Source organism: Pomacea canaliculata, linkage group LG4 (genome assembly GCF_003073045.1).
Source record: "Pomacea canaliculata isolate SZHN2017 linkage group LG4, ASM307304v1, whole genome shotgun sequence".
Taxonomy (NCBI): domain Eukaryota; kingdom Metazoa; phylum Mollusca; class Gastropoda; order Architaenioglossa; family Ampullariidae; genus Pomacea; species Pomacea canaliculata.
The window spans coordinates 22,966,432-23,088,327 of record NC_037593.1 but is presented as its reverse complement, the minus strand read 5'-3'; the positions used below and the strand labels follow the sequence as shown (position 1 = coordinate 23,088,327).

The 121,896-nt window shown below is 41.5% G+C and overlaps 7 protein-coding genes and 1 long non-coding RNA gene across 11 annotated transcripts in view; 4 read left to right on the top strand and 4 right to left on the bottom strand.

The window, feature by feature from the left end:
- The first annotated feature begins 355 nt into the window (after nucleotides 1-355).
- On the top strand, nucleotides 356-6,047 carry LOC112563024 (ras-related protein RABD2a-like). Of its 2 annotated transcripts, none has more exons than XM_025236711.1 (2): nucleotides 356-501; nucleotides 4,355-6,047. In XM_025236711.1, the coding sequence occupies exon 2, from the start codon at nucleotides 4,366-4,368 to the stop codon at nucleotides 4,987-4,989; it is 624 nt and encodes a 207-aa protein (XP_025092496.1). In that variant the 5' UTR covers nucleotides 356-501; nucleotides 4,355-4,365; the 3' UTR covers nucleotides 4,990-6,047. The 2 variants fall into 2 exon arrangements, with proteins under 2 accessions (XP_025092496.1, XP_025092495.1); XM_025236710.1 differs by lacking the exon at nucleotides 356-501 and adding an exon at nucleotides 1,554-2,509.
- A 1,545-nt stretch (nucleotides 6,048-7,592) lies between these two features.
- Nucleotides 7,593-18,432, bottom strand: LOC112562211. Its single transcript, XR_003098810.1, has 3 exons — nucleotides 18,195-18,432; nucleotides 12,520-12,656; nucleotides 7,593-12,337 (listed from the first exon to the last, which is right to left on the bottom strand). It is a non-coding gene; the product is annotated as an uncharacterized LOC112562211 (long non-coding RNA).
- A 6,140-nt stretch (nucleotides 18,433-24,572) lies between these two features.
- Nucleotides 24,573-32,371, bottom strand: LOC112563099 (tRNA (guanine(10)-N2)-methyltransferase homolog). 2 transcript variants are annotated; one of them, XM_025236834.1, is made up of 13 exons: nucleotides 32,245-32,370; nucleotides 31,678-31,746; nucleotides 31,343-31,416; nucleotides 30,169-30,250; nucleotides 29,547-29,633; nucleotides 28,910-29,050; nucleotides 28,370-28,430; nucleotides 27,726-27,902; nucleotides 27,275-27,442; nucleotides 26,909-26,981; nucleotides 26,040-26,171; nucleotides 25,313-25,433; nucleotides 24,573-24,948 (listed from the first exon to the last, which is right to left on the bottom strand). In XM_025236834.1, the coding sequence occupies exons 1-13, from the start codon at nucleotides 32,332-32,334 to the stop codon at nucleotides 24,823-24,825; spliced, it is 1,401 nt and encodes a 466-aa protein (XP_025092619.1). In that variant the 5' UTR covers nucleotides 32,335-32,370; the 3' UTR covers nucleotides 24,573-24,822. The 2 variants fall into 2 exon arrangements, with proteins under 2 accessions (XP_025092619.1, XP_025092620.1); XM_025236835.1 differs by lacking the exon at nucleotides 24,573-24,948 and having other exon boundaries at nucleotides 25,415-25,540; nucleotides 32,245-32,371.
- A 1,721-nt stretch (nucleotides 32,372-34,092) lies between these two features.
- Nucleotides 34,093-46,753, bottom strand: LOC112561328 (methenyltetrahydrofolate synthase domain-containing protein-like). Its single transcript, XM_025233741.1, is given in 11 exon segments — nucleotides 34,093-37,382; nucleotides 37,385-37,877; nucleotides 38,120-38,205; nucleotides 38,208-38,303; nucleotides 38,451-38,541; nucleotides 38,765-38,878; nucleotides 41,334-41,447; nucleotides 41,743-41,846; nucleotides 42,175-42,362; nucleotides 44,910-45,002; nucleotides 46,727-46,753. Coding segments are annotated over 9 exon segments (1,719 nt in total). The 5' UTR covers nucleotides 42,287-42,362; nucleotides 44,910-45,002; nucleotides 46,727-46,753; the 3' UTR covers nucleotides 34,093-36,873.
- A 3,271-nt stretch (nucleotides 46,754-50,024) lies between these two features.
- On the top strand, nucleotides 50,025-54,396 carry LOC112561329. Its single transcript, XM_025233742.1, has 4 exons — nucleotides 50,025-50,763; nucleotides 50,940-51,084; nucleotides 51,676-51,845; nucleotides 52,788-54,396. The coding sequence occupies exons 2-4, from the start codon at nucleotides 51,054-51,056 to the stop codon at nucleotides 53,124-53,126; spliced, it is 540 nt and encodes a 179-aa protein (XP_025089527.1). The 5' UTR covers nucleotides 50,025-50,763; nucleotides 50,940-51,053; the 3' UTR covers nucleotides 53,127-54,396.
- Nucleotides 54,397-55,408: 1,012 nt separating this feature from the next.
- LOC112562112 lies at nucleotides 55,409-61,767 on the top strand. The gene is given in 4 exon segments (XM_025235127.1): nucleotides 55,409-55,894; nucleotides 57,287-57,427; nucleotides 58,306-58,527; nucleotides 58,530-61,767. Coding segments are annotated over 4 exon segments (609 nt in total). The 5' UTR covers nucleotides 55,409-55,680; the 3' UTR covers nucleotides 58,562-61,767.
- Nucleotides 61,768-84,871: 23,104 nt separating this feature from the next.
- Nucleotides 84,872-108,476, top strand: LOC112562653. The gene is given in 11 exon segments (XM_025236033.1): nucleotides 84,872-85,759; nucleotides 90,975-93,341; nucleotides 93,343-96,013; nucleotides 96,016-98,318; nucleotides 98,321-98,461; nucleotides 98,725-98,906; nucleotides 99,161-99,281; nucleotides 99,668-99,856; nucleotides 100,242-100,444; nucleotides 100,979-101,079; nucleotides 106,055-108,476. Coding segments are annotated over 10 exon segments (9,216 nt in total). The 5' UTR covers nucleotides 84,872-85,759; nucleotides 90,975-91,031; the 3' UTR covers nucleotides 107,050-108,476.
- LOC112562652 (diacylglycerol kinase theta-like) overlaps nucleotides 108,342-121,896 on the bottom strand; it is a 58,747-nt gene continuing 45,192 nt past the window's right edge. For both annotated transcript variants that reach the window (XM_025236031.1, XM_025236032.1), the window contains exon 24: nucleotides 108,342-121,896. This exon is cut by the window's right edge and continues 1,131 nt beyond it. The gene's annotated coding sequence lies outside the window, so the exon portion shown is untranslated.

Sequence of the window (121,896 nt, the reverse complement as noted above, 5' to 3'; positions counted from 1 at the left end):
TATACTCAGAGACGCCAGTGAATTGTCTCAAGTATTTCTCATTATTTCAATTATGTTGAATTACTTTCAGACTAACTTCACCCGATCAAACAGAAATCACTAACAGTTGTTTAAGGCAGTCCGATCACCGAAGGCAGTGACCTACCTCCGATCACCTAAACTCAAACAATTTGTCTCGGTGAGTGGTGCGATGGGAAACCGCGAACGCAGACTGTGTGGATTAGCGACAACTCAGCTTTGTTTTCATCGTTGTTTTTTGTTTTTTCTCGAGGCATGAGGCACGAGTGAGTGAGTACAGGTGCGACAAAAGCATTTACTTGTGACTCTGACTGTTCACCTGTCGTTAAAGTCGCGGTCACGTGGGTGTGGGTCCTGCCTTCAGTGTTTGATGGTCGCTATTTGAATTAACTCTCGCTCCAGGTGAGCCTGCTGTCGGATTCCGACCACACCTCGAACTTCACTAAACTTCACTGAATTTACATCCTCTCGAAACACCCACAGGTATGTGTACAGGTACACGGCTTGTCATCTGTGTGTGTGTGTCAGTGTGTGTGTCTGTGCATGTGCGTGCTTTCACGTGCTGGACGAATGGCCGGCCAGACCTCAAAACCTCTGACATAAAGATATGACTTCAGGCAAACTATAGCTCGCTTTTATTGCAAACTATATCATTGATACAGATAAACACATCTTGTTTCAAGTCAGTGTACGCATCGCAAATTTTCCCTCCAGGCAAGACAGCAGGGAGTGTTCACACTAAACCTCATCACACCCGGTTGATTGCTATTTGTGAAGTTCACAACGTGAAATCACTTCTTTAACTGTCACCATGGTCCTTCTGTCTACAATCTCACCTGCTAAATAACCTGCTCAACAGGTGTGCCAAGATCGAGGATTGAATGACTTTTTATTTCCCTTTCTTGGCAGTGATTTCCTTGACAGAAGCTTTTCATACCTTTATTGCTCCTGTCTCCATGAGTTAGTCTACATTCCAGTATGACACGACATTCCAAAAGTTAGTGTGCAGAAAATGTTCAGCAGGTAGGAACACATTTGTTCTTTATGTGAGTGATGCTTTTGGTCTGGTTCTGTCTTCAATTTGGTTCAACGAAGACAGTGAGTCAGCAACATTGTTTGCTGCTCTCTTTCTACACAGGATGTGGACATGAAAGCAAATCCTTATCATTGAATCCTTTTTTAACAGGATACAACTCAGCCCACCCTTCCCTTATCTAAATTTCTTTACAAGAATCAACTTCAGCCCATGACATATTACTATCTGTGGCCGTTGTTGTTAACCACGAGCTCTGAATAGGTGAGAGCATAGCGGACAGAGCAAGGGTTTTTTTCTGATTTTTTAAAAAGTATAAATAAAAGAATACATCCATGTTTAAAAAAAAACAACACGCACATTGTTTGCTGATATATTTTATCTAAGCTCTGTGTCACTCTGTGTGTGTGTGTGAGAGAGAGAAAGAGGTATATTGTGTATGCCCTGAGATAAGAACCAATTTCTTTATGATAACGATAAGGCCTTCAGAGCAGTGTTTTATTTGCGTGTCTAGTCATCTGGCTCAAGTCTTAATCAAGCCACAGGTGAGTCGCCAAACGGCGCCGTTGTTCACAACAGGTTTTATTAACCCCTGGTCCGCGGTATGAAGTGACGTCAGAGCGGCAGAGGGGGGTCGCACAGGTATTCGCTTGGGGCGCAGGTGACTCCAGTGAAAATGACACGTGGCCAGATGCCCCCCCCCCCCACACCTCAACAGGTGGAAGATTTAAAAAAAAAAGATGGGGGCTACACACCAGCGACACAGCCGTGGGATGCGGGTAAAGGTCAGGTATGCCTCGTCGTCTGCTGTGGCCTGCTTCACCCTCCCGTGCACCGCGTCTCCCCGTGTGACATCGTCGTGTGTGTGACACATCGCCCGTAGCTGCACATCTTGCTAAAGTACACATCCTTGTGTGTACAGGACACCTGAGCAGTTCTGTCTTAGACAAACACTGTGGTGTCAGGTCAACAATTCTCAGACCAAAGCTGTTGAGAGCCGAGGCAGAGTCGACCTCCCCCATCCCAACAACTGCGACTGGTGTGTTTCACTTCTGTCATCAGCTTGCACTGTTCACATGCCTGCTCTCGTTCACATCCTCCACCCTGTCACCACGTCTACCAGATGTTCATCTTGTGACGTCTGTACGGTCAGTGTGTCAGGGAGGAGACAGCGGGTCACGTAGCAGATACCTGTGCCGTAGTTGGTCACGTAGCAGATACCTGTGCCGTAGTTGGTCACGTAGCAGATACCTGTGCCGTAGTTGGTCACGTACCAGATACCTGTGCTGTTCACTGGTTCACTGGATGTTACCTGCGGTACCCCAGCTGCCCACACCACGGCTTCGCTATCTGTTGCTGTACTGAGGGCCAGGTACACCAGCGTCACCATCAACCCGCCGGCGCCGCGCTGCTGGTGTCATCGCTAGTCTTCCCCCCGCTGTCCACACCTCGCGCAAGGTGAGCCCTCGTTACAATTAGCAGACGACATTCCAGATGTAAGATTGTTGATTAATTACACTACGTTAACGAATTTAAATTTACAATGTAGACATTTCTTCTGCAGTCAAGTCCAAAGCGGGTAAAAATGTTAAAATGCAGGAACATGAATTATTTCATTCATGTTGTGGTGATCCAGGCTGTGTAGCGACTCTTACTCTTGTACATCAAAGAGCAGCGCGCTCAAAATGAAGGAAAACTCGCGGCAGTTTATACCTCCATTAAAACCTAAAAGTGTGCATGATGAGAACACGAACACCGCTGCTCCCGTCTCAAGTGATTTATGAGTTCAATTATACTTCTGCTTATTGTTGCACACACTCTCTCTATCTCACACACACGCATTCTCTCCTACACACTCTCTCTCACACACACACACACTCTCTCTATCTCTCACACACATTCTCTCTCTCACACACACACTCGCTTGAAATAATCCCTGAGGTTGTGTGTGCAGAACAAGGCTGAGTGTCATCGTGACATGAAGATCAAGCCTGTTGCTTGTTATGTAAATGTCAGTATGACACACGTCGGCTAGTATCCTACCTACTATTACCTTGTATCCTCCATCTCATGACTGAAAATATCGAAGTCTGATGCTTTTATGTAAAGTTTTAGCTGACGGTAACCAAGCAAACGTGCAGGTGAGCGAGTTTGCAGGTAGTCACACCCGACACGACACAGTTTAGGAATGGAGGATGGGGACATAAAATGTGTGCAGTAATTCTCATCATACCGGAACTGTCCCTCCCTCCCAACGGTGACAAAGTTACTTATCCTTTCACCCGTTGGCAGTCACTGGTGTATTCTGCACGTGAGATACAAATCGTGAAGTCAGCAAGACATGTGACAGTTCCTCTCAGCCTCAATTTTAAAATTTTTTGTCAAAATCTCTCACGTGTAACATGGAGTAGTTCACTGCCATTACATCTGTTAATGGTAGTAGTCATCTCAGTCTCTGCCTCTTGTCTCCTGTTCTACATGCATGTCTAGTTTTAGCCTGAAATGGAAACACCGGTGACCTGCCTCACGGCACGCGCCTGCACGCACTTGGTGCACAAAGCCTCTAATATGGCGACCGCTTTGCTTGCTGCCTGCAGATTCTGTGACCCCACAGCCACGTCAAGCAAACAGTTACAGCCAAGTGTCAGCCTCCGAGGCTAAGCCCACAGCCCTCAGGGGTTCAGACAAACTGAAACCTTGGCGGCAGGTGAGGCTGGCTTGACATGCTCAGTGGTCAGTGTCCCTCCGCCATTTTACTTTCTTCTCACCGGGCGGCTAGTCGATGGATTTCTCTAGGTGTGCTTTGAAGTAGTGGTTGCCCTGACATGTGCACTTGTCGACAAACTTGCACAACGACCCCCGACCCCTGTTCTTTTCTAAAACCACGAGTGATGGCGGCGTGCTAATGGCTTCACGTCTACCTGTTGTCCTCCACATCTGACCAGTGCACACACTCCCCTCCCCTCCTACTTCTTCTTGTTATTATTATGCTTGACACATAACTCTGGGGATAGCACACACTTCCCTCCCCTCATACTTGTTGTTGTTGTTGTTGTTGTTGTTGTTGCTGCTGCTGCTGCTGCTGCTGCTGCTGCTGCTGCTGCTGCTGCTGTTGTTCTAACACGTAACTCTGGAGCAAACACCTACGTCAGCATGTAAGCCCTCGCGCTTTGCGTCATGTTTATATTTTGACGTACACGTCACGTGATCTGAATTGTCGGCGGTGTGTCATGGCGGATGCGTCAGGCAATGTTTGAGTGAAATACTGCAGTCAAAACGATACAAACGGCTTCGATGTTGCAGATCGCTCGTTGATGGCGGAATATCCCAAAGTTCCGCAGTACGATGCTATCTACAAGGTGACGGTCATCGGCGACTCGCAGGTGGGCAAGACGACCATCATCCGCAAGTTCGTGGACCAAGGAGCCCCGGATCACTACCCGCCCACCATCGGCGTGGACTTCGGCTTGAAGGACATCGTGGTGGAGAACGAACGATGCCGCGTGCAGATCTGGGACACCGCCGGTCAGGAGCGGTTTCGGGCGGTCACCAGCTGCTACTTCCGGGGTGCCCACGGCGTGGTGCTGGTGTATGACGTCACGCAAGTCAAGACGTTTGACAACATCCAGTTCCACCTGGCGCAGGCGCAGCAGTTCACGGCGGACAACCAGCCCATGATCATGGTCGGCAACAAGAGCGACCTGGGCGAGCAGCGCGCCGTGCCCTACTCGCTGGCGGCCAGCTACGCCCACGACATGGGCATGCCACTCATCGAGACCAGCGCCAAGACACTCAACAACGTCGACGACGTCTTCTACCACCTCATCAACGAGATTCGCAAGCGGCACAAGGAAGACAGGTCAGGCGAGCCGCGTGGGGACCGGAAGTCCAGCATCTTCGCGCGCTCCGGAAGCAGGCGTGGCTGGTGCTGCTCCTGACCCGCCGTCTGCCTGTCGCCTTGGCAACCATAGTAAGATGCACATGGCACGCTTCCGAGTGTGAAAAAAAGGCTTTTCGACCTTTCTTGCTCCCCATTTTTATTTTCGAACACGAGCGTGACCGAAAGGTGACGAACTGCAAGAGATTGGATTTCTGGTGCGTGCCTGTTCATTAACAGCTCGTGCAAAGGTCAATCGCTGTGTTAATTAATGTCAGCCGGAATGAGAAGACGGCGAACGCTCGAAACCCTCAACTGACATTTTATAATTTATGAAGTCCAATAAGGGGAAAGTGCAGGCTTTTAGCGAGGGTGTGGTTACAAGCCACAGGTTACGGTTTGTCTCTTAACAGGCCGAGTAGCATATTGTTTGTGTACAGAAGACTTTTGATCTCACTTTCCTGTCACGCTGATGAGATAAAGGAGAGGATGTACCTGTGTGTGCTTATTACCTGGTGGACTGAGAGGATCAGAGTAGGTATTCCCGCTGCCTGTTACTAATCTTTGCCAGAAACGGGCCATATGTAACTTGTATCAAGAAAGGTTCGTGCCAACCAGTTGAATAGCAATTTTCTAGAATGTTTCAGAGTTTTGATGCAGAAACAAGCACAAACCCTTTTTACTGCATTCATTGCTGATGGAAAGACCATATTGCTAACAGCTTATGCATAATTAAATAACATTTGCATTGCACAGTTAGTGACTGGGTGCAGGTCGGTGAGTGGAGAAACTCTGGTGACTATCAGTCATGTTCATGAGAGACACGCCTACAAACCACCAAGAACAGAAAGAGTTCAATAACATAGACAGTAGGATGTCCAAGATATACATCCAATGGCACAGCTGTGATCGAACATTAACTTGTTGTCTGTGGACAAACGTGACATGAGTGTAACTGCTTTCTACTCCTGGTGATGTTTGTAGGTGTGCATCTCGAGGGGCGGGGTCGTTAGCCCAGATTGTGGGAGATAGTCTATCTCACTGAGCTTTATGTTGTCAGTTGAAATACAGATGCACTAAGTTAGACACTTGGCAATGAAAAATCCAACTGAAACTTTATTCACATTTTATTTTTTTGTATGATCTGACCTACAGGTTTTAAGAAGAGTCTTAACAGGCGACATCTACTGGTTATATTAAACTAAACACGTGACCGAGCCTAGCACACGAAGGCAGAATGAACTGGGCATAGCCACGCCTTACCTGCCAGCTAGGACAAATACTTTTTAGTTATCAAATACTTGGATGAACACGTGAGATCCCCGCCCCCAACCTCTTTCCTTACCCGCTTACAGCTCATACTGTACAGTCGCATAGACGCTTAGTAACGACAACTCTGTTACCTAACATAGGTTCCTGTGTGTTGCTTGTCTCCCTTAGATAAAAAAAAAAAACTTTGTCCCCTCTACTACTAACATCTCCAGTCCACTTAGTTTCATTGGGAGCACTCTTGGCATAGAATATATCAGCGACTTCTTTTTTTTTAACTGGTATAAAACATGTCAGTAAGAGTACTCAGGTATGCAATGTATTAGTGAGAGTTCTCTGGTATAAAACATTTCAGTGCCTTCACTATAATCTCCAGCTCAGAAGACACTGGCATGCGACAGACAGCTGCGGTCGCTGTTTCGTGAGACTGATGGGCGGAAACAAGGATGCGCGTGCACACAGACACGTGCTGAGTGACAGCCACATGTCATCATGTCAGTGCCACATCATGCAGGACGTAGGTTGTCAGCTCGTTCCATCAGTAATGTGTCATTACGCGGCGCCATCATGTGTCATCACGCAAGAGCACGAGCCTTTCCGGTCTCCTGCTTGACCTTCGGGCGGACATATGACCCGTGACGCGTGGTGTTGTCACGTGTCCCACAAACATCTTGTCTACAAACCACAAGGCAGTTTTAGTAAGCTATATCCCCATCTACATGGGTCGCAACTATAGGGGACAATGCTCTTGCCGTGCAATACTCATCTTGCAGCTGGTTATATTGGTCGTTTACTGTTCATCTGGGCATGTCCGTTAGGTGCAAAGCGTTCACAGCTGCGGATGTGTGTGGCCACTTGCTGTGTCGCTGGCCCGTTGTGAAAAGTGCATTAATAAGCTGGCTGAATAGATTTCTCATGGATTTCTAGAGGAAAGCCCACATCTCAATACGCTCTTTATTACCAGCACCATGTTAGACAGACTGAACCACTTACATTCACTGTTCTTACAGCCAGTACTCTGCATTCTGCCAAAATCTCATCTTTCCATTTCTGTATCAGAATGCATTTCTTGTTACATGAGAATTCTCTCGTGAGTTTCCTTTGTAAGGAGAAACTCTGGCGGTGTTGTGCCATTTGTATTTGTAAGAAACGCATGAAGAGCGCCACGTGAGACTGGTCGATGTTCTCCCACATCGGAATCACGCTCACTCTGATATGCTGCCTCTCCTTCCCCATCCTCTCACTCACTCACTCACTGCTCCAGGTTCACGAACCATCGACCATCGACTGGCAGGAAGCAGTCAAAGCGACAACACTTGTCACAGTCAGCGTAGGGTATCGTCCAGGTACATACACAGGACACTTTCTCAACAGGTGTAAAAAACAGGCTTCAAAGACTAATGGAATGTGACAATCAGATTTCAAACCAAAACAAAAACATACATGTAACAATGTAACACATGTAGTAAGTTTAAAACAAAAATAAAAAAAAGATTCGTTACAAATGACTGGGAAACTTTTCTGCTAAAAGCTGAATTGTGCAAGTATGAAATCATGACTCGATTAGTAAGGTCACTTCGGTAAATTGTGTTCATATGTATAAAAAAAAAAAACTAGAAAGCTAAACTTAAGACAGCAAGAGATACCATGTTGTGTCATTCAGTAATCATATTTTCCAACGGTACCCGCTGCAACAAAGAAAAGATTTGACTTTCATTGCACAGTAATTTGTAATATCGCTACGCAAACATATAATTTGTACATCTTGAACACGTGACCAATAGGTCTGAGACAGTAAACGATGCAGTATATACCGAAAAGGAATTATAAAAATAAAATACATATCTTTATAGAAAACGAGTGAGAAAAAAAACGTAAAAAAAAGAAAGGTGCGAATATCGCTAAACGTATCCCCAATCGGGATTTTCGGATTCCAGAAAACAATTTTAAAAATGAATTAAACAAGTCGACTTTTGTGGGTCTGTTGTCTTGGAGAAACTCCTACTACTACGTTGTTGTTGCTCCACTACAGTTCCTTCGTTTTGTTTTGTTTTTATGTTTGTTTGTTTGTTTGGGTTTTTTTTTGGTTTGTTTGTTTGTTTGTTTTTGTTGCTGTTGTTTTTTTTTTCAATTCGAGGTTCTTCAGAAAAGGATTAGATTCAAAGGGAGAAAACTAAGTATTTCATAAGCGGAAGTGAACTTAGCTCTGACATGCGCTCAGCGTTGGCCGCACGCGATTGGTTGAAAGGCCGGCGCTGTGCTGGTACGTACAGCAGTCATGTCATGGCGAGCTGATGGCATGCCATGCAGGCAATCATACAAGTGATGTGCGGCAGGATGGAAGCAGGCATGACAGGCGATAATACGATAATATGATAATACGATAATACTGCCTTGTGTGCACAACACGACCCAACGCTCTAACAACAGGGTGGGCCGGGAAGGGGGAGGTGGAGTCCTTACCCCCATGCCCTCAAACAAGAACTGGGAGGGCAGCCATGTCACATTACTGAATACTGGGGGGGAAGTGGGGCTGTTGTTGTTTTTTTTTCAACAATGAAAGCGGACCATGTAATCCAAGGAAGTTCGTGGATTAGAAGCGTTGTACATTGGAGGAAAGCCCATAAACAAAAGCCACTTTTACCGCGCATGCGCAGCTACCAAGGTCACAGCCTGGTGCATGCCAGTCACGATCTGCCACCACGCATCGACAATTACCGTTAAGTGCCCTCGTTCTGGTGCCTCCCCCCTAAACACCCCGCCCCTTGCTGCCTGCCAATAGTTCTGGCATCATGTGGGTCAGCTGATGCATGGCATGACACCTTCAGCTGACATGCGCGCTGTCATTTCCTGGGCGAAAATACACGTGTACTCTAGAACCGCGGCTCGTCAGGAAACCACTGTTCCTCCTCCTCCTCCCAGTTCATCGTGAAATGTAAGGGGGTGTGTTAGATCATTATTTTTCTATCTGACCCTCTTACTCCATAAGTTTATTCAACAGTATAACAACAATGGAAGTCCAGACTAGCGCGGTGCAGGAGACGCCATCATGCTCCATGCTGACTAGTCCTGGCACAGGTTGAGCCTCACGAGGGCTTTGATCGGTGTTATTTATTTTAGCGATGACTGGAGACATGTACGCCTGGCGCTATTTCTGGAATGGCAGGTTCATTGATATTCACTACAGACTACAGAAATGCATGGCATGATCAAAATGCCACTTTGAGAATGTCACAGCAGAACTGCGCATGCCTGAGAATAATATGGTGCAAAATCTGCAACTGAATAATAATAATACTGTTAGAGTGAAAAGCAAAAACAAAACAAAGGATTAAACGGCAAAAATGCAACAGTGGCATGACTGGACAGATGAAATGTATTATTGCAAAATAAGCCACTCTCAGCATTCCACAGAAGAAAATTTTAAATTCGCTGTTTAAAACTGGGGTCAGGGGGACTAGGACCCCAGTCTTGGACTTATGCGCTCCACTCTGGAGGCCGGTGGTTCGAGTTTTGGTGATTGTCAAATCGCCTCTCTCTACCCAACAGTGAGGGCACGTGATTTATCAGGAAGGTACAAGATAGTTCGATTTTACCTTTCACAGACCATTCTCTCTCTCACACACACATACACACACCGAGTCGCAAGGGAAGGGTTTGACTGGCGCTAGATGTGTAACCATGGCAACAAGAAAACAACTGCATTGGTCGGTTGAAGAATAATGTCATCAAAATACCCCCCGTAGTAAAGCTGTTAAAACAGTTGAGTCGACCTGAGTGGAAAAAAAAAACAATCATTGTAAATAAAAAAAATCTAGAGGCGCGTGCAGCGATTGCTGACAAAATGTCATGTCAACACAAGGGGAGCAACAAAATATTATTTTACATGGGAGGTGACAACAAAATTATTGCTTTTAACCAAATGAACCGGGCGGAAACTGATAACAAATGAGAATGATAAAGCGACGACTGGCAACAACGCGTTGCAAAGGTGGAGAGATGGGGTGGAAGAATACCCTGAACACATGACGGGATAACTCCTACAGCGCAGTCAGTGTTTTTACATTGTTGTTGGGAAGTCATGGACTAAACTACCCCGACATTCAACTCTTTAAATTGGACATAATCTTCCCCAAGTCCGGATGCCTAATCAAGGGGTAGACATAAGACCGGCTACCCAGGTCCACTCCGAAGACTACCTGCCTTCGTATGTGCCTACAAGGCCGACCACTCCTCTTTCGAAAGTTGGCCGGGTGCAAGACGCGTAGGTAAGCGCTAACTCCATGGCTTTACAGGAATACTTGGGTACACTGCTGACAGGTGGATTCGCATTAGTCGCTTCACACAGTTCCAGCACGAATCTTCTTTCCTAGCATTTTCTACACCGTGCTAAAAAAAAAACTGGCTTTGAGACCTGTACGCTCGAGCAGTGACGAGCAAAGCCCCCAAAGTCAGGGAGTAACATGAAGCCCTCGAAAAGGGCAAGAAGTCAATAAGAGAAAGTGACTGACATAGATAAGCAAAGGTGAAGAATAAGTTCATGCTGATGTCAGTGGTGTGCGCCCTTCGCAGATATGACGGCGATGTCAGATGAGACACATACGTAGATGTGTGATTAAAGACCTGAGTCGACCAAAAACAAAACAATCACTCAAATAAACCGTCTTAAAGAACTGACGTGGATGGGACTCGCGGTCTGCCCCCTACCGGTGGCAAGATGAAGGTGAAGATCGAAAGCTAAAAGTGAAGAGTACTGATTTCAGCGATTGACCTGAAGATATGTCAGCTGCTGGGGAAGGGGGCAGAAAAAACATTTAAAGGGATACCATATACAGTTTCCCCCTCCCCCGAAAGCTTTGTGCTACGCCGATGACTTTTGTGGTGTCCTGGTTACTTTTGTGCGATTCTGGAATGATCCATGCAAAGAGGGCCAATTCTCTCAAGCTGACCCTCTTTGGTGCGGATAAACATGGCGTCGTGGCGGGGCTGTAAGATAGGTTGGGGGAGGGGTTCTTCCGAGGAAACATTACTTGAGCGACATCAAATGTCTGACTAGAAAAACTGAACAAAGCAGTAAACATTGTACATTGTAGCGGGGTTGGGGTGGGGGAAGCTGGTCATCTCTTTATCAGATGTTCTCAGCCCTCACCGCTATGTCCTGGCAAACTGTCCAAAAAATCCTGACAACCAGTGGCTGTATGAACTGGTGTAGGACAACACAAAACATCAGCATCCAAGTTCGGTGAAAATGTTCGTAAAAACTGGAAAGTCGCTCAACAAAACATATCTAAACCAATAACTGCAAAATTTGACTAATCATAAAAATTTGGCAAGTATTTTTTTTCCGTTTCCCACACGACAAATGTGGAATAAACCCTGGCGGACTACTTGACTAGAAGGTCAAGGACAATGTCAAGGTGGCTGGATGGGCACGCGTGTGGATGCACGTGTAATGTTTATTTTTGTGGTGGCGCCATGCTGAAGGAGCTCGGGTGGGTCAGGGTACACAACAAGTCGTCATTTCACAGGTGTCCGCGCCATCAGCTGCTGGAGTCTGTGGGAGGGAATATGCCTCGTCCTGAGAATCAAGGTGGACACACGTGCAGCGAAGGTGGCCACAGTCCTGCTCCGCTCCCTCCGACCACCACCACCACTCTTCACACACAACCTGTCTGGTCGACGTTCTGGTGACCCCTGTGAGTCACCTCCGGGTCAGGGTGAGTCAGCGCGCCACCGGTCAACTCAAAATGTTTTGCAGTCAAAAGAGTTCCCAGCACCAAGCTGTCCTGTCTCCGCAGACGATGCACTCCAGTCTCTGATGATATATTCTTTTAGCATGCACGCACATGACTCACTAACGTCGCATTCTCAAGCACGTGTAGGAAAGAGTCAGGCATCAAACACGTGCACAGCCGACATCCGGGTACCCTTGGGCTGCAGGCCGCTCCTCGTCAAAGCGATGGCGGCAATGACAAAGTAGAGAGCGGGGGACATAGACGGGCGGTGGGACGAGCTCGACCCTGTCTGGAAAGCAGGCTCCAGTCGGCAGATTGCGGAGTCCTTGCAGGAAATCTCGCTGAGGTCTCCTCTCTCGCACAGAACATGGTAGCCATTCGGGTAGGCACGGCAAAGGTCGTGAACTGTACGACAAACATCAGCATAGGTATGTAAGAACAAGCGTTTGTAAGCTCACGAGCACACTCACAATTTGATGAGTACATTAATACGAACATGTAAGAGTAGTAATGTGCTAAAATTCTATGAAGTTTTTTTGGGGGGTGGGGGAGCTGCTTGCTTTCACATACATAAAAACTGAACTTACTTATGTAGGTGACATTCTCAGTTTCTTGCAGAAGTCGTTGTCAGTGGCGACGTCAGGGATATAACGGACTCCTGAAGGTTCCCGACAACTGGTGACATTGTAGTCACATGACCAGCACTTCGTCCCTACACCTTGTCCTGCACACCAGCAAGTCACGTGTGTAGTGCATAGTCTGTGTACACGTCACACGTAGTCATAGTATCAATATAACGTGTAAACGTCGCTTAGATACAATATATATAACTTGGGAAAAGGTCGCATACATTTACAGTATATATAACCTGTGTGAAAGTCGCATGTAGTTACAGTGTGTGTGTTGCGGAAAACGCGCAAGTAATCACAGTATATCTATACAGCCTGTATCGAAGTAGCATATACTTACAGTATATACATATCCTGTGTAAAAGTTGCATGTAGTAACAATAATAAATACAAAATTTGTAAAGCGCATGCTCACACTCCTAAGGAGCAAGCTCTTAGCGCTTCAGAACAAGAACGAAACATGGACAGCATACGAGGGACAAGAAAACAAACAAACAACATGAACTATAAAAGAATAAACAGCACTAACGAAGAATGAAATCAAATACAGAAAGTGCAAAGAGGAACCAAATAACAAGAACAAGAGCTGAGAGTAACATGATATTGCAAAAGGAAGGGTGTGACAAAGGACTATAGCATTATGGGAAAGGCTGTTAGGAGTGATGTTTATGGTAAAAGGTGCGTTTTCAGTACACGTTAAAGGATTCAATAGTGGGTAGGTGAGGGAGAGAGTTCCATTGTTTCGCTGCACAATAACTAAAAATCCTGTGACCACATGTTGTTTTGGTGACAGTAAGAGTAAGGAGACGATCATCAGACGAGGAGCGGAGTTGTCAGGCTGGGATGTAAGGGAAAAGCAGTGGGCGCAGCCTTTATCATGGTGCAGAGATGTCCAAATGCCAGGTGGGGGAAGGGGTAGACGGTTTGGCGTCGAGGTCTAAAGACGTAAAATGGCTTGAAATCACAGGTCACACCCAGGTAAAATGTTGAATACCACCCCAAGTATGTGAAAGCTAGCTAATTATTTACTCATTATTAAATGTCAGCGACGCATAGTCTTACATACAAACGTGACACTCCTAATAAAACCTCTGACAGAATGTATGTAGTCAGCAGACGACTGCGTGGCGTCACGTGATGTACAGTTGTACAACACCTCGTTGCCTTGCAGACGTTGGCGGAGGGCGCTGTTCAGCAGCCTGTTGCCCTAAAGACCTCGGTGACCTACATCCCCAAGCCACAACACCCTCTCCCCCGGAACAGCAACAGTCTTGGCACTTGAGCTTCCGTACAGGTTCCAGTGAAACAACAACAAAGACTGGGTGGACATCCTGTCTACAAGTGAGCTCACAAACAAAAGAGAATGGCGACACTGGCCATCGTTAAAACATCTGTCCATCTACAAGACTGCATGAGAGATGGCATATATACACAGCAAGGACATGTCGCTGTGTCATTCTGTTGTCACTCTGTGTGTCTGTGTGTGAGAGAGAGAGACTACAAGAAGCGAGGAATTGGGTGGAGGTTAGGGTTAGAGTTTAGAGTAGTATAGTGGTGGGGATAGGGGCTGGAATGGGAGCAGGAGTATTAATCTTACCAACTAGAGAACTACACGTATTTTGGCTAGAAGGATGTTTTATGAGTCAGCTGGATAATTAATGTATTTAAGAAACAGCTATTTGGGGAACACAAGACTTAATTAAAGGGTTGCTGGGTGACCTCTCCTCGGCTGTGATATACATGCACACGTGTATAACTCACTGTGACAAAACTTGCTCACTGACACGTACACACACTCTCTTTCTCGCTTTTTCCAAGCATTCTGCAGAGCTATAAATAGTTTATTTTGTCCCTGTGTCAGCAGGCAGCTCACGCACTTGATGACGAAGTGCATGAATTACCCAATGGCCGGTGCGCGACATGCATGCTGGGATTTTCTGTTATTCAGCCTCCGCACGCAAGTCATACTACTAATGTCCGGCTATGCCTACCATCTATGGTTATGAAGGGAGAGTCAGTCGTTTCCCCAGGACAGGATGAGAAACTCAGTGACAAGCTTCTTGTGTCCGGTTATAAAGCGATGTCCACACCCCGCGGTCACTTCTTCATGTTTCTTAACATCTTTGTCCCCGCTTTATAACTACAATTCCTGTCCCAAAACATCATCAGGGGAATCTACACACTGATGTGTGACTCCAGAAACAAACCGTTTCAGTTCCCCATGATTCCCCAGAACAGACTTAACCTCGCTTCATGACTATGGCTCCAGAGATAAAGCAGGTTAACATGGGAGGACAACCCCGCCGCTCCAAATGTTGTTTCATGGTGAGGCGGAAGTGAAACAATGAAAACTTTTAGCCTAATGACCTCGTGAGCAGTATTTCCGTGACATAACCAGTAGTTTCTCAGTGAAAGTGATGATGAAAGTGTTGGTGTGGGGGAAGAGGAAGGTGGCAGCCCTGGTTTTTGTCCATATTAGTTCATTCCTCAAACGGGGAAGCCAATCTTCTTGTGTGTCAGAAACGAAAAAGAATAATTTTCTCTTGCGATGTGTAATGCTTGTCCGACTGCAGTACATCTGTCCCTTACATACCAGGCAGGAAGTTCACAACTTGTCAGCAGGTTGGCTGCGTGTTCTCAAGAAATGCGGAGAAGGGTGGAGGAGGGCTGGGAGATGGGGTGAGGGGCTGCTTGACCCCCTGGCAGCAGCAGTGAGCGGCTGATCCTTTAACACCACTTATCGGCTTCACCTTCACCTGCCCGTTGCTTCCAAGTCCCATCCTGTGGAATGGCGAAATCCATAAAGCATTTCTAGTCTAAAGGGAAAATCAATTTTTAAGGGAAAATCAAACCGTAGGCATTACAACTAATGCGCGGGGCTTGACAGCCACTAGAGGGTGGTCGGGGCTATGACCGTGGCCCGCCAACAGGTCATTGCAAAGCTTTTACGGGTACGTGTGTCACAGCCCAGGTAGCTCCCCTACCTCTGGGATGGGTAGGTGTTTAACGACGGGTATGTGTGTACCCGTCTAAAAAGTGTCGCGGGGAGTGGTGGGTAGGGTTGGCAAACTGAGGGTGTTTCAGACGGTGCTTTGTTGGAATGATAAAGAAACATCAGCTGATGACATTTGCAGTCTTAAAAAGGTATCTTTTCTGTTGGACCTGTTGGCGTAGGGAATATATCCAGATTAATCTCTAAATCGAACTCGCAGCTTAATTCCTCCTTTTTCTTTTTTCATTTCAACCGGGGTTTTTTTTTTTTTTTTTTTTTTCTCGACCTGAGAAAAATCTACTCGGCTTCTAAGATAACAAAGCAGTTGGGTTCAATCACATGACAGCTGTGCCAACAGCCACATACGCTGAGCATTATAAGATGTCGATATCCCCAACATCCCACTCGCCCCCAGAGCTCTTCCACGCCTGGTGATTGTCTTCAATCTTTCTGAGGCAACGGACATTGCTTGGGTTGAACGATTTCAATTTCTTTAACCGAGTTAACTACATATTTCTTCGTCGCTACGCATTTCTCCGCATTTTTTTAAAAAAAATTGTGTATGGTACTACAGCGGATGGGAAAGGAGATGTTTGCTCTTGTGATCTACCGCTAAGAGCAATTCAAACAATACACATCGATTGCGGCAATCACTTGAGCGACAACAGGACCGGCAAGAAACATGCTCTCCGCACACACGGAAAGGTCGCAGGCCCATTGCCGTCACAGATCCTCTGCAACTCAGACATGCGCACTCATCAACTGTCTCTGTCTCTCTCGTGAGGCATCAGGTGAGGTCTCAAGGCTCTTGCTTCTCCTGGGATGTGGCATTTGTCCACAGGGCTGGTCCTATTCCTCGCCTCCATTCAGCCCCGTTCACCCACCCCCAGCCCCTCTAGATTGAACTATTTTCTAACCACAATAAAGCAAGCAGTGTTAATGAGGCCGCACGTCTGGGCGGTCATCTTGTGACATATTGTCACTGCATATCGGTCAGGTTTATCGTTTATGCCGAACGGTGACAAGACCACCAGCAGCAACAACACTAAGAACATCTGTAACAAAATCCCCTTGTTGTGTTCCCCTTGTTGTGTTGAGGATAGTATAGGAACAGTTCACAAAATTCCCTGTTTGAAGCCTCTTGTACAGTTACAAATCATGTGACCTGTTACAATTTTTTTTTTTTTTTTTTGTCCATCGGGGCTATTTGTAAACCTGTGACAGGTCATGTTAGTCTTAAGGTCTTAACCGGACAAATATGGACCAACGCAAACACTGAACAGGAGGTTTTTAATTTTAAAGAACTTTGCCAAACTTGGTCAGATGTTGGTCCATGATTAGTCATAAGTACTTGTGGAAAAAGTAGGTATACGGTACTAATCGGGCCATGAATATTATTTACCTATGTTTGTCTACCCTCTATATTACAGAAACGAAAAGATGAAAAAGACCTTTCGATTCGTTTGATGAAATGTTAAAATTAGCATGTACACACGTGTGTGCACACACACACACACAGACACACAGGTAAGTTTCACCGTTCTTTCCTGCATGGGTGCACACGAGGGTAAGCACTGAGGATCGATCAGTGCCGAGCTTTAAGAGTCGGGTGAACACTTTTCTCTTTTAACACAACCATCGATAATTACATAAGCATGCGACATGCCGGAGGGAAATGCCAGCACCTGTTATTCACGTGCACCACCCACAGCCTACACTGCGCTGCCACTGCTGTAATTTGTCTCTGCTTACCGCGGGGCCTGCTGGAACCGGATGTGACGTCACTACCTGCCATGCACCAGTAATCTGCTGTGATGCAAAGCGCAACCAGCCAACATTAATCGACCTCAGCTCCTATTGTAGTCTGTCTTAATGCCCACATTTTCTCGGAGAAAGAAAACTTTGTTAATCTCTCCCTCTCGTTCTCTCTCATACACCGCCGCAGTGTTTTTTTTAAAAGTTCTTTACTGGTTCAAAGGGTCACGGTGTGCACGTGGGCTGCGCCCTTCGATGTGGCAACATGGAGAGTGAGATGCAGTATAATGAGAGTGGAGAATGGAGGGCGGTGGGGGCGGTCGGAGGGAGGGGATAGCAGATGGTCGGTGCCTTGTGCAGAGGAGTGACAGGGGGAGGCAGATGGCATGTAAGACGAGCCAGTCAAGCGCTACGCAGCACGCGGAGGAGGGGCGAAGGGAGGAGAGCAGATGCTGCGACAAGAGAAAGAACCTCGCTGGAGGAGAAACTTCGCTCGTACCCACATTGTTTACAAAGGATGTAAACGCGTTGAGATAAAGGACGGGAACAGAAAATTATATACTCCCTCGCTTTCTCTCTTTCTCTCTCACACACTTTGACACATAAACACAAATTCTTACATGTTTAGAGATACCTATGCATATACACTGAGATACATATACATTGTGTACATATTCTTCACATCACGGAAAAAGAAATCGCGACAAAAAAACAAGAACTGGAAAACTACACATGCCACAAATAATTCTCGATAAATATGTATTTGTTGTTCGGGCCGAAATAAACATGATTCAAAAGTGCGTTCGTGCTAGAGGGAGAGAAAGACAAGGAGGATGTATAGCATTATTCTACCAGCATGTACACACAACACGTGCTCCCAACTTACCAGCACAACACACGACGTGAACGACCACGACAGCGAGACACCACCACCATCGAGAGGTCTTCATCTCCGCCGTCAGCAGCTCTACCCGTCGTGTCCTCCACATTAGTCCCCAAAGTTGCTGAGAAGAACCAAGACAAAGACTCGGAGCACGCGCCCCGCACAAAGTTTCGCAAAGACCGCGCACAGCCTGGGGACCGTTGGCCTCGCGCGCTGGGGCTGCTTCCGGCACGCGCACTGTCAACACACTGCCAGCCGCTACACGCCCCGCGACACGTACTTGTGGACTAACAAAGTGAATGGGAGCGACAGGAAGGAACATAACCAACGGGATTTTGACTAAATTATGAATCAGCTCACTGTTAAAGACATTTGACGAACGTTTTTCAACGAAACGAATTTTGTAGGAAATATCTATTTTTAACTTGACAACAAACTAAAATGTCGCGTGATGTCTGAATAACAATGGACAGTAAAACTGAAGTGCAAGTCTGTCATTTCTGTGACATAAAAAGTATCTGGAATGCAAATATTCATCTCAATAGTTCATTACATTTTTTTTCTCACTCATTCTAACGGCGAGAGTTCAGAAAATGGCGAAAAAAAACGCTCAGAGCCATGTGACGTCCGGCTCACGTGATACGCAAATGAAATCATAACCCTTCTGCTGGACAATCAACTTTCATGTCTTATGTTGTCGGTGTTTCGAGCTGAAGTTCTGATCGGTTTGCTTTAATAATCAAAGTGAATCTTGTCCTAATTTCACCAATAAAAGTGCACTTAGTCCGTACTGACCCTTGTCCACATGGAGGATAGAGAGGACAGTAACTGTAATTAAGTCAAAGTGTCGGCGACATAACGGACGTTCGCTAACGACGATATGTAAGCTTAATTACATACACACTTCTCGCTTGACACCTGCATTGACTCTAGTCCTTAAAAAAATAGTCATTGGTTTTTATTAAAATGTTGACTGAGGTCGTATCTATAAAGTTTCATATTGCTGTGACCATCTAAACTCAAGTTTACAACATTACTTGGTCTCACTTTATAAAGAGAGAGAAATATAACACTGCAGTAATGACTAAAAGTAATAACGGGTAATAAAATTAAAACTTACAATCTTTATATTATTTTTAAAACTCTTTTTTGGTAATTATTCTCCTGATATGCAGTAAAACTTTATCAGTGTGTGTGTGATGTGTGTATCTGCGTATTCTGAAATATTTATAATGATGAAATGATCGAGCTATTTACATCTGCATGATATAATATTTTGTGCCCTGTTAATTGAGAACACTTATGTTTGCAGATTTTATGGAATGGAACAATAATTTTCAGTAGATGCATCGTTTTGTTAGGCTTCGCATAAAATGGAAATTTTTTTTTTAAGATGGCATTCCTGGTTCTATAGCTTTCAGAGCATTCACATGTCCTCCTTGAAGCTATTCTACGAGTATGGGGTACTCATGTCCATTAAAGATAATATCAAATGAAATTTGGGTGATTTTCTTTTATTTGTGAAACGGTGATTAATAACATACTGTCGAATTCAATCCATTGTAAATTCAGCAGAGTGACTGTACAGAAAAGTACAGATTCAAAGGTTCAGGATACGGGCCGCACTTGTAGTATGAACTATTGCCACTGCAACATTTGCTGTTTGCAGGTAAAAGATAACACCAGCAAAACGCACAACGGAAATCTTTTCAAAATATTTTATTTTATTTTATATTTTATTTATATGGCATGTGACAGCGCTGAAAGAATATTACGCAGAGTAGAATTAAACGAAGTGAGAGTGAGTGATTTCTGTGAATTCGATTTCCCCTTTAAACTGCATTTTTACGACAAACATTTTATTCTGTTATTCTTCATCAGAGAGGAAAGCTTTCACGTGTTCTCTTGTCTAACAGCTTGACTTGATGCAAGGGCACTTGATTAGGGAGAAAAAGGTTCCCTCCCCATCCTCCCCATGGGGGCCTGATGTATGAGGGAATTACGTTTTCAGGCGCCGGACAAAGGTCCGTCCTCCCAGCGGCGTGGAAACCGGGGTGGTTGGGGGGACAAGGGGCAGCCTTTCAAAAAAAGAAAATGAGGAAGCAAGAATGTGAATATTGTTCACTGTCGCCATGGAGCTTGCTTACCCCCCAGATCCCCCAAAAGAAGAGCCACTGCCTCCTCCTTCCTCGGAAGGGTGGGCGATGGTAGTGGGTGGAAGGCGTGGTCCTCATGCGTTTGTCATTAAAACAATGAAGATTCCGATTTGCTGGGTCAGATCCTGCCTCCAGCACACGAAATTTCTTCCGGATGAAGTATCTGTTTTCACTTAAATTGCTAGCCCCATCATATCCTTAGATACTGACATCAACATAAACAACGGATGAATCGTCTACCTTGCCGCCTGCCGCCCATGGGCAAGTCAAATATTCACAAATATTAAATTGTTATCATTACATCTTTACAAATAAAACTAATACTATTTACATCTTTGGTCCAACATAACAGCAGATGTAACATTCGGAGATGTGGTGCACAGACATGCTAGAAGGGTGCTATCAGCCGGGAATGGTATAACATCAGATGTAACCCCCGGCCCCCAGGGGCCGACATAATGCCAGATGCAGTCCCTGGGGGACATGGATGCAGGGACCAAGTACTCTGTATACGTGCAGATCGCTTCAACCCATTAGTCACCCCACACCTCGAATCCTGTCACACGTCCCTAATCACCCCACACCTCGAATCCTGTCACACGTCCTAATCACCCACACCTCGAATCCTGTCACACCCTGCTTCGCAGGTTTACCCAGGCAAGTCAAATATGCCAAATCTGCTCATATACAAACGTGTCAAGTGGGTCACAGTTCTAGTAGAGGTAGGTCGAAAATTCACGAGTTAACCGCCCTCGAGCCTCGTTTTAAGTCTGTCAGAACTGACCCGTGCGCATGCCATGTGTGACGTTTGCACCGCTGCAACGACTACCTCTGAGCCTCCTGTCTCGTGTCCACACGTGCATCTCCAGGCGCGTGTGAAGAACCAGCATCTTCTTGTACCATTTACACACATCCTTGATTTGCTCGTATGATATACTCAGATAGCAGTGATACATCACGGCGATCGATGAGCTCCTCGATCCAAGGATTCTGTTCGACGATGAGGTCCAGTATTTTTCTTCTGCCGCCCTCTAAGCTCTGACATCCTAGTCTGTAAAATATGATGCAAACCGATAGGATCAAGGGTAGATAATTAGGAGTACTCGGCTTCTCTTCTTGCCTTCCAAATCCCTTTCACGGGTAGTCTCAGTTACAATAATTTAACCTACAAACTTTTATTTTTTGTCCCAGAGCCCATGGTCTCATTGCTGGATCATCCTCGGAACACGTAGTCCTCCTGCATGGCATCCCAACAGAAGACACACCTCACCCTACCCCAGGGTGGCCACCTGCACACAGTGTAGCTGAGTTTGATGAGCTATAAAACATGGAGAGGTAGTTAGACACGTGCATGCGTGTTCTCCCGTGTTTGAGGCCGTGCTAGTGCTGCACCCCCAGTCCCACACTAGTAGTAAGGATGATCAAGAAGCTTGTCGGTTTTGTTTGTTTGTTGTTTGTTTTTGTTTTGGTTTTTTTCATGGGCAACAATAGAGAGAAGCGGATGTACTACGTGGTCAGTCGTGCCCACCTACCACTCCCTTACTTTAGTCATTTCACTTTCTTCTGGCTTTTTATCCCGGGTGGAAATACTTCAAGCAATAGGGTGGGAGAAGATAGTTCACAACAACATCCTCATTTGAGCGATGAAGGATGTGAGGTCTGAATAAGGTCGGGTGCAGGCGCGGACCAGAAGAACATTTTTCGTCTACGTATGGTGTCATTGTGAGCACAACAAAAATCTGGCCCTGTGAATAGGATTCTGAGAAACAAAACCCAGAGCATTTTTCTTCCAACCAGTCTAATCCAAGAAGCATACCAGAAGCTCTGGCTAACAGAAACCAGCTTCAACACTAAACTCAGAACATTAAACTCTTGGAGGCTGTCCACGATTTACAGCAAACGAAGGTTTTTTGGAGGCCATTGGACTGACAATGTGTCGATCACTAAGACTGCAGCTGATCCGTGATATCGCCGACTACTTTCTTTCTCTTCTTTATTCTTCTCCTTTGTACCATTCTGCTTCCTTTCTTATCTAACATCGCTGATTGTTTCCAAACTGCAGCCATTAAGTGTCCTCTTCATTCAAGAGAACACTGGTTGATTGATCAGCCATCAGCTCCTCCGCCGCTGCTCATCCGAACTCCCTCCGCACGCGACGAGTACTTTCAAGAAACTTTAATTAATCTTAGTTTTTCATTCACTTCCTCCACCTCCAAACCTTTCATTTTCTCCCAGTTTTCGAGCCTCCTGTGGCTTTCAGAAAAGCTGTGACCCGGGTTTTACTGACCGGCAGAGCGGGAGCCCCGAGTGCGGCCGGCGCAGAAGAAGGAAGATGTAACAACTCAAGATCACACACAGCTCTCCTGCCGTCGAGTTTATGAAAACAGCGAGTTCAATAACGATTGAACGATCTCGTATCTGAAGAACTGCAGGCTATAACCTTCTAATGCTTCGTATCCGAAAGGTGACGAATGCACTTAGCCTGGGAGCTGATCGATGTCGAACTCCGAGAACCCCAACAACAATAATAGTTGTGGACGTGTTAATGACAGGGCGGAGCGATCCTCTTTCTCTCGTCGGAGCTCAGCGCAGTCTTCCGTCCTTTATTTTCGGTGTGGATGGTGGTGGTCGGGGGAAAGAGAGTCATTTATCTCCTCATTCACCGCTCATTCAGTTTGACTATGTAACTAATACTTTTATCATAACTGTAGGCTGTTGACGAAGTTGTTCAGGCGATATTCCATTGTATAAAGCGTTGAAAGCATTTTATGTTCCTCCCAAAGGATGAGATCCAAGAAGCTTAAAGTAAATTTTTAACTAAAGGACGGAGTAAGCATAAGCTTAGTCCTCGGCAAACCAGTTTATCTGGAGGAGGACGCCGTGCACCTCGGGTAGATGATGTGCAGACGGCACGCAAGCCTGACATAAAGCAGCTCACAAGAGACAGCTCATCTTCCGTCACCACTTACCCAGCCTCCTGGGAGGAAGTCTGTGACAACCCTGAACACCGTCCATACCTAGACTGATCAGCTGTTGTCTTGGCAACACATTTGTTGTTTCTCGACTTATCTGCCCGTGGAGCCGGTATCACGGCGCTAAGCCTGCCTCAAGTCTTGAGTCACGTGACAGGAGGGGCCACACAGCGGCCTTGCACGTGAGGTCCCTGTGGGGGCTTCTTGCGTTGGCCAGGTCTCCACTAAATGAGTGACATGTTTCGAATATAATACTTGTATCCGCTGCGAACGGCACAATTGAATGCGCTAAATTTAGCCTGATGGCCACGACACAAAATGGATGCTTCATGCGAGCAGCACAGTCAATGCGAAAGTATTGTTCTCAAGAATATCGAACATCGAGAATATAAACTTTGACGGAAAAATCGATTCCCTGCATGAGAGCCTGGACCAAGTAAATTGTCTGTTTATAAAAAATGCAGCCGCGCAGTGCCTGGAGGGGCACATCTGTGAGGGGAGAGATTTTTATCGGAGATAAAAAAAAAACCCACATCCTATAAAACGTTTTGTTTGCGAAAATTCTGAGGATCGATGCGATGGTTCAAATTGCTCTTCCTTGCTGCATTCGCTTTAACAATGATTATTGCTCTGATGTGCACAAAGGCGGCACGCGCATATTGCCGCACGCGTCTTGTTTTCTGGGTGATAACTCCTGGGGAACGGAAGAACGGTACATCAAGGCTACTCGACATGCAAATCGCATTTTGAATTCGGTTGCTGGCATGCATATTGTAGAGGAGATGCGTTTAGTCGCAACCTAAGTAAGGTTGCTAATGGCAACACGATCGTCGCCGTTTACTCACCACCGCTGTGCTCGTCGTTATTTTGCTCAGTCGATAATCACTGTCCTGTTGCTACGGAGATTCCATCGCTGTCGGTATTCGATCAGCTTTGAGATTTTTGTTGTCTTGATGGTTGCTGCTCAGATGTCACAGTTCACTTGTTCTCGGCTCTGCTTGCTTTGGGGTACCCGCTTCGTGAATGTGAGCGCAGTTTGGGGTGTTTGTGTGTCGCGAGTGTAAATACAGGGTGGATTGGGGTGCAGTGGCTCGCCAGTCTAACACATTGTCACCGGGTACAAGACTGAGCTTGCCGCTGGGTGGAAGTTTCCAGTAGTTGAAAGAAGACTTTTGAAAGATGACTGGTCCTTCCTGCCTTTACCAATTTTCACCACGAATGCAGTCAAACATGCAGACAACTACACAAGCAAACAATTGTAAATGCATTACTTTATTTGGAAGGCATCTTTTAAATACACTTTTGGTTTTTGTTGCTTTTTTCTTAAAGGTACCAGGTCGAATGGCCACACACTCATGCATTTTCCTTCTCTCACACAAACACATACACTTCCTCTCATGCACACACTTCACACACGTTATTTCACACATACACACTCACTCATATACTCGCACAGCTCTCTCACACACATACACTCTCTAATCCCTCTCACATTCTCTCCAATCATGAATGCTGTAAAGTTTGTTGTTCCTTCAGTATTGTTCTGTTTGGTCGAAAGTAGCGCTGGCGGAATGACATATCTTCATAATGATCGACATCCACTGTGGCGGCAGACTGTGCCAAATGTTCCTGCAGACATCAAGACTTCTTCAAGTGACTAGCATGAGAACTCACCCAATGTAAGAGAAAACTTGGCTACTCCTTGGGTAAAGCTACACAAAACTATTTACTATCTGATGTAAAATCGTATGAAAGCATCATGTTGTCAAAGTTACTGATACACAGACATACATTCTCACTTAAGACTTTAAATCTTAAAAATAATGTAACAAGTGCTTCTACTTCTGCATGCAAATAATATACATGTAATATGCTGTTGTAGATCTGGTTAAAACTGCAGAAAGGTTCACTTTTTCAGTGAAAAGTATTTTATGTAGGTGAAATGCCTGATCAAGATGAGACGACGTGCATGAGACAATGTGGCATGCAGTACCTCACACTCCATGATTTTCTCCATAGTTATGAGTCGTCGTGAGATAGTCGTATTGAGAGGCTGTTCACAGTTGGCAATTATCTTCAGACAGGGATGCTGTGGAATGTTGCCATCTAAGTACCTTTGCCAATAAAAATCAGCAGGCATGCGCATGTCACATCAAGATATCAGCAAGGACATATTTTCATGCACACCTCTCTCCCTCACTCCATGTCTCTAGCTCCCTCACTGAACAGAAAGAGTCCACAGAATCATTTGCTCATTTAGTTTCTGACATGCCATAAATCTGCACAAACCTCCTAATCAGAGTAAGCTAAACACTATGTTTACAAACAGAATTAAATACAATATTCAGAAGTTACTGGGTAGATGGCTGTGGTGCAGTCATGAAATCTATCTTTGCACAAACACTCACATAAACCCGTCTAACACACAAATGTTCACATAAATCTAACATTAAACAATTGCTTGCATAAACCTGTCAAATATACAAATGCTCACATATGCCTTTCACAGTGGCCCTAGTACGAACTGAGAAGTTTAACCTCTACAGATTAACCCTGATTTTCCTACCAGTTTTTTTTTAACATGTTTTGACTAAATACTTTTCTGTTACAATGAAACTCAGACTGACAAGAATACTTGGTATTGTATTGACAAAAACATGAGAAAGTATCAACAAGAACACAGTAAATAAATGTGGACACCATGTTTATTGTTTACTTACTCTGGTCTGAAGACTGGAAGCCAGTACACCAATCGACCATTGAGCCTCAAATAGCGGGCAGCAAAGTCCAGCAAATCTCTGAAGATGTCAGATAAATGGTAGCGAATTCTCTGTGGATGATGGTTTTTCAGGCTGCAGGAAAGATATCTAACAATATAATTTTATCACATAAGGCCTACAGAAAAATGTTCATTTAACACTGCAGAATTTATTGTTCATCACCATACTGTTACTATTCGATCTTACACGTGGATTTTAAGGTTCTAGAATTTACATCACTGTTCATCATTATGTTATTATTCCCTCTAAAAATCCAAGAAGGCAAACAGCAGGAGAAAAATTATAAGGAAATAATCTTATTTGTGGAAGCCCAGAAATAACAGTAATAAATGCTTATTTATAGAGCCCCTTACCCTACCAACAAGGATGGGCTCAAGGTGCTTACATGTATGAAGTTACACTTGTACACATTTATCAGCAGGCACCAAATGTGTCTTACAAATTCATTCTCATTCAAATCAAAACTATTCACTCAGTCTCTCTCATACACACACAAGGTGAAGGAAACTAAGACCGAGAGAAAACCACCAATGGTCAGTCCTGTAAACAGGTGTCCCATTAATGGTAATTCATTTGACCCTGACATCAATAAAATTTTGCAATTACTCAATGACAAGAAGAAAAGAAAGAAAAAGTCAACCTTTCATTCACATCTAGCAAATTTTTAAAAATTGTACTACTTCTTTTGCTTTAAACAACCATTTTGTATCAGTTGCATTGGTGTTTTTAACAGCTGCAGCAGGGAGTATAAGAAAAATCACATGCAGTGCCAGAAAACAAAAATGCTAAAAAGTAAAAGTATTTCTTACCAACTCTCAGGAATTGCAGCAGGAGGCTGTTCTGAACCAATCTTTCTTGTCTGTTCACGAATTCCATATGGAGCTGTAGAAGTCAAACAAATGCTTCACACTTTGGATAGTGAACCATTATGTAAAAGCAAAATATTGTTACATTTCAGATCTTTTCTATGTATATAAATGTGCACCTACACCTAATCCTGCGTTTATCCATTAATCAAGCACCAGTGTATCCAGCAGTTCTGTTCTTCTCTTTCAGATTTCTGTAATATACATATCTACATTTTCTGCTAAGAAAAGTCCCACATTCAGTGCACATTTTTTAATCTATCCAAACATTAAGCTCATTAAGAAAAGCAATCAAGACATCAGTCTCACGATCTGTGATAATGGCATCAAACAGTGGCTGTTGTCTCCAAATTTCTGGCCGAGATGCATCAGCAACCAGGACATCGAGATACTGGGACTCAAGCCCATACTGTCGCAGGTTTGCTTGAACACTTTCACTTTTCTGCCGCTGTGTCTGATTATGACGACTAGGACGAGCTGCAAGTTGGACAGAATAAGCCAAGGTCTGGTCAAAATGCCAGAAAAATGTCCACTCCAACTACATAAATCTTTTAATAACATATCTATTTTGACTATGTAATTCCTTCTTGCATTTTAACAATACTTTGACCAACTGTAATGTTATTCTAATAAAAACAGCGAATAACAAAAAAATCCTTCAAAAAATTTTACTGTGTTTAGATGATTGCAAAGTGCAAGAGAGGCAATCTGTGTCCTGTGTCAAAATGACAATATGGAGTACAAAGCTCATCCTCCCAACCTTTTGCATGAAGTAGCAGGTAATCAATCTCTGTACCCATGACATAGGCCCCATAGTGGGCGCAGGCTACCAAAAGACTCCCAGTGCCCACAAATGGGTCAAGGACAAGATCATTCTTTCTCACACAACCCATGTTGGCCATGATAAGCGACAGCTCGGCATCCATGCTAGTGTTGCCTGCAAAGTTCAGTACAGTTTATAGGCGGGGGTCTCAAAAGCTCAAGCAAAAGTATCACATAAAACATAACTATATTTTCTAAAAACTATGGCTAACAAATACCCTCACAAAATAATTGACAATCACAAAGTTATTGAAAATTATCTTGGTCATCTGTCTAGAACTTATGACACAAGACAAATTATCTTTTATATCCTGGGTTATCCAAGTTATTTGGGAGATTAGCAGTCAATATTCTTACATGCATTGTATGGTAAAGCCCTTTCACAGAAAACAGTATGAAATGCATCGAAAAAAAATATATTTAACATATTTAACAAAATGAATTTACAAGGCAGTCTACTATTACACTGTTGAATGTGCTATGTACAAGAACATCCCAAAATAGTGACACAAGTGACACTTGTAGATAATTGCTTTAAACACTTTAAACATGAAGAAACAATGTGTTACATCATCAACTTACCAATAAAATGTCGATTTTGTAAATGATATTGTCTTATTCTCTCTCTCTGTCCATTTGCAACCTGCAGCCATTTAAAGATGTTGAAAATACTTTTGTTTACTAGACTTATGCCAAGACAAGCTCTATCACCATTGTAAAGTCACAAGTAGTATCAAATCTGTTAGTGAAGTTCTAAAACATTTCCTGTCAGAGCCAGGCATCGAGAGAAAGGGGCAGTCATAAATAGTTAACCTATACTTTATCTAAATGACTAATGACAAGTGTCCATGGGACACAGTCTGCCTAGGAATTTGATGTAGCAGGATAAGTATTTTACAATCCTTTCCATTACTAGAACAGTTTAGGTATGTCTGGGGATTCTTCATATCGGCTGACTTCCTAGTGTTGGCAGTCTTTCAGATCTTAAAATCAACTGTAACTATGGAAGCATTTATATGCTTTTGTGTTTGACAGTCCTCAATGATTGCTAAACTTGCAAAGTTTGAAATACAAAATATTCAAAACTGTGTTTGAATTAAACAATCACAAAGAATGACTTACCCACCGCCCAAAGTACAGAAAGAGGGGCTGCTCTGGTGGTGGTGTCCCCTCATGTCCATAGTACTCCAATAAATGAAAACTATGATCTGGCTTCTTCAGATCAACTTGGCCATTGAACTTCAAACAGGTTCCAAGCAATCTCTGATTTAAAAAAAAAAAAAAGTTGCAAAATAAATTCTAGACAAATCTAATGCTGGCAAGAGTCCGAGGTGTCCCAATAAAGTTTCATCAAGATTTTTATCCTGCTGAATGGGTATCAAGGGTATATAAAAAGAGTAAGCCATTTTTCTTTTCACCTATAAATAGGGCCTATAAATAGGACAAAAGGCAGGTATGCAGAGAAAAAAAAAAGCATCAGCTAAGTGAAGAAATATGTAACAGTCTCGGGCAGAGCACAGGTTATAAAGAATTATACTACTGGTCATGCTCTCAATACTAAGGTATGTATCCTACCGTCCAACCTTGCTGAGTTGAAGAAAACTCAAAGTACTGACTAATGTGTGAAGCTGGTGGAACTAGAGAATCAAGACAGAAGATACTCAACATAGCTTTATTAATTCTTCATGCTTGAAAATTCCAGCATCATCTGCCTGCAAACATCTCATATTTATTGATGCCATATCTGCTGATATCATACCTCAATTTTCTCGACCTTTGTTGACTGGGGAAGTTTTTTGTTAAACCCATCAACCTGCAGTCTGAAGGAAGCACTAGCAGGCAAGCTCTGCAAAATTACAAAAACAAAAACAAACTGAAATAAACTATTGTTTTGGGGAAGCGGTACTGCAAAATAAGTCAGCAATATAAGCATTACTAATGCCACCATAATGCATCCTTAACAGGCAAGTAAGCCACAAGAAAAAAATATTCCATGGTTTGTTCTTGACCAAGAGTGGCATTAACCCCGAGCACTCAGAATCTAAATTTCAATTAAAACTGATTAACCCCAAGTGGTGCTACTGGGGTCAAATCAGGTTAGCCCAAGTGAAGCTGAACTTTGTTTTACATAAAACTCTAAGCCCAACTAACATTTATGTCAACGTCAAGAATTAAATACACAGGTCATTGATGCCAAATGATTTATAGTCAGTTGAGTTTAAAAACTCAAGAAAATGTAAAAAAGAATGTGGCTGAGAATATGTTGGGTTAAAAGTATATTCTGGATATCACTATTTAGACATCACTTTATTATAAATTAAGACTACTACAGTCATTATCTTTGGTCAAAATCTTATTTTGAACACAGTGTTTACACTTACTCTCTGAGTTTCTGGAAGCTTCTGAAGGTTCTCACATAATTCTGTCATGTTGTGCCCTTTTGCCATCAATTCAAATAAAGATCTAGTAACAGAATAACAACTATTTGAATTAGTGATCACTATATCACATTGTTTACAAAAAGTACCATCTAAACTAAGACTATATATATAAACCAGCTCCTCTACTCTATCATACATACTCTTATGCAAATTTGTCAGCTCAGAAATCTATTCCCATTCATCTTCCCTTTGTAACGTGACTTTCAATAACAAAACTGTTGCTATATCTGTAATGTGTTAATAAGAATGTCTACTGTCTTGCCTCCCTCAATACCCATTGTGTGACCTTGAAAACCATATCCGTACAACCTGAAGCATTTGTCCCTCAATACCAGCTGTGTGGCTTTCACAACCGTTTGCACAGCCCACACATTTGTACCCTGAAGATGTGCTTACAAATAATATGGATAATTATCATATTGTCTGTACCTGCAGTGGCACCATCCAAAACATGCTAGTGCTCTAAACTGCCTACTCAAAAACATTTTAAATAGCTCAGACCAATGCTATTTTGTACTTTTCATAGCAAGAAAAACTAAATATACTATAAAGCTATTCTATCAGCTGTCAAGAGGGTCATCTGACCTCAGGAAAGAGGAGGGAGTGATGGTACTATAAGGTACTGTCTACCATAGTGGTTACACTCTGCTTCACCTTTCCCGCTTTAGGATGAGGGGCTAGATGTGAAAAAGCATGTTTCTTCATCCAATCAACCTTATAAATAAAGGTCTGTCATTATCAGTTCTGCTTTTGGTGTAGTCATATTGTGTAGTCATCAGAATTTCATTTCTTTATTCGTATTTGTATAACTTTTCCACTGTGCTTCAAGGCAGATGCTTATATTTCAAATCAATTATACTTATGCCTAATTCCCTTTTTACATTTATCTACATGCCTTTAAAAAAAAAAAAATTAGTCTACACAGTTTTGCCTCTACAGTATATACAAGTCAGCATGCAGACAGGTCTAATAATGCTGACATGAATGACATGCTAACAGTGGAACAGGGTACAAGTCAAATCTTTGTGGCAAGGGGAAACTAATTTATGTGCTGACTGCATTATATGGCAATGTGCAGGTGATGCCTGAAGATCATAGCTGATGCTAATTGTACCTTCCTAGAGTCGACCTCTGCATCAAACGCTGGCCCTCCTCATCTGACTTTAATCTCAGCTCAAGGAAAGGACACTGACAATAAATGCAAAATGTACACAAAAATTATTAAGTCTGTAGCCACAATTAATTACAAAAAATGTTCTCATCATGTCCACTCACTAGCACACATTCTCTGTATGCCTGTCTCACTCAAGCACACATACAGGTAACCATAATTACAACACAAAGTACTAAAATGATCAACATTATTATTACTTACATTCTGATTCCAGCTTTGCTAATTTCATTTATTAATTTCATAAGTCAAAAAGTGCTTTTAACAAAACATCAAACCTCTCTATCATAGTTTTCATCAACTATCTGCATTTGACAATCGACAGCTGAAGCAATTGACTTTAGTTCCTGAAACATAAAAAGTACAAAATTTTATGGACTCTAAATATGTAACATCAGAACTTAAGTACTCTTTTAATGTCTTTTGCTATGACTACCAACATAGTATCTTTACTACTTTTATTTCTCGCGCAAATAAAACAATTTGGAAAATGTAGTACAAGTAGTTGAGAACAGGCGTTAACAATTATCAAAAGAGCATTTTAAACTAAGATACTTGTCAAGGCCTCTTGCTCTTTTTCAGAAGCTGGTTAACCAGTTAATCGGTATATTTTTTGTGCCAACGGAGCAAAAACTGAGGGGAACGACACGCGTTCCGCTGACTGCTGTCGTGCTGACACTTTTCCGTTCAAATTATCCCTTTTATCCCTTTTATCTAGCTAATCCTCTTCGTGCATCAGGTTGCACATAAGGCCTCAACCAGAGTCCGCCACCGATGTCGATCATCCCTTCTAATTTTATGTTATTCAATCATTCACAATAACAAAAGAAATTATATTTCCTCACTGCAAGTTTAAAGTCGAAATGATCGTTGGCGAAGTGTAAAAGATACCGATTCCACGACTCTGCCATGTTTCGTCCAATGCGAGCAGACATATTTGTGCTCTCCTTCTCAAGAAACAATCAAAAGATGCAAAGGGAGGTAACACTGTGCCGCAGTCAGAGGTTGCTAACCACCGACTTCATAGATCGTTGAAGTTTTGTTGTGGCTGCGACGGTATCTTGAATAACAGCTTTTTTAAAAATCATTTATCTCTTGCTAGTACTGTTTTAAACCTTTAAGAACAATTTTTTTGAAGAAGAGGCGGTGAAAGATATGTAAGCATAGTGGATACTGATATATAGTTTATTTGCAATTATATATTTTCAAAGAATTTAATTATCAAATGATTTAACAGTATAAACAATGGAAAATATGATAGCATAAAGTTTGAAGAAACAAACCACCACAATCCAAAGTCTCTCCTTTTCAATACAGAAAACATAGCTAGTAAAAAACTGAACTAGGCACTAAATGTTCCAAAATACAGTCTGTTAATTCTGATTTTTCATTTTTGGTCGAATGTCATGAAACATTTTCTTATTTTTCGTTGTTATTCTCATAAATTATTTTTTCAAGCTCTTCTTTCATAACTGAGATCTGCAGTTTTGGTTAAAACCAGCAAGTACAAATCTACCTGCTGAATCGTTTTAACTTACAGTACTAGCCTATAACCTTGCATGATGAAAATTAAAGAAAGAAAATTTGACAATGGCACTTTCTACGAAAGTTTCGCGCCCTGGAATGCCATTCATTCATTCGTTACCTTGGACCATCTGATGAAACCAGGATAAAAGCAATGACTAACAGTTCGCTAATTAGTCCTGTTTTGAGCGAAAGTGATCAGACCAACTCCGACCCCGCGAAGATCAGTGGGTTAGGAAGCTGCTCGATCAGCTTTGGGGCAAACTCCATGCTGACAGCTAACGGAGCTCACTTTCTTGCCTCCTCTAATATCTTGTTTGAGTGATGATCTTAGATTGTCCTCCCGAACCACGAAAGTCTGCGCCACTTTTCTGGACCGAGAAGGGATTCAAAGGGTTGCGCAGACCACAGGTGTTAATGTCTTACTGACAGTGACGGTCGCATTCACATGAGAAACGCTGATATCCCATGTCACGATTCTCACGCCCAATGATACAATGTGCTTCAGGCTACTTTCCAATCTCAAGGGCGAACTGTCAAACTTTTATCACGGAGGTAATCACATAAAAAAAGACAAGCAAAATTCTGCCCTAAGTATAAAAAAAAAAAACTTGGTATATTTACCTGCACTGAAATACAATTTTTAAAAAACTCACATTACCTATAAAATCTTTATCTAAAAAGTCTCCACACACTGAAATGATGAAAGGGGTGGGTTAGGGAATGGTGTTTTACACCCAATCAGCAACTAAGGCAATATCACGGCAGAGCAGCAGCCAGCCCTGTAAACAGCATGCCCGAGAGGAATCTGAACACAGGACAGCCAACCCTCACTGTATTGGTGACAGGCGCTTATGCTATCAAACCGCCAAAGCCATGAAAAATCAACCATTACTAATAAAGCAAACTAAAATCAAAGCAACCAGCCTTCCACACTGTTATCAGCATGCAAACAACAGGCTTTACAACTCGAGCTTAACTGGCTGCTGATTGTAGAGCTCGGCTTGATTATGAAATTGCCACATCCATGATATGGTAACCATGTACTTTATCATATATCTTATATAATGCAGTTCTAATTTCAATATTGCAAAAGAAAATTTCTGCACTGCAGCATTTTTTTGTAATAGACTATAAAATCTTGTTAGAAATTGACAAACAACAGACAGGATCATAGGCTTTGTTTTTATTTCAATCAGTAACCATAAATAGGAAATAGACACTTCACAACTTCAATCTAAAGATTTTTTTCCAGTTTTTCACTTTCAAAACTTAAAGATCTTTTGCCAAAGAAAATAAAATTTCAACCATTTAAATACTGGAACCTTAACGCAACAGTAAGAAAATATTTCTGCTTTGAAGTTTGAAATGCACGTCTTTTTCTGTTATGTACATTTGTACCATTGACCACTTAAAAAAAGGACATCCAATCCACCAGAAAGTTCATGTGAAGTTCATGTACTAACAAACTAAAGGCCTAACTAAATGCACTGAATGAAACAAGATTCTATTTGTTGACCATCTATGTCATTTTTGCATTAACTGCTGTGGTGAATTAACAAACATACCACAAAAGAGCAACCAACAATCTTGTTGACTGAGAGGCTGCCAAAAAGAGATTATGATGCATTCCAGTTATGCCTGAAGGTATGGTCAGCAAAAAACTAGTCAAAGCCAGCAAATAATACATGCTTACAAACTTTTTCCATTTTGGGAAATTTTAAATGGAGTACTTCTGTCATTTTTTAATTCTGAAAGGCTAAGTCATAAAGGTGCTCTATCTTAAAAACTGATATGTTTCCAAATCTAACAGTAGGCCAGTAAAATGTCCAACTCTGGCCTTTACAACCTTGAATTTTAAATTTTTGATCAAAATATTTTCATGGGCAAACTATTACTATGCACGCTTGACAGCATGTAACACTTTATGTAAACGGCAAGACAATTCCACAGCACAGATTGGCTGTGTAATGCTTAGCAGTTAATCTTTGCACTTTTCGACAAAATGTGATGAGTTAATGCATTACAGACTCTGTAAATTGGTAAAGAAAAAAGACATTGTTATAAGTAAAATTATTATAAACACAATTTGTTTCAGTGCAATCTGTTTATATCCCCATCATCACAAGCAAGCAAAAGCCCCACTTTTTGCACTTTTTGAAAGATGAGTTGGGCCAAGTGCTGCTTGTCCCTGAAAAAATATGTTGTGTCAAATTTATGTTGTATTTACAAAAATAAGATAAAATTTTCATAGAAAATCTTCATAAACTCCCTGTGTTGCACATCCAATGTTTTCTGGCTACTTTAACACCGTCAAAGAGAGATTTCAGGATGAAGACTTTATAAGATTTTAAGCTGCCTATAACAAAGAGATGATGTGGACAGGCTCAAGAGGGCTACATAAGGATGTTTGCACCACAGTGTTCTTCCAAACCCTCTGCCATCAAAGCATGTCTTTCTAAAATGTCAAATAGCTCCTTGAATCAATCACAAGCAAACATTCTAAAATCTTAACTGCATACACAGAGATGCATTTGTTTCACCAATACAGAAACAATAGTTATAGCCAATAATAATCGAGACAAACCACTGAAGTATGGTGCCTCACTTCTAGAGCCCTTAAATCAGTTTTACAACAAAAGAAAATTACACAAGTTCGCCCAGTTTCCAAAATGCAGGGCTACTGGAACTGGCATTTATGAGTTCTATCATTGTGTGAACACAATGCTCTATTTTCTAAAGAAATGAATGTCTTTTTTTTAAGACAGTGCACAGGTAAAACAAATACAGCTTTTTATAGGTTGTTTTTTTTATGAAACGGTGTTCAGCTATATTTTATTTAGGTCTTGTTTCTTCACAAGGTCTGCACACAAAATGTTTACTTACTTTGGGTGGGCAAGTACATGTGAGCAAGTCCAAAAGGAAAAGAACCAAAGATGCAATCTGGCAAAAGTTAAAAAGTTGGGGAAATAAAATTTGTGCATGAAACTATTTTCTTTCCCTCAATGCCAGGAGATATTCTGTTGTTCTGTGGTAACATCACAGGAATTTTTTTTTTAAACAAGAAAGCATTCTGCTTTAAAATGAGTTTCAAGACTGTTGCCTTCCAAATCATACAATTATCTTACAGATTCTGATCACAAGTCAAGAATAGTCAAGGTTTATATATATAGAAAAAGCCTAACAAATTCAGAAATTGCAAAAGCTGGTTTGCAGTTCTTTAACATTTTCTGCACAACTTAGCCAGTGCTTTATATGTTTGTACAGTTCCATGTAAACTGCTAAAGCTAACTGCTACACAAAAAAGAAAAATTTAAAGTGCTGTTACTTGTTACAAAAGCCTAAACCACTGCCAATACTTTTCATCCCAGGTGGAAGTTGGGAATACAGAATGAAGCTAATTCTTATGCATGTCCCTCCCTTCACTTTCGTCTGATAAAGAGTACTATTCAAAACCATAAGCACATTCAAATCATACCAGCATCAGCTCTTCCATGAACATCTCCCCCCCCCTTTTTTGTCTCCTAACTGTGGCACCTTGTAAGTTACAAGTTCAGTTAGCAAAATTGCACACGTGTGCTGCCTTGTATGCACAGAAATTTAAAGTTCATCTTCCAAAGGTTCTAGGAACCTAATAAGTATTGCAGGCATTCTGGAAGAGTAACAATCATCTCCAAGATGAAGTGTGGGCGGCGACTAGGTCAGATGTTTTCTGACCCTGTCAGTAAAGCCTGTGTAATTTCTACCATTTTCATCTTTTCAGGAATACTAGCAGCTGACGCATTGAGTCCTTGATGCTACTAGCCACGAAAAATATCAGCAGTGGCAACTAGGGAACAGGCCTCTCCATTTCTCCCCTTCCTTCTCAACAAACCTCTTTTAATGTCGTTCGACGTGATCGCCTTGCAAGCCATCACGGGACAGACACAGCCATGGCCAAGCGTGCATTTCTATCTCTCAGCGCCTTCCACTGGCACATCACTGCTGCCCATCGACTCCAGGTTGGCACTTTCTGAACTAGGTACCTCCTTTGGGCCACGGTTACGTCGATGACGCTGATTATCTTGCCGAGCCAACTCTACGTTAAGCTCACGACCATCAATTTCCAACCCAGAGAGAGCCTTTACTGCTGACTGTGCATTGTCTGCAGATTGAAAATGCAAAAAGGCAAAACCTCTTCCTCCTCGCCACACCAGACGAATAGGATGGACATCACACTCCCGCATCTCTGTCTTGAATTCGCTGACGCGCAGTCGCCTCGAGATGCCCCCAACAAACACAACGCCATCTGGACTTGTCTCAATGCGTGGGCGCCTCGGTCTCATAGGTTTTCCTTCGTCACCATCAAAGCGACGGTTTTCCCCATCACTTGTATGCTCTTGAGAGTTGTTTGTGCGATTTCCCATACCTCTCCTGCGGTTGCGTCGTCGTGGAGGCCTTCGATCTTTTGCATCTCGCCCTTCTTCTCCTCTCCATGATCTCCACCAGCACCATCGCTCATTTCTGATTCAGACTGACGTGGTTTGCTGCGCCTGTAACGGTTGCTACGATACTGGCGGCGCCGGCGCCCACCCCTTTCACCACCTTCACCATTCTCGTTATCTTCAGCATTTTCTTTATTGCTCTCATCACCGCCATCAGCTGAATCATCTTGCCTGTAACGACGGCGACCACCACCACCACGGCCAATGCCACCTCCACGCCTGGAACGGAAAGGTCGTCTACCACCTCTCCACCCTCGACCTCTGATCCCTCGCTCTCTACGCTCTCGATCCATGCGCTCTTCAAATTCTTCATCATCCACTTCCTGGCCCTTCAGATGAACATCCTTCCCTGCTTCTTGCTGGAGCTCACGCAATCTTCGCAGAACAGGAATGCGATACAGCTTATCATACTCAAGTTTAGACCAGATGATACCTGAAGGTTTCACTCTTTGGCAGCCAGTGGTGATTACCTGAAACAGTTGACACAAAGCAGATGACGACAACTATCTACAGAAGTAATCACCACCCCATGCAGTTAGGTTCATGAAGGGCCAAATTAGCTTGCATTGCTATTAATTAACAATGATGCATAATCAACATGAAATCCTTTGTCATACAATAATACTAAACTGCTTTACTAAATAGCACGTGTACCTTGCAACAAGTGGAATAAATATGCCCAAAAATAAGCCTAAATTTTAAGTGAGCTTACCTGAGTTGGGGTGACAATATAATCAACAGTAAGGTCATGATCTTCAACCAGAGCTTCTGGGATTTCAACGACTTGACAGTCATGACCGTGGTGACAACTACAGTGTTTGGCCCAACAGCCTCCATGGTAGCCATCATTGCATACTCTAAGTCAGCAAATCCCTCCCCTTTGCCAATTCTGAACCCTGTTAAAAAAAAAATTAAAAGCTCTTGTAAGCAAATTTTTGTATTTCATTCTTAACATAGATTTATCTAAATGGACATGATAAGTCTACAAACTGTACTAATTTAATGGTAATCTGTTTTGATCAAACTTGAAAGATGCAAGATACCTTCTTTAGAAACAGCAACAGAGCCCACAATAACTAGGTCAATGGTAACCTTCTCCGTCAGACTTATCCTCTTACTGTGTTCTTTCACTCCCTGAGAAAAAAATAAAAATCAGATTTAGGAGCTATAAGTTCTTTTTTCTTTCAAGACAAGAAGATATAGCATACCAGTCAGAAATGCCCCACATATTGCACCAATGTCTATATCAACTATAAATACTGCGAAAGATTATGGCTAAAAACTTTTCTTGCATTAAAGATAGAAAAAGGTATAAAAACCTTTTTAATAAAAATTTGTAAATGACAAGGCAACCCACTAAAGCAGTTGAACATTTCCTCAACATCTCTTTGTTAGCATCTTCAGGTGGCATAATCTTGTTGAAAAGTCCTGTACGTAGACGCGGAGTTGGAACCAGAAGATTTTTTCGAGCCTGCAAACAAACCATACATTTTCAGGTTAATTACTCATTGGTACTAACCTCACATCATTATGTTCTTTGACTACTTTTAGAATCCTGATTATTGAAACAATACCCATTTAGTGCTCCCAAGACTTTTTTTTTTTAGAAAAAAAGGTGAGGTTTTGATCATGCTCAACATGGTGTGGAAACAGGAAAGAAAGCAAAAATCCATGCATTACTGGGTTCCTAACCATGTAAACCAGCAAGATACCAGCAGAGGGCAGCTAAAATCTCCCAATCATGTGCGTCAACCTAGGACGAAATTAACTTTGCAGCCTTTCTATCTTCCTAACCTTGTTCTCATTAGTTTATTCCTTGTTACTCCTCAAGGAGCATAGGGCCGCAACAACACTTCGTGAACGAATCCAGTTTTGGGTAGCCCCCTTCACTTGGTCCATGTGGTTCCAACGTCCTTTGCCTTGCTTTCTACTGTTCTTTTCCAAGTCTGCTTTGGTTTCCCACGTTTGCCGACGATCTGGCCCTGCTGTCACACACCCATCGACAATGCAGGAGAAGACCACTCGCCTGAACACCTGTGCGCAGCAGGTTGGACTGCACATCATCCGGATAAAGACAGAAGTGATGACCCTGAACACCACCAATACAACACTGATCAGCATAGAGGGAGAAGGCCTGCCGATGGTTGAAAGCTTCACCTACTTGGGCAGCGTGGTCAAGCAGGATGGAGGAGCAGGCCGTGACATCCAGAGCAGACTGAGCAAAGCCAGGGGCATCTTCTGTAGGCTAAGCAACATCTGGAAGTCAACACAGTACAGCATCCATACCAAGCTGAGACTATACCAGAGTCTGGTCCTGTCCACTCTTCTGTACGGATCGGAATGCTGGCAAACGACTGACAGCGACCTCAACAAACTGTCAGTCTTCCACACCAAAAGCCTGCGAAGAATCCTGGGCATCTTCTGGCCAAGGACAATCTCCAACGAGGAACTGCTAGCCCAGTGTGGGCAGGAGAGCATGACCACCATCCTGATGAAGAAGCGATGGTGCTGGATTGGTCACGTCATCAGAGGCGGGAGCAACTCCATCACAAAAACTGCCTTACACTGGACTCCAGAGGGAAAACGCAAGCGAGGCCGGCCCAAGAAAACCTGGCGACGAACTGTGGAGGCAGAAATGAAGACCCTAAACCACAGCTGGGGCACTTTGGGGAAACTAGCCCAGGACAGACAAAAGTGGAGGACCTTTGTCGCTGCCCTACGTGCCGACCGGCATAACGGGCAGTAACTAACTAACTTGGTTTCCCAACTCTCCTCTTCCCCTGAGGATTCAAGTCAAGTGCCTACTTGGCAATGGTATCAGCTAGTTTGTGCAGGGTGTGTCCTACCCAGCCCCATTTGCACTTTTTGATGTCTTGCTAATGGCATTCTGGTTGGTTTTTTCCACAGGCTGCGGTTGGAGATCTTTTCAGGACATCTTATTCCTAGAATATGGCATAGGCATTGGTTGGTAATGGTCTGGAGCTTGTTGGTGATGGTGTTTGTCACTCTCCAGGTTTCAAAACCTTACAGTAGGACTGCCTTCACAATGGTGATGAAGATGCGGGTCTTACTGCGGAAGGATAATGCTGTTCTAGCGATACATGGAAATCTCCCATCATGAAACAATGACCACTGTTACCACATTTAAGTGCCAGGGCATATTCAACAGGAGACTTTGCTGGAATACCAAAACTCGGACCATTGTGAGAAAGGTTTATCACTAATGCACCGTCCTTGTGCATTTGTTATAACAACTTACCAGTCAAGGACAGAAAAGTGTAAATTGCTCAAAAGTAATTGGGATGCCTCAGAGTAGCCTTCAGACTCTCTGTAACAGACATTTTCAAAAGTGTCCCCCGAGTCTACGGGATGTCCTATCAGAAGAGTTCCATCAGCTTCCCATGAGCCACCAATTCTGTATATGATTATACAGGGCCAACGAGTTAAGGCTGCCTTTTTGTTGTTTCAATGCAACTTCTAAACAACATCAGGAGATTATATCCGGGTCTGAATGTTAATTGTATGGAGGTCTGTCTGGCGTGGCAGGTATAAATGTGATGGCATGGTTATTGATGCTGTGCTATATGGTTCTTGACTGGTTCCTTATAAATCTGCATACTTGTTTTCTGGGATAACTAAAGCGATTCATAAGATTACATCACAATGATGTACATCCCTGAAAAGCTGTTCAGAATGCAACCATGAAAGAAAGCCTGAAAATGTTTCAGTATTTGTTTCCTGAACAGGTGATGTTAAAGAAAAATATGCACTCTTTGAGCATATACCTATGCGGCTAAGAATATCCCTTTTGTTTTGCTTTAATAGTCATCTCAGAAGTTTAAGCAAGCACAATTATCGATGATAACTCAAACTTTTCAACAAAGGTAATTGTTATCTCCAGCAAAATCAGCAAATATTTAGCTTACCTCTAAAGTTAAGAACCGAGCATGTTCCTGAGGCTTGTCCGGGTTAATCTTGACAGTACGAGCAGACTTGAAAACATCAAGTTGTGCAACTTTATCAGCTGCTAAAGCAGCATCCTAGAAACACAGAATTCCAAACATCAAGAGCTTTAAAAGCTACATGTTGACCTCGAGAGTTGAAGACAACACCTTTAGGTCTGTTGACAGAATCTCAAGGATAAGGCATTAAGATTTACAGCCCTTACAATCTTGACATTTTTAAAATGTTTGTCTTTATTTTTCATGTCTTTGAAATAGAATTTTAGGATTCTTGAAGTTTAAGTAAAAATGCTAATTACAACTTTTGAGGGGTGATTTCATCTAAGCGAAAAGGCTTTCCTACTACCGCTCTGGAAAAATCTGAAAACATTACCACAAAATTAGGGATGCGATTGTGTGGAGGACGTGGAAAATTCACAAGATCGTTGTCCTCCATATAGTTCCAGATCTTTTTGCGAATAGACCACTTGGACACCTCTACCACAGATCAAAAGACGCCAATTTAAACACAGTTTCAGTTTGGAAAAAAACCTGATATTTTAACAGTAAAATATCCAACTGTTTATTAAATCCTGTTGGTTTTTGGCATATACAAAAGCAGCACCAGTCTTCCTTACCAGCTTCAACTTGCTGTCCCTTATAAAGGAAACTTTTATGCTAAGTGGAAATAATGTAGACTGTTGACTAGAAGAAATATAAAAGCTGAGCAAAAGTCAATCCATGCACATTTTTCCACTTCTTCAGATTCAAGCCAGTACTTCTAAGTGTCAGTTTTCCTACAATAGCCTAATACAGCCACACTTACCTACTCCTTTGCTATCAATGGCCGTCTTGCACATATCTGCAGATTTTGCAGGTGGTGCTTCACTACCCTGCTGTGGCTCTGCATCAGCAGCTGAAGAGTTGTTGTTTTCCATCCTGGTTTAGGGCAATTTTACGGCTAATACCTGGTGAATGCCTCCAGAAATGATGACTTACTAGAAGCTGGCAAATCTGTTCAAGACGAAATAATTGTGATTTCCACATGAAATAAATATATAAATGCAAATTTTCAATTAAAAAAATTTTAAATACTAAATTCCACTAAAATTAGGTCACAATTGAGAGGGGTTCAACCAGACTTAGTAAGTACATGTAAAATCTAATTTATCAAAATAAAGCTCTTAAAAACCATGTCATAATGCTTTTCTTTATCTTGTCATACTTTTTCTGCCATTGTTGTGCTTGACTGAAGATTTATAGGGGAACTAACTCTCTAGGTAAAAGCAATCACATGATACGAAACTTTTCAAAAATTATTTAAAAAATAGACATGACAAGAGAATTAATCAAAATTACAAAGTCCAAAGTTAAGAAACTGTTCCTAACTTATTCAATTGTTAAAATGCACTTGTTTGTTAATCCAAAACAAATCAGATACATCAAATTGTATTTAAGAAAATTCTGATATTGACTTACGCACAAATGATCACTTCAATATTTAGTCCAGTATTTTGTGGATTTTAATGATTAAACACCATGTAGAAAGGAATAAACATGATGATTAAAATAAAGACTAATCACCAGAAATAAGCTCAAAATTTATGAAAAAACTGTTAGCTGTCTTTGCATGTGCACTTGTGTCCCCATTTAAGATACATCCAGAAAATTTAACTCTTCAAATTAATGTCGTCCTGTTAAGGGATATAACTCTTTACAAATGTTACTCGCCTAGTGACGGGATTGCATCCCCATCTGGTTACACAAATTTGTAGTAAAAAGTATTGAATAAAAACTATGGGCAGCCTACACTTAAAAGTTGATGAAGGATCGAGACCTAAAGAGTTAAACACATGAATAGCCAACTACAGAAACTATACTGGCGCTAAATAACAGAGAATTGTATCCCACTGATGAGACCACCAACTTAAATCTTGTGGTAAAACAAGATCCTATGATATAATAAACATATAAAACTCCTGATGACAGAGAGCTAAATAACCCAGCATTTATAATATATTTACTATATTCAACAATATAAAACAGCAACTAACAAATCCCTTCTACTCAAAAACCTGTCCGACTGATCAGTCACCTTTACACCTTGTCACTGTTGGGCTGTGCACAGATTAGGAAAAATGGATTTTTTAATTATAATGAAAAAAAAAGATATTTTTTGCTCTAGCTTGAAATATGCAAACTAATCCTGATCAAGATTACATTTAATAACCATTAAAAAAAAGGCATTATGGGTATCCCTTTGAAGTAGTGAAAGATCAATCAAAAATACCCGTTATTTCACTCTTGGAATGCATTGTGGATTTTTAACCATAAAACACAATTAACATCCTGATTTCTTGTTTGCTTTTGGGGACTAGCTGAATCATCTTTTAAATGGTTTTGACATCCCATAAGCTACAAAATTATTTTTCAAAGCGGACACGTGCCGATGATGGTGTCGTCAAAAAGAACGCCGAAAAAAGTGATTTTTAAAGACAACCTGGACATTTGATGGACTTGCCAGAAAGCCAGAAAGCGGGACATTGGGCTTCCAGCCCGATGAGCAGGCGGGACAAGAGGTCTAAAGCGGGACGTCTGGTCACCTTAATAAATTGTATGTGCTTCTTAATTGTCTAATAAGTCTATGGTTCTGAAATTGAATCTGACAACTGAAAAAAAGGTATTAAAGTATCTTTCTAACCATGTAGGATATATAAGGTTTAGTATTGTTTTAAAAACTATAAACTTTTCATTAATATGTAACCTTATGTATTCTTTTTTTTTTTTTCGTTTCAAGGAAGATGATTACTAATGGTAAAGCATTGTTAGAATTATACTAAAATACAAATAATGATGAAAGAGAAACATTTATGACAGGAATGTTGAGGCTGCTTTGGCTACTAGCATCTTGCCGAACTGTGTAGAAATGCAATCAACAAGAATTCACACACACACACCAAATGAGTTTGTGATGCGGTATGTATATTTTAGAAAGCAAAAATGCCGGTGCCTAGATTTCTTGGACTTCTTTGTCTGGGCAAGAATCTTACTGTCCTACATTAGTATAAAGGAAGCAGATCTGGTATCTCTAACACATGACCTTTCTCTTGAGACGATTAAATGGAGTCAAAAATCATATCGCCTGCCCCTCAAGTAAATGCTTATGCTTTTCTGCTACGTGGTAAGCCTCTTTAGGTAGACAACACGAAGACAAAATGACTGCCTCGTGACCCAGATTAAGCTCCCTTTTCACTTTGGAGTTTCCATGAGGCAATGCCTGCAATGGGGTCGTATAAGTTAAAGTGAATATGTGGAAAGTAGTGTACATGAAAAACTATTAAATAAACATGAGTGCACAACAAGAAATGAATGGAAACGCTTAAACGTTTCACACAATGTCAAGGCCATGCCAAAATGCACGAAGCAGAGAAATCTCTGAACCTGCAAGAACCGGTTGGGTTTGCAAGACTGTCTCAGAAAACTTCGCAAAATACACGTAATGCAAATACAAGTAATATGAAACGAACTTTCAAACAAAATCTTTATCATATCGATACTCACCACGCTGTTCTTCCTTCGAATGCTATTGTCAGTAATCTTCCCTGGCGAAGCATGCGCTCGACGTGGAGAAGTGGGCCTTATCGTGCAGTCACACTCACGGAAAGAATAAATTCAAGATCGGAATATCGCTGAATTAAACCTTTCATTAAAAACATTTGTGTAAACAGAAGGCAATTGTAAAATTAACACAAGGTTAAATGCATAAGATATGTCTAACTTTGACAAATAATGTTTTCCTTATAATTATTAAATAAAATTGTGTTTAGAGAGTTGTGCTGTATAAATTCTTTGTTGATACGCCAAACACACACAAGGTGCTTGAAAGGATCAACGTGTATAGCGATGTCCTTATTCAGAAATGTTAAAAAAAAAAGAGGATGTACTCAGTTACAAGGGTTGACGTAATCGTCAACGTGTATGAAGGAAAAGAACTACATACATGCGAGGATGAATGTTTTGGTGAATTATAAGTACAGCTCTCTGTTGGGTGCATGACACCATTCTTATCTGGTCAAGTTAATGGGTGAGGTGTAGCATCCATCACTGTGCTATCATTAGCCTTTCCTGCACTACTCTTTTTCTATTTAATACGCGCGCGCCATATTCATGTACATGTACTCATCCCAAATCCTAACTGCAGACACACGCACGCACAATGTGTGTGACATTTGCAGGTCCCTGTGACATGTATTTCTCTTCAATATTTGCCTGATTCATATTCTGTCTAACCGACACCCCTTTCTCTGTCACAGGGTTGTTGTTTGTTTTTGCGTTGGTTTTTTTTTTTTGTTTGTTTTTTTTTTTTTTCACAATTAAATGTGATGTTAAAAATGGCCTGATTAGCAGCATAATAGTAATCGTTTAATTACTATATGCATTCTATATTTGCCTGGATGTGTATGTAGGTGGGTATATACCCACACGTATATTATTTGTCGCTTAAAAGTCTTCGTGTCAGTTTCTTTTATTTACGAAACTATATCGTTACATTTAATTGTTGTTTCTTATGGTATTATCTGCTAGTGGTAATTTTTTTTCCAAACTGTCTCGAGTGTGGAGACCCTGAGCATGTGCTGACAGTCTTCGCTACAAAAGCCTTCACTATGACCCGCCATCTACACCGTCATCGTCGTCGTCATCGTTATCATCGACGCTGTCGTTGCCTAAAATGTGCATCATTGTGAAATAACGTCATAAACCGCATAAACTGCAAAAAAAAAAAGTAATAAAGGAAAAGCCCATCTGACCCAACATTCCAATAGCCAACCTTACTAGTGCACTTCTTCATTATCTCACCTTGACGTAAAAGCAGATACTAGTTTCACTATCTGGGTCTACTAACCGCTTAATTACGTGACAAAGGTCACTATCACTGGCAACGAAATTTCTAACTTTGTTTTTGTTCTGGACAAATTCAACACGTTTCACATTAAGGTTTAGAAAATTACTTTTAGTTTCTTGTAAAGATTTTAGTTGTGATTTTGAAGACCCAATGAATTACAAAAAAAGAAGGACACATGACCTTCAAACAAGGTCACTTACAACGCTTTTGTTTTTAAAATGTTCCAATGTTTAGCATGAGCTGTTGACAGTGCTTTTGGAGATTTGCTAATATTAAACTGTAGATTAAGCCTCAGAGACCATATCGGGAAGAACTATATCGGACCGACGACTGCTTACAAAGGTAATGTATCTCTTTATTTATTCGACTCTATCTGTACACTTGACATTGGGTCAGCGCTAAAGCACAATTCGTTAAATGCATAATTAAAACAAAAATAGGGACAGTATGATAACTACATTCTCTAAATACTCACTTGAAATTACTGATAAAACCTTGGAGTCGATGTGGCCCCGGCAATAGTTTTCTAACCTCTAGGCTGTTAAGATTAGATCGGTTCGTGATGTCAAAATAACATGATGACGCCAAGTGTATCGTCACATTCAGCACGTCATCCTGTGTTGTAAGCAACTAAATGACGTCGATCTGTCAGCAGCAGACATCTTGTGAACGATGGATGGATGGACGGATCGATGGAGCGCTGGTAAGGCAAGATGATTCAGAATTTGTCAATGAACCTCGCACGTGTGCACTTGCACATAAAAGAGGAGGAAGAGAAACAGAACGCTGGTTTACAGCGGTCTAGACAACATATGTGCCCGCGTCAACAGCTAGTGCACAAAAGCCAATCATAGTACATCAAACAAAAAAAATTGTTCGAAAGACCTGATATATTGGCATCATTTTTAGCCATTGCCAGACTTTGTCAAGAAATATTAGCGCGTTCTGGGGCTAGTTGCACAGCACGTTTCTAAAACTTCAAACTGTGTGAAGAAGCAAATTTAGAAACGTTAAAAATCGCTACTATGCCATTGAAATACGTTGCACAAACGCATACGAAAAATGTGCTGGGAGACCGAAAGTCTGGCTTAAGAAGTTTTATCTTTTTTATAAAAATTTTAGGTTTTTTTATTTCTTTTTTAAAAGTTAAAAATTATGTTGTGTACTGTGTCATTGTTGTTTTGTTTGTTTGATTGTTTTTTTGGATGATCATAATTATGTGTGTGTGTGTGTGGAAGATATATATTTGGATTCTGAAACATTAGTCTCCAGTGAATGTTGGTTCAGTGGACCAACCATACCCAGTGACTGAAGTTAAGAGTGTCATCCGATTAGTCCTCAGTGAAAGCAGTGTTGTGCCGGACTTTGCACTTTATTATTCTTATGTTGGATCATCAATCCAGAAAAAAAACCTTTCTTTTAGAACTGTGTTAAAATTGGATATCTTAGATAATGGTAGATTGCCGGATGTACGTTTACTGGGAAATTCTTTTCAACATTTATTCTGTATATTTTAAAGTTATTATAGTGTAAATTTAGTCAATATTATTAAATGTATACAGGCCTGCAAAAGAGGCAGAGTTGTTTTATGAAGAAAAGAATGTCCAGGAGTGTACGAGGGCCCGAGTATCGTGTGACAGTGTTGGTTGTTGTTGGTTGGATGTTATGTGTTGTTGGTTGGTTGTTGTTGTTAGTTGGTTGTTGTTGTGTCGTTTGTTGTTGTTGGTTGTTGTTATTTGTTGTTTGGTTGTTGTTGTTGTTGTTGTTGTTGTTGTTGTTGTTGTTGTTGTTGTTGTTGTTGTTTGTTGTTGTTGTTGTTGTTGTTGCGGATCCACCATCACTTTCTCTCAGTCTATCAGAAATCTCGGAGTTCTTTTCTGACACATCGTTATCCTTCCAGAATCATGTCCAGTTTGCAAATTCATCTTTCTCGAGCTGCATGAGCAGGTTCAGCTGCATCAGACATATCCTCTCTGTACCTCCACCAGGCAGCTTATGTCGGCGTATGTGTTGTCCAGGCTCAACTACTGGAACTCTCTGTTGACAGATCTTTCTGGCCGCCTGCTGAAGCTCCAGAGAGCTCATAACAGTGCTGCCCGTACTGCCATACCGCTTCTGTCCGAGCTCCACTGGCTGCCACTTCGGGCTCGCATCGCTTTGCTATCGTGTTCATGGCCTTGCTCCACTCTGTCTGAGCTTGTGTTGCACGTCTCTGAATCTCCCGGATGTTCAGTCGCATGAAAGAGACTGGAAACGCCCGCAACAAAGATGTGCATCGAGAGCACGGGCGAATTAAAATAAATCTTCAGATAATAACTGATGACCAAGGACCTACCTGAGCATAGTTCACCGCGCTGAGTTGGCTACATCCCTGGATCACGAAAGTCTTCACAAATCTGTCTGCAGTAGAGCAGACACCTCGCACTGTCATTCTGTTTGTCTCTGCAGTGACGCTAAATGAAATTATAAGCGAGAGATAGTTTATACATCATGTGTTCCACGCCTTATATTTACTTTTACTATATATTGTTAAAGCTGTGGGCGACTGTGCTCCTCTTGTGTGAACATCTCTCTTGCAATCGGTGACATGTACACTATGTGATAATCTGTCTAATGAGGAAAGTTATCTAATGGCCCTACATTATTTACGACTAACAATGCAGATTTTATCCAACAGTACAGAGCCAATGTGCTTACAATTTGAGTGCAGGTAAAGGATATGTAGTTTACCAAACGGAGCGCAGTGAGTCTCAAGAATTTGTGGGATCAAGTAATAAACTAGGCTTGGACCAGAATCAAATGGTAAAGAAGTGGAAAGTTATTAATCTGCCTTATTTTCCCCATATGTAATTTATGCTTCCATCTACGGTCCGTGCTCCCAATATAGTGCAGCTGACCAGGACAGTCACTCTGCGGGCTAAATGCAGCGTTTGTCAGACCTACATCGATTCACTTTAAAAAAATATTAAAGAAAGAAAAGCAGGGAGCTGATGACACCATGACATTTAGAAATCCGACCGCGATGATGATAATAATAATAATGACGGCTATGCAAGCAGTATTGTACGCGCTGACCTCTCTGATGCCTGTCCAACGGGCAGTTCGCAAGATCAACGTATTTCAAAAATAATATACTCTGCCGAGATATCTGGTGACTGTCAGGAAAAGAAGCAAGGGATAGAGATTTTGTAAGTAAAAATTGTGGTGTTGCCAGCTAGCATCTCGCCTCCTCGATCCTGCTCCTCCTCTCATCTTCACACGCACATCCCCGGCCTATTCTTCAGTTATATAGCTGTATAAGTCAAGATTTCTATTTTCAAAAGTAAATAGGAGATGTAAAGGAATGTAGTATTTCAGCAGCAATCTGCAGTGTTAAAATAAAGGGTTCACCGCACTGATCGCTATTAATTACCAAAATCGTCCGAGGTCCATGATCATCTTTAGGCTATCGTATTACGGTAGCTCCCCTCCCCCCTTCCCGATAGCATAGTTTTAAAGGAGTTAACTTATTGTTTTCATTTCAGTGAAAGCTCCTCTGCGCGGTTCTCATCGAAGGACACTCTATGTGCCACCTGCTCACAGACCAAGGTTCTCTCCAGCTACTCCGATTCTCCCACACACACACACTTAGCACATTCCCGCTAATGCAAAGGTCCAAACGACCAAAGTGATGGCGTTTTTAACACCTTGGAAGGCCTTACGAAGTCCGGGAAATCAGATTTTGATGGGTGATGCAGGTTAATGTAGCTTTATGGTGTTTTGTCTGTGTGTATTGGGGACGGGGTTGTCGGAGGAGGGGTAACGCGGAATGGAGAGAGGTTGAGTGAGCACCACGAGGGGAAAAATTCAGCAGGGGATGTAATTCTTCACCAAGCACAGAGAAGAGTAGAGACCCTTGTTGACCTCTTCGCCTTACCTGTGGACAGGTAGGAAAAAGCAAGCATTTCCGCATTCATGATGGCGCCCAAGTAGACATTTTACGCAGTCTTGGGTGGTTTAGTGGTTGATTTCTTTTCACGATTACGTCAGGTACTTGGTAGCAGAAACTGTTTTTGACCTTATAAGTGCAGCTGTGCCGTTTGGCTTCTTCTTTTTTATTATTACTTTGAATTGCGCAGCTTACGGCAAACTCAACAATGGTGGGACCATCATCGGCATCGTTGTCTGGATTCTCTATGGCAGGGTACAGTGGAGCGTCTTTTCGCCCTCAGCTGCCCATTGCACCCGTCGTCTACCCGCCTTATTGCGGAAGGGGTTGTACTGCAAGGTATTTTATGCAGTCCAAAATTCTTGCAGTAGCAGCCATCTTCTTGGGACTTGCCTTTGTTATCGCATTTGCTTGTGCTTTCCTGCCTTTTTGGTTCATCCTCAAGTTCAACATTTTGGACTCGACTTTTGGCACGGAAGGTACACGGAAGATCGTCGCGAACGCTGGCATATTTTTCTACGACGAGAAAGAGTATGTCAGCTTGATTCTTCTTGAGAAATCGACCAACAGAGTTGTCATCCCACGTAAGCAGTATTCTTTTAATATACTTCAATTGAGGTTTAAAAACGTGCTTGATCTGTCTTCTTGATATTGTATTAAAGGGAATATGATAAAAAAATATGCCTTTTGTGAGCAGTTTTGCGCTGTAGGAGAACTTTAAAATCTCTACAGAGATTGTTTTTATTTTGTTTTTAAACAGCTGTAACCAAAGTTGCTCAGGTCATGGAAATGATCAGTTTGTGTGGAGTTTTCTGCACATTTGCTGGCGCCACCATCCTGGCTTTTCGCAAAGTACAGCTCTGTGACAGGCGTCATGTTCCTGGCTGCTCTTGCCGTTATTTCTGGTAAATGTTGTGTATATGTGCATTTGTAAGTGACAAAAATAAGCTTAAACCCAAGGCTACAATTAAAATTATAGTGACAACAATAATAATGATAACAATACATGCCATTTATTATTGGTATACACCTAGCTGCCCCCAAGCTCAAAATTGTATATTAGTCAAAGTGCCCATAATTGCAAGAATAGGTGTTAACAGAAGTTTGAAACTGTCACCTTATTACGGGGCATTTCTGTCCCTTTCCCTCTGAATCTACCTTTCTTTAAGCATGATATTCTCAGGCTTATGTTAAGACAAAACTATACAGATGTTATTGAAGAAAAATATTTGACAGTTAAGACTCCCAAAATTATTTCCAGATTAAAGTATGGTGAAATCTGAAAGGTACATCTTTTATCCTTATACTCCCAATGAACTTCAGGAAAAGAAGTTAGATTACTGTGAAGGTTATTTTTATAGGAAAAGATCACACTCTGTATAAGTAGTCAAAAGTTAAGGTATGAAAACAAAAACATCCAGGCATTGAAAACAACAAAAGTTCATCCCCTGCTAGAACAATTTTCTCAAATCTGATACTAATTCTTGTTCTTGCAGCCCTGGGACAAATTCTGATGGTGATCTTCAGCATTCTGACAATAGTATTAAGCAACAATGCAGTATGTGAAAGTGGTGATAATGCCTGCACCTACAGAGACAACCTTGTCTGGAGAAATCTCCCATTTTTTCAGGATTATGTTCGCTTCAATCAGCACACTACTCCACAGGTTCTTGTCAGCCATTTGTTCATTAAGTTCTTTCTGCTAAGCATTTTCTGTATTATAATAATAGGGATTTTTTTTAGATTTTAGATAAATACTTTTTGTATTCTATATGTTGATGAACCTGATGATGAAATGCATAACATGAAGATAAAAGTAATATTTCTTAAATATATAGCAAAGAATCAGCTCAAAGCTGATGCTATAAATGTGATAAAAATTGTATGTATTTTAACATGATGGAGTACCTTCACCTTCTCCCTCATCCCTACTGTGTCCCTGAAACCAATTTTTCCACATTGGATATAATTAGAAAAGAAAAGAAAAGGAAGTCAAAAGATTTTAAGGTAACAGCTTTTTCTTCTTAAATAAATGGAATGCAAGTTCTTTTTAGAAAATAAAAATAAAATGTCTTTTAAGAACAGATAATCCCATAAGTTTTCTGTGCTTTGAGTTAAGCATGTGCTAATGAGGTGTTGGCCTCTTACTAAAATCTAGATGAGAACTTTGGTGATTAAAGGTTTGCATAGTGTATCTTGGAACAGTTTCTCACTCAGATTTTGGGATTTATAATGAACTAGCTAGCAATCTGTCTCTAGCACATCCACTCAAATTTTTCTCTCAGGGTCACATTTTGAGTATGTTTAAAACCACTGGTAACATTCTAAAATGTGTAGAATAAACTTAAAATAAAGATGGTCTGAAGAAAAATAAATAGATCAAATTATTGGTGGTTCTATTTTTTTCTTTTCCTTAAGACTCAAACCACACTTTAAATTCAGCTAATTCACCTTTGAAAAAAAACTTTTGACGTAAATGCTGTAAATTAAAAGCATTTAAAGCATATAAAGCATTTATATCTTTTCTTTGCAAAAATGCTAATTTGTGTATTTTGTGTTGATTTTAGTCATTTTGCTTATGTATGCTTCATTATTACTGTTTGAGCAGATTGAAGCAAACTGGTCTTTCTACATTGCCATCATTGGAGCAGCTCTGTCAGTTGCTAGTGCCGTCTTGCTTTGGATTGAGGGGTTGAAAGTGTGCAACACCATTGGAGACATCCGTTACCGCCAGCTTCGTGAAAAGCGAAATGTCCTTGATGATGAAAAGGAACCAACAGATTTCATCTTTTCTCCACCTGCTCGCAGTAACAACATCGTATTCAGTGAAGCCCGCATATGCATCAGCTGCAAGACCAACATTTCAAAAGGCCCCACAGGCTATCTATCGTCCTCCACCTTCTGTCAGTGGCGCAAGCTCTCAGAGTGGATCCTATGGGCCACGTGAAATTAATCTGTAAAAAAATGTTTACCTCTCCATTCTGGTATGGGTACATCATTTGAACAATAGTTGAAGACTTTTCTCCCATGCTGAAGACTATGATATAAAGCATATTCAGCATTTATAATGATGCTTTCTTACAAAATGAATCGGGTGGGGATGTTCAAGTTTTGTTTACCAGTTTTTTTTTAATTAATTTGAAAATGAGCTATTAATTTTCCAAGGAACTAACTGGTAAGAATTGTATCTGGTTTTCATTGTCAAGATCTTTGCCTAAGCTAGATTTTATGCTTGAGTAGACACATCAATATTACACACCTTTGCAGATATTAGCATTTTTGGTGTATTGGAATAGGTCATGTTTATGTTTTTGAATGGCACAATAATCTTTCACTGTACATTTTAAAAGGAAGAAATCTTATACTAGAAGTTTTTTTAATACATTGTGACAGAGTTGTAGATGCTTCTTTGTATTCATGCATAGCTGTACATTTTGCGTTGTAACTTTTTGAGCTGCTTAATACAATATATATTTAAATAATAATGAAACACTTAATTTGAAAATTAACATAGAGGTAGTAATGATTTTGTCCATATTAAGGATGGTGTTTAGGGGAAAGAACTGTTCTGTTTAGCCGGGATTAAAAGATCTATTCAAAAAAGTCTATAACATCAGCAAAGTGTTTTTAACTACTATAAGACTGAATTATTATGGCATGATGCTGTTTTTTCAAAGATTTATCGTGGCATGATGCTATGTTCTCATTATTTTTCCTTCCTCCTCCCAGTTCCTCCAAACACTTTCTCTTTTTCATATTTGTGTTGCATTGGAATGTTTCTTTTATTACAAAACATTTGGGCCGTCATGAAAGGTACACTGTTTTCAAAGCTAATAAAGAAATAAGTTAAATTAAAATTGAGGGATTATTGCTTTTGCCTTATACATTCCACAATGGATAAGTGCTAAGAATATTTGACATTAAAGTATTCAAAGATAGTTATTTTGTAACCTCAGCATGAAACATTTTGTTGCACTTCCTAAGAATGCTTTGGTGGTAAAGTTGATACATTATCTAATACATTCCAAATTTCGATAGTCATAGGGTATAAAAGCATAGTTAAATTTTGTATATATTTTGTCATAAGTGATTGAATTTTATCTAATCTTGAAAACTGAATTTGTAATGTTCGCTGTAAATGTGTTGTTGTACTCCACAACATTTACTTTCATTTTTATAATCTAACCTTGAAATGTCAAATAAAGAATTTTATTCATTTCCTGTCTCCTGCTTCATTTGAGCCTTAGTACCTCAGTTTCAGGAGTAATGTAGGTGCAAATAAGACAACTTTGCACATTGATCGAAACATGCCTCTTTTTTTAAGCTTATGTTTTTTTAAGCAATGTTGCCTTTCATTAATTGGTTTGGGGTTTTTCCCCCTTAGTGTCTAAATCCCAAAGAAAATGCTTGAGCGGTTAAAATAACACCTTGGGAAAAGAACTGTAAGAGAAATTTCCATCCTTGATGTTTATTTCCAGTGGCATGACTACTTTTCAGACTGGCATAAAAATTACACTTCTTCACAAAGAAATGAAGTTTAAAAACCCTTTGTTGATTGTGTTATATCAAGATTTGATTTATGTCCATTAATAGAAATAAATTTGTTTTACTTTAGCTATTTTCACCCTACAGTAAAAGTTTGAACAAAATTTCCACTAACAAAAGATCAAGGTTCCTTTAGAAATTCTTTGACTGAATTTGATTAGTTTTCAGTGCTTATTTGCACTTCAAGTCTAGATCTTAAGTTTTAAAAAAAAGTCATAATCCAAAGCACAATAGTTAAAAGACCATATAATGCTTGCATACAAAATCAGCATTTCAAATTGAGCATATTAATATGTAATTAACATAATTAGAAACTTCCCTTCCTGGTATTACCGAATTTTTCTCCAGGGTTAGAAGGATCATTTGTTTTGAGGGCACATTGTACTAAAACTACCAACTCTACATCTCAATATACCTTTCAACGGGTACCTAAATAAATACCGTTCGCGCGCACTGATCCATAAACACAAGGATGAGACCGGTGCTCCTCCATGTCATTATGTGAGAACTACTTATGGGAGATAACCTGCAGTGTTCTCTCTCTCTCTCGCAAAAAAAAAAACCAAAAAACGATAAGTAAGATGTTGTGTGACTTGTGTCACTGAAAATAATAGTCTATACGTGTAATATGACCTAGGTTTAGCCGCCATACGTGACGTCACAGCACGTGATCAGACAGTTTCCCCCACCACCGACAGACAACCTCCAGGGATCCTACTCCCAGCAATACTGTGTTTAGGGAATTCAAACTGCCACTGTCAACATTTTTGAAAACAACTATAAACTTTAACTAAAGATCCCAGGCAGTCTGTGTCTTTGAGTACACCAAGGTGCTGTGAGACTGTTTTTGTGTAAATAACTACTCAACTAACCGAGACCTCGCACTGTTTCAGTCCAGGACGTGCGGTGGAAGTGGACTGCGTAGTACTACTTATAGTCTGGTTGTAGTCACTAAAATGGCCCCTTCCTCAATGTGTGCTTTGCGTGGCTTCATCTGTTCAGTGGTAGCGTTACTGCTGAATATCGTTTCGATAGCGAGCCCGCACTGGGTCAATAGCGATGGACAACAACATAAGATAGACATAGGTCTGTTCATACACTGCGACGTCAGAACAACCAGCTGTGGGGGTATGCACGAAATTAGCTCCATTGTAGATGTGCAGGAAGTTGGTAAGTCAAATGAAACTTTTACACCTTTGTTCTACTTATCTTTATTTTTGTTATTAGATTTATTTGTTAGGTAGAGATGTGGTGGTCTAGGATCCCTGCATCTCTTCATTGCCCAAGAAGTATATATACTCATGTTTGTGTTAATAACACCATGTAGATGCTTAAAGTCAGTAACACTGTTAAACTCCAAAAGAAATAAGGTATGTCCACCAGTATTCAGAAAAAAAGTCACACAGGATTACAGAAACTGTCACCCTCTGACATTCTGTTCCTTCAGGCAGTAATCTTAAAAAGTCACACATCAAGTAGAATTTACTAGAAATAAATGAACATTACTCATGATGGTGAAAACCAACTACAATATTGTACGTATTTAACAGGAATTTTTTCCCCCCATGTTTCTTGTCTGTAATATTTGTGTGACATACATATATACTACCTATCCAAGCTGCAGCCACAGGTTTAAACCATATATGCCTGAAGTTTTAGAATAACTCAGAAGACATAAATTTTGGGATTGTTGTTAATTCTGCTTCTCCCATTATATGTTGCAAACAATCTTTTGCTATAAATGTTTAGACAGAGCACAACAAATTTTAGTTGTTGGTGATGACTATAGGGGTTGGTAGGGGGTGAGTGCATAAAAATAGAGTTGACTGTTTTATCTCAGAGTTATTGAAGCATCTTTAACCCACAAAAATTTATTCAGTCTTGGTAAAAACTGTAAATTACAAAATAAAATGACTATATAATACTTATTACATTATAGGGTATTACACAGTAATATAACAACTGTCACAGCATGAGTATTGCACATTATTTACAACTGTAGACAGCACATATTTTTGTTATTAATAAATGTATCAGCAAGGAAGATACCACTACCAGAAACATTTTTCCTGAAGTACATGCCTTTGACTTTTATATGGCATGTTACACTGAGGAACATTATATAAAATATTCAGTGGTGAATGTCACCATGTTATTTAGACAAGTCACAGAATATGACGCACCATGTTTTGCAAATACACATCATTTACAATATGGACCCAGATCGCAGTTATAATCTAGATATGTATTTTAGTCTCTCCACATTAAGGTAGTAACAGAAGTACCTGGTAAATAGCAAAGATCCAGTGAGTCAAATGTTCTGTGTATGTTTATACGCATACACCCTCTCTCTATACATGGATGTGAGCAGACAGTAATGTCCATTAGCATTCTTTATAGAGAAAACAAACTAGACAGGTTGGAATATGTGTATTGTCCTATTTCTAAATACTGTTCTTTGTCCCTCCACCCCAATCCTTTTTTTAATCTCTGTACAATACCTAAATGAGTAAAGAGAACATACAGATGGTTTATGGGTTTTCTCCCTCCTCCTCTCTTTAGGCTGGTTCCGTGCAACCCAGGCAACTTATCTTGTGGCGGTTGTGGGCACACTACTGACTGCTGTTCTGGATATGCTGGTCCTCATTCGCTTCTTTGACAAAGGCAGTTTTAAGGTTATCTCTGTGATCAACTTTATTACTTGTAAGTATTTATTTTCAGTAATTTTATTTAATTCAAGTTTATTTGTATCTTAATAAATTGTATGTTTAGGATGTATAGAAAAGCTGTAGTGATTATGAGGCAGGCTTATGTAGGTAATGAGGTTTTTGTGTGTGTATTTTTATGCCAGTCCAAGAAGAAGGAACTGGTGTCAAAGGAAAAAATATTATATGTGGGGAAAAAAATGAAGATTGCAAGACAAAAGAGCAAGCAGGTGCACATTTGTGTACATTCATGTGCATTCGTGTGTACTCACAAGTTTATGCAAAGGAGGTTACATGATCTCCCTCCCTGCTGAAATTTGAAATCCCCCTTTTTCCCCCAAAATGCTCAAGATGATAAAATGCACCACTCTTGTCAGATTAAAGCTTTCAAACCTGTTAATGCAAATACTTAACTCATTCATCAGCCCTTACCATGATTGACTTGCTCAACACTTCATTACTTCTTACTTGTGACAAATATTTTCTTACCATGTTAAAACACTATAATATTAATTATTATGCAAGTATCTGCATGAGGCTGTACAAGTGCCTCTTTATTGCCTATTGTCTATTGATGCTATTGTCTATGCAAACTGTTTTACTTTTGTTAACATATTGTGCTAACTTAAATTGAACTGTAATTTCATATTTTTGAAATTTATGAGTTGTGTTCAGTTCCTGCATTGTTCCAAGGTCACATGATCCAAACAATGCAAATTTTGGTTTATTCATTTATTTGTTTATTCTTTCTCTCTCTCTCTTTTGCTCTCACTCCCTTAGGGGGTGGAGACTTTACCTGAGACATGGAAAGTACGCCGAGACTTTACCTGAGACATGGAAAGTACACTTGTCAGGTTTAACAATGATTCTTTGCAGTGATGTCAGCGTTTGCCGCTCTTTTGATGTTTGGTCTGCACTACAAGGATGTCTTCACCATCACTGACACATACAACAGTGAGGCCTACATTGGCTACTCTTTCTACACCGCTGTGTTTGGCTGTGCTGTCTTGCTTGTTGCTTTTATTTTTCATGGCATTGAAGCTAGCAATGCTGCTGGAGTTTTGAAAAACATGCAACATCGTCTAACTATCTGGAGCACTCCTACACACTGTTTGTGGATCAGGAGCAGTAAGTGGCATGTGCTGAGACTGTCTAACTTGAAGATGGAGATGGCAGCACTTTTTTTTTTTTTTCAGATTATTGTTTTTTAATTGGTACACAAGGCCATCTCACAGAATCTGTAAAACTTTTTACATTTTAAAAGCAGAAAATGTTAAGAATATTATGTCACATTGCTTTGTATTTAGCAAGTTTGTAAATCTTTTCCTCTTGTTTTTTCTGACATTGCTGAGATAGGTTTTATTATATGTGCATGCTTTGAGATTGATTTGTTGCTAAATTTAACAAATTTCATTAAAAATGTCTGTAGTTAAATATTTCAGCAGCCAACAGACTGGTGAGAAAAGTTACATCAATTATAATTTTGGATTTCTCTGTTTTTAAGGGCCTTACCAGATTTTTAAGGGAGTAATCTCAGTAGCATATTTGCAAAGCATAGAAAAGGTATATGTCACTGAACTGGGCCAGTTTATTTCACATGGCATTTTGAATTTCTTGTATACCTTTTACATACTTTATGATGCTTGCCATGATTTTGTTTTAATGCTGTCAAATCTTGCATGCATTTTATCTCCACATCTATAGTTGATGGTGAATGTTGAAATTAGAAGAAAGAATGGTGGTGGTTAATATGATGAAATAGGTTGTGACTACATTTTATCAAAGACAATTAACATATTCTAGAAGTTTGTAATGTTACTGTTTGATTTCCAGTTTTTCACCATTGAGAACCACACTTACAAGTTATTGTATATGTGTTTGTGGTGTTAAATGAAATATTAGCTGAATAAATGCATTACTATGCAATTGTTCATGCCTAATTTGACTAGAATTAAAATAACAGTGTAAATGTTTCACTTATTGTATATAAATGAATTCAGAGATTAATATTTTATCATAAGGATTGATGAAATTGACTTGCTATCTATATGTCTTTTATTTTCTCTGACTCAGTCTCATAGTCAAGGAACTGTAATCTTTTTACATAAAGAGCCATTTATTTGATAATCATACTAACATCTAAATAGGCCTCGTGCTAAACATCCTGTCATACCATGGCATCAAACTGTTACAAAATCTTTTGTGCACTTTGGAAGTTTCTTGAATGAAAGTAAAAAAGTCTTTAGGTAGCTGAGCATCCACATCTGTCTTATTAAATAGAAATAATAGGAAAAACCTGATATTGCTTCATTATCTGTATCTAGTCCTATTATAAGAATCCGACTGTTCTCATCTTCTATACCCTGAGAGAGTCTTTCTTGCTTCTGTGTGTTGTAATATGATACAGTATTATCATATAATGCACAGTTTACATCAAGTTTTTTATGTGAAAACATGCTTTGAGTTGACATATAAGCAGAAATCATATCAGGCAAATTATGTATAATGTTCATTGTGACTCTTGAATTTTAATTTAAAAGTTTGATATGATGTGTTATAGATGTCCAGTGTTTTTCTGGTGAAGTTAAAATGGAAAAGCATGCAAAAGTAGTTTCTGTTGAGTATACTTAGAGATATATATCAACTTCTGAGCTTCCTCCATTTGCCTTCCCTTTTTGTACCCCACACCTTCCATCTTTTGACTTGTGGGTTGGTATATTTTTTTGATGATGTTTCACTCAGTTTGAAATATGATTTCAAGGTAAATAACTACAGATTTGGAGCAGAGGAAACTTAAGTTGAACTATGAGATTTTTTTTTTAAAGAAAAAGTTGATGTCAATTATATCAAGTTGGAAATACTTGAACACATTGAAGATGTAACACTTAGATGTGACCTCTAAAGTGGTAGAAAATCTTGATATTCAGCATATGATGCATGCTATTTATAACAGGCAGCAACTGTTTTTAAAAGTGACCATTTTGTGTTTAAATGAAAGCCAGAACTCATAAAGAGCAAAAATAAACTACATGTTATAGAAAGTTCATATGTAAGTAAAGAATTGGCACTTCACTCTGTTTTTAAAAAAAAAAGTAAAGAGAAGTTAATGCTTGAAGTGAGATATTGCTTTTTGGGAAAGTTTTTAACTGTGAGAATTGTCAGGAAATTGTCATTAGGATTTTTTATTATAAATACCTAATCAAGAAAATATTATCATTAGAAATTTTGTCTTGTTATGTATAAAGGATTACATAATTATCAAGTCTTCCACTAGTGATTGCAAGATTGATGAAAGGTGCTTTGTCAGAAAAGGACCCTAAGAACAAGATGCTTGTCTTGTTGCATAGCAACAGTGATGTGTAAAAATGATGTTGATATGTAAACAGATACACAAGGTTTCTCGTGCTCCACACACCTTGATGTGCTTGTCTTTTTAATTTTACTGAATGCACAAGAGTGGACACATTGATTTTGTTTGTCATACTTTAATGTTATTGCTGTCATGGTTGAACTTGTTATTACAATTTTTTATCCAATTCATAGAAATAGTAAGTATGTATAAATCAAACAGTCCAGTTTTTAAAATAGCTCTTGTGTCATGTGAAAATGACAATGGCTTCTGTGGTGCATCTGCTTAAAAATAATTTTGAGCATTTGAAAAAACATTTTGTAGTCCGATAGGTCCTGAATAAGCACAAATTGTATCTAACAACCTGATAGCATATACAAGTGAAACAGCCTCTGCTTGCTTTTAGTTCATTTGTCAAGTGCCAAAAGTTTTTTTTTTTTTTGCTAAAATAAAATTATATTCATGTCCTCTAAATTGAAAACAGCATTCATTTTACCAAAGAAAATCACGTCGTTTTTTTTTTTCTTCTCTGACTCTAATTTGTTGTCATTCCTTCTGAATATGTGGTGTGCTTGAAACTTTCATTGAAAATAAGGGGGAAATGAAGTGGACAGAAGCATCTTGTGAAACACATCCAAAACCTGCCATCATCAGTTACAGTAAACTAACATGTCAAACAGAAGAGCATTTCAATGTTCGGGAACTCTAAATTGAGCTTGTGACGTCTTTAAACCTGAATATCATGTTAATTATTAAGTTATCATCTTTATTGTAGATCTGTTATAAAATTTAAATAGTTTAATTGTACACATAAAGATGATGTTGCATTGCAAATGAAATTAAGAATAATCCTTTTTTTTTTTTTTTAGTTTGGAGACAAATGTGTAAATTTTGTCAGCTTTTTGCACAAATCTTAACTACTGTAAATGAGTTTCTCATTATTTTGAATGTTACTAGCATTTTATTGATAATAAAAATTATTGTATATATTTGTTTATTGTGTGCATATGTATCCATGTGCGCATTTTTGTGGATTTGTTTATCTGTACTGTGTAAGGATGATGCCAACATCCTATATTCATAAGACAAATGGTGATTTGGTCGAAGCCCTCTCCCTCTCAGGTAGTCAAGGGAGAAGCTGTGTTGTCGCGCATTCATGAATGAGCCCACTCGTCATTCAGAAACTCTTCCTAGCATTCATCTGCGTAAAGCACTCAGGCGTGAACATCACAGCACCGAGTCTGCCTGATACCATCACCACTTCACGACTTCAGCTTGACGACCAGTGGTAGCAGATATCACTTAAACACACGTACGCCAAGTATCGAGTGTTTTGTGTGCGGGAGAAGCGATAGTTGAAACCGCGCTGTCATTTGTGGGGTACATGAAAGGGTGTCAGTCCTGTAGTCCTGTGGTTTTGTCTCCTCGAGTAGAAGAAGAAAATTCGAATCAAGGCCAGTGACATCAGAGGGGTTTTCAGTCCTCCTCCTCCTCTTCCTCCGTAGAAATCCAGCTGATGACGTCATTGGATGGCTGTCGCTGAAGAAAAGCGCCTAGTGAAGTGCCTAAAAGACAGGATATTAAGAGCTTTGCTGTAATTGTATTAGTGTTGATGAATTGGGTATAAAACAGATTTATACTCTTCAGTATTTGAATAGTTTTATATTTAAATAAGTTCCTGCCGTTTGTAACTGTCGGTTCAGTCCTTTGATGTCTCATGTAATTTGTTTTCCGAAAAATGAGCAAGTATTTTTATTTGAGGGAATCATCAGAGCATTGCGGCCATGGCGTCAGAAACACAGGTCTCTTTTTTTTTTTTTTTTTTTTGTTACAAAGGGAGGGAAAGAAGGAATAGAGAAAGAGGAGGGGAAACTTTAAATTCTCTCTCTTCCCCTTCACTCTCATTCTCTCTGTGATGCTTTTCTACGTTTCTGCTTTCGTGATGGTTTTGTGGAAACTATTTCTGTACAGTACAGAGGTGCGGAATGGAAATGCGTTGAAGAGAAACACGTTGAGAAGAATAAAGTTGTTTGTATGTTTACATGTAGTCTTTCCGCTTTACCATTTGTCATCTAGTGAAGATTATAAGCGCTTTAGTATTGTAGATTATTTTATAAGCAATTATTTTCTATATAATTAGTTTATGACCGCAAAAGAATGCAATAAAAATAATGGAATTCATCCCAAACCTACCCTAATTCACACGAGAATAATTGTATCTGTGTCCAACAGCTTAGACTTTTCCCCGTGTCAAAGTAATAAAATATCAACTACTGTAACTCTAGAACGCACTGCATGAAGGAAAGCCGAAAAAGACAAGTGCATAGCTTAACCCGACACACACGGGTTGTAAGTTATCCGTTCCCGGGTACGAGATGGCAGTCCTTAATGTCGTCTCTGCTCCGAGCAGCACGACTGTTGTACGGCTTTACCTTAATATTTATCCATGAAAGATATTCATTGTGTGAAGGTGATCCTTGCTGAAGATGGCATTTAGCTTCTCTGCTCGCAAGACACCCAATATTTAATATGGTATGTTCGTGTCTATAAAGCTCTATATAGTGCTACAAGTCTGGTAGCCCTTCATCCAGTCCTAAAGTTGTTGACGTTTAACGGGTATTATGTCAGTAACACACACTTCGCTGTAAATGTACTGAGTGTTCTTCAGATGGTATACTCTTACATTTTGTATTGCATTTTGATGCAAATTGCAAATATTTCGTTAAGAAACAAAGTGACAGCATGCAGTAATGTCGCTGGTCGTTGTTCTTAAGGATAAAATTCTAAACATAATTAAATACACCCGACAGAAGCTAAATGTAACACGATTACATTGTTACATTGCGCGCAAGACTCGATTGTTATAAACCCTAAGGACCTTAGGGGCTTCCTTAGTTATACAGCACGATCTGTTTACGGGTAGTCTCACAGTCGCTGACACCCGTCGTGGCGATGACGTAGCTACGAGGGGAGTAATTGTCAGCAGACCAGTGAACTGGGTGTCAAGTAACGCTGTCTTGACAAGGAAACCTAAGATACTGAATACAGTATCTTTTTGTGAAACCATCGCGGATAGCCACTTCTAGCGGTTGGGTATTTAGCGTGATAAAGGCTTAATTGGTGAGGATGACACTGGGAACAGGGTGCTGCTGACACTATAGGTATGGTTAAAATGGACCCTACTTGTGAAATGTAAGATGCAGCGTACACTATGATAAGGGTCATCCAACTACAACACACGTTGAAATGAAAATTGTTTGCACCATCACACCATCATCATTAAAAGCATCAGCACCAGCAAAATGACTATATGCTGCTCAATGGATAGAACAAAGCGATGTGTACAACACATAAGATCGATTTTTATATATATTTTTTTTTTATATATAATCGCTTCTGCTTGTCCATCTGTGGAAACGTTTGGGAAGACACCGAGGAGTCTAGACATTCAAGTTTAAGGTTGCGAAGCCCAAGGGCGATAAATGCGTTCCCTTAACGATTGCGTGCATTAGCTCCCTTACATTGAAGTTACAAGCAGGATTGGACGAAATAATTAACTTTCCGATAGTCCCCCTGTTCCCTTCAACACTCTTATCCTAAAAACCAACCTCGCAGAACAATGTGAAAATCTCTGTAGCTTTCCCAGTTTTAATAACACATTAAGAGCTGCGCTGATTTAAATTCATGACCACAGACCCCCGACGCGACGTGCAAGCCCTTTCAAGGCATGTCAGAAGATGGTTAGAGATATCTGAGGCGGGTAGGGACTAGGGGCAACCTTCTGAGGACAGAGCGAGAACTCCTGGCGTCGGCGGAGCTCTGTTTTTCTCTGTGGAACTGAATCTTAGAAGCCCCCTACCCCCTTTTATCACGATGATGTCTGACGTGCCACAGCCCCTTGAGGCTCACGCTGCTCACGACCTGACGGGCACTGATACTCGGAGACCAGTCGGAGGCGGAGTTCACTTCACTTAAACAGAACAGCAGGATCGAGGCCACCAGGCGCAGCCAGTTGCCGGCTGGGACGACTCGCCCAGTGTTCTTGTGCCTGGTGTGGACGCTGAGAGCGATGGCCGCCGTCAAGCCCGGCGAGGTTACAGCAGCTGCAGCTGTGTTGACCTTCCCGCATCCCCTCCATCCAGCCCTCGCCTCCCACCCCACCCCCGCCACTCCCGCCCATGAACTGTGGGATCGTCTGGGGGAGAAGGAGCAGGAAGGTCGGCCCAAGCGGCGGTGTAGCGGCGAGCTGCAAAGCGAGGCTGGCCTCAGTCAGGCAGGTCACCCTGTACACAGTGCGTCGACTTCCTTGCAGTGAAGGTTGCCATGTGGCGAACATTTCTTGTATTTCCAATATTTAAAAGCCATTAAATTTACTGGCATCTAAAAATAAATGCATATTCCAAACTACATGTAACTTGTAAGCAGTTGCTGATTAACTGTCGCAGCTTCCTACGCGTACAGTAGGAGATGATTCTCATCGACGATAATAAATCAGTCGACTGCTCTGTCAGATAATGAAATGTCACTTGTGAAATCGTACTGGGAGCACAGAGAGCAGTATCTGTGCAGCAAGAAAGAACACCAGGTGAAGTGGATGATAAGGACTTGCATGCAATCAAAATGGGATTAAACGTAAGGGAGTCGACTGGACATGACATTGACATCACCTAACAATCCTGCCCACTCATAGACATGACACAGGCAACGAACAACCCACAATCCTGCCCACAGAAACTTGTAGGGAAGGGGAAGGGTCAAACAAGCAGCTTACTGGACTTGTAGCCTTGTAAGCAAGGTCCCATCATGGAACGTACAGCTCGACCACGAGCGTATGTGCTCTGTGCTCCTTACTGACTTGTGACTTGCGGCTTCCCATGAGTATGGTTTATCTTGACCTGCAGCTCGACCTCGAAAAATGTATATCGTGCACGGTTACTGATTTATACTCCTGACATTTTACTCAGCCAGCACGAGCTGAATATTGCGTAGTAATTATTATTTCAATCAACTAATAGTTGCCAGGCTTAGGATGACAGGTAAGTCAGGCCAATTGATGACGATGTATGTGATACAGATATCACCCAGAAGACATGCACATACTTCTACCTGGATGTGGCAAGGTAATAGCCTTAAAATGTCGAGACACCCGAAACATCAACCAGAAGATTGAAGCTTACATCGTATTGTGTAAGAAAACAACAAACAACAACAAAACCCAAGGAAAAATGGGGGAATCGTACATCGCTAGGTAAGCAAGTCTATGATGCTGCATTGTTCAAGGACATCCGGCAGCCAAATCCGTTGGGGTTTAAGATTTTTTTCCCAATCGAAGTTTCCTTTTTATGAAAATGACTCAACGTACGTTGTTGTTACGGCAGAAAGCGAGGCAAAGGACGTGGGAACCCCACGGACCCAAATGAGGGGGCTGCCTAGCAACAACCCAAACCCAAACCGGGGCCGCTGGCGAGTTGGTGTTGTCCTTTGCTCCTGGAGGAGTAACAAGGACTAACGTTGTTTGTTTTTCTACCGAACATTTTGACCACGCTGTACCCGTCGTGAGCGGAGGGTTTCTGGCGAGGTCGCCTTCCCATCTAAGACGGTTCTAATAATCTCTCGCTGTTCATCGTGAGCTGCCCGGACTGCAAGCCGTGTGGTGTACAGCCGGACTACAAGCCGTGTGGTGGCGGAAGTAGGGCAGGCCGTCGGTGGGGCAGGTGTGTGTGGCGTGGCAGATGACTATGTGCACGAGTGCGCTTGCCTGGCGGAGTCGTTTGCTGTACCGCTTGCTCACTACGCGCTGGGCCCACTGTTCGTAGCGTGGTGGGTGGGGGAAAGCTGACGTATCCATGACGACAACCGCTGTCGCGCCTGTTGGGCGACCTTTGTCACCACAAGGCCAGGCATTTCATTGAACGGTCATCTGGGAGTGATGAGAAACTAGCGAAGCGAAAAGCCAGGAAGTCTGTGGGTGCCTTTTTCTTTGTTGGCCCCTACAAACAACTTTCTCATCAAAGAGGAGCACCCAAAGACTATAGCTGCAGGATGATGTCATAAATAATCTCTCTTGCTCACTTGATCTCACACATTGTCAGAGATGACAATGAAGATGATACAGTCCAAATACTGGCAACTGGCAAGTCATAGCAGCCTCCTCACCGGCCCAGATACAGCACAAGGTCCAGCTGCACTCGTCAGGCTGCAGCTCCAAAAACATTGTCGATAAGATGTGTGAAATGCTATGAAGCTGCTGGCTGCTTCGCTGATGAACCTAGGGCACACTGCAAGTGTTAATCAAAGGCTGGCAGTGTTGGATTCTCTCCATTGACGTAGAAGTCAGCTGCCGGTAATGAGGCTGGGAATGCTGACGTCATCACCTGGGAGTGACTTCCCTTAGCTGGGGTCAACAACGTTTCGTGAGAATCAAAAACTAAAGCCAAGACATTTTTAAGTAGTGTTCACAAATCTGAAAGTACATAATTTAGTACGTGATTCGCATTGTTTTATTATTAAAAGTCTCTTTATACTAGTTTTGTTAGTCCACAAATAGCAAAACTACATCAGCTGTCTTTACGACAGGTGACGAATAAGCCTCCTGCACTAAATCACAAGATCAGCTCTTCATTCTTCAACAATTATTAGTTTTACCATGGGCCCTCACAAAGCTCCTGCTCTTATTAGTTTAACTTTCTGACATATACACTTGATGTATATTTTATATTATTATTATGTGAAGTAATATTTTATAATATGGCCAAGATTCTTAAAATCAGAATAACTGAATTTTAGGTGTTGGTTTGAGTTCTATATCTGTGTGTTTTCCTGTTCTGCTGCTTTTAACAAACATTGATGATCAACACAAAATGAATTATTTACAGTTCTTCACAGTTTAGATTGTCATATATGGTCATAGCAATCAAGGGAGTAAAGATAGTCGCTAAAATTAAACCTAACCCAGTGTCTTTAACAGTGTCCCATGGATTTCAGAAGTTTTAAGTCATATTATTGATGGATGAACATTAATTTAGAATATTCTTATAAAATATTTAGAATGTTCTAAGATAACAATAGCAACTGCTAAGTAAATCAATGTATATCTATTTCAAAAACTGAATAGGATGTAAGGATACAAGATATAAGTACAAATTTTCTTTGTGGAAAAAATTGATGATTATAATGGTAAAACAAATAATATCTATAAATTAATTCACGCTAAAAAAGAAACTAAAAATTATTAACTTAAGAATATTAATTTATAAGTTTGTTTATAAAACTAGATTACCCTGGGTTGCTGGGAAATTTATCAGCTACATATGGTGTCACTGATGTGTCCTTGACTACATTGTTCTTACTTGCTTTTATCTCCCCCAAATTACCCAAGTGCTACATAAATACATGCAGATGACATCGGTTTTCTATCTCATCGGCAACAACATGCACAAACCAAACTGAGTCAAGCTAGCCAAGGAAGCAAAGAAGACTGGCTTAAAGGTCAACAGAAAGAAGACCCAAGTGATGAGAATCAATAATAAGCAGGAACTAGAAGGAGAGAGCATCCTGGAAACAGATCGCTTCACGTATCCGGGGAGTATTGTCAACAAGGATGGTGGAGCGGGCGATGACATTAAAAGCCGCATCAACAAGGTCAGGCATGCTTTCAACATCCTTCTCCCCATCTGGAACTCCCGAGCATTATCCTTCAGTAGTAACATCCGCACCTTCAACACCAATGGGAAAAGAGTTCTACTGCATGTTTCTGAAACCTGGAGAGTGACAAACACCATCAACAAAAAGCTGCAGATCTTTACCAACCGATGCTTACGCCATATTCTGGGAATAAGATGGCCTGAAAAGATCTCCAACAGCAGCCTGTGGCATAGAACCAAAAGGCGCAAATGGGGCTGGATAGGACACCCTGAGCAGACCAGCTGACACCATTGCCAAGGCACTTGATTGAAACCCTCAGGAGAAGAGGAGACTTGGAAGACAGTAGAGAATGAGGCAAAGGACGTCGGACCACATGGGCCCGACTGAAGGAGGCTGCCCAAAACCGGGTCTGCTGTTGCGGCCCTATGCTCCTCAAAGGAACAGCAAGGAATAAACTAAGCTAACATAAATACATGTAATTCTTATTTTTGTTCATTGTTTATTGTATAGTTTATTTTAACTTCAGGTTTCATACAGATGGGCACTAAATTATTTCCATCATCCCTTTTAACATTCTTTCTCTTTTTTTTTTTCTGAGTTATAACTTATATCTCTACCCCCTTCCCTTCCTCCATTAGGGCCTTCAAGTGAATGTAGTCAAAAAGACAGACGTTCGGCGAGTAAGGACTGGATTCTAGTACCAACAATTCAATGTGATGTTTATTGTCTGGCTCCAATCCACGCTGCCCATGGGTCGTGACAGGTGATGTAAGTCTGAGCGAATGACTTGCAATGTCTTATGTTCATGCATCATCGGCAGCATCACCTCCTTTGTCGCCAGCCTTACCGTTTGTCATCTATTCCTCATCGCCAGTCTCAGCTCCCTCGTCGTCAAGTTCCTGAGCGAACAAAAGGCGAGGAAGGTGGCGGATCTTGGTGCTAGCGGCACCAGCCTGCAGCTGAGAAATCAATGTCTCAGCACTTGGTGACCCCAACCGTCACTGATTGGTCTGGCACACAACATCGGCTTTCTGGCTTTTTTTTTTTTTTTTTTCGTCACAACTGTAAACGAAAGGAACAGTTCAATCCACTTCTAGTGACAAATGCAGTCGTCGTCTGTCTGAGCTTCTCTCTGGTGCCAAAGAGTTAGACTATGAGAGGAGCATTGCTTGGAACTTTCATCTTCTCTCCACAGAAGCTTGGGGTGTGGCTGGCTTGGTGATGTGTATGATAGTCTGGTCCACACAGTACATGTGTATGAGTGTGACCTCGCACAACTCTGAGCTTCTTCACTCTGTGACCTCACAGCAACCCCTGTCTCTACTCTTTCCTCACGAAGATCGTCTTTGTCTACTCAACCTTGTTCTGTCAGCTCAAGAAGCCTGTCTTGTCTCCTCTGCCATGCTCAGAATATGTTTTGTCAGTCAGTGTTCTGCCAGTTCTGTCTCTCATCACCTCATAGACCTCTAGGACTAGCGCCAGTCCAGGTCCTCCGCCAGCTTCAGTACTTACGTTAGAGCCGTTGACGTATCGACTTGTGAATATCGCCAGCGTCTCAGCCTGTGCGCTCAGTCATCTGCGTTGTCACAGCTCTGAGGTCATCACTCGTGAGATGAAGAAAAAGACAAGTGTTACTGCACAGAGCGGGAGCGAGCCTTCAGAGGGGAGTTGTGGGGATGGGTGTGTGCGAAGATCATTTGTATTTACTCATGTGTTCTCTTGGCATATATGAACTGTCAGGCAGTGTCTGGCCGTGACCACGAGCTTACAACGTCTTCTGTTAGCCGCGGTATAGCAAAACTAAAACTAACAATATGTCAAGCATTTGGAGCGCAATTAAGCTTCCATATATGGTCTCTTTAAGTGTTTAATTAGTAGATTGGTTTCTCTTTGCTTTTTCTGCATTTGTTTTTATTCATCATTGGTACTGTTGTTTAATCTCTCATAGTTCATATGTTATTCTTTTTTTTTTCCTGTCCCTTGGCGCTGTCCATGTTTCGCTCTTGTTCTCAGGCGCTAAGAGAATGCTCCTTAGGAGTGTGAGGATGCGCCTTACAAATTTTGCATTTATTTAATCCTGCTTATACATATGCGCTCAGAAAAATGGGTGGCTTGTAAAATGGATTCTTCCAAGATCTCCTTTTGGGATACAATCATAGGCCAACAGATGTGCCTGAAGGATGCCACACAACTGTCCCCAGAGCACGTCACAGACACGTCCCTAGACCACGTCACATGCGTCTCACCCAACTGACAGGTGAGATGCTCCACCTGATGACCGGGTTCCCTTCTATTGTACTTACAACACAAATCGATGACTAAGCTCCATCATCAGACGATAACTTCCGCCCCCGCTCCTCCCCTAGCACGCCATCCTCCACCACGTCCCTGCTGCCCGCCCGTGCTGCCATGGCAACACGTGACGTGTGTGATGCGCTCGGCATGGGGCGCGGCGGCTGACGATTACAGCGCGGTCGTGAGCGCTGAGCGTGAACGTCAACAAGGCCTCTCCACCTGCGGCTACACCTGTGTCAGGTGACAAGAGTAGGTCTGTGTTGTCCACGCAGCGAGAACCCACGTGACACCTGGTGGCGGAGTCCGCGCTGTGCCACACGTTGAGAACGACTGGTGTCCTGACTGCCCTTCACACGGGCAGGTGGTGGGTGGTGTGATGTGCCTAGTGTGTTGGCAGGTGTCTAGGTGCTTGCCATCTCCTGCCACTGGTTAGTATGGCTGCTTATGTGGCACTCGCCAACAGAGAGCAGTCCACGTGCCAGCATCTGTAGCTTCTCCACAACAAGTACAGTATATATAACCACCGGGCAGACACAAAGTATTTCCTATCCTGTAAAGATGAAAACAAATTCTACATTATCCACTACATGACAAATTCTAACAAGATATCTTCAAAGAACAGACTAGAACGGAAAAGTCTGAATCATCCGATCCTAGAGCTCACACGTGACAACGCAGCCATTGCAGCAGCTGGTCTTACACTGCGCGAGAGACTGTTCCCAAGCATCTGACCTCTGAGAACCATGCACACAGAACTATATGTATACACAGACAGAAGCCAGGACCACTATCACCGGTTTCACCGCAAACAAACAAATCCACGCTTTTCTGAAATCTTTGACAATAGACGAGATTGCCAAATCCTATCCTGCAGCAAGCTGGACACATATTTATACTGATGGCTTAGCTGAGAACGCAGCAATAGATGGCAGATGCGACTTGTACCTAATAAAAAAAACCCTGGCCAGCCAGCCAGGCATCAGTCATCATGTCAGCATCCGGTGGCAGATTGTGCTCTAACTACACACCAGAAGTGTTGGGGTTCCTCGTGGCAACAAAATCTTGTACAGCAGGTAAAGTCCAAGGCAGGAGTCTTCTTAACACCTTCTTCAAGAGCTCACCTTTAACCAGACCAGATTTTAGTCCCTGATAAACATCAACAAGCTGACTCAAAAAGACAAGATTGACACACAAGTCCACACACAGGGATTGCAGGAAATGAGCCGGCAAGAGAAGGCAGCAGGTCTGTCATACAAGGAAGCAAGTACACTAATTGCAAACAAAAGGAAACATTAGTCCTATAATAAAACTGTCAAAAGCACTCGGCACACAAAGGTCCTCCGACAACTGTCACACCGCGAAAACAATGCTGGTATTATGCCTGAGGACCCGATACTGAAACCCTCAACAGCCACCTCAACAACCATCTCAGCAGCCACCTCAAGAGGCATATAGAAGCCTCAGCCTACCTACCGTGTGGACAAGCGGACCAACCACCACAGCGCTGGTGTATCCTGCTCACTCTACCATCAAAGACAAACATCTGGCCCTAAACACCTCCCAAACTGTCAAGAAAGGGATCAACGGTCGACCCACACCGGACAGCGGAGTTCAGGGCCCGCATGGGACAGAGACCACAAGTCGCAACCTGTCCAACCCGGAAGAAGGAAGAATGAAGATCACATGCTTCCAGTAGGTCGAGGATGTTTCACGAGGTGGGTCTGTCAGCGAGACGCCAGCAGCAGCAACATTGCTGTCGTCGTCAGTTCAGTCACTTGAGCAGACGTGTTGAAGTGACTGGAGGCTAGCCTGCACGACCAAAACCTCGCTGCGTGTTTTCAGGCCAACTGGTACATGTGCACCCCACACCTTGTCTCTGCTGATAAACTGCAGCCTTCATTACTCGGGTACAGGTCACGAGGACGATAATGTGTTGTGTGCCTTCTCCCACAAGCCGCTTAGTGGACTCACGAACACTCAGCCGCCAAGCCGCCCACCGTGTGTTTGAAACTGTTGTGTTCCTTGGAGGGCCTATAGGCACATAATCATTACCTCCGACCTGGCTAACTCCTTGACCCTGATCGACCTCTCCTCTTGCCTTGACAACAGTAGGGCGCGGCTACCCACCCGAGGCCCCTGACTCAGACCAGGAGAGTTTCTTCTAACAGCACAATATTTCTCGGTTTGGCTACAGCAGGCTTCTCTTATTTATGACCGCTTCTCCTTCGACAATGTACCTGTGACACTGAACACTTATGGTGTGTATGTGTGTATGTGTGCGGGTGGGTGGGTAGACGCTGTGTCGATGCATGGAAAGCTCTACCCAGCTACTGTGCTTCTGCGAGATGGACCTGGAATAAGTCATCGCCCCACAGATGACCTCAACTGGAGAAAGTTTCCGGCCTGGGTATCCGTGAGGCTGCTGTCATTTTCCAAGTCCACCCTCCAACCGAGGTGCTTGCCACTGCCACTGATGTACTCAACGTCCTTTCGTTACAAAACTATATACACAGTGCTTTAACAAACAAAAGTTCACTCAGCAGTTCTTCCATTCCAACTGCTAAACGCACGAATACTCTTCCATGGAAACGCTCCATGTTACTAAAAGTTTAGTTTATGTATTTTTTTAATGGACACATTCCATATTACTAAACGCGCAAGTACTCTTTAAGGGAAACATTTCATGCTAATAATAATAATGTGTAGAGTTCATTTCCCTGTGTGGCGGCGAGCTCAATGCGCTGTTCACGAAAGACAACAAAAGAACCAGCAGTCAACCACACAACTAACACAAGACACAGAAGTGTCAGGTAGTAGATGAGACACCATAACAAACACTAACACAGTGGGTGGACTGAGAGAGAGAGCATAAGAGTTCGTTTGATTATGAAAAATATTTCTTAAAGAAATTAGTCCTGAGACAGAATTTGAAAGCTTCGAATGTAGACATAGTCTGAAGAGAAAAAGGCAGAGAATTCTTAACGGTGGATCCACAGGTAAAAGATCATCTGCTGAATTTTTTATTGTGGGATGCTTGGCACAGAGAGGAGACAACACGATGACGAGAGGATTCGAGTGGTCAGACGGATATTACGGGGTGGGGTGTGTTTGGGTGGGGCCATGAGGACAACAGTTGCATGCATGTAAACAATGCCAGCTCCAATGCAGAGGTTATTTGAAGAACTTCAGGTTATTTTCTCATTTAAATTTGTTCATGAACATCTCGGCTTTCAAAAAGTCTACTGTGTGTTGTGACTTTGTCTAGAAATGAAAAGACTTGGCTTGTGACATGTCGGAGACTGGCTGCGAGGGTGTGAGTTAAGGGGAAAGAATGAGAGAGAGATTCTTTATTGCTTTAAGAGCAAAGTTCCAGCAAGGGTGGGACCATCTGTCGAAGAAAGATGGAGAGGGGGAGAGCAGGATCGACAACTCGACGAACAATACCCACGCACTCTCATGTGAACTCCATCTTTGCTTTGCCCTTCTTAACATTGCACAAGAAAATAGTGAATATATTTAACAATTTTAGCTTTCTTTTCACAATATTTGATTGATGTCAAGACCAGCCCCTACACCACTTGTTCTCACCACCCCTTCTCTTTTTGAAACACAGATTGTTGTTCCCCCTACTTACTCAAGACAATCGGGAGTTACCTTACACCAGGTATGCAGTTTCCCAGGTGAGGTCATCAATCTAACGGTTTCTAGCTATTTCATTCCATGCTGAGCTTGTAGCAGTACATACCCACACAGCAGGCAGGTAGCCCCAGAACACCTTCACGCCACCCAGCTGTTCAGTGAGTTTCTGTATGACTGCATCATGTGAAGAACGACTAGACATCAAAGGCACCATGCGGTCATCCACTTGCAGATGGTGTGACAAGTGATGATGCAGTCTACATGCCCAGTTGTTGGGGTTTTTTTTGTTTGTTTGTTTTTTGTTTTTGTTTTTTTGTTTGTTTGGTTTTGTTTTTTTTTTTTTTTTTTTGGCTAGCGCTCTTTAAGAAAGAAACTAAGGCAGACTGATTATATCTACTTACCGATCCTGTACGGACAGGATATATTCTGCTATGTTGGTCATTTCAACGGACATCGTGGAAAAGACCTGTCAGACGATCTCTTCGACGTTTACGGCTGCCATAGCGTCCAAAAACCGCCAATCACTATCCCCACCCCAACTCTTTCATTAAAATTAACCCTCACAGACACTCGATCCACATGCAGGTAGAGAATGTCTTCTCAAAATCGTGTGACAGAGCAAAGAGCTGACTTGTTGCCACGTCTGTTGGAAAGCTGACTCGCAACATCTTTTTTTCCCGGGGAGGAACCACTTCACGAACCAAAGAACATCAAACATCACACATCCACCAGACCAGGGCCGCCGCCAGACAGCAGCTATTTATAGAACTGGTGGCGTGGCCATCGTCTCCCTCCACGCCGTGCAGAATCTCTCAATCCTTCAGATATTCTCTCTCCACATTCCTTGAGCCTCCTGTGCATTGTCGCCATTTCCCAAGCCTCAGGATAAAAGACTTTCAATACAGCTTGGGGGGGAGGGTTCTTCTTCTTCCTCCTCCTCCTCCTTGCTCGCCCACGGACCTTATGGGACGTGCTGGGGCCCTGTCGGGGCTGCTGCTGGTGGCGTGGCCCTATCGCGGAGGAGCTGCTGACGGGGCTGGGTGGTGGGTGGTGGTTTAAGAGGAGCTGGCAAAGAGGAGAGTTGAGGGGTTGGGAGAGGTGTTGGCGATGTGACAAGGGTCGACTATCAGTGAAGCACATTTCACGGGCAGAATGTTTGACCCTGACCAGGGAGAAGGCAAGAGATGCATGGTGTTGCTGCCACAGCTTCTGCAACATCGCCTCGGTCCATTTTTGTGCCCTTTGTTTTAACCCCGCGCCCTCTGCTGCTGTTTAACTGTCTCAACTAAGAGCATCGACACAACCTTACAGCTCAAGATCCACCGACAGCAACTTAGTAAATGTGGCTCCGTCAGCAAGTATGCAGGACAGATTGCTAGAAACTGAAGTGAACATTTTCGTCTGTTGTTCACATGCTGGAGTGAATATTCTAGTATAGAAGCGACTCACCACGGACAACCCACACACAACCCACAAGGGCGCAAAATCACACACACTCACACACATTTAATCAGTCTGCTAAGTATTTTGGAAAAGATGCTTTTAAAGTTTGTTTTTGTTTTTGTTTTTTTTTTGGTAAAAATTTCATAAGTCTGTTTATGACAAGTCCTGGGGCGAGTAAACTCCAAGCAGTGGGTCCAAAAACTACAAAAGAGGGATTTGCCAATGGTGGAAAGGGAGAACTCTTGAAGGCGTTGTGAGATCAGCTCCCATGATGTTTTTATACTGGTGAATAAAATGGAAAACTACCACAGCGACACAGTGAAAAGGAGGCTATTGTACTCGGTGCGGACCCTAACGGGAAGCCAGTGAAGTATGTCGAGCAGCTCACCGGAGGAAGCATGAGTAGGTCGATGCAGAACAATGCAAGTCGTCAGTCATCTGAAGTTGCTTCAGCTTCACATCAAGTCAGCCACCGACAAGACAGAATGAGTGACACAACAAGTTTGTTGTCCGAGCGACAGAGATGTCACAGGCAGTACATTTAATATTCTACAAAGCTGGTTGATACGTACCTCTATAGATAGCAGTGCTTTTAGGTAACCAAGGAGTCAGAAAAGGTTTTGGTCATCAGATGATTCGAGAATGTGAGCGAAGACACGCCCGCCTACTACAGTCTGTTTTGTTCCAGTCAACATGACCTCAGTTTTTTTGTTTTTTTTTTTTTGTCTTTTTTTATCATTCATTTTAACTTATCAACCAGCATCCATTCCGTCAATCGTCAGGGTTACAGCAGGCCTGACGAGAGGGGGGGACGGGGGGGTCTGGTGTACCCGGGCCCGCGGCTGTCAAGGGGGCCCGGCCTTGGTCAGTGGATTTTTTTTTTCTTCTCCTTTTCTTTTTCTTTTAAAGAAAGGTCTAAGGACAGAACACCCAAGCATTACACATGCAGAAGTTGAGTTTGAGTGTAGATATTGAGATTCGAATTGTAAACATACATTATATACTGGGAAAATAATTTACGATTACAAGTACAAGGGGCCCGGAGAGGTCTGTCCCGGGGCCCGGGCGGGCTCTCGGCGGCCCTGGTTACAGTATCCAATGCCCTCGACAAGGCCATCAACATCGGACGAGCAGCAGAACCATACAATCGAGTCGTTTGCATAGAGATGATAAAGATGACCACAAGAGCGAATTACAGAACCTGGAGACAGCAGCCGGCGGGTACCTTGCGAGCACAATTATTGGTCCCAGTGCCGAGAGGATTGCCAGCCTCTGGGGAGTGCATGGGTAGACCAAGGGTAGACCAGGGGTAGACCAAACATTCCTCCGGCCACCAGCTGGGCACGGCGGGGCGAAGTGTGATTCCAACTTTTTGTGTTCTGTGCCCCGAAGCACGAAAGTCCTGCTCTCCTCACGTTTTCAGGCCCAGAGCTGGTGGTGAAAGATATTCACAGTCTGCTCACACAGCAGCTCATGTTGATGAGAGCTTCTTTCCAGACACCAAACCTTTGAAAAAGCTGGTTTCGACTGTAGTGGAACAGGAAAGTCAGCTTATCACAAACAGCTGTCTCAAAAAAAAAGTCACATTCATCCCTTGTCTTCCCTCTCGCAGTAAAAGAACCAACTGATGATTACGAAAACAACGACGACGATGATAATGACAATGATCGTTAGCTAGCATTTGATGAATCACACAGCATCTCTCAGACACACACACACAGAGTGTAATGTTAGCTTCTACATACACACATTTTTCTCCATTATTTGAAAGTTCTTTTCACAGAGAGAGAGAGAGATCTTAGGAAGGGCATAATGTATCGCCAAATAGTTATATAATTTACAGATTTCTTAAAAAAATAGATATTTATTGTTTTGAAACGCCAACAAACATAAACTATAAAGGACGCCAACCTCGATACGTGTCTCCTGCTTTAGCCTGTAATTATTATAAGATCGGGTACAAACGCAAAGAGAGAAAACAAAATACAGATTTTTTATTACAATGTTGTTCACGACAAGAACTATACAGGCCTATGTGAAGCAGCTTACACAAATTTCCATATCTCAGAAAAAATGTCTGTTACAACACTAGATGTATACAAAATATGTATGATCCGTGTGTCCAGCACGGGTGGCTTTAGTCGGTTACAACAGCAGACGTAGGTAGTATACAGACGTTTCAGCCTGCAGCCTGTTGTCTCACGGTGACAGTCGCAGGGCCTCAGATAAGAGCAGCCCCATCGTTTGGCTGCGAACTGGCCAGCTGGCTCATCGCCCGACATCGACGGCGCCATTGTCGACCTGACCCAGCAGGTCAAGGTCGCCTACGCCCACCTGCAATGACAGGGCGGATGACGAATGACGTCCCCTCGCAGCTTGACGTACCTCGCTAGGCCTCCACATCCCCCACGTACCCCTCCTTCTGCACGGACTCCCGCACACTCATTAAGACAGGACACTCCACGCTCATTAGGACATGACACTCAGCTGGCAGCGTCTTTCTGGAGGGTCAGGGCGATAACCTGTCATCTACAGTTGTTGGGACGGCGACCCCGGGTAGCATCACTGCCAGCGGTGTATACAACTGTCGGTGCGCCAGCGACGCGCGGGGCAAGGTCGGTGGGGGCTGTGAAAATGCCAGCTGATTATTCCCTTGGTGCTCGGCCCGGCATCTGTGTCATGAGCTCTGTGTACTTGCCGCACGTTTCCGACGCTAATCGTCTGACCCATCCCCATCGTCAGGCCGCAGCGACAAAGCGAGGATAGTCTGCTGACTGACTATCCTGTAATAGTCTGCTGACTGACTATCCTGTACAGCGACTAAGCAAGGATAGTCTGCTGACTGACTATCCTGTAATAGTCTGCTGACTGACTATCCTGTAATAGTCTGCTGACTGACTATCCTGTACAGTGACTAAGCAAGGATAGTCTGCTGACTCACAATATATCATGTCTCTGGATCATAGTTCTCTGCTTTACCAACACAAATTTGTTCGTTGTGACAAAAGTGTATGACATGAGGAGGCTGGCTTTAATTATTTCATTAAGAATGTCTAGATGTTCCCCACTGTAGTAACTTTCGTAGCTGTTCCTTGAAACCGTCATTCTGAGCAAAACTAAACATTCGAAAAGTTACAGAGCTATCATCACCACTTCCCAGCATGCCTGAGGAGTTTATGTCTGAAAACCCAGGTGCTTGGAGCATGACATATCAACAACACGTAGCTTTTACTTGCTAACATTTTGTGAATACGAGTTTCCTTATTTAGTTGTATCCCAAAATGTGTTTCTGAGTGTGTTAACATTTGAACTTTGAAAATCTCCACCATAGAAGCCGTTGGATCGTGTTCCGTGCCGCACGAAGGCTAGCCGGTGAGTCCACAGGTAGGACCAGCTCCCACCGCCATAGTCAGGCCCACGTCACTTGGCAGTCCTACCTGTAGTCATAGTCCACATCACCATAGACAGCTCCCACCACCAGCAGCCCTACAGCCACAGGCAGCACCACTCCCCCAGCAGTCCAGTCCAGCAGCCCCAAGGCCACACACTCCCCCAGCAGTTCAGTCGACCATCCCCACGGCCACACACTCCCCCAGCACTCCAGTCCAGCAGCCCCACGGCCACCATGGCGCCCCCCAGATGCCGGGGGAGGGCCCCACTTGCTGGTGTGTTGTGCCTCGTGTCTGTGCTGACTACACGCTCTGTGCAGGGCGACAGTGTGCGGCGACCTCACGACCTGTGTGTGTGTGTCAGCATTGATTACCTGGCCACTACGGACAGTGACCTTACGACCTGTGTCACTGTTGATTGCCCCACCACTCGTGGATATCGCCTGTCTACTGGGAGGTCAGGAGTTTGGTGGAACATCCATTGGAAACCGGGGACAGAGACACGGCTCTGATTTCACTTGTACAACTGTACCACCTGGCTCATAAGATCATGCAACATCAGGCAACCACATCAACTTCACTGTCAGTACAGCCTGACCTTTGCAATCACACCAATACCGTTGTTAGCACACCCCCACCTCACCAACCACATCAATACCATTGTTAGTACATTCCAACCTTAGCAACGCTACTGTTAACAATCAGTTCCGCTGTAACCACATCTATGTTCTGAAGTGACCTCAGCATGATGTCAACCCCGTATCACAAGGCGTCTAGTGTCGCACACAAGCTTGAATCCTCTCCACCCCAAGATGGCACGTGTCATCTTCTCGGTCACGTCACGTGCCACTACCGAGGGCGTCATCTGTGTCACGGCGTGTCTCAGGAGGTAGCTCAGACGCGGTCTATCAGATTATGCTGGTCGTAACATCATTTGTCTCTCAGCTTGTGTTTCACCTGCCATGACAGGGAAAGGTGCAGACATGCTATCATGTCAACCGTAAACTTCAGGCACCTTGTGCGGGTCGTGAGTGCGCATGCGTAGGTACACGCTGAGAGTGAGAAGTGAGAGAGCAAGGGAGTGAGCGAACGTCCAGTAGGACGAAGCCTCCAACAAATTCTGTAGTTTCTTCCTCCAGGTGGCGTGTCCTTGTTGCAATGTCAGACCTACCTGCGGCTGAGGGCGTCGCTGTGTGCCAAACTGTGCGCAGCAAATACCTGGCGGCCCTCACTGTGTCGGAACCCTTGACCTTGCACAGCTCGCGTGCGTGTCTACCGCTTGCACGGCGCTGTGTGTGTGTGTTGGGCAGCTGGTGAGCACAGATAGGGGTCCATCCCCATCCCCAACGCCAAGCTGACTCCCACTCCCAAGCTGACCACACTGCCACCCTCTTCCCCTGCATTTCCAGTGCCATTCTTTTCTCTTTTTTTTTTTGGAGAAGGGGGGATGTTGGGGAAGGGGAGAGGGAGAACCAAACGGTGCTCTGATAAAAAATGGTTGATGTTCACGTGAACTAACCCTACCCATCCCTCTTTCATCTCAAAGTCTTCATCTTCGTCCTAGTGATCGATGTACTGCTGTGGATAGCGCTGATGAGCAACCAACCTCTGGTCATGTCACATGCGACAAGCTTGGCGGAGAAGACTTTGTGGATAGTTAATGAGGCTTTATGGATACTGTATGAGATTATGGATATTCCATGAGACTTTTTGAACACTATGAGAGACTTTAGGTTGGTGTCAAAGACTTATTGGATCCTTTATGAGACTTCATGGATTGATTGATACTCTATAGGCATTAGTTAGGTCGTGTCCTTGCAGTCTTCACAGCAAGGTTTCCATTTTGCTGCAAATGATATTGTGGTTGAGGAATAAGCCCATTTTGATCCAATGATGAAACTATTTTGATCCAATGATGAAACTGTATTTCATTTTGTTTTTATTTTCTAGAAATACGTTGATTTATGTGAACACCATATGCTTCAAATATTATCCTTCACATTTAAGATTATCGTTATTTATAGCGGACCATAATTCCCCTTAAACATTACATTTGCCACCTTTATAAATGAGGCTCTTAACAGAAAAAAACGGTAACATGTTGCAATAATATGGCACAATATGTATGTATACGTGGCGTATATTTATAAATGTATTGTGTGTGAGAGAGAGAGGGAGACAGAGAGAGAGACAGATTTCTCCTTCCTTTAATTGGCACTCTATGGAAGTAATTGTTTTTCTTATGTAATGTTAACCATGTGGATGTAATTCCCCTTGAGATGGGCCTCCCCTCACAAGCACACACGATTCATGGCTCAGCTCGACTACCACCACCACCTCATGAGTTCAGAGTCGGCAGCTGAGTCGATGCCCAGACAAGCGCATGCTTGGCACAAATAAAATCTCACCATCTCTGAAGATCGTTTCCAGCTGTCGGAATGTGCACCATTGTCATTCCAGAGGTTAGGGAGGGGGTGATGATGATTAAAACTATTATGCTTGATGTTTCGCCGTCATTTTCTTACCATGATGCATAAACAGAATTCCTGTTTACATAGTATTTTATTACTTATATGTTGTCTTTTACACTTGACATCTCACTCCAACTTTCATTACCTGTGTTCTCTGGAACCTGTGACTCAGTGGCTGGATGTGGTGTATATCATGGCATCAGTCATGTCATTGTTAGTTATTGTTAACCAGTGGCCAGCGCAGAGAATACATATTAACTTTGTATAAATATGGCTGCCACGTATCAAGCCAGACACATTTCCTTTACAGCTGGACACGACTACATCACGTAGTCAAGCTCCGAGAAACATGATATCTGAGGGGAAAAAAGACAGATGAGCAGCAAGGCGGGTGGATGGGAGGCGCTCATATCGTTCGCTGGTGAACTGGACGCTAAATGTTCCGATCTGACCCAAAGGTCAGCGTCTTCACCTCTAATACAGATCTTGTCGGGATAGCACTTTGACCTATAACCCCTTCTCTTTCCTGCTTGATTTGTGCACAGAATCACCTGCTACTTCTGAGTTTTCGTGTGTATGTTTTTGTTTTAGCATCTTGGCTTCTGGCTGTTCGGCAGCAAGCTGTAGACTGTAGAGCCAATGTGACTCGGGTGCAGGAGGAGCGAAGACGGGAGCTGGTGAGCCTCCCGTAAAGACAGCCACGTGGCTCACGGTGTATCGCCCTCGTCCTCGCCGTTAGATGTATCCACTAAACTATGTACCTGCGACAGTTGATTATTTATTTGAGTTGGACGTCAGTTGATTCTCGGCCTGGCGAACTATAGAATGACTTTGGAGTGTGCAGCCGACGTCGCTTTGAGGAGAAATTTTGACATCAGGGAGTGATGAGGGGAATGTTACCAAAGTATAGTGTTAGAGTATTTCAGCATTTTCACGAATTTTTATTACAAGAAGAGGTTCTTTCTAATGAACAAATTCCAAAGGCGAAGGTGTACTGTCTCCTCATACACATTTCTCCTTGTGAAATACTATTGCTTTGTCATTAACGCAATAAAAACAAATGTCAAGAAACGATGAAAAAGTGGTTTCCCTAAGACAAACTTCAAATTGTCAAATCGTGACAACTGTAACAGTCAACAACCCTATCAGTTTTATACCGTTTGATGTCACCAAAAAAAAAAAAAAAACTTCGTGAAAGGAAAAACTTTAAAAGTCCATGTATTTCTCCTTATACTTTTTTTTTTTTTTTTTGTTTTTGTTTTTTTTTTTTTTTTGGTTGTTTTTTTTTTTTTTTTTGGGGGGGGTTTGTCGTTGTTTTTTTTGCTTTCTTCTTGTGTCATCAAATAACGCGAAGGGAGGCAGACCCTGACGAATGAGCGCCGCCCATGATGATGATGAACATCATCGTCATATAAAGTTCATGGTCACGACTGTCCGTCGTTCAAGACCTTTCTTTATGTCCACACTACACTTGGCCAAACGTTGAATCACAAATCTGACAGTCATACAACCGTGACTGAGGAGACATTCAATCTGGACCCAAGAAGCAAGAGAAGAATGCAGATGAACTTTGTGAACATGTGGGCTGGCGAGCAGCTGATGATGCACCACGTGAAACAGATGTTTTAATGTCGCTGACCTGGTGTCCTGAATGCCATCAAGCATGCTAACTCGTCACGAGGCCAAGACTGTCTACCGTTTTTCACTCTCGGCTTGGTCAGTCTTAAGAAGGATTTAGCTTTCTATATTTTGACAGTATTTCTGGAAAACGCACTGAACTTGCCTTACATGGGCGGGCAAGTACCCTATGTAAATGCATTTTTCTTCCTCTTTCTCATTCTTTATTTGGCAGGAAAATATTTTCAACTAAAGGTAACAGCAAGGCCAAGTCCAAAGAGAATCCTAAAAGCGTCTGATGATGATGATGATGATAATAATAATGATGATGATCATTAAACGACTCACACGATGAAGTCTTAAGGCAAGCGTGGGTGGGTAAGGGGAGAGAAGTGCCAATGCCAGCTTCCAGCCGCTGACAGGCGCGTTGAGAGGAGGATTTGCAAGAACGATATCCCAATTAACCGTGAGGGCTCAACCACAGCCCGAGAAGGCTGAGATCAGGAAGGTCTTAGTCAGAAGACCCTCATCAAGGTCTCATCCAGTGGACCCTTAGATTAGCAACGTACTAATATGTTTTTGGCACGCTTACGAAATCCGCGGAGAAGTATAATTGCTGTTATACCATCGAGGACCCCATGTTGGCCTAGCATATTAGACTGACACCGTGACTGTCTTCGAACTTTTCTAATCATTTAGACGAAAAACAGAAGAGGGTGTTATCCAAAGAACAGTACCCGAGGTGGACTAGATCATATACAAAAGAAAAAAAGACGGCGCGGCTGTTGCTGGTCGTGGTGAGCACAGTGGTGTGTCAGGGCGTTCCCCCGGAAGCAGCCTCTGTTAGGCTGGGAGGCCATACGGACAGAAGCCAGAGCAGGCCACTTGCTGATGACGTCAGGAAGACGTGGAATTGATCCGTTACCCACAAAGCTCAAAAGCCAACTCTGCCAGCCAAAAAAATAAAAAAGTTGCACATGCTGACACAGGGGAGGAAAAAAAGCACATCATCTTTTAAATAAAGATGCTGACAGGGTGATGAAAAAGGCATATCATCTTTTAAATCAAGAAAATGCCTGCTTGGCGGATGGTGTGAGATTGGGCTGCGAAAGCCCCCCCGTGACATGCCCCACTGTGGCAGACCGAGACTTCACCCCCTCCCCCCAATTCTTGTCATGATGCGTCAGGCGGCGTCCGCTGTGAATACGTCAGCTCCTGCCTTCTCAGTTAACTGCTCGCACAGAACGCGCGCCCACCACACCGACTCCCTGCAAAATGTAGGACGCGTCACGAGGCTTCTGCTGCGACACCAACGTTCACAGCACAGAAATGTTTCTGCTTTGTCTGGAAAGCGAGCTTGTCTTCGGAAATCATCTGCAGCATACGCGTGGCGTACGCTGCTGCTGCTGCAGCAGCTGACTTTTCCCGGAATCGATCTGGAGCCTATTTTCTCTCCATCCTCTTCAACGTCGCAGGCGCTGAGCGGCGGGTCCGCCACCGCGGCCAGTACGTCGCCTCCACCCACCCCCAACTCACCACCCCTCCGCTCCCCATCCCCTCGAACTCTTCTCCTTGCAGCTTCAGGTTCTGTACAAGGCGCTCGCCACGCAAAATGCCGAGAAAGCCCCCATGGCGCTGTGGGGCTAGAAATAGCACTTGGCGTTCACTCAAGAGTCCATCCGCCTGGCGGATCTCAGTCGTCTACAGCCAGTCATCTGCATCGTCTACACTCAGACGTCTGCGTCACTACCCCCTTCCTCCCACTTCCCCTTTCTCATACACTTACGCCGTCGGTGGGTTTGTGAACCTTTGCTTTTAACTTGGAGATCTGCAGTCACCGTGGGAGATTCTCTCCAACAAGGGTCGCGAGTTTCAAGAGGTAAAACATTTTTGCTGCAGCGAGTGAGGGCGATACAGATAACCGTCCTGTCCTCGTTGTTTCCACAAAGCGATCCAACATGGCGGGGCGAGTGGCGCGACGGGCTTAGGCCGGACGGCTGGGGAAGGTCAGCGAACAACAAGCCGCACGAGGTGCAAGTAGGTCTGAGCGTGACACGGGGGGCTGTGGCACGGACCTCGTCGACTAGCTGGCCTGGCTGCGAGCTGCAAGCGGGAAGGAAGGAGAGTGCGGTGCTCATTTTCCCCGCGCAGTTGTCGATCTATGCGGGGGCCACGCCGAGACTGACAGAAGAGCCGCTTGTGTCTTGTGCAGGCGGAGATCTGTGTCAGGCGCGTGTTGGCCGAGGCTGCGCTGGGACTCCTGGCCTTTGTTTGACGTGGATGGGCTGGAGTAGTGGAGCTGTGATATTGCTGGCAGGCTTAGTCATTCCGTGGGCCACGTGAGGTGGTGGACGTTGGGAAAGAGAACAAGGAGCAGATCCTTGCCCTAACCATCGACGACGCCATCTTGCGGTCTGTGTTGAACAGTCATCTGGTGCTCGACAGCTGTCTCCTCACCTTTGTATGTGTGGAAATCGACTCCATCCAAGGTAAAGTGTTTCGTGTTTTGTTAGCATGAGTTCCTTATTTAGAGCAGACGACTTTTTTGTGGTTCGAAACTAAACGAGTACCTTGCGCTGAAAGATATGAAAGGTTTTCACATGAACACGATGCCGTCGTAGAGATCAGCACAGACAATAGAGTGCGAGTGATGTCAGGCTTACAAGCCCAAAGAGGGGCGGTGTTTCCACCAGCGTGTTTCAGTTTCTTGCCTACTTAATATTTATTTTGTATGAAATAATTGTTGTTGTTTTTTTTTATGGTGACACCAGCACCCAGTTATCACGCTTGGCTTGTAATGGTCTTCATTTAGTAACATTATAAATCATTGTTTTTGTTTTAATTTTTAAGATGTTGGGAGACAACAGAGAGTATTTCAGCAGGCTTGACTCAGTCGTGCCAAAAGCACTACAGTATCAGAAATGGTGTTGGCAACAGCATCCTGTATGTTTTACAGATGACTGACACACTTTTTATGGTGTTTAATTGAATGAATAGTTCAACTAAAGCAGAAGATTTTAGCCCCTAAAATATTTCATCTGCTGAATAGAATTAGGAGTCTGGGTGTGTATATGTGTTGGTCACATGTGTCAGCCATCTGGTGCACAGATACTCTGCAGGTGCAATTAATTTTCTATTGAGAAATTATATGGAAATGATAATTGTGCATTTTTCTTGGAGGATTCTAGAAAGAAAGAAGTGCTTAAATTTTCAGAGCCTGCAATTTTGATAATTATAATACATTTTAAAACTATATATAACAATATATATTCACATAATTGTATTATATTTAAGAAAATGTTTTCAAAAGCTATATGTGTGATACATTAAATTGAAGGCTTATTGCATTTACTGTCATCATATGAGCATATGATAAAGAAAGAATCTGGTAACATCTGAGATTGTAATATTTTTATCAGCAAGTGATCATGCTATCCATATGCAAATGACAGTGGCAGACAATAATTTTGGCTATAGAGTAGGGGCTTTTACTGCTATCCAAAAAGACAGCAATTCTTTTGATGTGAACAATAATATACAAAGGAGATAAGAGACTATCAGTCTCAGTCTTACTGTTTGGTTTGGGTTTTTTTCCTTTGTTTATTGTAAATGCATATATTTAAATATGCCACAGTTTAGGGTTTCCTTGTGGGAGCATCATTTTTAAGTTCCTATCATCATGTGTATGTGTGAGTCATATATTGGCAGCATTAGTACATAGGCAGACAGCATTGAGGGATGAGGTGTGACACTGTTCGTACAGATAAATAAACTGTATGACATATATACTTATTGATGGATACAGTCATAGTTTTAAAAAGATTATTGGCATTTCATTTGTGGCCTCATTGAGTTCACATTTGGGTAGGTGACCATGGCAGTTTCTTACATGATACAAACACTTGAGTCTGCTCATAAAATGGAACCTCAACAGGTGGTTCTAAAGCACCCAAGTCCTAGAATAGGCTTCCATTGCCTCTTCTAGTTTATGTGACAGCATAGTACTTCCTGTTATTAAAAAAGATGTCAGTTTGGCCTGTATTTTGGGAACAAAATATTTCAGGATAATAAGTTATTGAGTTATTGACCCATATTAGTATAGTTTCTTGATATATCAGCTCATTCATATTGGTTCACATGCCTTCATGTTGGTAACTGCTCATAGTAGCTTACAGTCCCTTTGACCATTTCAGCAACTGCTACATTTATAACTTTTCTCAGTGAATTTATTATACAGAGTTACATAGCAATGGCTGCCACTATTAATATATATAAGAAGTGGTGGTACAGCAATGAAACAGCATGATTTTGAAACGGAAAAGACAGAGGAAATGGAAGACATTTGCTGCTGGATGCACTGAGCATTATTTTTGGTAAATGTACAGGGTTTACTTTTATAGGAGTATTCTGTATTAAAACTATAAGAGAACTCATGGGTTTTTATAAGAAATTAACGGGAAAATGATTCGCGGATCTACGCTTCTTTGTGGATTTTCTGCGAATTTCCATCAGTGGAAAAAAAATATTTTATGAATTTTTAGATGATAACTCCAAAGTGTATAAAAATGTATTACTTATATTAATTTAAACAATAAAGAAATATTGTAAATAATAAAATTAATATGAATTACAGTAAATAGTGCATGTATTTATTCTGAAACGAGAACCAGCATTGCTAGCCTGAGACGCTAAGCGCCTACTCACAATTGTAAACAAGTGTGGGAATGGTTATTAAGGAAATGGGAAAGGTTTATGTAGTGTAAAAGTATGGGGGAGGTTTTATAAAGCCTTAATATAGTGTATAAATACATAAATAAATATACCGTTTCTATTTTGTGGATTTTTCGTTATTGACATTGTGGGTGGTTCTGGAACACATCTCCTGCGATAAATGAAGGATCACTGTATTCTGTATTATAAGAGAACTAATTTTCCAGTTTTGGTCTTGTCTAGTGACATAAAGGAAGAACGTTTGGATTGAGGTTAATGATGAAAACAGCAAAATCCCACTACATTGTGCTGTTCATTTACCCCTACAAGCACCCCTAGTGGTGGCAAGGCTGCCACATTCTGAATAGAGCAATGCCCAGGCTGGGGACCATAAAAGCTGCACCAGCCTTCTCCGTCATGGCCAGATGTGACTCAGTGGGCAGGAGCGGTGGCCATGTTAGATCAGTGGCTGTCTGTTTGAAGTGTTTTTCTCACTGTGTGGCTGTCAGACCCGCTCCCAACATGTCTGTGGCGGCGCAAGGGACAGCCTCATTATGCCCATGTGCGCGGCTGTTGGGAGGGGAGCAGGGCTGCTTGCACCTCTAGCACAGCTGAAACTGCTGTTGCCATGACAGCCAGATGGTGCCTGGAGAGTGCCCAAGGTGGTGAGCTGCACTGGCAGCGGAGTGGCGTATTATGAATGTCAGGGCGAGGTGCATGGAGCCCGCCTCGTGCAGTCTGGCCAGTCTGTCACGACGACTGTGGCGCCGCCATCTTGTCGTTGCGTTGTTGACTGTCACGCTTTCGTGTGTCTGCGTCACAACCGTTTGTTCTGTCTGAGAAAACGGCTTGTAGGAACTGGCAGTTCACTCAGTGTCACATGATGAATTTTAAAATGGAGTATTTCGGCGGCCGATAATTATTTAGTTAATATGAATATTATAAGAGTGTATGTATAAAGATCGGGCACGGAATCAACAACAACAAAAATAAAAAGGCAAATATCGCTGGTCACTGGGTCGCATGATGTGGCTACAGGACACAAGCAGCAGACGACCGACGACAAGGAAAATGGCGGGGGCGCCGGTCTCTGTGTAGTGCTGAAGGTCGTGGGGTTGTAGCGCAGCAGCGGACTTTGGCGACCAGCCGAAGTATGTCGACAAACGCCGGAGTGAGTGGCAAGCTGGGTCTTCTGCGACCATGTGTCGTCTGGAGAGGGATGGGAACAGCTACAGGGAAGGGTGGGGGCAGCAAGGCGCCGGCACTACCTTTTCTCCTCGCAGCCTGCTAGCAGGTCACCGCTACACCGCCAGCAGGAACAACTGGAGTTTCTCTCTCTGGCGCACACACAGCAGGCTGTTAGTGCACTTCCACATCGAACAAACGGTAGATACGGCAGCGGATGGGCAGAGTGGGTCGAAGGGGAATAGCGCAGGACTTGCACTGATGTTTACATGCTAGGCTAGGAGGCTGCAGCGGCCCATGACTAGGGCAGCATAAGTCAGTTCTCAAACATTCCTTACTGTGACAGATAATTGTTTACTCCTGGAAGAATGCCTTTACTTCGTATGACACTGAACATTCTCAAGGGAAAAGCAAATCCCGCCTGAAAATTGTCGAGCTCGGGCCTGTACGGCCGAATCTACCCCAGTCCATTCTCATTACAAGTAGCTGTCAGTTGAGTACTTCTACGCAAGTACCTGTGCACCCACTGTCTCCAGGTCACCCTGACGGGGCTCAAGAGCAATATGTGTACCGCTCACCAGACCATGCTCAGGAGTTCAGTGACCTGCAAGCCGTGCCCAGGAATCAAGTGACGTGCAGACCGTGCCAAGTGATGAACAAATTGTCCCCAGGCATCTAAGTGGCGGCAGGTCTAGTCGATAATCGTGGCGCTTACAGCCAGTCTCTGTCATCGTTGGGACTGAAAACGGTCAGTGACTGCCCCGGTAAGGTAGCCAGCACCAGCACCCTGCCACATGTAGGGGAGAGAATCTCAAGCCTACAGTCGCCCCGCTCACAACCCCCCTCGCCTCCACACTTGACGGTCCCACACACTTAACTGGCCAGCAGGTGTGGCTTGAAACACGCATGTAGTAACAGGGACATGTAGCGGCGGCAGCAGCATGATTTGGGGTAATTCATGACTGGAGTCAGACCATGGCATACAGAAGATAGTAAGTTTTCATAGCCTCTGCCTCGATTTTGTTTGTCTTTTGGAAGCATTTGTAGGAAACCCTTTTTTTTTTTCACTGGGGGCACAGCTTCCAACAGTTAACCCACCCATCCCCCCATCTTAATGCTGGTTGTATTCCGTAATTTTGTAACAATTAAAAAACTGCATGATAGTGAAGTATTAAGGGCCTTTTGTCAGCGCAAGAGTAGACATTGCACTATCATAAGGCAACTACTATTGAGAAAAGCCTGATCACATTGAATTGGGATTTTAAAAGAATAATGAGCTTTTGCACTAAATGTTGGTGTATTAAAAACACAGCAGCTTAGGCATTAACAATTATTCCATTTCTTTTGAAATTATTATCTAATAATAAATTAAGTTATTTGAAAAAATGCATAACAGAGGGCTTATTGATGTTCTTGGTCCCCTGCATGCAGTCCATTAATCTCATAATTCGTAGCTGAAACAACTGTATGTTTTTATGCTGAGCATCCCAGAGTAGTGCTTATGATTTTCTGAACTTAACTTGATACATTTTGGGGGAATCATAGTTTTTTTAGGTTTTTTTGTTTTTTAGATATGTCTTGTGTTGATTGTAAGTTAAACTAAGAACTTCCAAAGATTTTGTTAATGAATAAAAGGTAAACTGATGTGCAAACATAGACAAAACTTAGTATAACAGGGCATGATGAAAGCTGTGTTAGACAATAAGGCAGAGGTGGTTGTAACTGGGCATAGCAATCAAGCTGAAACAGCCATGTTGCAAAATATGCTAGACCATTTTGTTTTAAATCACCAATATGTGTTACAGATAACTTCCTGCAAGTCTTCATGTTTACATCACATGATTTATCACCACCATGAAAATGGAGGTTACTGTGGATGCAACCAAAGCCTTGTCCATTGACAAGACATTTGCAGCAGCTGAAATCACTGAGAATGGAATGGATTCAGCCTTAACTGTCCACGATACACAAGATGTGAACTCGGCAGTGACTGCTAGCAGTTTGAAGGCGGCAAATTCAGGAGAAGATGAATCGGAAGTAGTTTTAGCCACACTTTCTTCTGTGGAGGAGCTATGTAAAGCCATCACAGACAAACCAGAAATAGGGGATGAAGGATGTGGGCCTTTTGAACCCAGCATTTCCTGTAAAGATGGGATCGGCATGGTTTACAACCAGGTGTTCCAAGATTGTGAAAAGAATGGGAGCAAGACCAACAATGAAGAGAAAGCAACCACAAACAGTTCTCCAAACATACAGCCTACAGATGGTATCAAACATTCAGTAGACCATCCAGTAAGATCCCTTGAATCAAAAGAAAGTGTGTCTGAGCCTAGTTCATCGGTGAGTAAACTGCGGTGTCCAAAATGTAGTTATGTGACGAGAAATAAGGTGCTGTTTGACAATCATACTTGTGACAATCAGGATGAAGATAATGATCTTGAAGAGCAGACTAAAATCACCTTACAGGTGGATGCAGAGAAGAAATACAATTGCAGTGAATGTAACTTTGCAGCACAGGGTCATGCATTTGAAGAGCATCTCATGTGTCACATTATTCTGCGACCTTACCAGTGTCTCTACTGTTCCGAGTGCTTTGTCAATCGGCGGGATATTGGCCGTCATGTGGTATTCCAGCACCAGGGAATGAAAATGAATTGTGCATTGCGGGCATTAAAACGGGCCAAAGGTCTCATGAAGGCAGCTTTAGCCTCAGGAACTTATGTGTTTTATGCTCGGGTGGCAGGCAAAGTGCCATTGACTCATGACCCTGAAAAGTCAAAACTGAGCAAGTCTGAGAAGGCCAAATTGAAGAAGTCTTTGGCAGAAGCCACTGGCAAATCTTCAGATTGTGCTGTTGCGGATAAGGTACACAGATACCAAAAGCCAGAATCTGAAATTGCACAGTCCACAACTAGCAGTGCAGGCACCAATGAGTCAGTCAGCCTGCCTGTTGTTCCAAGTAAACCAGCTTCAAGTGAGATGTCAACTGTGGAAAACACTAGCATCATGGCTACATCCAGTGAGTCTTCCAATATGCCTGCAGCTGACAGTAAAACAGCAGGTTCAAGTGAAGTCCATGGTGCACCTGAAGAGCCAACACTTACAGTTAATAAAGATACATCAAAAGTGCAAGTGCATAGTGAACATTGTGACAAATCCTCAGCAGCTGAGGTGATGGATGAGACAAGAAATTCTGGTTTTTCAAGTGCAGGACTGAGCGGTACATCTTGCAGTCAGGAAGCGGCAAGTACAGATAACATTGCCAAACCTGTGGGAGATGCTTCAACTAACTTTTCTGAAGAGGAAGATGATGTTAAACAGCTGGACATGCAACAGCTTAATAGCCAAACAAAATTTTCCGTGGAAACATCTGTTGAAGAATGCAGTGAAAGTGGTAAAAAACAGGTTATGTCACCAGATAAACAACAAAGCATTGAAGCTCAAGGAAAAGGAACTGATGATAACATGGAAGACTCCTTAAACCAGCATGAGGAAAACATGGAAACAAATAGGAGTGAGGCAGACCTTGAACAAAAAGGACATGAGATAGTGCACACAGTGGATGGAGAGAGCTGTAGTGCAAATGAGACACTCACAGAAGAAGCAATGGAGGAAGAAAACCATGCAAATGCCAGTAAACCTCAGTTTCCAGAGTCAAACTTTGATCAAAGTCAGGAGGAGCAAAGCCTGGGATTCAAAATTGTAGCTGCATTTTCATTGCAAGATGAGCATTCCAAGGACAGCACCAGTGGTAGTCCAGCAGCATCAGGATCTGATGGGAAAGGGGAAAGAACTCAAGATACCACTTTTTCAGAAAAGAATCAGGAAAAATATGAGGCTGCCTCTACTGAAGCACTTGACCAAGAGCAAGAGGCACTTAGACTGAGCACAAAAGCCATATTAGGACCACCCTCAACAGAGCCACTTTCAACATCATCTTTTCTTGGTCCTCTTCTTTCAACCCCCCTTGGTACAACATATTGCACTACAGTTCATGGAAGTATTGAAATGACACCTTGTACAATGCCTGGGAAAAACTACCATTTTTTCCTGTGTGGTTTTGGCTGCAACTTCAGCAGCTTGACCTCAGTAGAGTTTCGGGACCACCTGGTGGTAGACCATGCAGGGGAGGTTTCTTTCTCTTGCTATCACTGTGGATTCCAGTCCACATAGTGAAGATGGTCTGGTTCGACACATCTCAGCTCATGCCCACATGTACAGCAAATCAGCACCACTGTACATCTGTGGTGCATCAGCATGCAAGTTTGGATCCAATCTTGTGGCTGACTTCATGACCCACATCTCATCCTGGCACCCTGACCTCACTTCATTTCGTTGTCATGACTGTGATGAACAATTCTGGAGTTTGCAAGAACTTCTTCAGCACTTTGATTGCAACTTCCTCCATGTCATCAACTGCCCTCACTGTACAGCCAAGAGTACGGAACGAAAAACTTTACTAAAGCACATGGCTGCTGCCCACCCTGGGAAACCAAAGATGGTGTCCGTAGCTAAGCAGATTATATGTCGTGATCGCAAAATCAACAATTATGCCAAATATATGGAACATCGTGATTGCTTAGCAGCCACTGCTGCAGAAGAAGCAGTCAACCTACCGACTGCTCTGATACCTGAGGCTGTTTTGAAAGAAGCATCTTCTGCCATCATTCCAAATATCAGCAGTTCTCGAAATAAGTCACTGGTGTCCATATTGACAGAACCCATTCAGCCCAAAGAAAGAGCTCTCACCCGAGGAGCTGCCATAGCTTTGCCTGAAAGTGATATGAAGATGGAGATAATAGAAGAAGACGATGATGATGAGGAGGAGGATCCTCTTGATTTTGATGCTGCTGGTGATGACAGTGCTGATGAGGAAGAATTTGAGATGATTAAAGGCCAGGGAACTAGCGGTGGGGATATAGCTTTCCTTGGCAGCAAGGCAGATGACAGAGATGCTGAAAACTTCAAGTGCAATTTCTGCACATTTATAGCCAGGGACCGATGTCGACTGGAGGGCCATGAGAAGTGTCACGGCCTTCCTCCATCACGGAAATCCCGCTTCAAGTGCATGTACTGCCCTCAGGGCTTTAACAATGAGCATAAATTCAACTCTCATGTCAGCTGCCATCCTGGACTGATTAAATTTAACCTCTACTGCTGCAAGCGCTGTGAGTTTGACTCTAACCAAAGACATATCATTCTGAGGCATATTCGAAGTACTCGTGATCAGGTGCACATGAGCTTTGGAGCACAAGAGGAGGAAATGTATGCAGTGATGAATAAGACTATGGAGACCCGGGTCTTGGAGTGCACTCAGTGCTCCTACATGACTCGTCACCGCAAGCATTTGGTGCAACATATCAAGCGTGAGCATGCCAGCCCAAGAAAGACGGGTATCACACTGGACTGTGACATTGTGGAGAAGTACCCAGTTCAAAGTGCTAACAGAAACAAAGCCCTGGAGCTTGCTCTCAACCATGACCAAGCGGGGCAGCTACCCGTTGGAGATGATGGCAATGTCAGAGAAAATCAGGCTCGTCGATTCAAGTGTCCCATATGTCAATATCTTGTTCCCCGAGCGGCAGATCTCAAAGCGCACGTAAAGCGCCACTCTGAAATAGGTGAGATTACTCTGGTGATGTTCCGCTGCAAGTATTGTAGTGCAGCATCAACAGCACGAGAAATTATCTATGGGCATCTTATGGAAAAACATCTGGGCAAACAAATAGCTCTTGTGAAGAGAATAGTCACCATAGACACAAAAGGTGGGGACAATGGATATGCAGTGACTTCTATGGAGGATGAAGAGGATGGAGTGGTAGAGACCCCAGGGACATCAGCCTCATCTGAAGCCACACAGTCGAGTGATAAGATGGTGCTTCTGATACCAGATGCTGCTGGGGAGACATTTCAGTCTCCAATGCAATGTCCTTGCTGTTCATTTGCTTCATACATGCGCAAAGCCATCATTCAGCATGTTGCCGATCATCACCCTGATGTTAGCATCATGGGACGGCGCAAGGAGAATAGTGAGATATATCCCTTAGAGACATCTAGTACAAGTTCTGCTGTGACCATCCCTGCTGCCAGAATAACTCTGGGAGAAGCTCTGAAAGGAGATATTCTCATTGTCCCTGACAATCAGACATTTGATGAGGCTGTGAGGTGTCCCAAGTGTGAGTATGCCACTATCCACAGGCGCAACATTGTACAACACTTGGAAAAACACCACCCTGATGTGTCGGTCATGGGTCGCAATGATTACCCAACATTTGAAGGAAAAAGTCAGGGTGCTGCAGAAGCAAATGCAATGGGTAAGGATGGAATGGTGATCATTGGCAGCGGCAGTCTGGATGAAAAGATACGATGTCTGTATGAAAACTATGGGGACAAAATGAAGTGCATGATTTGTCAAACTGAAAGGCCCAAGAAATTTTTCATTCATGTACATATATTGAGACATCTTAACATCTTACTGTGGAAATGCATGTACTGCTCACACAAGGGGCTGCAGAAATACAAAATGATGGACCACATTAAAAAGGTTCACCCAGGAATGGCAGTATGTGTTCGATACTTGCCAGTTAATGTTGAGGAGAAAGTAAATGAATATCTACGCAATGCATCCGTGATCAGAGCTCGCAGGTCTGGTGAGGACCCAGTTGCTGATGCAGTCTCACCTGCAAAGACTATTACATCTCTTGAAAGCAGCTGTAATTCCAGCTTTCAGCTGAACTTGGAGGATATCTCAGATCAGGGAAGCAGTACAAGTAAAGGCCATTTAAAACCCTTCCATGACAACCTCAGTGGCTGTATTATTGGAAGCGATGATTTGGACGTGAAACTGGCTGCTTGTATGCCTTGGGAGAAGGCAGTAGATTCCGCTGTGTTGTTTGTGGGCAGGAATTCCAGCGGAAGTTTGCTGTTCATAGGCATATTGTTCAGTCACACCTCAAAGTGAATCTTCTGGGCTGTGGTTATTGTGACCTGAAGGGTGTGGAAAAACACATAATAATGGACCACATTATTGAGACCCACCGACATGCTCCAATCAGCATTCGGAATTTGGCCCAGGATTTGGAATACAAAGTCTCAGAATTCCTTAGTCGCATGACTCTGGATGCAGATGCAGCTCTCGACCTTCCCCCTGCAGACATTGGTATGGATGATGATTTCAACTTCAAGCTGCCAGAACCACCACAGCTGCCCACAATGTTAGTGCCTCTTGAGCCTACATCTCCTGCTCGAATTACATCCCAGAGATCCAGTCCCTCTTCCTCAGCTACATCTTCTTCCTCCAGCAAGAATCAGTTGAATCCCAAGTTGCTGCTTCTAGGTCGAGACACCCTCCATCATCAGTTAAGAAACCTGTTAGAAGAGATGCAAGATGGCATGCGGTGTCTAGTGTGTAATTGGGACTTTCCTCGAAAATATCCGGCACACCGCCACATTCTTATGAAACATCTTAAAGTAGGCATTATTGGCTGTCCATATTGTAGTTTTGAAGGTGTGGAGAGGTATCAGGTGTTCACACACATCAAAGAAGATCACAAAGGTGCAGAACTCAGCCTGAGGTATCTTACAATCAACATGGAAGAGATCGTCAGCAAATTCATGGCTGACTTGGCTAGTGGAAGCACTTCTGCTAATAGCAAGACCTTGCCGCCTTGGAGTGTCAGAAAACCTGTAGTGCTTAAAACAGAAGTACAGTCAGATACTGAAGATGACCTTCAGCCAGACCACACTCCTCCGTCAGCTGGAGGGGGCAAAGGCTTGGTGGTGGCTATGTTTGGTAGGAAGAATACTCCAAAGATCAAAGAAGAGCCTGTAGATGATGAGGCAGAGTATGGGGAGGATGCAGAGGAGGGGGATAGTAGCATGGATGTGGATGAGGATCATAGCGATGACCTAGGACAACGGGAAGTCCATACCACATCACTTCTTTCTGCCAATGGCACCAAAGCTAAATCTGCCACTGATGTTCTTACTAGCATTAAAGTAATAACTGTAAAGGAGAAGGGTTTCAAGCGACACATTTGTGAGAAGTGCAAGTTCACATCTCTTCATCGCTCTAACATTGTCCGACATATTTACAGAGTTCATGAGCAATACAGGGAGCAGGAGTGTCCAGTGTGCAATTATAAGACTCTAAGTCGCGTCCTCATGCAGCAGCATTTGAGCAATGAGCATCCTGGCATCTCATTCCCAGCAACACTGGCCAGAATGGCTAAGCGAAAGCATGAGAATAAGCCAGAGGATATGGAGTATGACTCCATTAAGAGATGCAAGGCTGCTGCTTCCTCCCGTCGCAGGGACTCTGACTTATCACCACCCGTTACATCCAGTTCCAACACTCAGCTGTATGCGTGTGCTTACTGCTCTTTTGAGACACAGACTCATGCTGAGATCGTGCAGCATACGCGTGACAATCATTCTCTGAATGACACCATGAAAAGTCAGGGGATGGGGCAGAATCCAAGAGAGCTAGAACCTGAAGACACGGAGTTTGAAACTTTGACTTCAGCTGTGAAGATGAGTCAGCTGGACGGTGTTAATGGATCTGAAGACACATTGACTCAGTGTTTCTACTGCACATACAAAACTGGCAACGAAGAGGACTTAAAGGTTCATTTCATGGATTCTCACCCAGGACTGGGCTTTAAATCCAAGAAGGTTCCAACATGGAGGTTTGTTTGCCGCACATGCAATGTCAAGACAAGGGCTCACTCCAAGATGCGTTATCACCTCAATCGTCACATCAACTACCGTCCATACACTTGCACAACTTGTGGGATGTTTTTCCCATCCCCTGATCAGTGTCGAAAACATTGTCGAGCAAATGGTCATAATGAAACTTTCACATATGTGAAAATCCCCCGCAAGGAGAAACGACTTCAGCAGTTGCTGAAAGAGAGCCAAGAGATAGCTCTGACATTGAGTTATGGTACCTCTGATCCTGTGGCTGCAGCCTCCACGAGCAGTTCACCCTCTCGGCAGGAAACTCCCACTCCTTCCCGAAAAGCCAAAAAGTCCTTTTCCTCAGGTCTGTCGAAGGTGAAGAAAAGCTATGAATATGACGCACCATACTCACCTCGTTTATCGGCATCAAAGGAGGAAAGGGGGAAGAAGAAGCAGCCCAGATGGTGTGTGCAAGCTGTGACTTCACAGCACAGAACGTATGTGATGTGTGGCTTCACTTCATTGAAGAGCACAAGTCACAGGAGTTCCAGTGGATGGACTTGAGCACTGGTCACATTTGCACCGAGACAGGGGAGATCACAAATGCAAAGGTTGGTGCAAAACTGTGCATAAGGAATGAGTTGCTGGCAGGTGTGCGTGTGTGGCTTAATTTGTCTGGTCAATAATGCCTAATGGAGGACAATCAAGTAATACCCATTTTTATTGTCGTGTGTATTACCCACAACATATTCATGAAGTCACATGGCAAGGCTGAAGTCAATCACTGTTCCCCTCCATTTATGTTCACTAGTTTGCCTGTACCTCATTGTAAGTTTGAAGACTTTAAAATTTTGTCTGTCTGATTTGTGCCTAGGATGTCCCACCTGACCTAGAGGAGCCTGCAGGTCCGGGCTACCAGACAATGGAGAATCGCATGCTTGCCTGTGAGTCTTGCCAGTTTTCCACTGGTACTGTGCAAGCTATGAAGTCTCACCTGCGCAGACATATGCCTAAACGGTACCTGTGTCCTTACTGCAGTCTACGGTGCAGCCGCAGGTGAGTTGCTTTTAAAGCTAATTATTACATAGTTAAGTAGAGATGGATCAAGTATTTTTTCAGTTTCAACAAAAGCAGTTGGGTTGGGACATAAATAACTCAATTGCAGACTGCATTAATGGTTAATTACAGTTAAGACTGCTTTCATGGTTAATTACAGTTCCCTGTTGATCATTGTAAGCATAAATTGTTACTGGCATCAAGGCCTTTGCTGGTGCTATCATGCATGTTTAGGAATGCCATCTATATTTCAGGGACACAATCATGCAGCATGTTCGTTGTGCTCACAAGGGACGTGAAATGTGGACCATTTTCTTCAAAGTTTCTGGTGGGTCAACGCATGATCCTTCTGGGTCCAGTGACATGGTACAGCAGGTAAGCTATATTCAGCAGTTTACGTGTGTTGAAAATTTCAAGACTATTTAAATAGAGAAAAAAAATATTGCCTGTCAAGTTAACTTGATTATTTTAAAGATTTGTAGGGAAATGTCAGCAGGTTTATTATAGTGACAGAATAATTAAGGATTACTTTTCTGACTGCTCAGAAATTTATATGGAACAGCTTGTTTTCATGTGGTTTTGGTAATTTGTTTAAAGGCATCAGATGAAACACAACGAGTAGACATCAAAACATTTTTATTACTCATTTTATTACATTTAAAGTTGTTTGATGAAGAGATTAATGCAAAACTTTTATTAGTGCAATGCTAACCATGGAATTTTTAAAATTCAACTTGCTGATGCATAGAATTCAATTCCAGGATGACGAATTTGAGGCAGAAAGTCTTGTGCAAGAAGAGATGAACAAAGATCGCATAAGATGTGGGCTCTGTGAGTTTACACAGGCCTGTGTTTCAGCAGTGCTAGAGCATCATAAACAGGAGCACCCTCATCAGCAGTTTCACTGGCAGGATACCACAAACGGCTATACCTGCAACGACACAGGGCAGGTGAGAGGGCATGCAACTAGATGGTATGGCTTGATGAAAAAGATGGTATTGTCCGGGTTATCAATAACTTGTTGATTTTGGGAGCAAGAGAAGAAAACACAATCTTTACCTTTGCATTCAGTCTTCTTTAGCCATTACAAAAAAAACAAACAAAAAAAAAAACCAACCCTTCAGAGACTGTAGCAGCACCTGTAGGAGAAAAACTTCCAAAAAGTCCAAGACTTATTCTGATGCTATTTTAATGACTGGTGAAATACACATTCTGTGAAAAGATCACTTATGTAAGGGAAGTAACTCTTCACATCCTTTATTCAAGCTAATTTTGTTGTTGGTAAATGTATAGGTTATTATTAATAGGTTAGTGTCGGGTTTTTTATTATTTTAGGTGATAGATGCTAAGGAACACAAGCCGGAAGTCTTCTCAGAAGATGGCTTCTCAGTTGAGGCTTCTAGTGGCAGCATTCCTACTTTTTCTTGCAAAGAGTGTTCCTTCACCTCTGCATTTATACAGGCAATCAAGTCTCATGTCAAATCTCATCTGCCACATGGGTTCATGTGTCCCTACTGTAACTTCCAAGCAAACAGCAGGTACATATAAGCAGTCAGTAATTGCCTTCGTGGCTGTTTCATTAAGAAAATATACTGTTGATATCTGCAGATTTTATAAACATTTTTTAATTTAGTCCACATTGTTTTGTTTTACTTAATGTTTTATGTAGCCAGAAAATGGTGTATTTTATTACTTTAAAAATTACAGATAACTATAGTCACTAAAAACTTGCTCATAAGCAACAAGCATGGAACACTGTTCTTAAACCTTTGACATGCTTCATTGTTAAATATATCTTGAGAAATGTACATTTCTTGGAGAAACATAAATTCGGTTTTTCTTTTTCACAGTTTTCTTTGTGTGAGAAACAGATTTTTTTTTAAAAAAGAGCAACTTTACAAAGAAATTATGCAGATTTGCATGAAATTTATGTGCAGTATTGAGTTCAAGGAGAATGTTGACAGTAGATGATGTTGGTTTCTGTTAAGGACATGTGCATATATGTGCTTTCATGCATGTGGTTAAATTAAGGATTTTGTTGCTGTTTACAAAGCGTTTTGTTGTCTGAACAGGGAGAAGATGATTTCTCACCAATCATCTGCTCATCGAGAACGAAACCCTTGGGTCTTACACTTGCGTCTGGCTGACCCAAGCCCAGCTGTCACAGAGAAGAGTAAGGATTGACACATCCTTGTTTGAATGCTTCTTCATCAGTGTGCTTATTGGAAACATAAGTTGTGAGTCCTGCAGCCCACCTTGCTTCTAGATTTTACTTGTTATGTTCTCACAGTATTAGTCCCACTTGCTTGTTTTGTTGTTTGCATTCTACACTGCTCTTACCAGTATAACACAGTTTGGGTTTAAGGTCAGTACCATTTTGTAAAGAAATTTTATGAACATAATGGTTTCCATTAGGCATTTTATTATGTCTGTAGTTGTGGCGTTTACAAAAGCAGTTTTATAAATGAATCATTGGTGTTCTTATCAAACATCTACACTTTTTTTCATGCCACCCTCACCATTCCACATGTTTGGACCAAAAAAGAGTTATTTTGACTGAGACATTTGTTTGATAATGTTGTAATCTTCAGATGTTTATGTGCATGTTAGCCACCATGTTTACCTAGTGTTTATGGATCATAAAAAGATTTGCAAAAATTAAGCATGTTTTTCTTACTTAAAATAATGAGTCATGCACAAACTCACAAACGCATGCTTGCCTGTAGACATGCCCTGTAAGTGACATCAGGAAATGATTAGTGGCACTGAAAACAAAATAAAAGGGTCATATATTACAGGCACCAAATTGATGATAGTAGCTTATAAACTTAGTCACTCATTGACAGGTTCCCTTCAAAATAAACATTTGTTATTTTGTCATTCCACTGAAGATCATATATGACAGCTTTGTAAACCAGGAGTCCTGCATGCACTTGACATTGATGGATGTGCGTATGCAGGCATGTCTTTTTCAGATGTACTTTTTCAATCATATTTTCAATCAAGTATATTAGACCCGAGAGCTCATCGTATTGTGTTCTTTCCTGAAACACCTCTTGGCAGCTGATAGATTTATATTAGGTGGATTGTTCATCTTGAAGTAAGGTGTCTGCTGCCTGATTAGTGTAGTATGTGTGTTTTTGTGGTCTTCATCACTGACATGAGTTTTGGAAAAGTGTTCATTATGGAGCAGCGTTGTTCAGTATTAGTTTGTAGGGGAGAGCACTGTTCATTATTAGTCTGTATGGGACAGCGTTGTTCATCATTAGTCTAAATGGGGCAACATCGTTCATTAATAGTCTTTATGAAGCATCATTGCTCATTATTAGTCTGGGATAGCCTTGTTCATCATTAGTCTTTATTAGGCAGTGTTGTTTATTTTTATTTGATCTACAGGGCATCAGTGGGGCTCGTCATATGTGTGAATCGGATCCTAAGGCATACCTGTGTGTCCTGTCTGTGTGAGATGTGTGGGGCATGGCCAGATATAGCTTTTTAAAATGTGGAATGTGTTCATGAGTGGAATGTATCTGGATGTATATGTGTTTATAAGGGATGTGTTCATGCATGGAATGCACTATTATGCATGTGCACACATGCATGCACACACACACACAGTGGAAGTCACTTTCTGCATAAAGTTGTCTGCTCTGCAGTCAACCACCCACCAGAAGTGAACAGCAGGTTTGGCATCTTCTGAATTAGTTCAACTTTTTATCTTGATTTGCAGTAGAATCACTTCTTTTTAAAACTGCATCTACAACACAGGCCTGGGACAGTTGTGGGAGTTACATTGTTCATTAAGACACCCCTCCTACTACTGGTTCTGCCAGCTTCTTGCCATCAGTCTTTATTACAGGATTTGTGTGATTCTTGTACCAGTTGTATGGCCACCATTTCAAGTTAGAAAACAAAGTCTGTCACAGAAGACAGTCACCATGCCTTCTGACCTGGCCAGTCTACAAGAATACCGAGTTCCTTATGCCTTCTCAGATTGGCATCCCTAACACATCTTTCAGCTTTTCTTTTCTCAGTTGTTCACCTGCCTATATTCCCCTGTCATAGTTTGCCTACTTGTTGTTTGCTGTCAGCTTGTTTCTTTGCTGTAACTAAGGGGTGTAGATGCTGCTGGTGCCATTTAACATTAAAATTTTTACTTATTTTTATATACTAAGAGAATAAAATATATTAACTTTTAAAATCTTTTTTGTTGGCTGCTCAGGACTTCCTAGTTTGCTGTGATCAAGGTTAATAGTTACGGACTATAAAATGCCATGAGTTCATAGAGATTATCTCCCTTTTAGGCAAAATGTGCACATCATGTTACATTTTAAAATACAAATATAAATTTAATACCAAACTGTGGAACATACTAAAGTCCACAAAACTAATAACTGAAGACAACAGTGGATGAAGTTTTTTTATTATTATTATTGCTGCTCTCAGGTAAACATTAGACCAAGAAACTTATACATTTTTGGAAAGGGAAAAGTTTGAACTTTGCAATAGAAGTATCGAAAATTGCCTTCCCCATGCTCAAGGTTTGCTGGTCACTAACAGAGTATTGTGTGGGGAATGTACAGTTGAAGCCTATCAGTTGCTGAATCAAGTGTGTGGAGAATGATGGGAGTCTGTAGGGTGAGGAAGGCAGAAAGGTAATCAGAAGCACAGTGATGAAGACAGTCCAGTCTGTAAGTGAATGTGGTCAGTGAGGGGTAGCATGTGAAGAAAGCAAAGATTGGGGGAGGGGTAGGTGGGTTGATGTGATTAGTCTTACGCACCTGGAACACCCAGACAAGCAGCAGCATATTAAAAATGTTGAAGGGTGTGGAGTGTGGCCACAGGGCGACCATCTTAAAAGGAGTTGCATTATCCAGGCATGAGAAAAGACAGCTTGACAGCGACGATGACTGCAGTGAAGAGATGGAGAAAAAAAAGTTTTCACCAAAGAGGAGATGGGCTGTATGGACAAGGTAGAGTCCAGAATGACATCAAGACTCTTGACACTAAACAATAAGTGGATCATGGTGCAAGATAATCAGAGACTAGAAGAAGAAATAGTGGAAAGGAGCTGTTTGACGTCGGTAAACAGTGTTTCAATCTTGTGAGAGTTTAGCTTTTGTTTGTCTTCACTCATCCAGTTCCATATGTCAGAATTGCAGTGACTGATGGAGGAGAGAAGGCTATCAATTCTGTCAGTGAAGAGCTAACATATAGTTGCATGTCATTGGCAAAGCAAGATGGTGGAAATCATGACACTCCATGATTAATGACAGAAATGACAATGCAAAGAGAGCAGAGAACAGGACCCTGGACAGAAGCCTGGAGAACGCTACAGAGTACTGTGAAGGGCTGGGAGGGTTCGGAAGCAATGAATCTTAAGATTGGCTATGAATGTGGAGCCCTGAAAGGGATGTGTCTTGAGTGCCAAACATAGAACAGTTAATTGATCAGAATGTCATGGTCAAGCGTTTCAAAGCAAGAAGGACAAACATTGGAACCAGACTGTTGTCAGCAGTGCACAGGTCAGAAGTCACACAATGGCTGTCTTGAGACAATACCAGCAAACAAGGAGTTGATGTCAGTCTTTGCTGGGAAGAGCTTGTCAAGACACCCAGCAAGAAAAAGTGAAGATCTAGTTCACAGGTTTTAATGGTGATCTGAATGATGTCTGCATATAATAGATGGTGTCTGGCTGAAGGCATATCAGATTTGATTTAGAGAAGAAGGGATATGTTTTGTTTGGCTTTGGATGATAAATGGAAGAAAACATCTTAATCCAAATATCATTCAATAAAATTTGAAGATATTTTCTTTGGGGAAAGTTGATATTAATGAGAATTTTCTTCAAATCGTGAAAAATATGTATGCTAAGGAAAGCTCCAGGAACATTGATGATTTGCAATCTTTATTGAGAGAAGCTTCTGCTGTCAAAATGACTAATGATTGTGTAGCATGCCTATTCCAGGTTCTTACTTTTGCATGCTGATGATTATGTAATATTCTGCAAAACTAATGGGAATCTACAGGAAGCACTCATTGTCTTCTCAACATGATGTGGCATTTGTGTTAATATGGAAAAAAAACTAAAATTACTGTCTTTTCAAAAAGAAAAATACCTAAACTCATTAATAGATGTTAGCTGTGTTAAGTTTTGTAAGGAAAGTAATGTTTGATTAATTATATCTAGTTCATCTATAATATAGTTCAGACTAAGCAGTTTTGCAATATACCATGATCACAGTGTAACTGTATTAAATGTAATCTTGTCATCTATTGGACATTAATTTCACTATATTCTAGTCTGTGTTCAAGGTTAGAAAAAAGGTTAATACCTGAACTAATTTTAATTATCCTTATTTGATCAAAGTGAGCACTCCTCTGCTCCACAAAAATAGCATGTCCCCAGTCATTTTATAAAAATTATTTGTGATAATTTTGATATGTAACATCACTCACTCGTATACTGTCTTTATGTTGTACTAATATTGTTAACACCATAGCCATCTTTATCACTGGTATCATGTTTTGTTGCTGTGTAAAACACTTTCTTATATTTATCTTCTCATACAATGATTCAAAATCTGTGTGGAAAACAAAAATTTTTTTTTTTTGGGTGTGTGGGTCAATCCCCTCAGGGGGTGAACAAATAAATTGAAGTCACTATTTCACTTCTTTCACCTTAAAGGAATTACATCTAAACAAGAGCAGATATCTTGTCGTTAAATATCAGCCAAGGGAATCTTTAGAGAAATAATTTAGTTTGTACAGCATTTACTCTTCTTATCATTAATATGTATTAGATAACATGAGACAGATATGTCAATGTGTTAGGCGTGTTTCTAGCTGTGGCATCCTAGTGTTAAGCAGACCATAGATTAATCACTTGTATATTTAATGTGGCAGCAAAAAATGTAATGCTTGTTTGCTGTAGATTAACGCTGTACTAGAGATAACTAAGATATTTAGGTGTGTGGTTTGAAGAAGATTCTTAATGTTGTTTGGGAATTATTATTATTGGTATCATAACAACAATGCTGATTTGGCATTATTATTATTATTTGGTATCTTATTTTTTAAGGTGTATTTTCATAAATGGATTTTCTTATAACTATTTTCTTATGGTTTTCTTTTTTATGTTATTTCAGAAGAACTGGTGCCTTGCAGACAAACTACAACAGGCATCACCAACTACTCTTGCAATTTATGTGACTATTCTTCAGAAAACCTTTATCAATTTCGCATACATTTGGCCGCTCATGGCTGCTTCACCCACTTAGTCTCAAATGCATGTGAAGATTTCCCGTTCAAGTGTGGATACTGTACATATGTGGCTCAAGATGAGGGAGACTTTGGTGCGCACATTGCTTCTCACCTAGAGCAGCGCAACTACAGGTGCAGCAAGTGTGAGTTCACAGCATTCAAGCGCTCTAGTGTTCTTCATCACATCACTATCACACATGATGAGAATGAGGATATTCAAGTTCTTGACTTGCAAGCAGACAGTATGACACAGCAAGGAAAGGAAGAACCAAAACTTGTTAACTTTGACACAGAACTCAGAATTATACCAGTGACTGATCATGACATGGAAAAGGAAGGACTGTCCTTGTACAGCCCGCAGTCCTGTCCATTGTCAGAAAATAGTAGAAGCAGCATGGAAGCAGATGGAGATGAGGATATGGATATCATAGGGCTTGAGCTCCCAAACATGAAAGACTTAGAAACAGAAGATGTGGATGGCTCTGACTGCACTGAAGAGTTTGGAGGGAACGATGATGAGGAATCTCTTGGTTCTTCTGCACCAGCGTGTGTTGAGGCTAGCAGATCCCAAGCATCTAGTATTCTTCGTGCAACTCTGCAGGGCCAGATCCACGAATACGGCTTTAGCAAGTTAACTGTGCCTCATGGTGCACAGGACAATGAAAGCAATGACGCAGAGGCTTCAGACAGTGATAGTTCTCTGGCCATCAAGAATGCTGACCCCTTGCCACAGGTTCTGTCCAGAGTGAACATACAGGAGACGAGTGAGCTGGAAGAGCCTGAGTACGAGAGGCCTCATCAGCAGGAGCCAAAGAGAAAGAGACTAATTGTTCAGTGGACGTCTCTGTCTCATCTGAGGCAGAACAATCAGAAGCAGTAATATTGTCTAAGCCAGAGAACACTGATAAGGAGAGCAGGGACACATGTGGTGACAGGGGCTCACAACACTTTGCCAATGTGTTTAGCACTCTTAACAAGTGGCTTGAAAAATAGCACTTGGTTTTTGGCCGTAGTGCAAGATTTTGGCTAAGTGATAAAAATAGTCAACAACAGCACACTCATCAGTAGATGTGAGAATTGTCTTGTAAATAGTTTATGAGAGAACGTCTTGCTTTTCAGGACCTGCCAGCAGGTGCTTGCAAAGTCACTGTTTGAAGTGTTTGGCAGAGTACAACTGGCAATAGCTCTGCATATGAATGATGAGGCTGCTGTTGATGATTCTTGCATTCATTGTGGGAGTGCCATCCAAACCCCATGGACTACTGAGTCAAGTAGAGTAGGGATGCCAAAACATCTTTAAGAATTATCAGAGAAGAGAGGGGCAAGGTTCATTTTATGGGTGTGTGCATATTAATGAAGTGTCGACATTTGATGATATTGAAGTGTAACATATCTTTGTGACATTGATTCCTGGAATATTTTTCAGTTCATGTGTTTAGCAATATCATTAGAATGAAAGAGGAGGATAAAAACTGACATGCTTGTTTGATGCTAGTTTTACGAAGGGCATTCCAAGCCAACTGCTCAGACATTGCTGCTCAGCTCTTTACAGTTTCTTGCCCATCCACTGAGTTTTTTAACTGTCCATGCTGGACCGAGCTGTAAAGAGTAAATGGAACTAGCCAGATTGTAATAGCAGTACGTACAATCACATATTTTAATAGCAGCTGGACATTTCTGCAGTGTTGGCACAATGGGTGGATTTTACATTTGACTAAATCAGAGGAACCGCTGTATTATCACCATCATTGTATCCAGTGCTCAGTTATACTGTTTATCACAATCATTGTTTACAGTCTCAGCACGGGGGTGCAGCTTCAGTTGCTTTCAAAGTAAATGATGTGTTTTAGAACGAGCCTTCATTTCCACGGAAGTGAATAATCAGAATGCAGATGTTTTCAGTTTATTCAAGAAAATCTCGAGAAGTAATCCAGAGTTTTTAGTGTTAGTAATACTGTAACTGTGGCGCTAAGCTCCTTGAGGAGTGACAAGGAATAAGCAAAGCAAAAAAAACAAAACAAAAACAACAATGCTGTAACTTACTTTAGAGTAGGTTTTCTATAACCTGCTGTAGAGGAGTAATACTTTTCTTGCACTGATAGTATTACTACAGTATTACTAAAGTTAAAAGCAAAATTAAGCCCCATTTGTTTTTAAAGTATTTTTTTTTTCTTTTTTTGACTGATCAGGTGTGTGACTAGTTCTGCTCTACATTGACGAACAAGAAGTGCTTAATATGCAGAATGATTCATTTTTGTTACCAATCAAAACTATTCATATTGTGGATTAAATATCGTAAGATGCAAATTCAACAGGCATTTTTACTTCTTGTGGTTTTCTTAAAGACTTTTTTTTTTATCTTTACTATTATCATTGTGAGATACACATTAAAAGATACATAATCAAAAACCATTGCCAGCTACTTGTATGGATGCATGCAGTTATGGTTGGATGCATTCCATATCCACTGCCTTCAAAGGACATACTACCACTTTCACTTCTGTAATACATGCTGAATGTGATCTCATGACAAAACAGTCTGAAAAAGATCTTTGGCCATCTAAAGTTGAGTTGGCATGATATATAGAAATAGACTACGGCTTTCAGCAATAGGTCCTTGCAGTAATCATGCTGCTAAAAGTGTGTTCAACAATGTGGGGAATCTAGATTATTTTTAAAAAAAAGACTGACAAATTTTTAGTCACACTAGAAGATTGGTCTTTGTTAATGGACTTTCAAGGTTTCACAAGCTGCTATATTGTTGAAACTGAAAAGTACTGCTTAATAAAAAACACACCTTTGATTTACCCCTATTTTATTTCACATATACAGATATGAATCTTTGTAACATAAGAAACCGTCTGATCTTCAACACTGGACGCTGCGATGACCTGTACCACGAAAGGAAAAAAAATTCTTAAAACATGATTTTATTTAATAAACGCACACTGCCCATACTATATACTCTGAAAATGTGTTATCACAAAGATGATAATTATATATTATTACAATTTACATACATACCAAACGATACAAAACAGCATGAGACATTGTCTACGACTGAACATTGATAAGAAATGATTTACAGTAAAAGATACATGGTTGAAATAATTCAGTATTACATAAGAATTGTAATAAATATTTGCCTTGCCCCAGGGAAATACACATGGTATAACTCTCAGCAAAAGAACAAATGACACCCAACAGATCTTAATACTATGCACTAAGATATAATGAGAAAAAGGCAAAGTGTAGATAAGAACCAAAAAATCCTGAGATTTGCGATGCTCTAGAGCAGATGTGGTTACCTTGGAACATGTCAAATAGCTGCTTGCATGTTTCTTGGCACGAGGCCACGTCTGCTTACTTGAGTAGAATTGTTGAGTTTTTGCCAAAAGCCAGTGCAAAATAAATGCAATCGAAAAAGCAGTTTCTGCACAAATAGTTCACAGAATGCAAAAAAAAAAAAAGAAATGGCATTTGTACTACTGGGCATGCCATCACCTGCATGCACACAACCCCACCAGAAAGGCTAACTACTGAATGATGCTGACCACAGCTCATCCATGCCAGTTTGTCATGGCTTTGATCACATCATCCTCAGCCAACCTCAAGATTCTCCATAATGTGTGGACTATCAGCTGGTCATTTGTTTTTGTCTTTTTTACTCAGCTCTTTTCAGCTTTGAACGTTACAGAAAATTAACCATGTTCTCTGACAGTTAACAGCAGATTGCTCACTGTGCTAAGCTAGCCCACTCTGGGCTTCCCCATGCTGTCAATACCAAGCATGTTCCGTAGGAAAATGTCAACATTCGGTAAACCTCCCAAAACACCAGTATAAAGGAACCTAACACTATCAACAATAAATTCAAGTAAACATTTTACACCAAACAAATATTTTACAAAGTTTAATTTTAATGAGTGCATAAGCAATGCAGCTGATCCAACATTTTTTTTTTTTGTCCAAGAGATGAGACCAAATCCCCTCACAAATGAAAATAATTGGGAGATCAACTTGCAAAGGAAAATTTGCAGCATTTAGAAACTTTCAAGAAAAAATTGCCTAAAATGAACTGGATTGAGAAAAATGTTTTCGTGCTATGAACTTCATTGGTCCATTGTTTAAAAGTAAATGAATTCAGACAGTAATCAAGCTGTGCAAACAAAAATCGCATCCAAGACTGTACACAAATGCTTGACTGTTCAAAACATTCCAATATAGTATAATCTTGTCTGTAGTGAAAATATTTCACTGCACCCTACTTCTTGTCTGTACTAAAGGCTAAATATACCCAAAGCAAACTTTTTCCTTTACAGAGGAGGTAACATTCAGCAACTGAGCAAAGGCTACCTCCACAGCTGAAGAATACTCAGAGAATCATATACATGGTTTCTAGCAATGAAAAAAGATGATAAAGAAAATCACATAATTGGTTTCTCACAATCAGCAGACTACCAGCCACTCTTAAGCCTCGCACACTCTGATAACACATTAATAGTACATCATGCATTTTCTGGCATATTATCAAACACAACTTTCAGATGTCTCTAATGAAACCTTTCCAGTCACCTGTGTCTTGTTAAATAATCACTCTCCCCCTTCCCCACCTTTCCAACAAAAATTCACAAGGGAACATCATGATCTTCCCATATCTGACCCACTTTCAAGTGCACATGAAACACTGGCACAATTGTTGAGATTTTTTTGTTTTTTTTGTCCTACCACACTGAAAATGACACTTGACAGATAAACATTAATAATAATTATCATAAAATATACAGATGTTGCTGATGAATTATAAAATCCCAATTCAAATGTTTCTTTAATAAGAACTTGAACAAATCTAAAATAAACTGAACATATGGGCTACACTTCAACATTTAGAAGTAAGCTTTACATTAAAACAACAACCAAAAAAAAACCCCAAGCTTTTAAAACAAAATCATATGACAAATAAAAAGCCTAAACTGTTTAGATATTTTCTGTACTCTGTTGAAAAGCTCTCAACTCAAGAATTGTAGGCCTAGTTAAGGAGCTTTGGATGTTATGCAGCATGGTTTATTATTTTTTAATGGTGGTGACAACCTTTAATGACAAATTCTAAAGATGTGTAATGTGCAACATACTTGAATATCTGTGAGTACAGGCTTAGCCGAAATCTTTCAAAAGAAATTTGAAACACACAGCCATGAAAAAAGTTTTAATGAGTATATTTAAATCATGCTCGACTGCTTTTATTTCTCAAAATTTATTATATGCTTAAGAGCTCTGAATCAAAACAAGAGATGAGAAAAAGTGTTGTATGTATATTGTACTTAAGAATTCTTTATCAGAATGCATCAAAAAGAAACAACAGTACTCTGAGAAGCACAGATGAAGGACATTTTCATTGTCCAAATGTGTGAAGTGGGAAACAAATTCTGCGACAATTCTGTGGCAGAGTACAGTGAGTGAGTAAGGGATGTGCATCTTCACACATTGACATATATCAGTACTCTACATTTTCCTCTGTGCTTCTAAAGCCAACAATGTACTGACTAGTCAGTGCTAATGATGCCAACACATCACTGATAAGACTACATGAAACATGGCTGACACACAGCAGCTGGAAATGGGGCACACACATCTGAAAGACTCAAAACATCCCTGTCCCTAGTCTGTAACCATTTGTTTGTGTGTGACGGAGAGGGTCATTTTAATGACAACAATGTGACACATAGGTCAGCTGACAGTTTTTTCACCTGTTAAATTCTTAGGTCTAAATCATCTTGACTGTCAAGTATCAGAGAAAGTTCATAAGGCTGTCATTATGCTTACATAACTGCTTTATGTATCTCACCATTTATTGTTATAAAGGTGTGTGCTTGAGCCATATCCAGGTGACAAGACTGCATTTATCTACATGATGTATAAATCTACAACCAATGATCTATTTGACATTTGCTGACTACATGTACTTCCTACTTGAGGCATCAAAGTATTTGCTACATTAGTAACTATGTACCAAGGCCAGAAAAATGAAGGAGTAGGTGAGGGGTGGACCACCTGGTTGTTATTTAATACATGTAATCTTTTTTTTTAAAATAAAAGATGACATAAAATAGCCAGAGCCCGCAATGCCTTACATAAAATGCCCTTATTTCTTAACTCCACTGTCAAAATCCAGTCAAATGCAAGATTACAACTCTACCTGCTTCTCTCTACTATTTTCTCATTCACTGTATGTTTTACAGACATCAAACATGCACATAGCCAGACAAAATTCCTAACTGATCAAAAGAAAATGGTGAATAATATCTGCCATTGTTAGTTTCCTAACCAATCAAAAGAAAATGGTGAATACTGCCATTGTTAGTTCTGCTTTCAGCATATGCATATACAACTAATCACACACTCACACCCACGCACAGTCCACAATGTTTAAGCAGAGTGTTACATAACAACAACCGTCAAATCTCATGCATACCTTAGAGCAGTGTAGGAAGATGACAGGCAGAATGTCACATACATGTTTTAAATAAAGCACCACCATGCAACCATCAGGAATAAAAAGCACATATACAGCTGCCGAGAAAAACCCAACTAAAACGGTCTTGAAACATTTTAGTGAGAAAGTTTGCCCTAATAAATACTGTCAGAAATTGTTTTTAAGCATGTAGACAAATATGTTTATTTGTGTGTACTGAGAGAGGATATCACATGACACAATTCTTGATCTTGATCAAGTTCTGAAGACAGTTATGGGTGATCATTAGTGTCTTGGGTCAGTACTGGTGCACACCACAAACCGTGGCTGGCCAGAACAAGACCTAAAAAACCACTTAAGGTTGGTCTAAAACAAATTTCCAGATTTCTTGGTTCTCCTGTGAATGAGCCACCAAGCAAAGCTCCAAGTTTGAACGTATTGATTGCACAAAGCCCATCAAAAACAAGCGCAGAACACAGCAGCTGCCCAGCTGCAGCTCCAGTCAAAACTTCCAACAAAATGAAGATCCTTAAATCCAGCATTTAAAAGAACAGTTGTAACTGTTTCCAATTGCATATACACCCCCAACACACACACATCTACTCAGTCACCACCACAAACAAGCATCACCTGCTCACATTTGTCTTCTGTATACATGTAAAGCAGTACTTTCCATTTGTTTTAAGTGTGTGGTTAGAGCTGTGCAGCTTAAAGATATTGCTGAGAACAGACTTTGAAATAATGTTTGTTAAAATGTTTTGTGCAAGTCCTCAATTCAAAATAAGTCATGCTTATCATTATGGAAGCCTGGGACATAACAATGACAGGGTCAGTTTGCAAAGACTGATCAGCTTAAATACTAGTGTACTTTGCAGAACTCTCAACAAGTTACAAACAAAGAAAGCTGCAAGACACCCAGAACCTATCCATCATGATAGGAAAAACCCTTGTATTGACAGAACTTATTACACTTTACAGTTACAAAAGTGCACAACCATCTGCAAATTGTTGCTCTTTATTACATATAGAAAAATTATATAGGATAGCCTTAAGATAGGCTTAGGTTGGTGATTTACACTGTCTGGGGCTGTATATCACAGTCAACATGTGCTACATTCAGAGAGCAGCTATGTGCGCCAAAGGCAAGATCTGAACCCATGGTTAGTAATCCTGACTTGAGGTTAAGTGCATTTTTGTGCTACAAACCCACCTTAATTAGCCTTAGGGGAATCTAAGACATCTACCTCAAAAGATTATCAAGTACTGCTGGAACACTACGGCTACCCACCTAGCCTGAAAACATTTGCCCATACTGAGCACTCACTCACCCACATAGCAAGAGAGTATGTCCCTTCGATTTCTAAGGGTCACGGATATAGTTTAGTGTAACATTATTGACTACATTTTATCAAGCAACCTGTTGCTTTTTAATTCAGACTAAGGTTTTTTTTAAAAATATATTATAACATCCTCACACTACTTAAAAACCCCTTTGTCCCTCCTAAAAAACTAGTAGGACTATTCAAGATAAAGATCAAATAATAATTCAATGCTCAAACCCATAATGTCACTCACAAATAGAATTTAAAAAGCTTGGGATTTGGGTAGGAAGGCTTCTGTAATTATACTGGAGACTGCTTATTGTTACACTTAACTAGGTAAGGATTGTCACTTAATAATAACTGCTAGTCCAAAGTAGCCAAAAGCCACAAAATGATTGCTATGTATATTTGATAAGCAGGTTAGCTAATGAGCCTGACTTGGCATTTAAACTTGTACTGTATTGCAAAAACATGACTGCTAGTCGTAGATGACTGTTGAGATGTAGGATATTGTCAGATCATGATGGCTGATGGTTGGCTACTGGGTATTTATCAAGACATGCTGATAGTCCATGAGAGTTGAGAACCTCAATTGTAATGGGCAGTGTATGATGGACATATATCCATCTCTTTATTGTGGACTTACTGGAGTTGCATCCACTAACAATAAAGTGACCCACTCTACCACAGCAAAGAAACATGGAAAAGACAAAAAGTTAAGCCACGCCAAACAAAAAAATGTGATCTAGGTAATCTGTGCACAATGTAATAAGTTACCATGTCAGGGCCAAATATAATGGTGTAGCAACAGACATAAGAAGTCACTGAGCTTTCATACTTCAAGCTTCGACTGTTTACAAGTTTGTCTGATGGGCATCACAAACTGACCAACACTTCAGACTATCCCATTGCAATAAGTTTTGGTCTTTGTCATATTGCATCTGTTCCTCTTTCATTTTGCAAGCCACAAGCCAGAAAGGACTGGGTAATTGAATTACAAGGTAAAATCTCCTTAAAAAGTTTATTAACAAATCCTCTAATTATCGAAAGCATGAGACTCTGTTCTGAGCCTTTGACATGTAAAACTGTATAAGCTCTCAACTAGACTGATTAAAAAAAAAACCCTTAAAAAGTACAGCGATCTCTTGATCACACACTTACTTGTTTGTGAACAATTCGTGGTCTTGCTAAACTGAGTATTCTTCTGTAACCAGTTGCAGATCTATTTGGACAAAGCCTTTTATGATTTCTTGATACCTCTTGATACTTTTACTGCCCAACACTGTAACTACAAGTCATCATAAACAATACTTTGTCTGAATAATCTCCTCACTACAACACGTCAACAACATTCTGTGTAATAGCATGTGCAACACATACATGTCAACTGTGATGTTTAGTACTCTTGGTTATGTCTAACACTTCATGCTGCTTTTTGTGTACATTCACAAATATTTTCAGGAGCACATTTATTGAAATAAGCTGAGCCTATAAATTTCAAGAGCAGCAAAACTGTAGAAAGGAAGCATGGGAAAGGACAGCAGGAAGTTCTCTACCTAGCTGATCTGCAATCACCAATCTAACATCTGATATCAAGCAGAAGTATTTAGGTCAGTTCCAGTGATGATTAGAAATCTGCCTATGCAGGGACAACATTATAAAATATTCATTAGCCTAAAAAGTCATTTTTTTAACTCCTGAGTGACAAGACCAGCCACGCTATATAAATGTCCTGTAAAGGCAGAATCTACAAACTTCTGTGGATGAAATAGGGACAGAATAAATAGCAATAACATGCATATATTCCATGAACATTATTCTGTTTAAGAATAATGCAGTCTGGTCACCATCTCCTACATCTAATTCGTTTTGACACCTGAAACTCTCATGCCCTTGCATTTTGTAAGACAAGTGGGACCTACCAACCGACAAAGGTCATGATTGTTGTATGAACTGCAAGCAAAGCAGGTTTGTGGATAGATTACCATCCTCAGCCCAAAGCTACAGTCCTTTCAGATGTATGTGTGCCCCTTCTTGATGAGCAGATGACACAATGACTGCCATTCCTAACACGGTGAATTAGATTTCTTCTTTCTCAACAAATTCAGTCTTCTGTGATCTTTTCTTCATCCACTTTTTTAATTACCAGATGAACCCATCTGTGTTCTGCAGATACCCCTCAAACATACATTTTTATCTTTCTAATGCAAATAATCATTTTAAAGGCTCTATAAAATCCCCTCCCACATTATCTTCAACATTTTTCTTATCACCAAACACAGCTTAAGAGATTGTCTTTATTATTATCTGATAAACGTATAGAAAAGTATGTCCTTTTATTTTCAATCACTTAAGAAAATTCTTCTCATCTAATAAATAAATCCACCCTTCTCATGAGCGATCTCGAGTAAACCTCTCTTTCTTATTTCCTGGACATCAGATACTGAAACTGATGTGTTGTATGCTCTCTCTACATTATAACAAATGCTTTCCTAACCCTGTATGCTGTATGCAGCAGTGGCATGAAGTGTGGGAAATACTTCTATAAGCAATTACAGACCAAGCTAAAGTGACATTTTAGATTTAAAATTCAAGAATAAAATGTTTTCACTGTATTATACATAAGCAGTTCTTATAAATGTCTGTAAACAGAAACAAATGTGACATGAAAAGTATCTAACCAAGTGTTCCCATAACAGACTATTCTCAGAAATGCACCAAACTCAAATCAATTTTCAACATGAAATGCAATGACAGCAATGGTCAAATGGTCTTGTGGCAGCAGAAATTACACAAACATAATCATGCCAACATGCACTCACCTATACACAATGCTCTCTCTCTCTCTCACGCGTATGTGCGCACACACAGAGATAATCACACCACCTCTATGTCAAGCTATTTATCCTCCATGAACTAGCTTTGCCTGAAGACTGTCTTTGAGATACAGGAAGTGAACAATTAACAGTCTGCAGGTTTTTGTTTTGTGCAACAAGAAACATTTGAGCATGACAACAGTCCCACTAGGTGACAAAAAATGTACAAATACATTACACAAACATGCCAATGTTCAATAAATAACTTTTTTTAAAATTTAGCTATAAACTAACAGAGTTACATGTGAATAATAATCAAGGAAGAACAAAAGCACAACACTCTGATAGCAATATTCTTAGCTCAAGATAAATAAATGTAAAGATAATATTTTAATCTTAGTAACAATACTTTATCACAACCCAGTGGCTGAAATAATCTTCAGGTACAAATTGAAAAAGAGAGCTGATCTGTATACACCATCTTATGTTAGTGTCTATCATCAAAATACAAGTTTGCATTTTATTTTTAAAACTAGCATTGCGCTGGATAGGTCAAGGGGAGCCAAGATTAAACTTGGCCTACATTGCACACTTCCAACATATTGATCACAACTCCCTGATTACAAGAAATCAAATTTTTAACAAAAGTCGAACAATGACTTTGTGTCGTTTTAAATTTTGCAGCAAATTCTATTTCAACCTTCAATGAGAAACAACTTGCATGAAAACAGATGGTTGGTCTAACATTTGCCAGCACATTTTGCTGAATTTTTAGATTGAAGAAATTATTCAAAGGTCTTACTGTCCCCAGATGATGAACAATGCACAAAAGGATGAAGATCAAGTACAAAAGAGAAAAGGTGCAGTTAACTCTTAGACATCCATCTTAAACATGCCATAGTTTACTGGTCTAGCATAGGAATAATACATTTCAAAAAATGTGTGCTACTATTTCATCCAGAGTTACTGTGAGGAAACAGGAGAAGTTGTGGAGGGAGAGCAGCAGATATGAGACCTATATCACAAACCTCCAGCAATACCCACAGCAGACATAACAAGAAAATGTCTTGCTTACCATCATTTTGCATGTAAGATTCTCAGTAATGCTGGTCATCAAGGAAAAGCAGCTTTTATCAGGGCAAAGCTAAACTGATGAAGTGTGCACACCTACACATACAAACACCACCATCACCCCCACACATACATATGCTGCTCTGTAAACATGAGGTTTCAGTCCTGTTATTGTCTTTCTTTAAAAAAATAACTTTCACCTGGGTTATATATCATCTTCCAATGTTATATTTATAGCTATAAATAATAATAGCAATGCCATAGTTAATGCAATAATATTCTTTAGAAATAAACAGTTTTATGAGACCATAACTGGACCCCTGCACCCAGCAGCTAACAGTTTTGCTTATTATGTATAAGTAAATAAACACATCCACAAGCACTGCCAACGGAGCTTAAGAAGAAAGAAGTGGCTTGTACAAATACCAGACTGAGTAAGGAAATTATCTTTATTTAAACTCCATGTATACTGGAGTCATGGTGACAGATCATCAAAAACAATCACCCACTGTCAGAATGCTCTCCCACAGCACTGAGGACACTGAGCACACCTTGCATTGTCTCACTCTAGTAGGCAATTGGCGACATTTCAAAAACCCTCTGCATAAATACACAGAGGGAACAGAAGGGCCATGGAACAAAAATGATGATGTCACCTCTATCATAGAAGATTTGCTCTATGTAAGAGCATTTCTTCTGACAGAAATTCACTAGCACAACAACTATAAGGACCAAGACAAAGGCCATATAGAAATGAGCATACAAAAACACTTCCAGTCAGTCTCTTATCACCATCATCCCCAAAACTGATCCTGAACATAATGATAACCTAAATACAATAAGCAAAATTCTTGGCAGTTTTAGACAAAGAAGGATAATTTTTAATGACAGTAACATGTTCAACATGGTTTTCCATCATTCAAAGCTATATATTAGCATCAATGGTAACACTTTAAGATGACATCAAATGCATCTGTAATTTATGTACAATGGAAATAATGATGACAATGATGTCAACAATGTGGGAGTTGATGGTATGAGGGTTAAAGAGACTAGCATAATAATACAAAAGGAAAAATAGAAGAAAGGAGTAAAAATGGTGAGATGCATGAGGGTCAAGACAGAGTGGGACTGTATCATGCCCAATGCTTTCCTGAAGCATGACTAAACTCACTGTGCTTTTGTTCCTCAGGCATCACTACAACACTATGAAAGCAGTAGCCTAGGTAGACTCAGGCAGAGTGAACAGCCTCAGGCCAGCTTGTCTGGCTAACTGCAAGCAAGCTTCAACTTCAAGACCAACATTGCCCAAGATTTCCACCATGCATTTACACTAAATTCATTCTTCACACAGTTTCCTTGTTGGTCCAGAAACCACAGCAAATAATTCTAGACTTCTTTCATGTATAGAAAAAGAAAAAAAAAACTAATAAACAAATAAATGAATAAATATCTCTTGTCTTAAAAGAAATTACAATTTGTGCATTTTTCTGCTTGGCGATAGAAAACACCAATGATAGCCAATGTAAATACAGGAAAAACTTAAACATATTCACGCTTCCTCCACCACTATTTCCAATGGTACACTGACTTGAGGACCCGTAGAAAAAATGCTTTCTACAAGACTTGGTCCACCTCTAAGCTGCTCCCTTATCTACACATATCTATGCTCACAGATCTGGCAGTTCTACTAGCGGTGCATGCATCTTTAAGAGGTACAGTTTAATATGCTACATGGTCCAAAGCTGAAAAAAAGATGTAGCGAAATGTCCACTTTTATGTTCCTCTCTGAACTGAATTATAAAAAAGTACCCAAGCTTTTAGCCTTCTAAAATGAAAGACAAAAGATGAAAAATCATGTTGGAAGTATGTATTTACTAACTGAAAGAAAACATCGTTCTAAAGGAAAATGCAAACACTGAGGGGTTTAAAGATGACTGGAGAAACAATTAGCAAATTTGTCAAGGGAGACAACTACAAAAAAAGGTGATTTTTCTGGTTCGGCCAATCAAAAGGTGCAGGCAAAACAGCACTCAGGGATGCTAGTTATCAAGTTAAATAAAATGTGTTTCCTCTGCTATTTGGGCAGCATCCACATATACTCTGCCAGTAGTAGCCTTCAGAAAACAAGGCATGTAATGCTACTGAATGCCTGTTGCAAGACCTGGAAGAAACACATCTCCTGCTTTGCTCTGTATGGCCTGCCCAAGAGTAAAAATTTGTGACTAACTCCCTTCACTGAAACAGTTTTAGTTTTTTTTTTTTTTTAATCTATCTTATTCTTGCTAAGACCAGTGTCTGAAATGCAGCTCTTAACTGTTACAACGTTTATTCAGTACATATTTATGGTCAACTTCAGAAATTTGCAAAGTGAATTGTTACACCTCAATAACCATGCTCTTTGACAAATATCTTCTTTTCTGCCAACCAGTTAGGAAACTCTGTCTATCATACAACTATTTATTGGTACCAATTCATTAAATTAGCTACTGACAATGTTGCTATCATTCTGCTATATTCTGTTCTAAAAGTAAGAGAAAGAGCGAAAGACCACATTTCCGACAAAGTTTTAGCATGTTAACTTTCAGCTGTACATTTCAGTCTTTAGTAACTTTCCAATAAACTCATTTTTCATATATATAAACAGCACCATCAGGGAAACTTTTTTTGTTATAACATGCAACAATGAAAGTCCATGGCACACTTGTTGGTTCTTAAATTGGTTGAAATGGCTACTACACAACACATTTAGAGTATCACTTCCAACAACCTCATCTTTCTGAAAATCCTCAAAAAGGGATGAACACAACCTTCTTAAATTTCCAGGTATAAATTTTAAGCCAGCTTTAGCCCTCCTGATATATGTGACTAGAAACTGATTAGCATGTTAACAGCTACCTTTCCTACCTATTTCTCCCAAGTTGCAAATGCTAAGCTAGTAAGAAGTTTATAACTGGGCAAAATGCTACCGCAGAACAGACACCAAACAATATGAAGGCAAGATAACACCAAGGCAGTGAAACCCTTCACAAATCAACTGTAAGCCATTTGGCAATGAAAGGTGAACAATTGTAGACCAATGTCTCTGAGTCTGTTCAGTTGGCTAAACCATCAAGAGGTGCTCACAACATTTTGCAGACAAAGCTAAAACTCAGTCTGCATTCAAAGCACAAGAAAGTTGCTCAGTTCACACAAGAGACCCCAGTGCCAAGCATGCATGTGAAAAGATGTAGCCTTGTCACAAATGGCCAACATATGAGTACAAATGGTGCATGTTCCATTAAAAAAAAATTCATTATTGGCTAGATAAACCCTGATTTTAAAACAAACTTTTTATGAATGCCTAGTGCTCAAGAGTCAACATGGTCCAGCAAACACTGTACAACAATAGCAACAAATGATCATGGGATTAACAAGTCTGACATTAAATACTCCATTAGGTACATCTGGAAATAAGCAGACATTGTCTTTTTGTGCCGCCCATTTGGTAAATGTACATGTGCTATCACAAGAAAAATGTCAATGGCTTCATGCATGAAACTTGAAACTCATTTGCTCCTTTGCATGATGTCACTCACACTGTGAGCAAATGATGGATGACATATCAAAGAAACAACGACCTTGGCACACACACTGATCATTGTATGCCTGCTAGGAAATCTGCTTAGCAAGACTGGGAGGCTGGAGAACCAGAAGGGGAAGAAGCATAGCCAAAGAGAAACAGACAGATCAGTGAAAGGAGAAAAGCTGAACCATTCAAAAAGAAAGGGAACAGAGTCAGAGAGACAAACAGAGCGAAGAGGTTAGAAGGTGAGAGGGGTTTGAAAGTAAGCAAATATGTCCAAGGCCATCTTATAGTCAGCCTATAAAAAACAAAGTCAAATATATTGGTAAGAGAGAGAAAAATGAGCCAGTGGAAAAACAAATAATACATAAGAAAAATATCAGTAAAAGGCAGGGAAGAGATAGTGAGAACAAGGCAGACCTGACAGACACAATATGTGTGTGTACGCACCTGCATGTTTGAGAGTGTATGTGTAGGAGAAAGA

Coding starts and splice junctions, on each gene's coding strand:
- LOC112563024 (XM_025236711.1), top strand. CDS start 4,366: ATGGCGGAATATCCCAAAGTTCCGCAGTACGATGCTATCTACAAGGTG.
- LOC112563099 (XM_025236834.1), bottom strand. CDS start 32,334: ATGTCTGCTCGCATTGGACGAAACATGGCAGAGTCGTGGAATCGGTAT. Junction 31,417..31,677: donor ATGAAAACTATGATAGAGAG/GTTTGATGTTTT, acceptor ATTTATTGTCAG/TGTCCTTTCCTTGAGCTGAG. Junction 27,443..27,725: donor CCTGCTACTTCATGCAAAAG/GTTGGGAGGATG, acceptor TCCAACTTGCAG/CTCGTCCTAGTCGTCATAAT.
- LOC112561329 (XM_025233742.1), top strand. CDS start 51,054: ATGTTCCTGGCTGCTCTTGCCGTTATTTCTG. Junction 51,085..51,675: donor TGCTCTTGCCGTTATTTCTG/GTAAATGTTGTG, acceptor TTGTTCTTGCAG/CCCTGGGACAAATTCTGATG. Junction 51,846..52,787: donor ATCAGCACACTACTCCACAG/GTTCTTGTCAGC, acceptor CTGTTTGAGCAG/ATTGAAGCAAACTGGTCTTT.